The 144,179-nt window shown below is 41.3% G+C and overlaps 3 protein-coding genes across 10 annotated transcripts; 1 reads left to right on the top strand and 2 right to left on the bottom strand.

The window, feature by feature from the left end:
* Positions 1–29,180: 29,180 nt before the first annotated feature.
* Positions 29,181–132,700, bottom strand: LOC124139927 (solute carrier family 22 member 4-like). 8 transcript variants are annotated; one of them, XR_007222964.1, is made up of 14 exons: positions 132,432–132,699; positions 89,138–89,811; positions 72,214–72,324; positions 61,018–61,118; positions 57,933–58,295; positions 57,386–57,614; positions 56,295–56,487; positions 55,580–55,813; positions 48,662–48,796; positions 41,648–41,851; positions 31,703–31,775; positions 31,358–31,378; positions 30,058–30,332; positions 29,181–29,370 (listed from the first exon to the last, which is right to left on the bottom strand). XR_007222964.1 is itself a non-coding variant. In XM_048402670.1 (13 exons), exons 5-13 carry the CDS (start codon positions 58,263–58,265, stop codon positions 30,150–30,152), a joined length of 1,605 nt encoding a protein of 534 aa, XP_048258627.1. In that variant the 5' UTR covers positions 58,266–58,295; positions 61,018–61,118; positions 72,214–72,324; positions 89,138–89,811; positions 132,432–132,700; the 3' UTR covers positions 29,181–30,149. The 8 variants fall into 8 exon arrangements, 1 of the variants encoding a protein (XP_048258627.1); XR_007222966.1 differs by having other exon boundaries at positions 89,138–89,783; XR_006861853.2 differs by lacking the exon at positions 132,432–132,699 and adding an exon at positions 93,795–93,966.
* Positions 35,368–39,612, top strand: LOC125384165. The gene is made up of 2 exons (XM_048402671.1): positions 35,368–35,435; positions 37,261–39,612. Exon 2 carries the CDS (start codon positions 37,311–37,313, stop codon positions 38,331–38,333), a length of 1,023 nt encoding a protein of 340 aa, XP_048258628.1. The 5' UTR covers positions 35,368–35,435; positions 37,261–37,310; the 3' UTR covers positions 38,334–39,612.
* LOC124137275 (sperm surface protein Sp17-like) lies at positions 68,191–69,117 on the bottom strand. The gene has a single exon (XM_046503514.1). The coding sequence runs from the start codon at positions 69,115–69,117 to the stop codon at positions 68,191–68,193; it is 927 nt and encodes a 308-aa protein (XP_046359470.1).
* Positions 132,701–144,179: the final 11,479 nt, after the last annotated feature.

Raw genomic sequence — 144,179 nt, 5'->3', positions numbered from 1 at the left:
GCACAACATCAACAACACATTTTCCAGCAGGACAACGCTCGTCCCCATGCATCTTCCCGAGGCAAGAGAGTTAACTGGATATAAAAGTCCAGTTTCCACCCTTGCCGAACTAGGCTGGTATTATGTAGTTACATTTTGGCTGGACTAACGAGTCTATGCATAGTCCAATCAAAATCGCGCACCAAAATCGAAATCCGCTTCGTAAACTCTCGTACAGTTTTCGGCCGATTGCAGGATTTGCAAAGCATGTGCACCGCCAACTTGTTGTCAGTAGATATTTTCCAAATCTTTTCATGTTTTTAATCATGGTGCTGACGTGATTTGATGCATTTCGCGATTTATCGACCCGTTTTATCACAATATAGATCTCGATTATCGACCAGATCGTCCTGACTGGGCGCCACCATTTTGTGTGAAACAAACGCAAGTGATACGACAGGTGGAATCTGATTGGTCCATAGGAGAGGCTTAGAAGGGACATAATTGGTAATAGCCACTGGTGGCGCTACGATCGAGCCCAGTTATTCCAGCCTTTTAAAGTCAGTTAACGCTCTTGCCTCGGGAAGATGGTCCCCATGTTGCCAGAGCTACCATGGCCTTTCTGCAACAACACAACATCCGTGTTCTACCGTGGCCAGCCCTCAGCCCTGATCTGAACCCCATCGAACAATTGTGGGATGAGGTTCAAAGGCGTCTGCACAATGTGCGCCAAGTCCCTACAACTGCCGATGAACTACGCACAGCTGCCCAGGGCCTTCACAAATTGTCTGATTCACTCAATGTACAGGAGATGTGTGGCAGTGATCAATGCTAATGGTGGTCACACCAGGTATTGACTGACATTTTGGGTGTTGACCCGAAACTGTGTAAGCCCTTAACATTTGAAAAAAAACAATTATGTCATCTGTCTTTTAATCCATTAAACTGTCTTCAGTCAAATTTTTGTCAATCTTGCCCTATTAGTATTTCTTGTCTTTACTGTTGAAAATAAATAACATGTATACTGCATACTCGACTTGTGTTTCTTTTGCGTGTGAGTATACTACCTACATAAAGTACTGTTGTACGTTCAATATATATTTTATATTACCTACTATAATAGGGTAAAAGAAAGTTTTTTTGAGATGAGATTCCTCAAGACAAGTACTAAAATAATTTGTCAACAGAAAAGGAATAATTCATGCTTGTAGTTTATTGAAAATATATTAACATGATAGTGAGTGAGTGAGTTGGGTTTAACGCCGCTTTTAACAGTATTCCAGTTATATCGCGGCGTGTCAGCTTAATGTGGGAGGAAAGCCCGAAGTGATGCAGGTCTCAGACGTTTACCACTTCGGTGAAACCCACGAGCACGGGTATGGTGCTGACAAACCTAGAAACATAATCGGGGCGAACCGGGATTCGAACCCACAATCATAGGTTTCTAGCGTGCCAAAGGGACCCAACTCTGCACAGCGAATCACGGCGCCTTGGACGACTTGGCCACCCGTGCCACTATTAACATGATAAGAATTTATAACTTCTCAAACTCAAAGGATTTGCTTGACGTTTTACAATCACAGAAAAGAACCAGGTTCAGTTCTGTCAAACATTTGATATTTCAATTTGTACACCACTATTACAGGACAAACTTTAGGAAAACTTAATTCTTTTAATTGAGGTTTTGATTAAAAAGGTTTTTTATAAAAAGATAAATAAATAAAAATTAAAAAATACTTGGTTGTGTAAAACAAAGATAACTTTTTCCTTCGAAACATTTAAAAAAATGTTATGGCTAAATGGCTTTGTGTTTTACTTTCGTTCATTATATATACACATTTATCTTCATCATTAAAGTTAAAGGATTACTTTTATATGTTGCATTAAAAAGATTGAAACGCAAATCATCATGAAAACTACATTGCGCTAAAAAATGAAATTAATCTTCAAACATATTAACATGTACATCATTTGGTAAAATACACTATTTAAACGTGAAAGTTGCACAAGAGGCTTGGCATATCTGCCGGTTTCAATATACAAGGGTAAAATACCACTTCTAAATTTGGATTACATGTTTAACATAATGTTCAACAGTTGGGGTTTCTTTATAAGTTCTATATGTGCGAAGCGCATTACCATTTAGTTTACCTGTATCTTTCCATTTCGAAATATGCAAATTTTCACCGTCGCTCTTTATTAAAAATTGTTTGACATGATTACTACATAGTTTCGCTCCCAAGTCATTTACAATTAAAAGTTCACCTTTAAACAGGTTGGTTGGTTTGTTGTTTAACGCCGCACTCAGCAATATTCCAGCTATATGACGGCGGTCTGTAAATAATCGAGTCTGGACCAGGCAATCCAGTGATTTATATCATTTGCATCGATCCACGCAATTGGGATTGATGACATGCATCAACCAAATCAGCGAGCCTGACCACCCGATCCCGTTAGTCGCCTTTTACGACAAGCATAGTCGCCTTCGCTTCGAAGCATATTTTGACAAATTCTCGATTACAAATTTGAAACCTGAACAAAAGAACATTCTGGAATGGCTAATAGATAGTCCAGATTGTATGGATTCAGTCGTTAAACCCGTAACTATCGTTAGGAGTTAAAGTTTTCGAGGTTGCATGATTAGAAATCACATTCTGACTGTTACTTTCATAATCTGGTAAGCGATGCTCTGTTTGGTCGGATGAAAGGTCGTTCTGACGTGACCCCTAATGGGATGTCCTTAGATCTTTGTTCAGCGGTAGCGAGAACTGAGATCTGATTTTAATAAGATTGGTAGAGGAATGCGTGAAGGTGGCATGAATTTAAGACGAAAGAGGTATATGACACGCCCTGTTTTCTGACTGACAACTGAACACCATCCCATATCTCCCCTAATTACAATAACTGGGGCATGCTTACCTACTCCAAGGAACATCCTACAGGCCTTATCCTGCAACATCATATAACATTCCCCCTGCATAAATAAACTCTGTATGCAAAGCAGACACGTCTCTACTTGCTGATTTACATAGTTCCTTAACCGTTGCATGCATATCCATGTGTTCATTAAAACACAGGCCGAAATAACGGTAAAACACTGTTAAAAGCAATCGGGGTATCCCCAGACTGAAAACTATAACAGGATCTTAAAACAGAATTCCTTTTGGTTTTGTCATAATTAACATTGAGACGCCATTTTTTACACCAATTACTTAAAACATTTAACATACTTTGTAGGGATATGTCATCGGGGGCTAAAATGCAATACAATCGGTATAAAACAAATTAGACAACATGGCTTCATCAATAGTTACACCACACTTTTAAATTATTTATCTCAATTACCAAATCGTTGATGTACACTGAAAAAGGTGTTGGTGGCAATTTGCAGCCCTGTCTTAAGCCTGAGGATACGTGAACGAGTCAGTTATACAATCATTTTGTCGGACAGCACAATTCACATTTTGACGTAATACTTGAACAACTTCAAGCATTTTATCACACACTCCAATAGACATGAGTTTAAACCATAGGAAATCTCGATCAACAGTGTCAAAAGCTTTCATAATATCAGCCAAACATACATATGTAGAGAGTCCGGATGCTTTCCTGCTTTTATATAACACTACTCAGTGAATATAGGTGATCAATACAGTTTCTATCTGGCCTGAAGCCGTTCTCCTCTTCGGCGAGAATATCATTTTCTGTCATTTTCTTCCATACCAGTTCCGTGTTCTAATGTTCAAAGTACACGTATATATCTATATGATATCGGGTCAGACGGGTTACTATTGTTCTTCGGTATTGGCTTAATGAGTCAATCACCCTAATCAAAACAGTAACTTAATATTCCATGACGTAACTTTATACAATGACTGTTCTGTAAAACTTCTGCTTGTATACCATCTACACCGGCAGCCTTGCCCTTCTTGGTTCTCAACACAGCCTGTTCCACCTCCCTCAGACTCACTGGTGCGTTCTGCTCGGACACATCAACCTGCACGTGCCCCACTGTACCGTTACGAACACGTCCACACACACACACACACACTGTCAAAATGCTGCTTGTCGAACTTACTCCCGTTTGCTCACGTGTTTGCAACGTTGCAATGACGACACCAGGCTATTTGCCCCGGTTTCTCTTCCTCTCCAGTTTACTGACGTTAACGTCACGTAGCTGCAGCCCGTCACGAATCATGGTAACAACCTTATTCTGTGTGACGTGGGCGTCCTTATAAACGTCAGTATGGAATTTCAAATTCTTAATAACAACATATTTCTGTATCTTATTGTCAGCTGCCTTCACTTTGGTAGCATCTGTATAAGTCTTGTGAAAATCTTGTATTTTCTTTTCAAATGCGACGATCATTTTCATCACGGACATTCCTGATTTCTCGCTTAATTCTGGAATCGATAAGCGTTGCTAGTCTTTCAGTCTAGTTTCCAGATTAACCTCGAATCTTATCATCTTTCATTTTAAAATTTGTTGTTTGTTTCAATCTTTTACATGATTGGTTTGCTCTCTGGCTGCTGATGAGATAATAATAATAATAATAATAATAATAATAATAATAATGAGTCCATTTGTATGGTGCCAAACTCCATACCAGCTCGTGTGCTCACGGCGATCGCATTATTGCCATTGAGCACTCGATTTTCATTCACAGCTCCCTAGGGAGTATACAACCCAAGCCTGTGAGGCGCTAGAAGGTTAACAGCCACACCATCTCATCCTACCGGGTACCCACTCACTGCTGGGTGAACAGAGGCACATTTCGCTTGTCAAAGGCGACACCACATGTGGTACATGTGCTTCAGTGTGGTGCAGGACCGAAGCCCTAGACAAGCTGCTGAACGTGGTCATCCATCTATCTACTCTCCGAGACCAATGTTGCTTAACTACACCTGATTAGTGATCTGTGCGATGTGCACAGGACCACGTGCCGCCACAGATAACAATAGCTTATCTATGAACACACTTATTTCTTCGTCAACACTCTCAACATATCAAAACAAAAATATCTACTAAATATTTTATCTCTGACTAAGTTTGGAGTTCCTTATTCTTGTCCACAATTGGCTTGCTCACTGTCTGCTCAAGGGTTTAAGACAACAATAGCTTGACTATGAACACTACTATTTTATTCATTCTACAAAGATAAAAACTTACGAAAACACACAGAGTTCCCCTTTCATCAGCTGGGAAATATCTAAACAACAACATGCTTCAAAGCAACAACATAAACAGCTCGTTACCGCCAGGCACGCATTGCTTGGTGTAGTCATCTAGGGTTTAGAAGACAAGACAGGGACAGTATACTATTCACAGATGAGTCAAGGTTTCATCTAGACAGCTCTGACGGACGTGCATTGGTCTACACGCCCAGGTCACAGTCGCCCCGCCTGTATCAACACAAATGGTGGTCACAGTCGCCCCGCCTGTATCAACACAAATGGTGGTCACAGTCGCCCCGCCTGTATCAACACAAATGGTGGTTACAGTCGCCCCGCTTGTATCAACACAAATGGTGGTCACAGTCGCCCCGCCTGTATCAACACAAATGGTGTTCAAACTCGCCCCGCTTGTATCAACACAAATGGTGGTCAAACTCGCCCCGCCTGTACCAACACAAATGGTGGTCACACTCGCCCCCGCTTGTATCAACACAAATGGTGGTCAAACTCAAGATTGCCATCGCTAATAAACTTGTTAGACCTCCTCTCTTGTCCAACCAGGTATGCGTTTTGCCAATGAATTTGTTGTGATAAAACATAAACATAAATCAGACGAAAGACCATCACCCAGTGTATTTGCTGCATTCAGTATAGACTGCTGACTTGACAGAGTTTAAGCCGCTTTCAGTCTAATAGTTATATAGCAGTGTATCAGCTTGTATTCAATTACCGAACAATATCAGCAAACGAAATCACGGCGCAGTTATTACAGAATTCGTCTTTTATTTTAAAAACGGCACATCTTGCTATATTTTACGGACGTGTCTATCAATTCCTGATAATTTAGGAAGTGCAGCTTCGGTAGTAGACGGGCAATGCCTGCCAGGAGGTCGCGGTCGTCTCACTGCAGTGCCTTTTACTGCAAGTCACATATCAGCTACTGTTGGAAGCCCTGATCTGATCTCTGGCAGACGTTCGTGTCCCAGTCCACTTTAATATACCTTACATCTCAACAACAGTTGGAGCCCCTTGATCTAATGTTGGCGTGAGTCATTGCACGTGTGTAAATTCGTACTGACAACTCCATTACGTCGATAGCTCGTTCATACCTATGTGTGGCCCAGAGAGGCTTCTCATATTATGACCTACAATTTGCACTCTAATTGATCAAATTAAGGCTAACATGTTATAACATTTTTGTGGTTTCGCTACATCATTTTCATGCCAGCTATATCTGTGAATTTCTCTTGCACTTTGTCCATGAAACGGATATGGGCGTACGTGCACATAAACTAACCAAGAAACGATGCAGGAAACGACTGTCTGTGAATACCAGGTGGGTGAAGTGTGTAAACACAGGCCTGTTTATGTCAATTTGAATGAAACCATGGACATGGACCTAAAATATCTCAAAGGGATATAACTACGGTAGCCTTGTTGTCTCGTGTTGCCATAGATTAAAACAACAGCGAGTATATAGTTACTTCCAGCACATGGCATATTGTTTTTCAACTTCATTTCTCATTCTATTTCAATATTTTTATTTGAGTATTTGTTTGCTTGTTTAATAGTCTGGTTCAACTAGATTAGTGAATATTAAATATAAAGCAGTCCTCCTGATTAACGATCGTTCTGTAAGAAAGTGTTTCATTTTAATGTTTTATTTGGACGAATGAATTGGGCGCAAATGGAAAACTGTCTTTGCAATAAACATCACAGCTTCAACTAATATTAAGATATATTCAGTGAACAGTGGGTGAATGAAGCGTCTGATCATTCATCCAGTGAGTGCCCCAAACCAATCTGATATCTGATGATTATATTTTCGACGATCTTCACGAGATATTCTTTGGTTTATCGAACGAACGTGACTGCAGTTTCAGTATTGATGAATCCTATTCAACAATTTGGTCGTTGTTTTAAGTTTAGTGTTTTATTGCATTTATCAACGTTTTACACAGAAACAGATAACAATGACCTCCGGGTGGTATGAACTAACATCGATATTAGACAACACTAGCGTGGAAACCATTGTATAGACTAACAAAATAGAGCAGGACATGCCGACCAGAACTTGTAGAAGGAATTTTTGTTAGAATCTATTTATGAGCAAAATTTAGTCTTCGTGTAGTATCTTGTTTACTTCATTCTGGAAAGAATACAATGATGGCATAGTTTTGTGAAACTTACTTTTGAAAATCTCTTTTTAACAGTATTATAATAATAATAATGTTGATTGGATCGTTGTTTCTATCTTGATAACCAAGTAATAGGTGTCTCTTTGTAATTTCCAGTTTAATTTTTAATTGATCGTAAATTCATTCTTCAGGTCATTTCCAGATAAAGTTTACCTTGCTGCAATACCAGAACATATGAGTGGTTGTTTCTATGTCTTTGGCGCAGAAACTACAACAACTGCTATCTACATATCCTATTTTGTATAACAAATTATTATTTGGTAAGATATGGTGTAGTATTCTGAATTGGAACCATTGTAAACTTGTATATAGTAAACTAGGAATTACATTGTAGTGTGGCCTATCGTTAGATATGGTATTATTCTGGTATCATTTTGTCGAGTGTTAATATTTGTTGGCAGAACGCAAGTACTAACATTTAATAGTAATATTATGTGTAATAGGGTTTGTGTGAATGGGGATTGGATTGGGTTTGGTAGCTCTGATGTTGTTGGCTTTTAGAAAGAGTTGTTGTTTCGAGTTAGCAATGTATATGAGAAAGTTTTGATACCAAACCTTTCTACAAATACGTTAAACAAAAGGAGTTTCCTTGTCCCGCACCATGACTGTGGAATATATATATATATATATATATATATATATATATATATATATATATATATATATATATATATATTATGAAACAAAAATAATCTAGATATATATCTAGTCTATATACTAGAAGTCCAGCCAGCTCTAGTCAGCTCTATTGCATCAGAGAAATTATGTTTTAATTTTAAAAGAGAGAAGTGAATTATGTAATATAAGATTTCATGGACCATTAGTTAGTTTAGTAATTTCCCTTTATCATTGATTATGTCATTTATCCATCGGACACCATGACCATATCATTCATTATATAAAAGAACACCTTTCTCGCCAATGTATATGCTGTTATTATACAAAATACTTTCGGCAAGTATGTCCATGCCTGTACAATAACTGGAGTCAATTTGAGAATGATGACAGTTGTATTCAAGTATGTTCCTTTGGCCAGTCTGTGGAAGATTCACTTCGGAAAGGGCCCACCATTCAGATTGATGTTTGAAATGTCTCAACATTAATAATGTTTGGGCATGAATTATTTAATTTATTTTTGTCACACTAAAACACACATCGTTTATTCAGATGTTATCTGGCTACTCTTGACCTTATCGGGTTTGAGATAAAACAAAATCGAAAACACATTTTTCTAAAAGTGTTTTATAACAGCTTGTTTTGGGTTAGGAAGAATGCAACATAAATGGTCATTAAGGCTGTACATTGTCTATATTTTTCTTTGTAATTTTCATCAATCATATCGACAAGATTTAAAGTAAAGGTTAGGCCAAAAGCTAAAAAGAACTATGGTCCAAATATAATTTCCATTTTGGACATACTTTCATTCTCGATCCAGTCTGGACCAGACAATCCAGTGATTTATATCATCAGCATCGATCCATTCAATTGAGATCGATAACATGCATCAACCAAGAAAGCGAGCCTGACCACCCGATCCCGTTAGTCGCCTCTTACGACAAGCATAATCTCCATTTACGGCAAGCATGGGTTGCTGAAGACCCTCAGGTACAAGTAGTATCATCGACAACTGTTATAAATATTATAGCCTTTTTATGTTTTTGTTATTTCTTACCACTATTGCTAGCACATAAGATGAATATATAGGGCGACAGGGAATCACCTTGGTGTCACCCTCTTGATAAATCAAACATGGCAGATCCAAAGCCATTCACAAGCATAAAATATTAAATTCAACCACCTACGTTTGGAGTCACCGGAATGAGTAAATGAGGATGTTTTGTCAATTAATGTCCAGTCAACAGTGTCAAACGTATTTTTTAAAATCAATCATTAGTGAAAGACCGGATATTTGATATGTCTCTGTATATCCCATTAAGTCATAACTTACTCCAGTGATTTCGCCGATTTACCTTCGAGTTGAGGTAGTCTAATTGTAGATTAGATACCAGACACTAGAGTCTGAGAGACATAGTGGTTAGTTTGGGGGTTTGACTTAATTGTGTTTGTTCTCAACATTTCATCTTGTTTGCGTTATCGACAGCCACTGTTATATTCACCGATGCGGCGGTTATCGATAGACCGATGCTTTCAATGAAAGATTGTTGTGTAAAAGGCGTGCTAAATTATATGGCATCGAATAGAATTGCATGTAACACATCATATTTGTTTTGAATAGGTTTGACGGTTGTGTCAAATATTACAAATGCAAAATGAAAATACTTCAGCAAGTGTACTGATTACTTTTGGCGCAAGTTTCCAAATTCTGGTACCTTAACATGACCTGCATACGAATGTGAGTGCAGTGACAAGGTATGTCTCCTTGAAAGTAAGCAGCTTCTTTTTAACTCTCTTTTTATATTTCCATTCAAAATTTACAGAATTAAAACTTATTGTTCTGAAAATATGATGGAGGTACAATCTAAAAAATGACCCAGGCTCTTTAATATCACACAGTTTCTGGCTAACCTGTCTAATGACATCCGGTAATATGAAAAACAGATGGTAATTTTGTTCACATGTAATCGTGATTATCGTCTTCAAATATTGATGATATTGGTTTTACATCAGTGTTATTATTATTTTAATAATTTTCCCTCCGAGATTCAGCACTGACAATATTTCTCTTCCGGTAAGAAATGCAAACAATACTGTCACATCAGACGACTGAAAGCACCAACATGTGTGGACATAATTCATCGAATTCATTGATGAAGAAATATGTATATAGATTTGAAGAATATGCATGTGGAAATTAAGAATTCTAAAATAATTTCTGTGTATCATTGTAGTGTACGGAACGGAGATACACCATTTGGACATTCCAAGGTAATTCCCAGACCGTCAGTACAGACACCTTCTGTGTCATTGCAGCCATAAAAGTTCAATTACAGCCATAAAAGTTAAATAATTTTGTTGCAAAACCTAACAGAGTAAGAGAGCACGTCAAACTATGACCCAGACACTGTTTACAATTCCACACGCATCTTCACCTAATTTGGGCACGCGAGCGGTGTCAACTCGTCAGCCACTACTGACAAGCCTAATGCTGCACGACTGACCTTTACTCATGGCGACAGGGCCATCACTAGCAGCCATCACTAGCAAGTTCAATGACACGTCATATAAATAGCGTGTATGATTATCCCCTGCTATAAGAACGCAAAAACTCCCCGACGCACACAAAATAGTCAATCGTCTGTTGACGTCACGTCGGACATGTCGCCATTGGAGGGCCTGGATCTGTTCTTGTCGGTTGGCTTGATGATCCATTACATCCCAGGGGGGTTCTATGGGGGATATGTCTGGGGAACGTGCAGACCCTAGCAACACCTTGACGATGTTGGCTGCAAGGCAGTTCTGTACGATTCGGGCTGTACGGGGTTTGGCGTTGTCATGCTGATAAAGGACATCACATGGCAGCTGTTGTAGGACGATCAGACGAACAATTTCATCCATATAACGCTGAGCTGTCAAATTTCCGCTGACGACCACCAGTGGTGAAATCGTTCCGGAGATACAAAGTACACATGTACCGGTCTTCATTGGGTGTAGCTACCCTTGGTCTGCTTGTTCTTGGCCTGTCTGATATCTGCCCAGTTTGTCTGTAGCGTTACATCAGGTTTGTTACAACAACTCGGGAGCGACCAAACGTTCTAGCAATGTGGGCATGGCTGTTTACCATATCTATCATACCAAGGGCCCGCTCGCGTTGTTCGATCGTCAGTATTGGCAATTTAGTGGGGCATTTTATCAGTGTCAGTGTCTTACATGCCGTCCGTATCATTAATATACGCTAATTGCACGTGAAGTTTCGGCTGCCTAAGCGGCGCGTGTTTTTTTCACTTATTCGCATTTTCTACAAAAAAACGTGTATCACCTTCTGCATAGAGCATTGCTGTGTTTTGGCGATGTGTTTTGCATTGAACGTGTGTTTAATGTTTGCAGTTAAACGATATACTGCCAATACACCAGAGTGAACGTTACCGATAAAGGTAAAGGATGTACATGTACGAGTTAACCGCCCAAAAGTGTTAATTTTAACACTTTACTACTCGCATGCCACATGCACTTCCGTTAAAGATTGGACCTACTGGGTCAGCGCACCTAGCGGTTTAATGAAGGGAAGCTCAATTGAAAAAGATCGCCTACTTGTTTATACATAGCCGCTGTGATTTAGCTGATACTGCACTCACTCGCCGACTCTAGGAAGTGAAGTAACTACTCAACATAGGGCTTTACCGACATATTTTGACATATTGCGAGATGATCGTTTCTCCTTTATACAACTTGTTCACTAGCTATAGCAATCATATCACACCAACAAGACGGATTTCACGGAGATGTGATGATATCGGAATAGTTTATGTTGTGTTATAGTGGTATTGCTATATCCAAGTAAATTGTAGCTCTCAAAACGTTTACGTTCAACTGACTCAGCACCACACTAGCAAGTGAATCAGTTAATATCAGCACCACACTAGCTAGTGAATCAGCTTATATAAGCACCACACTAGCTAGTCAATCAGTTAATATCAGCACCACACTAGCTAATGAATCAGCTTATATCAGCACCACACTAGCTTGTCAATCAGTTAATATCAGCACCACACTAACAAGTGAATAAGCTTGTATCAACATCACTTCAGCTAGTCAATCAGCTCATATAACTGAATCAGCTAACATCAGCATCACGACATGAAGTCAATCAGCTGATATCAGCACCACACGAGCAAGTGAATCAGCTAGCATCAGCATAACGTCATCAATTCAATCAGCTGATATCATCACTGCACTAAAAGTCAATGAGCTACTATCATCACTACGCAATCAAGTGAATCAGCTTATATCATCACCGCACTAGCAAGTCAATCAGCTAATATCATCACTGCACTAAAAGTCAATGAGCTACTATCAGCACCACACTAGCAAGTGAATCAGCTAATATCAGCACCACACTAGCAAGTGAATCAGTTAATATCAGCACCACACTAGCTAGTGAATCAGCTTATATAAGCACCACACTAGCTAGTCAATCAGTTAATATCAGCACCACACTAGCTTGTCAATCAGTTAATATCAGCACCACACTAGCTAGTCAATCAGCTAATATCAGCACAACATTAGCAAGTCAATCAGCTAATATCAGTACCACACTAGCTAGTCAATCAGTTAATATCAGCACCGCACTAAAAGTCAATCAGCTAATATCATCACCACGCCATCAAGTGAATCAGCTAATATCAGCACCACACTAGCAAGTCAATCAGTTAATATCAGCACCACACTAGCTAGTGAATCAGCTTATATAAGCACCACACTAGCTAGTCAATCAGTTAATATCAGCACCACACTAGCTAGTGAATCAGCTAATATCAGCACCACACTAGCTTGTCAATCAGTTAATATCAGCACCACACTAGCTAGTCAATCAGCTAATATCAGCACAACATTAGCAAGTCAATCAGCTAATATCAGTACCACACTAGCTAGTCAATCAGTTAATATCAGCACCGCACTAAAAGTCAATCAGCTAATATCATCACCACGCCATCAAGTGAATCAGCTAATATCAGCACCACACTAGCAAGTCAATCAGTTAATATCAGCACCACACTAGCTAGTGAATCAGCTTATATAAGCACCACACAAGCTAGTGAATCAGTTAATATCAGCACCACACTAGCTAGTGAATCAGCTAATATCAGCACCACACTAGCTTGTCAATCAGTTAATATCAGCACCACACTAGCTAGTCAATCAGCTAATATCAGCACCACATTAGCAAGTCAATCAGCTAATATCAGCACCACACTAGCTAGTCAATCAGCTAACTTCAGTACTACGCCAGAAAGTGAATCAGCTAATGTCAGTACCGCACTAGGAAATCAATCAGTAAGTATCAGAAAAACGCCAGCTAATATCAACACCACACTAACTAGCGAAACAGCTACCTTCAGTACCGCGCCAGCAATATAATCAGGTAACATCAGCCCCACACCAGCAAGTGAATCAGCAAATATCAGCACCACACTAACTTGTGAAGCTTCAGTACCACGCCAGCAAGTGAATCAGCTAATGTCAGTACCACACCAGCAAGAAAATCAGTTGGTATCAGTAAAACTCTCTCTTAAATTCATTGTATAAAATTTTGAGTACATGTATAGCAAACAGAATAAAAACAACACGTAATACTCTTGTACACGAAAACCAAACTGGCTTTATCCCTGGAAGATGCATTAGCGAAAACATACGACTACTACATGATATTTTGTTTGAAACAAAATTACAAAATAAGCCTGGTTTACTATTACTTATAGACTTGTATTATACAAAATGGACTGACAAAAGTTTATGTACAGCGATTGACACCCTAAATGATTTTTTTTAAATGTAAGGATTAAAAATTTATATTGATTAAACAAAAGCAATATGGATAGGGTCAATGACAGGCTGTGATATCAAATTATGTCAGGATCTGAAACTAGACTTGCACAGTGGGGGCTTTGAAATATTGGGAATAAAGCTTCATTCGAACTTACGTAATCTATGGGTAGTCAATACAAAGAAGAGAATTGAAATTATTGATCACATTTTAGTTAATTGGAGGATAAGAAATTTAACATTGATAGGTAAATTTACTGTTGTCAAAACCTTGGCCCTGTCAACCTTAGTACATATATTTTCCTCTCTTCCAAACCCTCCAAGTGGATTTATTGATGAACTAAACAAAATAGTGTACAGATTCATCTGGAACGATAAATGGACAAAATAAAACGAACAACTTAATTAGACAATATGACGAAGTCAGTTCTCAAACAACATCTCCAAAACAAAAACCGTAATAACCCTAGCATCTTTCTACCCAAAAGCATATTCCTACTTGGGGCCAATATTGAAAGCTGTATACACTTAGCTAACCCTTATTGGAGAGATGTTTTGGCTGCCTGTGAAACACTGTATAGAAGACGAAAAACTAACTCCACAAACATTGAAGAAGTACTATCAGAACTTCTTTGGTGTAACTATCAGTTTAAAAACACTAATTTCAGTATAAGAAATTGTTTTTTAAAGAGAATTTACTCTATTAAAGGTCTCTGTAATGAAGATGATATAACGCCCTTTAGTGAACTTAAAAGAAAATACCAAATTAAAGGAACAATTATTGACTATTACAAAGTTCTATTAAACATACCCAAATCCTGGAAAGATACTATTAGAAATAATTACATTATCTTATATAATCAACATTTAAATACAACTTTGATGGACTTACTTGTAGCGCCTGAAGGCTCCAGATATTATATATATAAGACAATGGCTACAGCAAATCTCCCAACAGTCTGTAAAAAATGGGATAACATTCTCGACTTAGATATATCATGGAAGGATGTTTTATGAGATACAGAAAATGTACAAAAGATGTAAAATTACTTGATTTTCAATATAATTTTATTTATCGCATCATCTATACAAAGAAAGAAATGTTTAAAATGAAAATGCTTGATGATGATCTGTGCTCATTTTGTGAAACTGATACTGAATCCTTACTTCATGTATATTGGGATCGTAAGCATGTTAAAGAGTTTTGGGCTAAAGTTGAATGTTTTCTGAATGCTACATGCTCAAAACAAATTATATTTACAAAATGCTCTGTTTTACTTGGGTACAACTCTAACATTCTGTTAAATCACATCATACTGGCAGGCAAGAAATATATACATGTATCAAGTATTAAGGAAAACAAATTGTCACTTGAAAAGTTTCTGAAGACTTTAATTGTTATATTTCGGATAGATAAATTGATTGCACTCAAAAACAATACAATAAGACAGTTTGACAGAAAATGGAAAAATTCGGCAAATGAATTGTCTCTATTGTTTTAACATGAACAGTTTCCACTAATGTGCTGTAAGGATTTAGCTCCACACTTAGTTAATAAACATGGCAAATGTAGCCTGCCCGTTTCACCATTTGTGACCATTGTTGGACGCCTGTAGCCAACTTAAATTAGATGTCTTCTGTATAGGCATGTAACCTGCACCTAATAAGTATACCACATGGCGTGCTACTCAATGTATAACTCTGTGATATCATATGCAGAATTGAATAAAAAATATTTTTAAAAACACACAAAAACTCCAGCTTTTGAATCAGCTGATATCAGTACCTAACTAGCAAGTGAATCAGCTAATATCAGCACCACATTAGCAAGTTAATCAGCTAATATCAGCACCACACGAGCATTGTTATTAGCTAATGTCAGCACCACACTAGTAAATGAATCAGCTAATGTCAGTACCTTACCAGCAAGTAACTCAGGAAGTATCACTACCACTCCAGCTAGTGAATCAATTAATATCAGTGCCACACCAGCAAATCAATCAGCCAATATTAGCACCACGCCAGCTAGTGAATCAGGCTTAACGTAGATCACCTGGTGCTCATAGTCTATGGTTCAAGCGTGTGTAATCAAGTCTCAATGGATATTCGAGTCATTGTTATTCGTCGATATATGCATGTTGCCTCTGGAATATGCATGTCGCACACAAGGTTTATTTTCAGTTCCATCCACTCAAAGTGAAATACGAGACTAGGAGCAGTGATAGGAACATGGATTGCGTGATGATGAAAGGCATGTAGTGTATGTTTTATCACTGATGCAGAGGTGAAACAACAAGGGAAATCAGGCACTCATAAAACATGAATAGGAATCCCCAAATACATCCCCGGGGAAATAACCTGCGAGACAAGAAACAGTGCACACATGCGGCATTGTAAAGGCAGTGCTTGCTGTTGTGTATAGTGGTTGTACACATGCAGCATTGTATAGGCAGTGTTTGCTGTTGTGTATAGTGGTTGTACACATGCAGCATTGTAAAGGCAGTGTTTGCTGTTGTGTATAGTGGTTGTACACATGCAGCATTGTATAGGCAGTGTTTGCTGTTGTGTATAGTGGTTGCACACATGCAGCATTGTATAGGCAGTGTTTGCTGTTGTGTATAGTGGTTGCACACATGCAGCATTGTATAGGCAGTGTTTGCTGTTGTGTATAGTGGTTGTACACATGCAGCATTGTATAGGCAGTGTTTGCTGTTGTGTATAGTGGTTGTACACATGCAGCATTGTATAGGCAGTGTTTGCTGTTGTGTATAGTGGTTGTACACATGCAGCATTGTATAGGCAGTGTTTGCTGTTGTGTATAGTGGTTGTACACATGCGGCATTGTATAGGCAGTGTTTGCTGTTGTGTATAGTGGTTGTACACATGCGGCATTGTATAGGCAGTGTTTGCTGTTGTGTATAGTGGTTGCACACATGCAGCATTGTATAGGCAATGTTTACTGTTGTGTATAGTGGATGTACACATGCGGTATTGTATAGGCAATGAAGTTGTGTACAGTAGGTGTACACATGCAGCAGTGAGTAGGTTATGATGTAATTTGTATAGTTGGTGTATACACATGCAGCATTGTTTAGGTAATGTATAACATGTGTATAGTGGGTGTATGTAACAGTGCATAGGTAATGTTGTAGTTGTGTATAGTAGGTGTACACATATACCATAGTATAGGTAATGTAGTTGTGTATAGTGGATGTATACACATGAAGCAGTGTGTACGTAATGTTGTAGTTGTGTATAGTGGGTGTATATAAATGCAGCAGTGTGTAGTTAATGTTGTAGTTGTGCATAGTGGGTGTATATACATGCAGCAGTGTGTAGTTAATGTTGTAGTTGTGTATAGTGGATTTATACACATGAAGCAGTGTGTACGTAATGTTGTAGTTGTGTATAGTAGGTGTCCACATACAGCATTGTATAGGTAATGTTGTAGTTGTGTATAGTAGGTGTCCACATACAGCATTGTATAGGTAATGTTGTAGTTGTGTATAGTAGGTGTCCACATACAGCATTGTATAGGTAATGTTGTAGTTGTGTATAGTAGGTGTCCACATACAGCATTGTATAGGTAATGTTGTAGTTGTGTATAGTAGGTGTCCACATACAGCATTGTATAGGTAATGTTGTAGTTGTGTATAGTAGGTGTCCACATACAGCATTGTATAGGTAATGTTGTAGTTGTGTATAGTAGGTGTCCACATACAGCATTGTATAGGTAATGTTGTAGTTGTGTATAGTAGGTGTCCCGCACAGCATTGTATAGGTATTGTTGTAGTTGTGCATAGTGGGTGTATACACATGCAGCACTGTGTAGGTAATGTGTTAGATGTGTATGGTGGGTGTATATACATGTAGCAGTGTGTAGGTAATGTGTGAGATGTGTAAAGTGGGTGTATATACATGTAGCAGTGTGTACGTAATGTGTTAGATGTGTATGGTGGGTGTATATACATGTAGCAGTGTGTACGTAATGTGTTAGATGTGTATGGTGGGTGTATACACATGCAGCAGTGTGTACCTAATTTGTGATATGTATATAGTAGGTGTACACATACAGAACTGTATAGGTAATGTTGTAGTTGTGTATAGTTGGTGTATATACATGCAGCAGTGTGTAGTTAATGTTGTAGTTGTGCATAGTGGGTGTATATACATGCAGCACTGTGTAGGTAATGCTCTAATTGTGTAAGGTGGGTGTATATACATGTAGCAGTGTGTAGGTAATGCTGTAGTTGTGCATAGTGGGTGTATATACATGCAGCAGTGTGTAGTTAATGTTGTAGTTGTGCATAGTGGGTGTATATACATGCAGCACTGTGTAGGTAATGCTCTAATTGTGTAAGGTGGGTGTATATACATGCAGCAGTGTGTAGTTAATGTTGTAGTTGTGCATAGTGGGTGTATATACATACAGAACTGTATAGGTAATGCTGTAGTTGTGTAAGGTGGGTGTATATACATGCAGCAGTGTGTAGTTAATGTTGTAGTTGTGCATAGTGGGTGTATATACATACAGAACTGTATAGTTAATGCTGTAGTTGTGTACGGTGGGTGTATATACATGCAGCAGTGTGTAGTTAATGTTGTAGTTGTGCATAGTGGGTGTATATACATGCAGCAGTATATAGTTAATGTTGTAGTTGTGCATAGTGGGTGTATATACATGCAGCAGTGTGTTGGCAATGTTGTAGTTGTGCATAGTGGGTGTATATACATGCAGCAGTGTGTAGTTAATGTTGTAGTTGTGCATAGTGGGTGTATATACATGCAGCAGTATATAGTTAATGTTGTAGTTGTGCATAGTGGGTGTATGTACATGCAGCAGTGTGTAGTTAATGTTGTAGTTGTGCATAGTGGGTGTATATACATGCTGCAGTGTGTAGGCAATGTTGTAGTTGTGCATAGTGGATGTATATACATGCAGCAGTGTGTAGGTAATGTTGTAGTTGTGCATAGTGGGTGAATATACATGCAGCAGTGTGTAGGCAATGTTGTAGTTGTGCATTGTGGGTGTATGTATATACATGCAGCAGTTTGTAGGTAATGTTGTAGTTATGCATGGTGGGTGTATATACATGCAGCAGTATATAGTTAATGTTGTAGTTGTGCATATTGGGTGTATATACATGCAGCAGTGTGTAGGCAATGTTGTAGTTGTGCATAGTGGGTGTATATACATGCAGCAGTTTGTAGGCAATGTTGTAGTTGTGCATAGTGGGTGTATATACATACAGAACTGTATAGTTAATGCTGTAGTTGTGTACGGTGGGTGTATATACATGCAGCAGTGTGTAGTTAATGTTGTAGTTATGCATGGTGGGTGTATATACATGCAGCAGTATATAGTTAATGTTGTAGTTGTGCATAGTGGGTGTATATACATGCAGCAATGTGTAGTAATGTTGTAGTTGTGCATAGTGGGTGTATATACATGCAGCAATGTGTAGTAATGTTTTAGTTGTGCATAGTGGGTGTATATACATGCAGCAGTGTGTAGGTAATGTTGTAGTTGTGCATAGTGGGTGTATATACATGCAGCAGTGTGTAGGCAATGTTGTAGTTGTGCATAGTGGATGTATATACATGCAGCAGTGTGTAGGCAATGTTGTAGTTGTGCATAGTGGATGTATATACATGCAGCAGTGTGTAGGTAATGTTGTAGTTGTGCATAGTGGGTGAATATACATGCAGCAGTGTGTAGGCAATGTGTTAGTTGTGTATAGTGGTTGTAATATACAGCAGTGTGTAGGCAATCTGTTAAGGGTATAGTGGCTGTAATATGCAGCAGTGTGTAGGCAATGTGTTAAGTGTATAGTGGCTGTAATATGCAGCAGTGTGTAGGCAATGTGTTAAGTGTATAGTGGCTGTAATATGCAGCAGTGTGTAGGCAATGTGTTAGTTGTGTATAGTGGTTGTAATATACAGCAGTGTGTAGGCAATGTGTTAAGTGTATAGTGGCTGTAATATGCAGCAGTGTGTAGGCAATGTGTTAGTTGTGTATAGTGGCTGTAATATGCAGCAGTGTGTAGGCAATGTGTTAGTTGTGTATAGTGGTTGTAATATACAGCAGTGTGTAGGCAATGTGTTAAGTGTATAGTGGCTGTAATATGCAGCAGTGTGTAATCAGTGTGTGTCAGTGTATAATACGTATACGCTTGCATCTGGGCCGTTTTTGTTTTTAACGTACATGTACATCGGTGGTTTGGCTCTACAACACAACTTTGTCTCTCCACAAATGAATCCGTCTCATACCGGATAATCTACCTATACACGTAGGTAACGCAACTTAGAGACATTATGAAACCAGTTTTAAGATTCCATTACAGAGCAAGCGGCATGCGTTACGTTCTTGTTTGGGAATTTAAAATGCTTCTACCTGGCATAGTCTAACTGTGTACCAACTTAACTGTGAAGTTACAGCATGACATTGAATGAGGTTACTGTGAATATTAAGGTTTCTAGTGGCTTATATCTATCAAAACTGATCATAAAGGGTAATCTATTTCATTTGTTTTGTTTTATCATGATTTGTGGTTGAATGTTTGACTTTTCTCTTTGGACGTTTTCAATGATCTGACAGGTCCACTGTTACGGTAGGGAACTAATAGGGGTTAGCGTCACGCATTCCTTCCTCAACATCCAACTGGTCCACTGTTACGGTAGGGAACTAGTAGGGCTTAGCGTCACGCATTCCTTCCTCAACATCCAACTGGTCCACTGTTACGGTAGGGAACTAGTAGGGCTTAGCGTCACGCATTCCTTCCTCAACATCCAACTGGTCCACTGTTACGGTAGGGAACTAGTAGGGCTTAGCTTCACGCATTCCTTCCTCAACATCCAACAGGTCCACTGTTACGGTAGGGAACTAGTAGGGCTTAGCGTCACGCATTCCTTCCTCAACATCCAACTGGTCCACTGTTACGGTAGGGAACTAGTAGGGGTTAGCGTCACGCATTCCTTCCTCAACATCCAACTGGTCCACTGTTACGGTAGGGAACTAGCAGGGCTTAGCTTCACGCATACCTCCCTCAACATCCAAGTACTGGACTGGCTGAATGACCTTGTGTTGATTTCGCTGTATATGAATATAACACATACTTTCATTCGTCAGAGGTGTAAACTGTACTGAACCGCAAAAGAACGTCAAAAGTAACATGGCATGAAAAGTTGACATTTAAATAGCTGGGTATTTAACATTACCTTGTCCGGAAAAATGAAATTTGACAAAAATCAAAGAAAAATCAAAGCAGATGACAATAAAACCGATCGCCCAAACGCATCACGGCAATGGCCATGGTAACCGGATGTACGTGAGTCCCATGCAAATTGAAATGCACATGCGTTCCCCCATGTCTTGCCCGATAAATATCCACCCAGATCGGATTAAATTCATTCGTTATTGAATTGCTACCACATGCCAAGATTGACAAGAAATCAGCGTCACCAAGCCTTCGGACGATTGCAAGCTTGACAAACATCCCGGCAAAGCCACCATGGGGACACACCAGCGACACCGTGCGGACACCGTGCGTCGACGATTGACGAGCAGACAGCTTCACTGTCACAGGCCACACCGAGGACCCATTCTGACACCACGTCATCGCCGGGACCGTCTTCAGTGGGCAACACAGCACCAGCATTGGCGCCACCAGCAGTGGAGAAGAGTCCTCTTCTCAGACAAGAGCCGTTACTGTAGCTCAACAGTAGATGGCAGTGAGAGAGTCTGGCGACGCCGTGGGGAACGTTATTCGGATGTTTGTGTTTTAGGAGAGACTCTTGGAGTGGTCCGAGTATCATGGTGTGGGGTGGAATTCCACAGAGGGTCGGCCCTGTGGTCTTCCAGAACATCGGTTTAGAGCGAGGCAATGGTTTCACAGCGGCTCGGTACATTGATCAAGTCTTGAGACCACACGCCATACCTCATTTGGCACGTCGCCGCAACCACGAGTTTCAGCATAATAACGCCCGTGCCCACACTGCGAGAGCAACAAGAGACTTCCTCCAGCAGAATGGCATCAGAACCATGCAGTGGCCTGCCCTCAGTCCCGATTTAAATCCCATTGAGCACATGTGGAGCACATTTCCTCAGAGACTAGTGTTGTGTTTCACTTTAAGAACATTTGACACTTTAATTTCAACCTTGATGATCAGTTTTGCAAAGTTTCATCTTTGTAATATGTCTTAAAGTATGTTTACAGTGTTTGGACAAATAAGGTTTCTCATATATCTATCCATGGTGAAGTTTCTCTTGCGGTCAGTATGTTTGTAGTATAGCACAAGGATATATGTGGTAATATAATGGACCAACGTTTAAAATCAGTAACGAAACGTTTGAAGTTTGACTGTATTTTTCGCTTAATATGATGCTTGCTTGTTACACACACATAATGGTGCCATATATATCACTAACCATATCACTCTTCTACGACATGTGTGTAAGCTGTTGCGTGAGAACAAAGTAAAACAATGCAAAACTCCAAATGATATCATGGATTAGAACTGTGTATTAGGCCTAAACAATCTGATCGTTATTACATGTATGTATCTCACATAACTTCATGTCTTCTCAGCCAGTGTTTGTGCCTGGTCCGTTAAAACTCTACGACTGATTAATCTCTCTCTACGGTGCATTAATGTTAATTATAGCTTCAGAAGTTACTCGTAAAGCAAACATTGCATTTCGGATGCATACAAAATCCCCTTTTTGGGACAGAACAAAATACATAATCCCCTTTTTGGGACAGAACAAAATACATAAAAGTTGATGGATAATAAACCCAATTCTAAACACAGTTTGACCTGTGTCTAATCTCAGTTGAAAGTCGAAAATATCAGTCAAACATGACACAACATATGTTATTCTGTTGTAGTTGTCAGTTACCTTATAGGACAGGTGATGTTAAGCTGTTATAGTTGTCAGTTACCTTGGAGTACAGGTGTCATGTGCACCTCTTATAGCTGTCAGTAACCTTGGAGACAGGTGACGTTCAGCTGTAATAGTTACCTTGGAGGACATGGGATGTTAATATGTTATAGTTGTCCTTTTCCTTGGAGAACAGGGGATGTTAAGCTGTTATAGTTGTCAGTCGCCTTGGAGAACAGATTAAGTTAATAAGTTGAAGTTGTCAGTTACCTTGGAGGACAGGTGTGATGTGCAGCTGTTATAGTTGTCGGTTACCTTGGAGGACAGGTGTGATGTGCAGCTGTTATAGTTGTCGGTTACCTTGGAGGACAGGCAATGTTAAACTGTTATAGATATCAACTGCATTGGAGGACAGGTGTAAAGTGAAGCTTTGGAGGACAAATGACGTTAAGCTGTTATAGCTGTCGGTTACCTTGGAGGACAGATGTGAAGTAAGCTGTTACAGTTGTCAGTTACCTTGGAGGCAACACTACGTTAAGCTGTTATAGCTGTCAGTTACCTAGGAGGACAGGTGTGAAGTAAGCTGTTATAGTTGTCAGTTACCTTGGAGGCCACACGACGTTAAGCTGTTATAGCTGTCAGTTACCTAGGAGGACAGGTGTGAAGTAAGCTGTTATAGTTGTCAGTTACCTTGGAGGCCACACGACGTTAAGCTGTTATAGCTGTCAGTTACCTAGGAGGACAGGTGTGAAGTAAACTGTTACAGTTGTCAGTTACCGTGGAGACAGGTGATGTTAAGCTGTTATAGCTATCATTTGCTTTTGAGGGCAGGTGTAAAGTGAAGATGTTACAGTTGTCAGTTACCGTGGAGACAGGTAATGTTAAGCTGTTATCCAGTTGCCTTGGAGGACAGGTGTGAAGTGAAGCTGTTACAGTTGTGAGCTACCTTGAAGACAAGTGATATAAACCTGATATAGCTGTCAGTTACCTTGGAGACAGGTGATATAAACCTCATATAGTTGTCAGTTACTTTGGAGGACAAATGACGTCAAGCTGTTATAGCTGTCGGTTACCTTGGGGGACAGGTGTGAAGTAAGCTGTTACAGTTGTCAGTTACCTTGGAGGCAACACGACGTTAAGCTGTTATAGCTGTCAGTTACCTAGGAGGACAGGTGTGAAGTAAGCTGTTATAGTTGTCAGTTACCGTGGAGGCCACACGACGTTAAGCTGTTATAGCTGTCAGTTACCTAGGAGGACAGGTGTGAAGTAAGCTGTTATAGTTGTCAGTTACCGTGGAGGCCACACGACGTTAAGCTGTTATAGCTGTCGGTTACCTAGGAGGACAGGTGTGAAGTAAGCTGTTATAGTTGTCAGTTACCGTGGAGGCCACACGACGTTAAGCTGTTATAGCTGTCAGTTACCTAGGAGGACAGGTGTGAAGCAAACTGTTACAGTTGTCAGTTACCTTGGAGACAGGTGATAGTAAGCTGTTATAGTTGTCAGTTGCCTTGGAGGACAGATGACGTTCAGCTGCTATAGTTGTCAGTTACCTTGGAGACAGGTGATATAAACCTGATATAGTTGTAAGTTACCTTGGAGGATAGATGACGTTAAGCTGTAATAGTTGCCAGTAACCTTGGAGGACAGATGACGTTAAAGCCCCACCCTGACTATAAATAGCCCGCAAGGTGGCGGTGTTTCAATTTCGAACAGTGACTGACAATGTAAACAAAACCGAGTGTCGGGAGAAGCTTTTTGAAAACCGTACGCAAAAAAGATCACCATTGTCCGTCAAACTTCATATGAACTTGAATGACAAATCTTGGATACCACAAATGGCTGCATATCTAGATATAAGTCAATATATTTCTGTAGTTTCATCATAATAAATCGAATCGATCGTGTTTGGCGTCTGCATCAATCACAGTGGGCGGAATTTATTTTGGGTTGCGCTATAAATAGCAAAGCACATGGTCAGTTGTACATGTGGCACATTCGATGCATTTGTGTTCATAGTGTAATGTGGTGTCAATATTTGCGGCAGAACAGCAGCAGAACATCAGTTTCGGTTGATGGAACAGTAACGATGTATAAATACGAAATTGACGTCAGTTACATAAGTATTAGCGACAAGATTCTTTCAGTTCAATCCGAAAATTACAGATATTTCTTTAGTTTTGGTCATTTGCATTCAACAGTTACATGTAGATGTATGCCTTAAATTATTACACAGTTTTCATATAGTGTTTACGAAGAGGCCTAATTTGAAGGACCAGAAGTTGCCCCAATATGTCTTAGCTTGACTACAAAATATGAATATGTCACATGTATCAACATAACAATTCACATAAGCAGCTGATAAATAAGTAACGAAATAAACTAGATGTTTGACCTACATTAGGCCTATCTAGATAATATTGTACTTACGATAAACTCCAACATAGATATTCCAAGAAAACCCTATTTTTTTATTTCCTTTTCTTTCACAGAATATTCACACACAAAACTGAGTTTGATCATTAGATCCACACTTGTCCCATGTATTTTAAGTTCGGTGGATTTGAATAAACTTTGCGCGCACTTTTTAAAATACAATCTGGGATCCCTTTCCCGTTTTGTCCACACCAAGTCTTCATCTGCTGCAACGTTGAATATCCGTTTCTTCAAGTCCGAGTATCTAAGATCTCTCCAAACACTTCGTTTATTTAGCTCAGTCCAGAAGTATTGATAGCACTGTTTTCGAATCGACGAATTTCTGCAACATGATGGCCGCACCATTCCCTAACATCGATTGCCTGTGTTGTGTCACGCATGTTTGACAAAAGAAGTTTGGACAGACATATTCGGCTTCATCTGATTCCACAATGAAAAATGTCATAAAAGTCACCAATGTCATAATCGAAATAACCAAAGGCTCCCTGATCATCTCGGACAACTATCCGTCAAATTAAGCGTCACAAGTAAATGGTTTTTTGCTCATATTGCCGACAAGCGAACTTGCGAAGTTCTTGACAGTTGTAAGCAGCAATCAAAATAGTAAAAGAAATCCTCAGTGCAATCAAAAAGGATCACGTAGATGATGTCTTTTAATAATAGTATTCACGAAATATTTCTGAAAATGCAAATTAATTTATTATTTCATCCCAAGGTCGTAACCCTGATCACATTAGTGGGTATTTGGAAGGAATCTTGTGATGACGCCGTGAATGAGGCTGTGTGTATTACATTGTTGAAATCAACTGACCAGTATGATTGTCGAGGCATTGACATTAACAGGTGCTCGTCATATAAGGAGGAAAAATGCATCTGAGAGAAACATTGTTGCTTTGTGCTTCGAGACCAAACATGTGTTCATGCCGAAGTAGTTTACAAGAGAGAATGATCTGTGTAGCCTGCAACCTGGATACGCTTGATGAAAATAATGTTGAAATCCATGTTTACGCACAAGACAGAATTAATGTTAACAAATATTTATCTGAACATTGTTTCGAAGTTTGTGAGGCTGTCCGTGTATTATCTCCATTCCGACATGAAATACTACAACGTTTTCGTGTCTCAATTTATCCTGCCGCTGTGGAAAGTCGTGCACCGATCTCACAAAAGAAATACTACTAGATCTACCATTGCACCGTCATAAAAGAACCAGGTCAACTTGATCTTTCTTCAGTTGTTTATTAGAAATTCGTTTCCGAAGCGAAGCGACTCGATCTAAAACATACATTAATTCATAGACTAGATTCTAGTACCAAGTGTTTATTTTTTTTAAAATTGTCATAAAATAACTTACACAATTGTTGAAAGACAGTTTTTTTTTATAAGTAATATATCTTATTTCGTCCACCCGCTCAAGTTGAGGCTTGAGGGGAGAAACACATACAAAAAATATGGATGGCCTTATGCAAATGACACTTGGCATGCCAATCAACAGGGAATCTGGGTCACTGCATGGGACCCGCCAAGTTTCACAGATCGAGTGTCTTCGGTATGAGGAGCTTTCGGACAAGTGTGACTTTGCCAAAACACAATGCTACTAGGCAATGAAAACATGTGACGGAAACGACAAAAAACTGCTTTCATCACTTCAATAGTTTTGACCATTACCAGGGTTTTTTACACGATCGTTGTCATCCAGATTTCAGATGAAGGCAAGACGAACACAACGGAAAACAAACTGTTGAAATCACCGATTGTCGTATATATTGCGAGAAATGCTGTTCATAAACTGAAGATATACCGTACATCACAGGATTACGATTTGTGCCGTGATAAATATTAGGATGTTTTGTTCAATTGCACTGCTCTTATTCATCACGACAAACGTATTTCGTTCTCGTCCAGAGAATAGCGCAGAACTATACTTTTTGTGTTGGACTGTGTTGGATAAATTAAGCTGCTATATCTGTCAGTTACCTTGGAGGACAGGTGTGATGAGCAGCTGTTACAGTTGTCAGTTACCTTAGAGATTATATAAACCTGATATAGTGGCCAGTTACTTTGTACGACAGATGACGTTAAGCTGTTATAGTTGACGTTGTCAGTTACCATGGAGGATATATCTTTAGTCTCCAGTTACCTTAGATGACAGGTTATGCTATTGGAGTTTGTGAGCGGAGGACATCTGCTGTATACAAATATAACATGCACCATATCATACACCTTTCTAACTAGCAGAAGACACTAAAATCTAGTGACGTGAACATGTGCACAAGAACTGTCAAGCCTGCACATATGTGTTGTCTGTACTCAGTCAGTATTTTGTCTTTTAGTTATTGCTGCAACGACAAAAAAATACGTTGCCAATGCGCCTAAACAAACACAAGTAAGGCCAGTATCTTCTGGAATGATAACATGATAATTGATATATTCCATAAGGACACTCATGACATTTAAATGTACTACAAGAAGAGTCAGGCTGAAGATGAGCAATTGATATAGTCAACACCTTATTAAAACAAACGGTGTAAAACACCGGCGACTTTAACAACGAGACACGTTTACATCATGCGAAGTCGCCGGTGCGACCTTTATATCATAGAAGATCAATTTGTTACACATTGTACAATTACACAAGGGGGAATTCTGTGACGTTAGGAACTTCCATTCTTGCGACGAAGTTTTTTTTCTTTTAAGTATTAATTGCAACAGTTTCCATAAGAACATATTTGAATAAAGTACATAAAGTCTTATCGCAGCATTGCAGAAGACAACTGGTTCTGTTCGTGAATCATATTACTCCGACACATTATTGATTCTGATCAACATAGCATTATGATGCTCAAGTCTTTTTCTATCTGGTAAAAGGTATAACAGATCACTGCTTCGCTTATTGAATAGTGGTAATGCATCCCTGACTGACAGTCCTACACTGTGGGGGAAATCCGTTTATTCATTTAACCTGTACAACATTCATCTTACTGTCAAGTACAATGTAACTACAAACAACAGGACGAATTCCAGCTTTAACCTTACCGCATACTGAAATAGTCCATATGGCATTGTCTAACTAATGTAACCACGCAATAATGCTTACAATATCAGACTATCGTTATATCACTGAATTACATGTTTACCAAATACGACAAAAAACATCTCGAAATGTCGGTGAGCCCTTGAGCCATTTGCTCCTGGCCAAACCAATGCTACTATTCCCTTGTCAATGTCTAGGTATTGAGTATATGTCATGTACATGACGGATCAGCTGATATCCATTAAGGGATGCCCATTACTCGACGTTCCGTTGAATTGTGGTCGTAATTGAATTTCGACATCCTTCACAGAGGGATAAACATTTCAAAGGGTTTTCAGAACCCCCATATTCCATAGAAGCTTCCTTTCAAAGTTATTATGATCAAAAGACAAACAACATTATTTCAGAAATGGATTAGCATAGAAAATGGAATTGATGTTCCCGATTATAACCTATCAATCATGAATGTAACTTCAGCTGAGGGGATAAGTCATGGAATTTGGACAACTCGATGAAATTTCATTGATTAAAGTATTTTTAAGAAAGCTAAAACATCATAGACATAAGGGGTACAGGCGAAATATATCACATACGTATATGGGCCAGGGCATTCCTCTCCGACTGAATGCTAAGTATCACTCGTGCCAGAATCGACAAGATGCACTTTATACTCCAGGTGTGGATGTGTTCTTATAACACGTTTTCCACTTGTAATTCGTAATACTGCTTCGTCTACTGAAACATTTATCAGTGTTAACATGCTTTTAAGGGCGTGTAAGTGTATTTGTATAGTGGATGTCAGTACCTCAGATGATCGCTTCATTATACATCTATGTTACTCGGTGCATGTTGGAAACCAAATTGTGAACGTATAAGAATTGAAGAACGAATGTTACCAAACTACTAAATATGGAAGCTCAAACACCGACAAGACTGTAATTCACGCTTCATATACACATACCTATACCTTGTAATCATATTCAGAACCAATGTCATGAACACATAGACGTATATCCATTATGAAAGGAATCAAGATATGTTTTAGAAAGAAATATAACTGTTTATTCGTCCATAGCAATAGTGTAACCAAATACCCAGTTGGTAGTTTATCTAGTGTTTCCTGACATTGTTGACAGTAATGCCTACATGTGAAGTGTACAACCGTCGTTGTACGGAGCTTAGGTGATAACGTGGCAGCTTGGATCAACTTGGCTTATTCCGCCCCAGACCTGAAGACAAGATAGCGATATCATGTTAACATAAACTGAGATATGCTACTTACGTATTTGTCGGTTAACTGGTATGTCGGTGATGTATATACGTATAGATATGTCTACAGCTGTATTAGAATCGTATTTCTGAAATGTATCGATATCATTTGAAGCTGTTTTACCGTGATGTCCCCCGGGGATGGTAGAATCAGTTCTGGGCATTGGCAGTGGAAGTATTACAGACGGTATTGCCATTAGTCCTGTTTCTTACTTGCCACCCAATTTGTAATACTCAATTGCCAGCCGACTTGTAATAACTTTACTCCCTCTGGTCATCGTACTGGACAAAGCCTACTCTTTTGTGTTCTTTTTCATGCGTACACTAATCGTACCTTTCCACATCTTTACAAACATTACATGATCTATATTTTCTCACATCCCCAATCAGTAGTTTATTTAGTCTTCAAGTTTCATATTCATAACCCTTCAAAAACAGTCGGAACAGCCAAACTATGTGTTGAATACGTACTTATCTGTTCATGTTATCCCTCAAGACTTCATCCAACATCATCGAATACAAGATAGGTTTGTTTTAGTGGTTGTTGTTGACATCAATCTCATCAACAGTTAAGAATACTAATATGCTAATTTCGATGCAATATCATTGAAAGAAATGTTTCATTATCGCCATACTGACACACTCACCGCAATGTAATGTAATCCAACATGACATCAACATTTAAAAATAGTAATCCTTTACTCGTCAGTTTCCCACAAATGTCTCCCATTGCAAATAGCTACAAGTTATCCCACGTATTCACAAGCCTTGTTCCTTCTTGTAATGGAATCTTTCGATGACGACAGGGCAGGATATTTGGAAGTGGACGCCCTAGTGTCTCTGGCAGGAAGAGGGCAGCGAAGCCGACTGTGACCATCATACCGCCATACACCAGGAAAGGCACTGTGTAGTGGTTTTCATCCTAAAGCATAAAGCGTACAAAGAATAATTGAATAATCATGATAATCAGGTCATGAATGACATTTAGAAGTGATACGCATGAGAGAGACAATTTATGGTAGTTAACTTCACAATCTTTATTATGAGGAACACAAAGTTTCGGAGTATAATATGCGTCATGATTCATATGAATTCACCTGACTAAGGAGTAGGCATATACCCCGAAACGTCGTGCTCCTCATCATCATCCACATATTCTCTCAATCGCTCAATCTTGATGTCATTCCTCTTTGACGTGTTTGTCAAATATCAGAAATACTGACAATGCTTGATAAAATGTATGTTTTTGGAGAGCATACTGAGTTTAACGGTACATAATGTATAAGATGTATTTATATAGTCCGCAGAGGCAGATAAGGACCAATAATGTGATAGGCTGCACAGATAAGTCACTCCATACACAAGTACAAGGTGATTGTTTGAACAAGACTATTTGACAGTAAAACTTGTACGAGAGATGCCAGCGTTAAGAAACACTGACACATATATACTACAGTGTATGTGATCAGGAGAACACTGCAAAACTGCGGGTTACTTACTAATCATAAATCCAGTGTTTGATTTAAGCGTGCACAAAGTGCAAATTATCACAGGTGCATAAGAGTAACCTTTGGAGACTACACATATTTCCTACGTTTTCATGAAAATGTATATCGTGTTTTAATGACTACTATGATGGAGATTTCTTCATAGAATACATAGACTAGCATGACATTGTCTGAGTCTACTTTCAATGCTCACAAAAAGGAATTATTACTTTATATCACATGTACAGCTATTATTAGAGAGCTATTCATCTGAACACCGAAACGACAAAGGTCGTGGCAAGCACACTACGCATGTGTAAAGCTATAGCTACATCTAAGACAGAAACAAAAGAGACCTTAATATGGAGGGAAACTCTACTAAACAGTGAGTGCGGTGAGTGTTCACTGTTCACAATGATATATGAACACTGCTGTGGATGGCAACAAAGCTACGGCTTACCTGCACCTCCTGGAAAACCCGCTAATGAAATAAAGACATATTACTTCATCTTCATGACATATTTCGTATTTTCAATTGAGCAGAAAGATGTTTCAGACCCAGGTTAATTTACATGTTCGGTTGCAAAGGGACAACTGTTTTCTAACTCTACATTCACTACAGGGAAGCAATGCAAGTTTGTATGCTACATAGTGTCACTAAAGTCTAATATTCTTTGTTGTTGAAAGAAAAATTGACATTCGGGTCAAAGAATATATTATAAACTATTCTACAACAATGGAAGCCCTTAACAGTGATATCTTTAGATATATGTACGTATTGCTGCTTGAAAGTAAAGAAACTCACCAAAAACTTGAATTGTTTCGACATAATTGCACCGGCCGCTGCAGATAGCAAAGCAGTCGCTGTGCCCATACATCTGTAATGTATATATGGCAACACAATGCATCGATCGTAAATAAAATCATATATAGTGCCTCAAAACATAGCATTCTTTAATCTGTAAACATGACTATACATTCATCTATTTGATATTTATTAGTTTGGGGAGTACAACCTGAGAACATTTTTTTTCGAACCTTGTCGGAAAATTATTGATTTATGAAAACAAACAACAACAAAAATCGACCTTTTTGTGTGAGAAAATACAATTAAATACAGTATGATCCTTTTGTCATAGTATATCATAACAATATGCTGATAATTCCAACCACGAGTAATTCTAAACATGTAAGCATGGAACCAGAAGTTGGTCGACAATAAGAGCGGTTTCACAACCCACCGCAGCATAATGGACAGAGGGGCTGTATTCCATCTACTGGAATTTTAATCAGCGTTAACAGGGCTGTCACCACCAGGTTGATAGTGAAACTATCTGAGGGGTCAAGCGTAAACAAAACGCTTTCAGACCCTTCTTGAAAATCGATTTATATTTTTTTCCAGATTGACATTTGAAAATTGTTCCTTTTCTTATGTTATTACTCTCCATTTCAGAAAAGTGGTATTGATTTCTCCCATGAAAGCCTTACAGGCTCGGAGTTTCATTCTTCTTGGTTTCCACAGCGCAAAAAAAATATTTGGTGTGGCGGGTCCGCTGAAACCAGAGCGTTAATTCATAACTTATTCTAACACATGAACATACCTAGACAAATGTTTGATTACGTTTAGTTGCTTGTCTAATGTAACATGTTTACAAAATGTCAAAAGTATCTAATTTAAATTTAAATATTCCTGTAATATCGTCGTATGAACATAACTCAAGGAATATCACGTATTCCATCTGCTAATGACGGTGGTTTGAATCTGTTTTAAAAAAAGCACGAAACTTGTTCATTGAGAACTGAATAATATCTCTATTCACATTGATACTTCAATCAAAACTATAATCATCTAATGATTTTTACTCTTCAAACGGGGGCGGTCGGGTAGCCCTGTGGTTAAAGCATTCGCTCGTCACGCCGAAGACCCGGGTTCGATTCCCGACATGGGTACAATGTGTGAAGCCCATTTCTGGTGTCCCCAGCCGTGATATTGCCGGAATATTGCTAAAAGCGGCGTACAACCATACTCACTCACCACTCTTCAAACGAAAGGGCGGGGTAATTGGGTTTATAAGTGAGAGTGGAATATGGTACACATGATACATCCACGAGTGGAATACTAGTGTAACACACATGTTATAGCCATGAATGAAATAAAACACACATGGTATATCAATGAGTCGAATATATCAAACATGATATATCAATGAGTGGAATATAGAACAAATGATATCTCCATGAGTGGATTGTAACACATGAAATATCCATCAGTGGAATATAACACACATGATATATCCATAAGTGGAATATATAACCCACATGACATTTCCATGAGTGGACAGTAGCACACATGATAAGTGGAAGGCAACACGCATGAAATATCCACGAGTGGAATATACCAAACGTGACTATAAATCAGTGGAATATAACACAAATATATATCCATGAGTCGCTTGTAACACACATGCTATATCCATAAGTTGAATGTTACACACATGCTATATTCATGAGTGGAATGTCACACACATAAAATGTCCAAGAGTGGAATATAGCGCACATGAAATGTCCATGAGTGGAAAATACTGCACATGAAATATCCATGAGTGGAATATAACACAAATGATATATCCATTAGTGGATTATATAACACACATGAAATGTCTATGAGTGGTATATAACACAAATGATATATCCATGAATGGAATGTAACACACATGAAATGTCCATGAGTGGAATATAACGCACATGAAATATCCATGAGTGGAATATAACACACATGCTATATCCATGAGTGGATTATATAACACACGATATTTACATGAGTGGAATATAACACACATGCTATAACCATGAGTGGAATATAACACACATACAATGTCCATGAGTTGAATATAATGCACATGAAATATCCATGAGTGGAAGTTAACACACATGAAATGTCATTAGTGGATTATATAACACACATGATATTTCCACGAGTGGAATATAACACAAATGAAAATTCCATAAGAGGATAATAATACAGATGTCACAACAATGAATGGAATATAACGCACATGGCACATCCATGGGTTATGACGGACAGGATTTACCCATGAGTGGAATATATCACAGATGCTTTAGACATAAATGTATTACAGAAAACAGGATTAACCCGTGAGTGCAATATAACACACGTGAATAAGAATGAGCGGAATATAACACATATGATATATCAATGAGTAGAACGTAACACACATGATATATCCACGAGTGGAATATAACACACGTGACTATAAATGAGTGGAATATAACACAAATGATACATCCATGAGTGGATTGTAACACGCATACTTTGGTGCTCAACGTATATTGAGTGAGTTTATAATGACAACTTAAAACTGCTATGTCGTTATTTTCTCATATTTTCCAAGTTTAATGTAACATACAATAAATTGTTACGTATTAATTCCATCAGCTTTTGGCATTGGCACGTCATTAATTATATTCTATGGTTTCATTATCAGGTAACATAAGACAACATTAAAAGCCAGAAGACATCTTCTGCAGTTTATTTCCAGATAAGTGTAACACTAACAACCCGGTTATGTATTAATATTATTATAAGAATCTACATTAAACAAACGTCCGTAATACATACATGTCTCATGCGTGATGCTATTTATAATAACAGGATACGGCAATTTCCCAGCATGCCAAGTACGAGCATGCGCAATTACGACTCAGGTCAGCCATCTTGTGCAGGTGTCATAACAATGACAAGCAATTTTTGATTCCGTACGTACGAGCGAATAGTTAAAATCAAGTGTGCCGGTTCTCTCAGGCGTCCAGCAGTATGGCTCCTAAAACTCGCAAGAAGCGAACGTCAAGCAGGATATCCAGGCAGGATATCCAGGCAGGATACCGTGCGCAGTGAAGCAGCAAGTATTGGCGATGTTCCAGACGGTTCGCTTTCAACAAACATGGCCGCGCCCGATGTCGGGGTCCCTCGGCGACGATATAGTACAACGATCCCTCTCAGTGCAGTAGACAGTCGCCCGTATGAGATGTTTCCACGGAATTGGACTACGGGACGTATCTGTGCATACATCGAGGAAATATTGGATATTAAGCCTCCCGGGGGGTTGACACGTGCTCAATACCAAACCTTTTACACAGAAAACCTCCCAGACCGTAACAAAAGGATGGACAGACAAAGGTCAGCATCGTCGGACGGGTCGTCAGCCAGAGCCAGCACAGCGGCAGTTCATGAGGATTCGGTGCCCCCTCATTCGATTGTTAACGAGGCACACACTGACACAACAATCGCCCAGCTTGTGGACACCGTGAACAAGTTACAGCGGACTGTGGCCACGCTGAGCACTCAAATGGATGCCAGGAATCAGCCTGCTACGGTGCCACACACTTCACATTTGCAGACCACTTTTGCTGGACCGGGTCAACCACATGACAATCCGGCCCCGCCAGTGAGCCTCAAGCTCAGCACTTACCAGACGTAGCTCTTGTTTCTCCCTCTCTCCGGAAGAGCATTCAGGAAGGTAAGGATGTGAACCTTGCTTTACTACTCATTCCTGATGAAATAACGTCCAATGCTAGAACCATTCAGGTAGATAATGTGAATATGCAACTCAAAAGTCCTCCTGACTCCAGATTGCAGTTGCCCTTGACATTTGACATGTTCATCACAGCCTTTGGAAAGTATAAAGCCATCATGTGTTTACGCTGGCCACAGAGACGAGCCGAACTTGACGAGTATCAGCGCCTTATAGTTGATATGCACAACCAATATCAGAATCAACTCTTTTATCAATATCACAAACGTTTCTCGGCTAAAGCGGCAGCTTATCTTGAGCAACATAACTGTAAATTACCATGGGGAGAGATTGATGATGCCATCTATAGAGCAGTGTTTACAGGACGCAGAATCACTGCTTGCCAGTTGTGTGATGACATTGGTCATTCGACGCAGTTCTGTTCTATGGTTGATGCCAAGTCCATACATCACCAACCAGGAGAGACTTTTAACCATACTCCCCCAACTTGGGACAGAGAACTCAACACAGAACGCAGAGGCATGGATCGCCGGGGAAGGGAAGTGCTCATACACAAAGGTATCCCATTGTGCAACAACTTTAATGCTGAGAAATGTGTTCACGGGAATTGTAGATTTAGACATTTGTGTTCTCTATGTCGAAAGCCACACCCTGCTTTCGAATGTTGGCATAACACAGGAGAGACTCAATTTCCAGCAGGCAAGTCGACACCTGTCCAGAATTCTTCCTCGGCCAAAAAGCACCGACAGTGACTACAGGCAACCCCATCTCCTGTTGACGTGGATGAACTGTCTCAACGGCTGTCTGATCACCCAGACCGTGCCTTCGTTCAGTCGTTGCTGCATGATTTTAAATTTGGTTTTGACACGGGCATTACATGTCCACCTACTCACACTACTGTCTGCAAGAATCTGTTATCAGCTCGAAACAATCCTGAAGCAGTAGCCACCATTATTCAAGTGGCTATTTTTTGACTGTGGATAAGGATTTAGTACAAGGCATCAGCACCATGAACAAACTAGAATGCCTATTCTCGGAACTGAATATCCCCCTGTCCCCCCATAAAACGGTCGGACCGGTCACATGTTTGGAATATTTGGGGATTATTTTGGACACTGATAGAATGGAAGCGCGTCTACCTACTGAGAAAGTTGCAAGAATCGTATCCATCATGGCAACTATTCAAGGTGCCAAGAAAGTCACAAAGCAGCTACTGCTCAGCATTATTGGCCATCTAAATTTTGCTATGCGGATCATTCCAGCGGGTAGGGCATTCATCAGTTACCTCCTACAACTGGCCCTCTATGTGAAACACCTACGACATCGGGTCACTTTGAACAAACAATGTCGTCTAGATTTTGATATGTGGAGAACATTCTTACGCGATTGGAATTGCCGGTCGTTTTTCTTGGAAGACCTAATCGCAGCCCCCCAATTTGACCTGTACACAGATGCTGCTGCATCAGTTGGTTTTGGAGCTTACTTCCAGGGTAAATGGTTTGCTGCTCCATGGCCGGTTGACTTACTGCAAGCTACCACAGAGGACATGTCCATTGCCTTACTCGAACTTTACCCTATCGTTATGGCGGCTGCAATCTGGGGGAAGCTATGGACTAACAAGAGTATCAGATTTCATTGTGACAATATGGCTACTGTTGACATACTTTGCAAATGTCGTTCTAAATCTCCATTCATCATGTGTCTGATAAGCAAATTCGTATTGACAGCTGCCAAATATAATTTTGTATTCAGTGCCCGACATATACCTGGAAGAGTTAACCATATTGGTGATGCATTATCTCGCTTCCAGATGACCAAGTTCCGTCAACTAGCTCCCACTGCCGAACCTGCACCAGAAACATGTCTACATCTGTGTCAGCTCACCTTACCGCCAGTCCAGACTTAGATGATTTGTGGTCGCAAGCTGTGTCAAAAGCCACGAGGGCGGTATACAGAGCAGGGGTTCAAGCCTTTTTAACCTTCATGGCTATGTGCGGGTTTGTGTGGCAGCCCCGTGTGTTACCTCCATTGTCGGAAGATTCATTGTTATTGTTTGTAGCCCACTGCCATCATCGACTACATTTACGTTATACGACCATCAAGAGTTATCTGTGTGGAGTGAGATTCACTTATCTGAGGCATAATGTGCCGAATCCATGGTGTTCTAGGAATCTGCTACGAGTAGAAACAATCATGAAAGCTATTAAGAAAGAACAAGGTGTTAACCCAAGTGTGCGACTACCAATTACTGTTGACATTTTACAGAAGATTTGGATCACCCTAGAGAAAGGACTATTTTCACCGTTCACAGACTTATTGATTAAGACTGTGTGTTCAGTCGCCTTTTTTGGCTTTCTACGTTGTGGAGAATTTACATGTGACCATTTTGATGCAAAATTTCATTTGTCTCTCAGCTCTGTCGTGTTTAGACCAGATTGTACATCGTTTGATTTGACACTTAAATCGTCTAAGACAGATCCTTTTCGCAGGGGTATAACATTGTCCATCCATGCAGTTCCAACATCTTATTGTCCGGTACGTTGTCTACAGGAATTTATTCATCATAGGAGGGCCATGGGAGCTGCTCAGCATGATCCTTTATTTGTTAATGAGCAGAATATACCCCTTACCAGGTCTTTCTTTATTCAAAAATTAAAACACACATTGTCTAGGACAGGATATGACCAAGAGAAATACAACGGTCACTCATTTCGTACTGGTGCGGCTACCTCAGCTTCCACGGCTAATATTCCAGACCACCTGATCAAGACTCTAGGCCGGTGGTCATCAGACTGTTATGTTCGATATATTGGGGTGCCCAAATCATCCATAGCACAGGCTCAACGTGCGATGGCACAACATAGGGGTAACTGCTTGTCCTAGATGTATATGTAATGCCTTTGGGGATTCTCAGTCAATTCTTTACTTTTTTGGGGGGGTATATTTACCCCTGCAGTCATTAGGATGGGATGCATTGGATGCATGTTGTCAAAACACAGGTCAGGCTTGACCTCCATCATGTCCATGGTATTTAGCATCTAATGCGTTTCTATCTGTAGTGTAGAATGATAGATGTGTTGTTAATTGTCGAAACCTTAGTATTCTTTGTATCACTCTCGACAATTGATCCCAACAGATTGGGCCTGACCGATGCTCAGTCAGGTACACATAAGTCAGGTACATGTAGTCGATTCTCCTGTGTTTATACCCAATGCTTGGGAAGGTTGTCAGTTGTGAAAGGCGAATCGATCCCTAGCTGGGCATGAATGATGCTCAGTCATGTACATGTACCAATAGCTTTCTAGTCACATGTTTACAGTGAGAATACCCTTACGCCAAACTTGTTAGATATGTGTTATATTGAACCTGGTTCAGTCATTAAATCATTGTTGCAACTTTCGTGTTGAATTGTCATTATAAATTGGTGCTCAATGTATATTGAGTGAGTTTATAATGACAACTTAAAACTGCTATGTCGTTATTTTCTCATATTTTCCAAGTTTAATGTAACATACAATAAATTGTTATGTATTAATTCCATCAGCTTTTGGCATTGGCACGTCATTAATTATTTTCTATGGTTTCATTATTAGGTAACATAAGACAACATTAAAAGCCAGGAGACATCTTCTGCAGTTTATTACCAGATAAGTGTAACACTAACCACCCGGTTATGTATTAATATTATTATAAGAATCTACAATAAACAAACGTCCGTAATACATACATGTCTCATGCATGATGCTATTTATAGTAACAGGATACGGATGGGATGCATTGGATGCATGTTGTCAAAACACAGGTCAGGCTTGACCTCCATCATTTCCATGGTATTTAGCATCTAATGCGTTTCTATCTGTAGTGTAGAATGATAGATGTGTAGTTAATTGTCGAAACCTTAGTATTCTATGTATCACTCTCGACAATTGATCCCAACAGCTTGGGCCTGACCGATGCTCAGTCAGGTACACATAAAGTCAGGTACATGTAGTCGATTCTCCTGTGTTTATACCCAATGCTTGGGAAGGTTGTCAGTTGTGAAAGGCGAATCGATCCCTAGCTGGGCATGAATGATGCTCAGTCATGTACATGTACCAATAGCTTTCTAGTCACATGTTTACAGTGAGAATCCCCTTACGCCAAACTTGTTAGATATGTGTTATATTGAACGTGTTTCAGGTATTAAATCATTATTGCAACTTTCGTGTTGAATTGTCATTATAAAATGACCAAAAGTGGAATGAAACACACATGCTATATCCATGAGTGGAATGTAACAATCACGAACTATCCATCAGTGGAATATAACACACATGATATATCCATAAGTGGAATATGGCACACATGATAAGTGAAAGATAACACACATGGAATATCCACGAGTGGAATATACCACACGTGACTATAAATGAGTGGAATATTACACAAATGATTCATCAATGAGTGGAATGTAACACACGTACTTTATCCATAAATGGAATATAACACACATGCTATATCCATTAATGGAATATAGCACACATCAAACATAAATGAGTGGAATATAACACACATGATCTATCCATAAGTGGAATATATAACCCAAATGATATTTCCATGAGTGGACTATAGCACACATGATAAGTGAAAGATAACACACATGATATATCCACGAGTGGAATATACCAAACGTGACTATAAATAAGTGGAATATAAGACACATGATATATCCATGAGTCCATCGTAACACACATGCTATATCCTTGAGTGAAATGTAACACACATGATATAACCATGAGTGGAATGAAACACACATGAAATGTCCATGAGTGGAATATAACACACATGATATTACCATTAGTGGATTATATAACACACATGAAATGTCCATGAGTGGTATAAAACATAAATGAAATATCAATGAATGGAATGTAACACACATGAAATGCCCATGAGTGGTATATAACACACACGAAACTTCTATTAATGGAATGTAACACACATGCTATATCCATGAGTGGAATGTAACACACATGAAATGTCCATGAGTGGAATATAGCGCACATGAAATATCCATGAGTGGACTATAGCACACATGATAAGTGGAAGATAACACACATGATATATCTACGAGTGGAATATACCAAACGTGACTATCAATCAGTGGAGTATAACACAAATGAAATATCCATGAGTCGATTGTAACACAACAGCTATATCCACGAGTGGAATATACCACACGTGACTATAAATGAGTGGAATATAACATAGATGAAACATCCCTCAGTGGAATGCAACACACATACTGTATTAATGAGTGGAAGATAACAGACATGATGTTTCCATAAGTGGAATGTAACACACATGATATATTCATAAGTGGAATATAACACTCATGATATAACCATTAGGGGAAGATATAACACATAATATATCAACTTGTGGAATATACCACACGTGACTATAAATCAGTGGAAAAGAACACAAATGATATATCCATGAGTGAAAGGTAACACACATGATATATCCATAAGTGGAATATATCACCAGTGTATGAAAGGAATGTAACACACATGAAATGTCCATGAATGGAATATAAGACACATGAAATATCAGTGAGTGGTATATAACATACATGATATTTCTATGAGTGGAATATAACACAAATGAAATGTCCATGAGTGGATTATAGCACAAATGATATATCGTTGAGTGGAATGTAAGTCACCTGATATGTCCATGAGTGGAATATAACACACATGCTATATCTATGAGATGAATGTAGTCCACATATAGTCCACGTTATATATCCATGAGACGGATATGGTCCACATAAAATGTTCATGATACCGTTATTGTCTACATGACATCCATGAGACGAATGTAGTCTACATAACATATTCATGATACTATTATAGTCTACACGATACATCCATGAGACGAATATAGTCTACACATTATTCACAAGACTAATATAGCCAGAATTATATATCCAATGATATTATCATTACTGACATGATATACCAATGATATTGTTATAGACGAATATAATCCACATGACATAACCCCGTCATATCAAAGTCGTTTATATTTCTCCAAGTGACATAGTACAGTAGCCCAGTACAATAACCCAAATGATGTATACATGAGACTAACAGGATATATTTGGGTAACATTGTTCACATGATATATTTCAAAGCCACCTATAAGCGTCTTACCGTATAACAGTGGGAAACATCTCTACAGCTGAAATGGCGATGATGGAGAGAGTCGCGGTCACCCCGAGTTTGCCAAATATTGCCAACCCTTTCATCATATTTGGCATGGACTGCAGATTACCAGTCATGTCAAGGACGATGATGGATAGAGACGCGAATCCGGACGCCACAGCATATAAAAACAGACACCAGCGTCGCCCAAGGCTGAAACAGTAGTTAATGATTACTCAAACGCCTGTATTTGAGATATATAATGACAAGAATCCATGTCACACGGCAAAGTATTACTTAACTATTCAAATAGAAAGTTGAAAGCTTCAAGTTGAGGTACATACATGTATAGTAGTCTACTGCGTTATATATGTGTTGACTCTTATCAAAGGTTGACTGACATATTTACTTCCACCCAATAGTTTCCAGTATGAATATACACTCTTCCCAAAAAAAGAAACGCACAGATAGCGTTTCAGTAAATTTATTGTACCTAATAAAGTCGTTATATTTAATTTAATATCATAGATACAAATATGAAATTTTGAAGCTCGATAGTCACGTGTTGTCGTTGTACAAAGGCTATGAAAACTGTTTATTGCCATGTCACATAAGGACACAAGGTAACGCTGAACTCCGCATCTCGTATGACCGCCCCGGGCAGCAATCACGGCTCTGCATCTCCTCGGCACTGACTGGATGAGTGTACGAATTCTGTCCTGCGGAATTCTGCGCCATTCTGCTTGTAACGCGTTGGCCAGTTGTTGGAGTGTCTGAGGCGTGTTTTGACGTTGACGTACACGTGGATCGAATTCATCCCAGAGGTGTTCGATTGGGTTGAGATCTGGAGATCTCAACGGCCAGGGCAAGTCGTTGATGTTGGCATTATGGAGGTAGTCTACCGTGACACGATCTGTGTGCGGTGGAGCGTTGTCCTATTGAAACAGCTTCCTCTGGCGATCGATTATTGGAAGTAGGTGAGGTTGAAGAATTAAATTCATGTAGCGATTTGCTGTCAAATATCCCTGAACCACAACCAGCTCAGATCTCGTGGTGAAGGAGGATATAGCCCCCATACCATCTAACTACCGCTACCGAAATTGTCGAATTCAAGTACACAATTTGGGGCTAAACGCTTATTTCGAAGACGATAAACACGTTGTCTTCTATTTCGCCGATGAAGATGAAATCGTGATTCATGGCTAAACCACACTCGTCTCCAGTTTCTCAAATTCCAAGGCTGTAAGCAATGGTATGGCACCAACGCAAGTGTCGCTGTCAATGAACCTGTTGCAAAACAGGGACGGCAACTGGTCTTCTGGGTCGGATTCCAGCCTCGCGAAGATGGTTCCTGACTGTCTCGTCCGATATCCTCCTCAACCCAGGGATGCGTCCTGCAATCTCTGTCGGTGTGGCATTGCGATGGCGTAGGTGGAACAGTCGAATGTAGCAATCCTGTGCAGGGGTGGTAACTCTTGGTCGGCCGGGTCTCGGACGGTCTGCAGTGGAATTGAACTGTGTGTATCGGTTCCAAATGCGGCAAATGATGCTGTGGTGGACATTGAAGTGGCGTGCAACAAAACATCTGCCATTCCCCTCTTTGGATACGTCCTATGGTGATGTTCCGATCGGCAGCGCTGAGTCTCGGCGTTTACGAACTTGAAAAATGTTGACAATTAATTGACAAATTATTGGCATATGCTTGCCTTTTTATAGCCACTATCACGAGTTACGAATGCCATAACGTGCAAGTGCATTTTGCTTTACTGTTTTCCTCGATGACAGTTTTTAACAAGTATGACAACAATGCCGTTTGAGACATTGCTGTGTTTTGACGCACCGTTTGTCGAAGATCAGGCCACCAACATTTTCAAATAACATATATCCAATTTATATACCGGATTTTTTGTGTAGTTAGGTTCAATGAACTACATACTTCCTGTGCGTGTCTTTTTTTAAGAGTATATATCAGCACTTATACTAATGATAGTGGTCCAATATATACTATATATATATTAATTAAGCACCCCCATAAATCAATATCACACATTTTGAAGTTAAGAAAATGAGTAAGTTGTATGCATATATCATAATATTTTGGCCCTTTGCCTGCACCATACCATTGCCAATATCAATGTCATCGGGCTTGACGTTGCACACACTGAGCGTGAATCACACTCCCCATGACATGTCTAGAAACACATACATTGGTAGTGAACATTGCACGTACACATTGCTCAACACTGGCTGCATGCTCGTTACAAAGCATTATCATGGCACGTCGTAGATTGTCTGAAGCGGGAAGATGGCAAATAATTGGAATGACAAATGCAGGAATGTTTTGTAGGGAAATTGGACGTCGACTTAGACGTCACCATACTGTAATGTCAAGATTAGTGCAGAAATACCGAACAACGCATGAAGTTATAGGCCACGCTCAGGTCGGCCTTGCAGGACATCCGTCTAAACTGGGATATCACATCATGGCGGAGAGTCCATTTTTTATGAAAGTCGGTTTCTGTTAAATATGGAAGACGGACGCACACGTGACTGGAGGCTGACATGGCTGTATACAACATTCTAGAGACCCATCCATTTGGTAAGGGATCGGTAATGGTATGAGGATGTGTTTCATTCAATTGTAAACTTGACTTGATCACTGCAGGGTAATCTGAACGGATCTCGATATCAGCATGACATCTTGGGACGGCAGTTATCCTTCATTTTGACACTCACTAGACTAGACCTCTCTTCTTGGATGACAATGCTAGACCTCACAGATCACTTGCTGTTCTGCAATGCTTGTGTCAGAATGCCATCGAGACATTTCATTGGCCAGAAAGAAGTCCAGATCTTAATCCAATAGAACTTCTGTAGGACATTTTAGGCCGTTACGTTCCTTTGGGAGACCAACCTGTCTAAAGCTTGCGTGAACTTGCTGCTGCTTTACATGCGGAATGGGCTCGGATACCTCAACGTGAGGTGCAAAGTCTGATTCATGGAATGAGGAGGCGTCTGGCAGGCATTCGTTTGTGTGCAGGCTGGTTACACCGGGTATTGACGAGACCTGACATTGATTTAGGAGTCTGTTGACACTATGCGACAATAGGAATTTCAGTATTTACCATAATATCAAAAGAATATGGATGGAGAACTTAGTTTGACTTTGATTCAAGGGAGACATATATGCATGTCATATTTGTAAAATATTACCAGAGTTGCCTCCCTTGTTAAACAAGTTCACAGACGGCAAACATGGCAGAACAGACAGTCCAATATCAACTCTGTACCGTGTTTTGAAAAATATTGATAGTGGAAATGGAATTAAGCACAAAAAGGGAGCAGGTAGAATAAGGAAACTTGACTGTTGGTTACAGGTGACTAAGTTTATTGATGTCTAAAAATAGACTCTGCAGCATTGAAAATATTAGGCATGAAATGATTAATAGAGGAACAGTTCATGTTTCTGAAGAGACAAAAGTCTAACGTAGTAGGAGAAATCACAATGAATTGCATCACCACTTTTCAAACCTGAACAGCAAAAACGTCTTTTGAACTGGAACATGGAAATTTCAATTGGGACAATGTTATGATCTCAGATGAAAGTTCAGTGTGGCTATATCCAAAGTGCATACAAAATGTTTTTTACCAGCGTTCAAAGAACAGTCCTAACTTACATGTGTTAGGTGAGGTGTCTGTGTTGGGTGCCACACAATTATGTGTATTTGAACATTATGAACATTTGATGGTAACATGACTACTGCAGTTTACACTGATATTCTATAGGGATATGTCCTTCCAACAGCACAGGCACTCCAAACGCTCCACCACAGCGATACAACTCTCAACTCACACACTCAGACATTGTGATATAACTCCCAACTCACACACTCATACACTGTGATATAACTCCCTACTCACACACTCACACTCTGTGATATAACTCTCAACTCACACACTCACACACTGTGATGTAACTCCCTACTCACACACTCACACTCTGTGATATAACTCCCAACTCACACACTGCGATATAACTTCAAACTCACCCACTGGCACTCTGATGTAACTCCCAACTCACACACTCACATACTGTGATATAACTCCCAACTCACACACTCATACACTGTGATATAACTCCCAACTCACACACTCATACACTGTGATATAACTCCCAACTCACACACTCACACTCTGTGATATAACTCCCAACTCACACACTCACACACTGTGATATAACTCCCAACTAACACACTGTGATATAACTTCCAACTCACCCACTAGCACTCTGATGTAACTCCCAACTCACACACTCACATACTGTGATATAACACCCAACTCACACACTCACACACTATGATATAACTCCCAACTCACACATTTGACTCACACACTGTGATATAACTCCCAGCTCACACACTAACACTCTGATGTAACTCCCAACTCACACACTCATACTCTGTGATATAACTCCCAACTCACACACTGACACTCTGCGATATAACTTCCAACTCACCGACTAACACTCTGATGTAACTCCCAGCTCACACACTCACACACTGTGACATAACTCCCAACCCACAAACTCATACAATGTGATGTAACTCCCTACTCACACACTCACACACTGTGATATAACTCCCAACTCACACACTGACACTCTGCGATATAACTTCCAACTCACCCAATAACACTCTTATGTAACTCCCAACTCACACACTCACATACTGTGATATAACTCCCAACTCACACACTCACACACTGTGATATAACTCCAAACTCACACACTGCGATATAACTTCCAACTCACCCACTAACACTCTGATGTAACTCCCAACTCACACACTCACATACTGTGATATAACCCCCAACTCACACACTCACACACTGTGATATAACTCCCAACTCACCCACTAACACTCTGATGTAACTCCCAACTCACACACTCACATACTGTGATATAACTCCCAACTCACACACTCACACACTGCGATATAACTTCCAACTCACCCACTGACACCCTGCGATATAACTTCCAACTCACCCACTAACACTCTGATGTAACTCCCAAATCAGACACTCACACACTATGATATAACTCCCAACTCACACACTGACACTCTGCGATATAACTTCCAACTCACCCACTAACACTCTGATGTAACTCCCAACTCACACACTCACATACTGTGATATAACTCCCAACCCACACACTCACACACTGCGATGTGACTCCCAACTCACACACTCATACACTGTCATATAACTCCCAAGTCACACACTCACACACTGTGATATAACGTCCAACACATCCAGTCACATACTGTGATATAACTCCAAACTCACACACTCACACACTGTGATATAACTCCCAACTCATACACTGACACACTGCGATATAACTTCCAACTCACCCACTATCACTCTGATGTAACTCCCAACTCACACACTGTCATATAACTCCCAACTCACACACTGACACACTGCGATATAACTTCGAACTCACCCACTAACACTCTGATGTAACTCCCAACTCACACACTCACACACTGTGATATAACTTCCAACCCACCCACTCAGCTGACACATTGGAATATAACTTCTATCCTTATCACTAACCAGCTCACACACTGGGATATAACTCCCAACCCGCCCGCTCACACACTGTGATATAACTCTCAACTCACACACACTCACACGCTGTGATATAACTCCCACCTCACCCACCCCGCAGTCACTCTGGGATATAACTTCCAATTCAATCACTCAGCAGCTGACCGTTGTGAACTCTCGACACCCAACTTACACACACTCACATACTGATATAACTCCCAACTCACACACTCATACACTGTGATATAACTCCCAACTCACACAATCACACTCTGTGATATAACTCCCAACTCACACACTCACACACTGTGATGTAACTCCCAACTCACACACTCACACACTGTCATATAACTCCCAACTCACACACTGCGATATAACTTCCAACTCACCCACTAACACTCTGATGTAACTCCCAACTCACACACTCACACACTGTGATTGTAACTCCCAACTCACACACTGCGATATAACTTCCAACTCACCCACTCACATACTGTGATGTCACTCCCAAATCACACACTCACACACTATGATGTAACTCCCAACTCACACACTGACACTCTGCGATATAACTTCCAACTCACACACTAACACTCTGATGTAACTCCCAACTCACACACTGTGATAAAACTCCCAACCCACACACTCACACACTGCGATATAAATCCCAACTCACACACTCACACACTGTGATATAACTCCCAACTCATACACTGACACACTGCGATATAACTTCCAACTCACCCACTATCACTCTGATGTAACTCCCAACTCACACACTGTCATATAACTCCCAACTCACACACTCACACACTGCGATATAACTTCCAATTCACCCAATAACACTCTGATGTAACTCCCAACTCACACACGCCGCAGTCACTCTGGGTTATAACTTCCAATTCAATCACTCAGCAGCTGACCGTTGTGAACTCTCGACACCCAACTTACAAGACAATATGAACATGGTTTTTTTCAAACGTACATTTTTTGGATACACTCGCAACCTTGACCGTCTACACAAGATACCTGGACACATACTTAAAATAGAATGGCTAAAAAATACGTATAGGTACTTAGAAGCTGATACATGAAGGAAGGTTGATAGCCTGAGTAAACGGGACGGTCAATCATTTCTGACTGCTCGTATCTCTGAACACATAAATATCTCTTGAGCATCTAGTGTGATGTCAGTGTATGTAACAAGAGGCAAATGTAGGAACGTACATGTACTTCTCTGTAAAACACCCAAACTGAAATACGTATTGAAAGAGAGTCAGCTTCTATTCTTTCTATTCTTAGGAAGTTTGATCTACAACATAATTGTTCAGCAAAGCGACTTCAAGACCACTTGTTCACATCCTTCATCACTGGATAATTCTAAAATTCTAAGTGTTGAAATGGCCTTACCATTTATTTACAACGACTGCCGACCAGGTAAGCGGAAGGTCGACGATGTATGGAAGGAATCTATCTACATATGCGTTCTCAGTTATTCTCCGTGTTTTCTCAGCAAGGCAAAAATATACAGTCGAAGCGACCAAGCTGAAACAAACAAAAGCAAATATGCCAGCAAGTGATATATTCATAGGAGATACGTGTATTGATGATCGCAGGCTTTTATGGGTGATACACTGTGGCAACTCCTTTCGGATGGTTTTCTTTAATGAAACAGCAAGCAAGAAAATGAGGTTTCTGAAAGATATGTATGGAATTTATTTCTGATGGCAGCTATTAGATTTCTTGCATATTCTTATGATCAGTATTATTGCTTTCATCATCGTGTTAATTCGACTGTGGTATTGCTGGGACTTTGGATAAATGGGGAGACACTATGGTGAAGGAGCAATCACAGAAAGTACATCTTGCACATACTGTAGTGCCATGGCGTACTGGTGTCAGAAGAACAGGCAATGTCGTTTTCACATTGACGTGATAGTTTCACAGCACACATGTAACATTTACTTCTTACAAGTACTTGCAGAGTTCAACAACTTGACGCACATGTAGAGTTACACAGCTTCATGTACATGTAGAATGATACAGCTTCATGTGCATGTGGAGTTATATAGCTTGATGCGCATGTACGTGTACAGTTACACAGCTTGATGTGCATGTGGAGTTATATAGCTTGATGCGCATGTAGAGTTACCCAGCTTGATGTACATGTAGAATGATACAGCTTCATGTGCATGTGGAGTTATATAACTTGATGCGCATGTACATGTAGAGTTACACAGCTTGATGTGCATGTGGAGTTATATAGCTTGATGCGCATGTACATGTAGAGTTACACAGCTTGATGTGAATGTAGAGTTACACTGTTTGATTTACATGTAGAGTTACACTGTTTGATTTACATGTAGACTTACACAGCTTGATGTACATGTAGAGTTACACTGTTTGATTTACATGTAGAGTTACACAGCTCGCGTAGAGTTACACTGTTTGATGTGCATGTAGAGTTACACTTCTTGATGTGCATGTAGAGTTACACTGCTTGATGTGCATGTAGAGTTACACAGCTTGATGTACATGTAGAGTTACATTGCTTGATGTACATGTAGAGTTACACTGTTTCATATACATGTAGAGTTACACAGCTTGATGTGCATGTAGAGTTACACAGCTTGATGTGCATGTAGAGTTACACAGCTTGATGTGCATGTAGAGTTACACAGCTTGATGTACATGTCGATTTACCAAGCTTGATGAACATGTAGAGTTACACTGCTTGATGTGCATGTAGAGTTACACAGCTTGATGTACATGTAGAGTTACACAGCTTGATGTGCATGTAGAGTTACACTGTTTGATGTGCATGTAGAGTTTCACTGTTTGATGTACATGTAGAGTTACACTGCTTGATGTACATGTAGAGTTACACAGCTTGATGTACATGTAGAGTTACACTGTTTGATGTGCATGTAGAGTTACACTGTTTTATGTGCATGTAGAGTTTCACTGTTTGATGTACATGTAGAGTTACACTGCTTGATGTACATGTAGAGTTACACTGCTTGATGTACATGTAGAGTTACACTGTTTGATGTGCATGTAGAGTTACACTGTTTGATGTGCATGTAGAGTTACACTTCTTGATGTGCATGTAGAGTTACACTGCTTGATGTGCATGTAGAGTTACACAGCTTGATGTACATGTAGAGTTACACTGTTTGATGTGCACGTAGAGTTACACTTCTTGATGTGCATGTAGAGTTACATTGCTTGATGTACATGTAGAGTTACACTGTTTCATATACATGTAGAGTTACACAGCTTGATGTACATATAGAGTTACACAGCTTGATGTGCATGTAGAGTTACACAGCTTGATGTGCATGTAGAGTTACACAGCTTGATGTACATGTAGAGTTACACTGCTTGATGTGCATGTAGAGTTACACAGCTTGATGTACATGTAGAGTTACACTGTTTGATGTGCATGTAGAGTTACACTGCTTGATGTGCATGTAGAGTTACACAGCTTGATGTACATGTAGAGTTACACAGCTTGATGTGCATGTAGAGTTACACAGCTTGATGTGCATGTAGAGTTACACAGCTTGATGTGCATGTAGAGTTACACAGCTTGATGTACATGTAGAGTTACACAGCTTGATGTACATGTAGATTTATCAAGCTTGATGTACATGTAGAGTTACACAGCTTGATGTGCATCTAGAGTTACACACCTTGATTTCCATTTAGAGTTACACTGTTTGATGTGCATGTAGAGTTACACTGCTTGATGTGCATGTAGAGTTACACAGCTTGATGTACATGTAGAGTTACACTGTTTGATGTGCATGTAGAGTTACACTGTTTGATGTGCATGTAGAGTTTCACTGTTTCATATACATGTAGAGTTACACAGCTTGATGTACATGTAGAGTTACACTGCTTGATGTGCATGTAGAGTTACACTGTTTGATGTGCATGTAGAGTTACACTTCTTGATGTGCATGTAGAGTTACACTGCTTGATGTGCATGTAGAGTTACACAGCTTGATGTACATGTAGAGTTACATTGCTTGATGTACATGTAGAGTTACACTGTTTCATATACATGTAGAGTTACACAGCTTGATGTACATGTAGAGTTACACAGCTTGATGTGCATGTAGAGTTACACAGCTTGATGTGCACGTAGAGTTACACAGCTTGATGTGCATGTAGATTTATCAAGCTTGATGTACATGTAGAGTTACACTGTTTGATGTGCATGTAGAGTTACACTGCTTGATGTGCATGTAGAGTTACACAGCTTGATGTACATGTAGAGTTACACAGCTTGATGTGCATGTAGAGTTACACAGCTTGATGTGCATGTAGCGTTACACAGCTTGATGTGCATGTAGAGTTACACAGCTTGATGTGCATGTAGAGTTACACACCTTGATGTACATGTAGATTTATCAAGCTTGATGTACATGTAGAGTTACACTGCTTGATGTGCATGTAGAGTTACACAGCTTGATGTACATGTAGAGTTACACTGTTTGATGTACATGTAGAGTTACACTGCTTGATGTGCATGTAGAGTTTCACTGTTTGATGTGCACGTAGAGTTACACTGCTTGATGTGCATGTAGAGTTACACTGTGTGATGTACATGTAGAGTTACACTGCTTGATGTACATGTAGAGTTACACAGCTTGATGTACATGTAGAGTTACACTGCTTGATGTACATGTAGAGTTACACTGTTTGATGTACATGTAGAGTTACACTGCTTGATGTACATGTAGAGTTAAACAGGTTGATGTACATGTAGAGTTACACTGTTTGATGTACATGTAGAGTTACACTGTTTGATGTGCATGTAGGGTTACACTGTTTGATGTGCATGTAGAGTTTCACTGTTTGATGTACATGTAGAGTTACACTGCTTGATGTGCATGTAGAGTTACACAGCTTGATGTGCATGTAGAGTTACACAGCTTGATGTACATGTAGATTTATCAAGCTTGATGTACATGTAGAGTTACACTGCTTGATGTGCATGTAGAGTTACACAGCTTGATGTACATGTAGAGTTACACTGTTTGATGTACATGTAGAGTTACACTGCTTGATGTGCATGTAGAGTTTCACTGTTTGATGTGCACGTAGAGTTACACTGCTTGATGTGCATGTAGAGTTACACTGTGTGATGTACATGTAGAGTTACACTGCTTGATGTACATGTAGAGTTACACAGCTTGATGTACATGTAGAGTTACACTGCTTGATGTACATGTAGAGTTACACTGTTTGATGTACATGTAGAGTTACACTGCTTGATGTACATGTAGAGTTAAACAGGTTGATGTACATGTAGAGTTACACTGTTTGATGTACATGTAGAGTTACACTGTTTGATGTGCATGTAGGGTTACACTGTTTGATGTGCATGTAGAGTTTCACTGTTTGATGTACATGTAGAGTTACACTGCTTGATGTGCATGTAGAGTTACACAGCTTGATGTGCATGTAGAGTTACACAGCTTGATGTACATGTAGATTTATCAAGCTTGATGTACATGTAGAGTTACTCTGCTTGATGTGCATGTAGAGTTACACAGCTTGATGTACATGTAGAGTTACACTGTTTGATGTACATGTAGAGTTACACTGCTTGATGTACATGTAGAGTTACACTTCTTGATGTGCATGTAGAGTTACACTGTTTGATGTGCATGTAGAGTTACACAGCTTGATGTACATGTAGAGTTACATTGCTTCATGTACATGTAGAGTTACACTGTTTGATGTGCATGTAGAGTTACACAGCTTGATGTACATGTAGAGTTACACAGCTTGATGTGCATGTAGAGTTACACAGCTTGATGTGCATGTAGAGTTACACAGCTTGATGTACATGTAGATTTATCAAGCTTGATGTACATGTAGAGTTACACTGTTTTATGTGCATGTAGAGTTTCACTGTTTGATGTACATGTCGATTTACCAAGCTTGATGAACATGTAGAGTTACACTGTGTGATGTACATGTAGAGTTACACTGTTTTATGTGCATGTAGAGTTTCACTGTTTGATGTTCATGTAGACTTACACTGCTTGATGTACATGTAGAGTTACATAGCTTGATGTACATGTAGAGTTACACTGTTTGATGTGCATGTAGAGTTACACTGTTTGATGTGCATGTAGAGTTACACTTCTTGATGTGCATGTAGAGTTACACTGTTTGATGTGCATGTAGAGTTACACAGCTTGATGTACATGTAGAGTTACATTGCTTCATGTACATGTAGAGTTACACTGTTTGATGTGCATGTAGAGTTACACAGCTTGATGTACATGTAGAGTTACACAGCTTGATGTGCACGTAGAGTTACACAGCTTGATGTACATGTAGATTTATCAAGCTTGATGTACATGTAGAGTTACTCTGCTTGATGTGCATGTAGAGTTACACTGCTTGATGTACATGTAGAGTTACACTGTTTGATGTACATGTAGAGTTACACAGCTTGATGTACATGTAGAGTTACACTGTTTGATGTGCATGTAGAGTTACACTGTTTTATGTGCATGTAAAGTTTCACTGTTTGATGTACATGTAGAGTTACACTGCTTGATGTGCATGTAGAGTTACACAGCTTGGTGTGCATGTAGAGTTACACAGCTTGATGTGCATGTAGAGTTACACAGCTTGATGTACATGTAGATTTATCAAGCTTGATGTACATGTAGAGTTACACTGCTTGATGCGCATGTAGAGTTACACAGCTTGATGTACATGTAGAGTTACACTGTTTGATGTGCATGTAGAGTTTCACTGTTTGATGTGCACGTAGAGTTACATTGCTTGATGTACATGTAGAGTTACACAGCTTGATGTACATGTAGAGTTACACTGTTTGATGTGCATGTAGAGTTTCACTGTTTGATGTGCATGTAGAGTTTCACTGTTTGATGTGCATGTAGAGTTACATTGCTTGATGTGCATGTAGAGTTACACTTCTTGATGTGCATGTAGAGTTACACTGTTTGATGTGCATGTAGAGTTACACAGCTTGATGTACATGTAGAGTTACATTGCTTGATGTACATGTAGAGTTACACAGCTTGATGTACATGTAGAGTTACACTGTTTGATGTACATGTAGAGTTACACTGCTTGATGTGCATGTAGAGTTACACTGTTTGATGTACATGTAGAGCTACACTGCTTGATGTGCATGTAGAGTTACACTGCTTGATGTACATGTGGAGTTATACACCTTGATGTGCATGTAGAGTTATCAAGTGTTTGATGTGCATGCAGAGTTTTACAGCTTGATGTACATGTAGAGTTATATAGCTTGATGTAAATGTAGAGTTATACAGCTTGATGTACATGTAGAGTTACACTGTTTGATGTGCATGTAGAGTTTCACTGTTTGATGTGCATGTAGAGTTTCACTGTTTGATGTGCATGTAGAGTTACATTGCTTGATGTGCATGTAGACTTACACAGCTTGATGTACATGTAGTGTTACACTGTTTGATTTAAATGTAGAGTTTTACAGCTTGATGTACATGTAGAGTTACACTGTTTGATGTGCATGTATAGTTATCAAGCTTGATGTACATGTACATGTAGTGTTAGACAGCTTAATGTACACGTGGAGGTATAGAGATTGTTCTACATGTACATGTAGAGTTAATAAGCTTATATATTCAGAGTCTTAGATTTTGAAACGATTACCGAATACGTTTGAACAGACATGCATGCAGAATATACTCCTTTCCTCTCATTTCTTTATAATACTAAGTACCGATATTTTCAAATAAACCTGCATTCGTGATTATTTCGTTATTTAAAATGAAAACAGTTCCGTGATTGCCAGCCTGTGTCTCAATGGATATCGTTAAAGTGAAAATGCGTCCCAACTGTAATTAGCTTGCCTTACTGTCACCTATGTCTATCGGTATTGTATCAGCTGCAGAGCGTTATGCTACGTTCAGTTCATTAGGTTTATAGGTTAAATCACACTAATTGTATTCCTTGGTTTCACAGCACCCGGTATTTGCTCGTGGTGTTTTACAACAAGGTAGACGTCTACGATCCGTGACCTGGATCAGCTTTCCTCCCACATGTAAACACTCATCTCCCTGTGTGACATCTTACAGTCATATTTCCGGCACAGATGCCCAAGGGCTAACGGTCATATTACATTATATATTTTAAGCATTGTCTTTGTAAATTTGATCTACTTTTTCTTCACGTTGTAGGTATTATCCCGTTTCAAATAAAACCCGACTTTCGTCTCCTTTTAACATTTAATACAGTGACACAAGGATTTCCAGTGAGAATGTCGTCGACACCTGTACTTACCATACGTACACTAAGGCTATAGTCCACTTGATACGATCGACGGAATGACACAAGTCTAAGTATGTGTATTTCTTGTGATGCATGTGCCCGACAACAGAAGCCCTTGCTTTGTCCAGAAGTGACGTCACTCCCGGCACCGCGTGCTCATTACAAGATATCATTTCCCTAATTCCCGATTCTGATGATTTGAAGCGTTGTTGGCATAGCAACCATCTAGCACTTTCTGGCACAAGGCTGTAAAAATAAAGTTCATCTTCGAAAGAAAGCACTTTTGATGTTAATGATAAAGGTTAAGGCAAAGAGAAAGGAATGTAATAGAGATTATATCCTTGTCCATGTGTTTTGCTGCATTTATCGTGAAAACTGGTTAACTGGTTTGGGACTTCGTTTCATGGATGTCATCATTAACTGAAATGCAACACAAATTAATTAAAGCTACAATACCTTTGAGTATCCATCTGAAGAGATATTTTATATGTCTCTGCTTGAATCACATTAAGTAAGTACACCAGCGAATATATTTTGAACACATATGAAGTCAAACATATATACTCGACCTGTTAACCATGGTATCAGCAGGTGGCTGTATTAGGAGCTATCTACCATAAGTCAACCATAACAAACCCTGTACGTGTAATTTGCGAGATATACATTAGATGAAGTTACAGAGAGATGTGATGAAGGACAGACAGGGTTACACAGACACGTCACTCACTAATATGTTCCTATAAATGGGGTTCCGATGGCGCCAGATAGAAATGCTAGATACCGCCAGTTCTCCGTAATGAGCGTCTCTAGGGAGAGAAAGACCACACCCATTGTCCACATCCCTGAACAGATACACACGTCCCGCCAGTCCTGCCCAATACACTCCATCGGCATCACCACGCTCACTACGAGGAATGCTCCTGGGGACAATGGAAGCGGATGTTATACATCAACATACTGCATGTGTCCACAGCCATTTGTTTGTAAAGTTTCATTGTTGGATGCACGATATCGTTGCATGTCATTCCCTGGTTCTGTATTTCCGGTATTCGTTAAATCCCGCTGTGATTGTGTATCCTTAATCTATCGACCCTTTTCAAATACATCCATTTACTATTTTCCTGCTAACCACGTGCGTTTGAAGACGAATAGAACAGTATTGACGATTATGATCAAATGACTAAGTGCTCTTTCTGTGTTCGACTTTGGATTTTCAGAGACCAACACTTACAACACGTACAAGGCACCTACAGTACCGTCCATCCACACATACCGTCTTTCTAGGAGTGTGTGAGTGAGTATGGTTTTACGCCGAGTTTAGAATTATTACAGCAATATCACAGCGGCAGACACCAGAAATCGGCTTCACACATCGTACCCATGTCGGGAATCGAACCCGGGTCTTCGGCGTGACGAGAGAACGCTTTAACCACCAGGCTATCCGACCGCCCCAAATGACAGTTTGACTAGGTGAGTAATACATATACTAGAAGAGCTGAGATAACCATACAACAAAAAACAATATTCTCAAGGTAGTTGGTACCAAGAATACATTTGAGTTCACAGGCAGATGTAGTCAACGGTGTCCAACTACAACAAATAGCGATTGTTAGATCATGTAAAATGTAAAACAACTGAAAATTGAGCAAACGCCATTAAAACTTGAAATACGGCAAACAGAACCGAAGGAATTATGTGATGTTACCGATATTAAGTTACTTTAGATTGATTAATTTGTTTTAAATCCTAATGCTGAATAATGTAAAGTAAGTTAACATATAAGTAGAAATTCCACAACGTATACATGTAGGCGCTTACCTGCTGCCAGGCCCACAATGATACGGAAGACAACGAAGACCGGCCAGGAGACAGCTACTCCCGTCAGAATATGGAAGACGAGCATCAATATAAAGCACACGAACATAGGTTTTCTCCGGCCGTACACATCGCCAAAGAACGCTCCAATCAGAGATCCTAGGATTACACCCGATACTTGGCCGAATACGGTGTACTCAGACAAGGTCAAGCCGTCCAGGGGACGCAACCACTGTGGGGGGAAATAATCAACTCTATATATTTTCACTGAGGTTAAGTTGAATTACCCTACATGCCAAAACATTAGTTCGTTTACAAATGAGATTTTAGACGATTATTTAATAAACCAGAATGAAGGGAATTTATGTAACCGAACGCACCCACATGACATTACGTATCGATTTAACAACTGGTTATGCTAGCAGATACAGATTGATAAGGACATTTGGAATGGAAACAGTGCACCAAACATAGTTTAGGTACCATACATTGCTCGTCATTCGGATGAGCTTACAATGTAAAGTCCCCCTCAAGATGGGTCCTCCATTACCTTTGGCACATGAAGGGTCAGGATGAATATAAAGCTGCCGGTATCCGTGGAGGAACATGCCTTGCTTGTGTGAGCAATGTTTGTGGATGCCACAGAAACTGTTTGATTGAAGGATGTAAATGTCTCATTGAGCGGCTCCGCCCCATTAGTACTGGCCACTGTACACGGGTCATCGGTGGAGGGTTCCGGGGTGGCCACACACGTGTACACAAGAACGGAGATTGTTATTGCTTGTAGGAAACTTGTGGCGATGAAGGTACGTTTCTGGAAGAAGCCAAACTGATCGCTCTGACTAATGATGACTTCGAGGGCCTGAGCACTCCCATCCTCCATACTGGGCTGGTGCAGGTGTCACCGTGGTAACTGCCGGAGAAAGAGGGGAAGATCTATACTTGTTATATTTCAAACCTGTCGCAGCAGGGGTTCAGTTGATCCGCAGATCAATTGGTCAAGATCGATTACACACTGAGTGCAGAACAGCAGGTCAACTACAGATCATATGGCATGTATTTCTGAATTGGCCAGTCAACCACCGTGTGCTGATTTAGTGCTGATATTATAGCAGTTACATTGTTTACTCATGCCTGCCTGTTTTATATCCTGTCACAGGAACAGATATCTAATAACTGCTTGGCTGGCGTGCTGTTTTCAATCATAATAGGAGCTTACGTATATTATTATATAAAGCGATACAGTGACTCATTCCTATGACACGAATATATATAGGCCACGTGCATAATGGCAACTTAATCTTCAACAACCATTTGTTATACAACGTGAACAAATTGCAAGAGTGTATTAACACGTTTGCCATTAATGTTCGACTAGCTTCCAATGAATGCCGTATATATGACATCTCCGTATGCCGAATATTGTTAGGATAACTTCAAACGCGTACTGCATATTGTTAGCCTGTCTTCATAGTTGCTAATCCAAAATATTATGTGCACTATTCACCCTTATAAATTAGATTCATGGCGTATGTGAGGACATAGGGTAAAGATGAACGGTCGACAGCCGTGTCAGATGCAATACACGGCAATATGACTTGGCTGAAGTACAGTCTCTGTCAAGGTCGCTGGCAGCAGATTAACCATGACAAAATTCAGATGGGTAATTGGCCATTTATTACTGACGTCCGCATGTCGATTGCGGAAGTAATAACGAATAAAATTAAGATCTGTTGGGACGTGTAATTGAAAGCCTAGTGGCTCCTCAAGCTACTTCAGATTGTATCCCTTGTTGACAGGAGATTTACCTCCATAGATCCACAGTCGCCATAATGCAGGGTCTTGCACCACACGGGTTTGATTAAAATGTATTGTGATAGTTATGCGATATATTTACAAGTGAAAGCGTTCCATATCAACTGGTTCACATCATCCAGTCATTAAGCTCTGGATGCGCTGCTGCAGGTCGCATGCATGCTGAATTAACCCACTCGGGAGTGATGCAATCTTCAGGAAATCTTAACCACATGTAAGAGACAGCTACTTCAATCTGAAACAGGGACTATAACTGTTGTTTTGTGTTTGTTTAACGCCGCGTTCAACAATAAATATTTGTAAAAAATCGAGTCTCGACCAGACAGTCCAGTGATTGACATCATGAGCATCGATATACGCAATTGGGATACGATGACATGCATCAACCAAGTCAGTGAGCCTGACCACCCGATCCCGTTAGTCGCCTTTTACGCCTGTTGCTGCAGACCTATTCTCTACCCGAGGGACTGCTACACGTGCTGGTGCTCGAATTAAACCTGGCTCGACGCTGAAAAAAGGCCATGTCTCAATATGAGATATTGTATCTGTATTATTGGGGTAATGATTATTTGCTGCAATCATATAAATCATAAAATTTGAGATCTCGGACAAAGCGGGATTTTAACGACTTGAATCAAGTTTGCTATTACTGTCATTTTAGATTCATAAATCTACTCGCTTGTCCATATTCTATGATATATTTACGTAATTTAAAGAAAAAGTCTATAATAATTAATACCAGATATTGGTGTTTAACATCGCGTTCAAGATTATTGCACTTGCATATAGCGACTTGTGGCTGCTTGTACTAGTCCGGACTAATGCCGATTTTATAGTGCTAGCCCACTGAGATATCATGGCGCAGTTAATTTAACATGAATACTACACTCCGAGCGCCAGGCAGGATAACAACAAGCACCATCTTTTAGCGTTTTTTGGTATGACGTTCTACCACTAGACCACGGAGGCGGTCACCAGATACTGTCAATGAATTCTGCCTAAACCTCAATCACATTCTAAGAGAATGTATACTTCCGTTGACCATACCCCGCGTACCGCAAATCTGTCTGATCAAGTGAAACCATTGGCCATTATTAAATTGCATTTCTGACTTCAGCGTTATGTTAATCAGGAGCGGTGTTATCAACAGCTGCTGATCTGTAAAGCCGCTATTTAGGCGGGTTTTGTGGCCCCATAGTTATATTAATGCAGTGCTCCCTCGAGCATAAACAGAGCAATGGCAGTATCATGATAGCGTGTCCTCCCGAACCAGCTGGAGCTGCAGATAGCGAGGTCTGTTTACAATCACTACCTGGCCAGTTTACCTATGTACACACTCATCTATCTTGAAGCTAAAGTTTACTGAAAACAAAATCTCAAATACAACAAATGCGAATCCGTATAGAGATAATATCGACTCCAAAGTAAAACTGACTTTTCGTAAACCTTTCGCTGTGCACGTACACCATGTTGATGAATGAGGATTTTCTTTCTGACATACAGCTATCTTATCGTATAGATACTTCTTAAGCGAAGCCTTTCGGTTTACATAAAAGGAGAATGTTATGAATAAATAGCTCGACTGTCTGCTGTCCTCGGACTGCGGGTATTAACAAAGAACACCTGCTCATGATTGAAATAATTGAGTTAAGTGCATGCACCCTTTTACTGAATTCATACATTGATATATACTTTGGTCTAGATACGTTCATGAATTCGAACAAAACGTTTTAAAATTTCCTGTCGTTCAAACAGAACATCACATTAGATGAGCGTGATCCGGGATATTCGAAACTCTTTTTTGTTGATTAAATGCATACCTTTTCAGAGACTCGTCTGTCAGTCATCACTCATTATCGTTCGCCATCTTATCGGTGATTCTGTGGGAATCCACTTTGCTTCCTATCTTTGTTCTGGTGAACTGAAAGAAAGACAGTATTATCTCTTTCGAGGAGGAAGTAGCTGGAATATCAGATAATTATGTTCATGATGTCTTTGAACTCGCAGGTGCAACCGCACAACACAAATGCGAAATGAACATGAACTACATCAGCGTTATATCACGCAGGGACGAAGTTATCTTTTACGTGACGTCGCTGTGTAAATAACAATTTGAAAACTTACACGCTGTTTCCCAATACAAACGCTGATGAATTTACTTGTAGATCTTGATATTTGTTTGAAATTCCTAAGTTGTGAGACTTTTTGTATACACCTGTATAATGCAGTTTCTCTGACACCTATTTGCAAATTTAACTATTTTCACAATTCTTCTGCTTTTGCAGACATCCCTAAAAATATCGGTCCATTCGTTTTAACGTGTATAAGATAAGGAAAAGAATGTCCACAAATTGTTTGTTTGGACATTTCGATATCTCAAATGCATTTATTTATTCAATAAACAAATATTTATTCCCCAGAGAGAATGATAACTGGCATGCATACGGATCCACTGCATTACGTGAATTCGCTAGGCGGGGCCAGGATCCAAACACCAACAACGTTCTAAAACTCAAATTGGATACCGTGTTGTCATCAATCATAACCAGAATGAAAGGAATAACTCCAACAGCCAGCCATGCAGCCATGGTGTCAACTTGCTCTGATGCTTTGTTTTCTGCCACCGTTGAGAAGTTGGCAGCGAAGTTCAAAGGCGAACTGCCACCACGAAGGAAAGGGTTGATAAAATACATATGGATGATCAACGACACGTCACATAGCCAATACAATAGGCATTTCTCATGAGAGAGTTGAGAACCGTCTGAGTAATGAAATAGGCATGACACATGTTTCAGCACGCTGGATTCCATGGCTTCTGACCCCTGATCAGAAGCATCATCTCTCGTGAGAATTAACGTCGTTTTGAACCTTATCCAGTTGATTTTGTTGAGCGATTTGTAACCATGGATGAGTCTTGGATTTACCATTATCAACATTTCCTACGAAGAAGGGGGCAACCTCTAATCCATCAGTTGGTAGGGTGATGGCTTGGGTTTTCTGGGATTCCAAAGGGATTCTACAGGTGGACTACCTCGCTGAGGCGGCTGCGTGGCAATATGAAGGTTAAAAGTCGTGTAAAACTCACTAAAGGTGTACTGTTCCACTAGGAAAATATATGAGTGCAAAAATACGTTGCCGTCGTTGTAGTAATGCACGAGTGTCGATTTGAACTCCTCCGTATTCACCAAATTTGGCACGGTCAGATTTCCACGTCTTCCCAAACTTGAAAATAGAACTAACTGTCTGGCAAGCATACGCAAAAGACGATGACGTCATTTCTGCTGTGGGGGACTTTAACACCACCAGGAGAAAGCCTTCTACACTAGTGTGCAATACAGCATTGTTGGTAGACGTGTGTGGATCTCGGGCGAGATTATGTTATGATGGTAAATAACTAGCAACCAGCTCTATTAACGCAATCCATCACAGTTGGACTCCAAATTGGTCAACCCAAGCTTGTCGTATCCTAATTGCGAAGATCGATGCTCATGGTGTCTATCACCATGAGTGCGATTTTAAACAACAACAAAAACAAAGCTGCTTTTCAACCAACGCTCGTACCTACAGCCCTTTCTGCTTAATAACAGTACACAGTTCAATTATATTCACCTTTATATAAAGCAGCACTAGTAGAAGAATGTTCACTAACATTCCCTGCTATAATTGCTACCGTGCGAGATTGGTGGGGACACGGGTAGCCCAGTCGTAATAGGCGCCGCAATTCGGTGTACATAGATGCGTCCCTTGGGCACGCCAAAAATCTATGATCTTGGGTTCGAATCCCAGTTCGCCACGATTATGTTTCCAGGTCTGTCAGCACCCTACACAACACCAGTTCCAGTACGTTTCACTAAAATGGTAAACGTCTAAGACCTGTACCACTTCGGCACATGAAGCTGTGATTTAACTGGAATATTGCCCAAACTCACTCACTCTATTTTTTTTGCTTTAATGCAGTGTTTATATTCAGATTGGGCCGTCAGCAACGTGATGGACGCCATTATGTTGCCATGATGCAAACTGGTAGAACACAAAATGTTAGATGTAAAGAAATCGAGCCCAAACGGCCAATCAAATAGCCGTGCCATGCCACCGGAGTTACTGACCAGACGATTAGAAATCTCCTGCATGCTGAAAAACATGTGTTGAACCACTGTCAACAAATCGACACATTCTAGCCAGGCGTTACTGGTGTCCCGAGGGTAGAAACTGGACAAATCGTCGATGGGATCGTGTATTTTTTCGGATAAGTCCAGATTTACCCTGGACTATCTGGGTAGGGGTGGACGTCCCTTGATGCGTCTTTACGAACGTCATGTGAACGCCAACGTAAGCCAAAACGACACATTTGTGGACCGGTCTGTAATACTATGGGGTAGGATCACTATGACTGCCAGAACGCCACTGTATTTTGTCCATGGAAGGGTCACAAGACAGCACTTCCGAGACAGCATATGGTCCCCAGAAGTTCTGCTGTTTGCGGGCCATGGTGGTGCATATTTTGTCTCTCAAGGACCGTTCCCATCCTGCTTGTATTGTAACTGACTCCCTCTGGCAGCTTATCGGTATATCTATATCTATATATATATATCAAGAGTAATGGACAAGCGTTCCTTAAAATGTCATTGGACGATTGATTCGGACACCGTATAAACGGGGGCTTGACCCAATGTAGGGACATGACCCATTCTTGATCAAGTCATCTGAAACGTTCATATTTTGACCTCACGCGCATGTTGTCTTACTTGGTTGTCTGTACCCATACATTATACCGCCAACATGTTCTGTTGATTGTCATGTTACATCTTATCCTTCCGTTTATTATCCGCGAATTACCACACGATACCTCTGTTATCTGTGATATTCTGCTATTTTCGGATCGGGGGGTCAGGCTATCCCAATTGCGTAGATCAATGCTCATGATCACTGGAATGTCTTGTCCAGATTCGAATAATACAGACCGCCGTCATATAGGTGATATATTGCTGAGTGCGGCATTAAAAAATAAACAAACAAAACAATGCGATTGTAGAGCTTATGTAATGTAAGCCATGCACTCTGCTAATGTAAGTTTATGTTAGAGTATGGGAGTTACGACAGTTCCAGTGTAAGTGAGCTCCGACATGTATTTTGTGATTGAGCAGTTTTTTAGCATAACCAGGTCAACGGCCTGGCGTCACTGTCTAAAATAGGGTTCCAGCCAGTTGTCTGTGAATATCAATTTTACGGGTATTTGACCACTAGAAATAAGACATTACCCAGTCAGATATGCCGCGATCAAGTATACTTCTCCGCTTGTTAGGAGATATTTGTTGCAACTTAATGATAAACAATAACATTGACAGAAATACAACACTGTGAGTATATATCGTTGAAGATGTAAGCGTCATAACATGGCTTCAACATGTGTCTATCTCTCTCTTTGGTGCACAGGAACTTGTCTGAAAAGTTTGATAAACAGTAGTCATGCGCTGGAACCTGTCATAAATTGGCTGTGGTTTCACCTGTTAAATCTGTGTAAACATGTAGGCCAATAAACGAAATTGAAGGCACTTTGCAAATGACACAAAACGCCCAATATACTCGCTTGAAAACAAGTACGGTGTTTGCTAAATGAATTCCAGGCACTCTATCGCACTTCTTTTTTTAAACTACAATTTCAATTAATTATCATTTGAGCTTTTTCGCGGAGGTGTTTAAGCTAGAGAAACAATTACATAGTGCAATTATATGAAGGCGAACCATTACTAAATACATTAACTATTTTATGGGATGCAGAATCCTAAAACTGGGAATATCTGCGCGCGATAGTGTACTTGTTAACTTTAATACTGGCTTTATTTCTTCCCCGTCATCACAGCCTTGTTATTCACAGGGTCACAAGGGATGCTTGCCTGCCAACCACACATCATGAAATTACGCTAATCTAAAACGAAATTGATTTTAACATGAAGCTCATCAATACGCCCTGTTGCCTGCCCCAGCAGCCCGGTCCAATACTGCATCATTGCCATGGAGGCTGCATTAGATATGCCTATACAGTCCTCAGTCCTCTACGTAGATCTTTTTTCTATAAGTTACTCTTATTTAAAGCTTAAAATTTCGAAGATTGACAGGTGATGAGAACGTCAAAAGCGGACTTATTGTGACCACTGATTGGCGTGTTTTGGGCATATCTGCTGGCATGGCTTGTTATTGACAAATTATCAAAGCGTTTGATTAATTAGCTACCCATTTCGCCAGACTGTAATGGTAACTGCGATGACACCGCTGTGGCTACAACATGGGTCGTGTGAGAGACAAACGAACACACATCTAATGACCCGTTGCTGTACACACAGATGCCCCTCAAAATGGTTTGAGCTACATCAACGTGGATCCACCAATTCAATATGGCGATAGACTGATAACTCAGGTGCTTATGACTGAATAAATATCTTGTCTTAACTGATTTTGTTCGGCTAAGTTTTAATAGAAAAAATGTCATTATTGCATGAATTTCTCTATCGGGAAAATGAAACGTAATGATATTTTAGAAACTGCATGTGCACTCACTGTGGTAGTGCATTTACACTTGCCATATATAAAGTATCATGCAGTATCGATATTCGATGTGTAAATGTGTTGTAAGGTTCAGGTCAGATTGATGAAAGTAACAAAGATGTGTTGCTGTGTTGGGAAGTTCAGGTCAGATTGATGAAACAAAGATGTGTTGCTGTGTTGTGAAGTTGAGGTCAGATTGATGAAACAAAGATGCGTTGCTGTGTTGTGAAGTTCAGGTCACATTCATAAAACAAAGATGTGTTGCTGTGTTGTGAAGTTCAGGTCAGATTGATGAAACAAAGATGCGTTGCTGTGTTGTGAAGTTCAGGTCAGATTGATGAAACAAAGATGTGTTGCTGTGTTGTGAAGTTCAGGTCACATTCATGAAACAAAGATGCGTTGCTGTGTTGTGAAGTTCAGGTCAGATTGATGAAACAAAGATGTGTTGCTGTGTTGTGAAGTTCAGGTCACATTCATAAAACAAAGATGTGTTGCTGTGTTGTGAAGTTCAGGTCAGATTGATGAAACAAAGATGTGTTGCTGTGTTGTGAAGTTCAGGTCAGATTGGTGAAACAAAGATGTGTTGCTGCGTTGGGAAGTTCAGGTCAGATTGATGAAACAAAGATGCGTTGCTGTGTTGTGAAGTTCAGGTCACATTCATGAAACAAAGATGCGTTGCTGTGTTGTGAAGTTCAGGTCACATTCATGAAACAAAGATGTGTTGCTGTGTTGTGAAGTTCAGGTCACATTCATGAAACAAAGATGCGTTGCTGTGTTGTAAAGTTCAGGTCACATTCATGAAACAAAGATGTGTTGCTGTGTTGTGAAGTTCAGGTCACATTCATGAAACAAAGATGTGTTGCTGTGTTGTGAAGTTCAGGTCACATTCATGAAACAAAGATGTGTTGCTGTGTTGTGAAGTTCAGGTCACATTCATGAAACAAAGATGTGTTGCTGTGTTGTGAAGTTCAGGTCACATTCATGAAACAATATGTATGAAATCAGTTCTACTTTTTATCTGTTAACTACGTGAAGATACATGTGTATGTACATTCTGTGGAGCGACCTATGCATATCAACCACCAATACACCATCCTGATAACAGTGTTTATATCCTTCATCCTCATATCTCACTGGCTCTGTTTGCAATGTCTTTCGATCTCCAGGAGCGTTAACCATCTGTAACAGCCAATGATCAGTGAAATGTCTGCTCAGGGTGTTTATTGCAAACGCAAACATTAGCAAAGCATTGATATTGACAGTTCTACATGTTCCTGTCTTAAGGTATTCACAAATAGAGCAATAAAGTCGAATGTGTAATTATCTTCTTGGAATACCACTGAAGTTGCTTGCGAAAAAAGCTAGTATTTCTTTAAAGCTTTCAAACCTTTCAAAGCTTTCAAACAGTTTTATGGTAGACATTTCCAAATTTGACGCAAAAAATAATGTACGACGCAATCCCCTGTTTGACTTGTACGATATGTTTTCAGGTGAACAATTAACTTTCCTTTGGATGTGTTTGTGACACCTTTTGGCGAACACCTAGTATCAAAAATTAGTTGATAGTGAAACACAAAGACATGCTCATGATATAGTGGGAAATGACTGTTTTAGCAGAGATTTCTAATGAACATGAAAAGTGTTTTGTCGCTTTTATTTAACAAGATGATAGCCCGTGTCGCGCTGGAAGATACCTATAACACAGTCACATGCATTACTGAATACAAGGGGAAACTAAACCCATGTCGGCAATAGATTTATTATATGCATGTACATGTACAATAAGTACAGTTACATAAAACATGTTGGTGTGTTAGCGTTCTGCTACATTCAGGAACTTCATTGTGGTATAACTGTATCTAAGTCTTACATATCAAAATTTTAGCTGTTTTACAGCATCCGCACTCATTGGTGTCATCAGACGAGTAGAAGCATTTAGATACTGCTCTTAAGCTTGCAACATTCTACATACATGTTTACGATGGCCGTCTGATTCAAATTAGAAATAGTGTAATGGACTAATGTAGGCTCTTTTTCATTAGACAAAAATTGCGATGGAAAAAAGATAAACAAGTTACATTTACACCTTGCAGTTTCCCTGGCATGTTTCAAACAATCAAACTTGAGTTCAAGCAATACACAGATGACGTGTCACTATTGAACCTTGTGTTCGACATATCGCATACTCACTGACACATATTTTTCCATGACAATGATATTATAACCCTGCCTCATCAGGTCAGTACGGAAATACGTCCTATTCCAGACATTCTACGCGTATATCATCACGATCCACTTCACATCCTTCCCAGGTATATCAGCCCAGCAGTCCTTTGTTAGGTTGAATGTTTCTTTTTTAAAGTTCCTCAGCACCAACAGAACAATATAACCTTGTTGCCATGGTTACCCCTGCTTGTTCCACTTGAAACTCGTTCTGTCCTTGATGTACATTAATTAGCGGCGCTTTGCTCTACATTATCATCACCTTGAACTTGTCCTGACTCGTTCTTGTTTTGCTCTACCTTTACCTTGTTTTCATCTTGATCTAGTTCGCGTGATTTCCTTTGACTTGCACGTGGATCTGTACTAGCAGCCTTTCTGACCTGATAACCTTTGAAGCCAGCCTGGATCTTAATAGCGGCCTTCTCAACATCCGGGTTTTTCAAGTCAATATCTACGTCGCTTTGGCCTTCCTGGTCATTTTCACTATTTTGATTTTGCTCTAATGTTCCTTCAATTTGTTCTTGTTTCAGTTCATGAGGCACCTCCTGGCTTGACTGTTTAATAGCATCCTTTCTGACCTTAAAACCTTTGAAGCCAGCTTGTATCTTAATGGCGGCCTTTTCCACATCCGGGTCGTTCAGGTCGATGTCTACCTCGTCGATACCCCCATTGGCCTGTTGATTGAGTGAAGCCTCTGTATCTTTGGAAAACATTGTTTTTTCCAACTTGTCTTGCTGTTCCTCGGTTGGGTTCATGTCTCTTATTCTCTGTCTGTCTATATACCCGCGTATCCCAGCTTGAATCGCCACAGCTGCCTCTTCTTCACGTATATCTTGTACTTTCTCCGCAGCGGCATGTTGACGGTAGTTGGTCTGGATAGTCAGGGCAGCAGTTTGATGCTGAGGATTACAGACATCAGTTGTCGGTTCCTTAAACGAAGTATTATTGTAGAAGACGTCTTCCATATTAGCCCCATGTTCAGCGGGGTCGCGTTCGCCGGAGTCTCGAGCTCGCAACACATTTTCAAAATATTGTTGTCCAAATGCATACACATTCTTAGGCTGTGATCGCAATACCTCTCGTGCGAAACCCTCCAATATATTTGGGAAGCCTTTAGGCGCCCTCAGTCTTGTATCAGATAAAGGAACGGTCATTTTGATGATTCGTCCGGTCTTCTCTTGTGTTGTCGTAGGTCTTGCTTACTATGACCGAATGAAGACAAATCAAAGCTATTGCCTTGTATGTTTGACACAAACTACCTTAGAAACCGATTGCGCAACAACACGGTCTATAATAGTCCCAATTAGCACACTGGAGAATGGCCACCTCGAGATTATGAGAAATAAGCCGTTTAGCCAGTTAATCCCTAGAATCCACCACAGCTGCTCTCTCGGCAACCACACAGAAAACATGGAGCCGAATACCCTGCCAGCGGCTATTATACATTTTCTTTACAATTTAATCCTCTCTAATTTGCAGAACAAAATAAATGATTGCGGTGGTCGTGTAACAAAAGCAGATGTTTAGTTGCCAGGTTGTTATTAAACACCGCAACTCACTCCGATCCCAAAGTGTCACTGATATCAGACAAAAGCTAGTGATGTAAATGTTTTCTATTGCCTTCGTCCTTCCGTTTCCTGATTATGTTTCCAGGTTTGTCAGCACCATACCCGTGCCCGTAGATTTCACCGAAGTGGTAAACGTCTGAGACCTGCATCACTTCGGGCTTTCCTCCCACATTAAGCTGACACGCCGTGCTATAACTGGAGTACTGTTATAAGCGGCGTTAAACCCAACTTACTCACTCACTCCTTCCATCTCACAGCATTATTCCCCGCAGGTTTTCATTACACGGCCAACATTACGTAGAGGGGAATGTCCGAGTAACTCTCCATTCCTTAAAAATAATGGAGCAGAGGCCCCGCAGGGGCCGAGGCACATTATTTTTAAGGAATTGAGAGTTACGAGGATATTCCCCTACTTAAAACTCATCCCTACTTTTACACTTTGACAAAATATTCTGCAGTTGAAAATATTTGAAAAATTCAAATGCTGCTTCAAGATAATGTACAGTTGACAAGCAACTCTCCATTCCTGAAAAATAATGGAGCGTTCAAACAATAGAATGACGTCAAAGATGTGTTTTAATTCCTGATGTTGTTGCTATCCGAAGAGAGATATCACCGACTATGAAAGATCACCTGACCTGACGATGTATTCCTGACCATTACATCGTCGACAAGACTTGTGAGGGCATACAGGTGACAGATTAAATCAATTACTGATCAATCCGAGGCCACGGTCTCCTCTCGCAGGTGTGTACCAAGGAGCACGTGTTCCTCCCCAGCTGGCATGTATAGTTTAATATATGTGTGCCGCGCATGCATGTCCAGTATGGATCATCTATTTGTAGCTACATGTGCAGGTTTGTATGTCCCGTACATCTACGTGTTTCTCTAGGTACGTGTCTCGTACATCTACGTGTAGCTATATCGTCTGTATGTCATTCATCTACGTGTAGTTACAAGTCTGTATGTGGTAATCTACGTGTAACTACACGTCTGTATGAAGTGCATCTTCGTGTAACGCCACGACACCACATCAATACTGTTTAAGGCGACGTTCAGAGCCATCTCATCAATTCATTAAAAAGGTCGATGCTGCCTGATAACCATACTTGCTCGTCATATGTGTAAAATAACAAGTGACTGAATAGAAAGGACGTAGAACTTGTGGCTGCTAAACGAGGTTCATTCATTTCGGTCATATGCATCGCGCCCAATTTGCGATGCTGAAATGCATTGAATTATCTGCCGTGCCCATACTTCGTGTATGCCACGGTAGGGGACAAGTATGAGCGTCGTGTGTGCTCACATACGATAAAGCGGCAAATGTAATCCTATTAGCTCATTGTAAGTAATTGTTGACCATTAAATGGTAATTAAAGATCGGATTAGCATTCTAGACTCCCAACACATTTCAACTAAAATTGATCACACCTCACTCAGCTTTTTGATTTATACAGTGAACTCTAACAGCTGAATAATCAGCACATTACAGCCATACCGGCACATAATAATTTTGATGAACTGCAAGACATTTCTATTGACAAAAGCCGACATAGTCATAAATATTGAAAGGTACTTACAATGTGTGCGTATACTATCCTGACACCAGGGTTTGTGTAATGATATCTACTTGACCGGACCGATGATGTGAAATGCCTCCCAAAGCTAATGATCAATGTTTAGCTCGAGAGTTATCCCGTGTAATCTTTGTTAAGCCACTGCCTGCTTCCTCTCCACGATTTATGATTTATTGACTTCACTTGAGAAGAGTACAAACATATAGAAGAAGGTTGTTCCATCTCATTTGTGTTTAAAATTGATTGATGTCGATTTCATGTCCAATTCATTACCCTGGGGGTAAACTACTCCCCGGATAAGTTTGAGAAGCCGTTTTGTTAATTCCTTCTAACGAGACACATATAAGAGACAAGTGTAGTTACTTTGCTCAATAACCTTAACGCGTAAACAATAATTTAATCAGCTTAGATAGCAACTGTACAGACATGGATGTAATATATAATTGGTGTTTCCATGCAAGGAGGTAGCTGAAGTAATAAATAATTAAACAAGCGTGTATATAAATTGCTTTACTTATCGAGCCCGGACTGTCGAGTGTTTTTGTGAAATCTGGTGTTCTAGTTGACATGCAAATCAATACTTACAGTCATATTGCATAACTATGTATGTTACTTCAGACTCCATTATGATCCATGTTAGGATGCCGATAACGCATGCATTAAACGCTGACTTGCCATCATTGTATGCATTGACGTACGTTGCCACAATAAACCACCTGGGTAAATTCATGTACTCAACGGACCCTTTGTGTGTGATGGGCGCCTTTAATTATTTGATCAATATGGGAATTTTACAAAAACCCTTAATTATGTCATTTATGGTGAAATGAAAAGGATATTACATATTCATAAAGAGGTATTGTAATGGTGTTGTCGTGGACGTTGTAGTAAAGAGTGTACAGGCCAGGTACTTCTGTAACAACAGGTAATCTGTCTTCTGACCGATCCATATTGACCTTGTCATGTAGGGGATACGTCACACAGTGACGAGTTTTCCAAATCAACAGAAACACTTTCTGGTATGAATGTACTCTTCAATAGGTGATGTCATATTAACTACCCGTGGGGCGTCAACGTTCTTTGTGTCTTGTCAATGATACCTTACCTTTCTTGCTTCTTATAACAGTATCCCAGAAAACAACACGGAACCATATCTGCTACAACGGTGCTTGTAATGTCGCACTGGCATACCCTTCTTCATTCACTGACTCCATAGCTGCAACAAACCAGTTAGACGCAATGCAAGGTGAATCGAACAGATGACATAAAACTAGGACATGTCCAGAGTAGTTGTGTGAATGGAATTGGAGTGTATGCGTGACATGTCTGTGACATAAGCATGAATAACTAATTGACTCCAGATACGTATGGCAATGCATTAGAATGCATTCTATCAGAGCTAATGTCCTCGTGAATTCGAGCACCTGTCAATTCACACATAATTGAAACAAGAGTTATAAATACCGATCCATCAATGCCGACGACTATTTTTGTATATTGCAACAGTGGGTGAATGTCAGCTGCTGGCACGCCGTGCAGGAGACTGGTAACCTACTAACAGTTCAATTACTGTCTACATATCACTGTTGTGTATTCCAACAACGAATGTGTCAGTAGCAGGTTGTCGCACAGACATGTAAACATCAACATGCGCATAACAAAAGTATAAAAAGAGTCACTGTGTCATTCGAGTTTACGACACTTTTACGAAATGTTCCTTGCTGTTGTAGTTTTAAACATCAACATTTCTAAACATAAGTTTAGGTCTTTGAAAGGCATTTAGAAGTGATACACATGAGGAAGAGAATATATGGATGTCTTGTTTACTATGAGGAACAAAACGTTTCGGAGTATATGCTTACTCCTTCATCTGGTGAATGAATGCCATGAAGCAAAGAGCCTTGAAATAAGTTTAATCATGAATATTGTAGGGGTATTTTTATGAAATGGTGTGTTTAGTCTTCACTACCGAAAATTACTCGTGATCCCCAACATGATTTATTAAGTATAGTTTATATGTAACTACATATAGATACATGGGCGTGTAGGTCGTACACAGGTCGTGTAGGGGCGGCAGGACCTGACATGATGTCTAGTAACACATGCTACCTTATTTCAGGAAGCAATATCTTTTCTTGGTGTGAATAGTATACTGAACCGCAAAAGAAACCACTGCATGCTGTTGGTAACCTAGTATCATTGCTGTAATCTGTTGGTGGTTCTCATTGGCAACCATTCGTGCAGCCTGGGCAGCGTGCAGTCGTCATAAAGCCTGGTTTCTCTGATTCTTCATAAGTCTTGGCATGGCACTAGTAACGATACAAGAATGTTAAATCCACGTATTAGGGCGCCGTTTATTAGAAAAAGAACAAGGAAACGCAATTAAATTTTGATTTTCGTGGAAAGCATTCGGGACATTGTACCATGGTCGTTTGTTAAGCTGCCTTTGGCTAACCCATTATACCTCTCTTTGTGTCACGCTGTGGCCGTTTACATTAAATGTGGATATAGACAAATCCAAAAACGAGATACCTCCAAAAAATGCATTGATATTTCAAAGAGAAACTCTTATGAAGTGTTTTCATGAAGTGACGTTTCTTTAGCGGTTCAGTTTATATTAACCTTCAGATAAGAATGCATTATTTAGTAGTCGATGACACTGTTTTGTATTAGGGGTATTGAAGTTGGGTGTCTACCATGATATTCCCACCCATTGTACTTTCTATATAGACTAACATTTAGTCTCTGAAATCTTATATTACACAATAGCCTTCTTGACTCTAAAAATATATAATAATTCCCATTGCTGATTGTGGAATAGAACTAGCTTTAGCTGGCTACACTTGCTTTTGTATGCGTTTCTAGATTATTATTTTTTCATAAAATAAATATATTCATCGGTCATGGTGCAGGATTACTCTGTATGGCATGTGTGGTTCTGCTTTGTTAGGACCAATACCAACGTCATACACTGGATATTCCAACAAACAGAACATCCACTTATCACGGCGTTCTCGTGCGAAGCGTTAACATCACTAGCTGTTTTCTACCAGTTGTTCCCTGATTCAAATGTTTCCTGACGTGGCTTATAATAGAAGACCACCTGCGCGCGTGTCTGTATATGTATGTTCACCCTTACATCCCAAGACAGTGGACGTTAGTTTCTTATCCTGAAAGGCATTACAAAGCTAAACAAACCTTCAACTATATGCCGGTTTTCCAATTAAACTCAATTACTGTGTCTGTCAAAACAAATTCCGGTTTGCAATGAAACACGTTCCTCCTTACACATTGGAACTGACAGTTATATACGTAGCTTGAAATTTCTACCAGCTTTCTACCCCAGAAGGAGCCCGTTTCTAATGCACAAATACCACTGTCTAGCTAATATATAATTTCTTATCACGTTCTTTCTTTATCCAAGCTTCATATTATATTTAGCAATGAAATCAACTGGATCTATTTGTATTTTGTATATTGCCGGCGGCCTTGCCACTCTGATTCAGGTTGTGGACTTAAAGTTCAAATATATTTATATAGTATATTTATAGATCTTTGAGATTTTTGCAATGTATGTGGAGTTTGAATCTTTACAGAATCGTAGGAACTGATTAGACAGACAATTGTATGTTAATACATCAACGTTTATATCATTCCACACAAGGGTATCTGTTTCGTATGAATATATTTAGGTGAGGAGGCCTGGGGGATATAAACAGTGTTCTTTGATGATGAATTCAAGGGACCGATGCCGAAGGCGTGTGGAAGCAATTTAAGGCATCGGTGCATCGTTCCCATTGAGTTAGTGGCAGTGGAATTGAACATGACAGGTGCATGTCAAACTCATAAACACCATTTCAGACATCACAGGAAGACGGGGACAAACTAGTATGTGATAACATAAGAAACACGTGTTTCATGTTACCGTCTTGAGGTAAACAAATAAATGCGAATATATTTGTGATCATGAGAAAATAATCGACTGAGCGATGCATGCATGTAACGTTTGCTTACAATAATCAAGGCATCTCCAAGGTGCAAATCATGGAAATACTGAATGTATACGAACAGGGAGGGTTCAGAAAACTTTTACACTTTTATTATCCATAATGTTAAAGGGGATTATGCTATACCGTCTGAAGCGCATTTTGAATCTAGGTGTAGACGCCCAAGAGTGATCTGCATTGTGTGAAACTGTGATACAATATGTAATTAGGGGGTAACCAGTAACTGCTAGATAAGTGGTTGAAGTGTACTTGAAATGCCAATTAGCTAACATTTAACAGTACCAACACTTAATTATTGTGGCACTGAACTTATATATATTGGTTTTACTTATAAAGTGTCCCTGAAATCCTGAAAATTTGGAAAATAGGTTGTCACATCGCATTAAACAGCATCTGTGCCACATCGTATGGCGCAGCAGTTCAGTCCAGCGTCCACTGGTACATCACATGATGCAGCATGAGTGGCAGTTGTCACATCACATGATACAGAATAAGCGCCAGTTGCCACATCACATTACGTAACATAAGTGCCAGTTGTCACATCACATGACGCAGCATAAGTGTCAGTTGTCACATCGCATGACGCAGCATAAGTGCCAGTTGTCACATCACATGACGCAGCATAAGTGCCAGTTGTCATATCACATGACGCAGCATAAGTGCCAGTTGTCACATCACATGACGCAGCATAAGTGTCAGTTGTCACATCACATGACGCAGCATAAATGTCAGTTGTCACATCACATGACGCAGCATAAGTGGCAGTTGTCCATACATGATGTGGCTTAAGGGCAAGGTGTCACATCACATGACGCAGCAGTAGTGTCACGTCACATAACGTAGCTGCAGATCTAGATGTAGTAAAGGTGATTGTCACATAAAGTTAAAACACCAATTTTGTGATAAGTATTGTTTAGGATAAGGATATTAGGTAAACGGTGATTATACCAACACCTCAAGCACTACATGTACCACTGTAGTTGTTTCAGATGTAGCTGTTAAAAACATCAATTTCTGCCAAAACGTCATGCACATTTTACATGTGTCAAAGCAACTTGTTCCTGTACCGTTACATGTGTCAAAGCAACTTGTTCCTGTACCGACGTGAGCGTACACCATCAGGTCATGCCCACCCAACGCGAAGACGCAGTCATCAATCTCTGCTTCAGACTCAGTGATCTGCGTACAAAGTATGAGCACAGCCCTCTGTGTGACACTTTGATGAAACACCACGTTGTCTAAGAAAAGCCTACTTCGAACAGGCGAATGTTAAGTTCAACATTTCGAGGAAACATGACACCATTCATCATCGTTCTTCTCTTCTTGAGAGGCAGTATAAACCTGGGAGGGTCCGCTACTTTCTGCTTACAGTGGCATCCGAGATGAGGACCCTGAATCAACAGGCGTTACACATCAGATGCTATACTTGAGCACATCGGGGGTAAAGCTCATTACTATCGAGCGGAGAACCACATGTCACGCGCTCTAATGACCTCAGCACTCCACACCGTTACCTAAAAAAAAGGCCCATCAAAGCATGCATCAGAAGATGTCTGTTAGGGCTCACAAACACCGTGTTTCGATTACAGGTAGATTAATTAACCTGTCAACCGTACATAATTCTGTTGTTATGTTGATTATGACCTAAAACCAAAGGTGACTCAGGCTTACCGGTTCCCTAAACGTACAAGGCACCTACAGTACCGTCAATCCACACATACCCTCTTCCTAGGAGTGAGTGAGTGAGTATGGTTTTACGCCGCATTTAGCAATATTCCAGCAATATCACGGCGGGGGACACCAGTAATGGGCTTCACACATCGTACCCATGTCGGGAATCGAACCCGGGTCTTCGGCGTGACGAGCGAACGCTTTAACCACTAGGCTACCCGACCGCCCCGTCTTTCGAGGGGCTACAGTGAGGAGGTAGATAGCTGGGGTTACATCATCGTACTGGAACAGTACCGTCCATCCATACCGTGTCTCTAGGAGCTACAATGAGGAGGTAAATAGCTGGGGTTTCGCATCTACTCTGTTGCAGCTCCACAAACCAGAGTCGTATCTTTCCATTAATAAATGTTACAGTAAAACAAGCACAAGCCCCACGCATGTTTGCCAGTCCTCCACAGAAATGACGTCATCATCGTTTGCATAATGCTTGTCAGGTGTATTTTCTAGTTTTGGAAGCAGCGGAAATGTGATGGTGCCAAATCCAGTGAATACTCGATGAGTTCAAAGCCACAGTCATGCATGTCGACAACAGATTTGTGAACAGGTGCGTTGTCCTGGTAGAACGACACAACTTTAGTGATTTTTACACGTCATTTAACCTTCATATTTACACGCAGAACAAAATACTTTGCCTAAACAGATTAGCATATTAATATATTGGCCACCAATCATCTGACCCCTGGGTAGGACGTCCACCTGTGGGGTTTCTTTGGAATCCAAGAAAATCGAAGCCTTCACCTTACCAGTTGAAGGAACAGACTTTTGCCTTCTTCGGAAGAAGAGGCGACGTTGGATGATTCCACTGCTTGAATTGGGGAACCCAGGACGTTCAATACAATCAGCTGGCCCCGCTTCAAAACGACGTACATTCTCAAGAGTAAGAATGTTCTCATCTCTCTCACGAGAAATGCCTACTGTATTGACTATGTGACGTCTTGTGAGTTGTCGATCACCCATAATCATATCATTTATTTTATCAATATTGTCCGAATTGGTGGCAGTTGAAGGCTTTCCTGATGTTCGACCATCTTCAAGGCTCTCTCACTAAAGCTGTAACACCTAGTCACTTTGATTCCTGTAGACATTGCTCACTGGTTATGCATTTGGTTCAAAAGCATTGTACTTAATACATGCACAGTGTTAATGGTGTAATATACAGCTTTCGAAGTAAGGCTCCGAACGTTTACTTGAGTGATGTTTTATGTGTCTCAACCAACTTCGTGAGCATAACGTAGAAAGTATATTAAAATCTCAGCTCCCAGAAAAGAACATTGATGGATGCTAACAATATCAGTTATCGCCATTCTGACTAGGGTGTGTGCACAAGCATACGTGTGAGCGAGGCATGTATAAGCACAATCATATGATGGTGTCGCGCTGAGATAAATATGCTGGCTAGGGATGCATGTCAATAGGTGATGGCTTTATATAATTGACGCATATCTCACTGCACTTTTGTAGTTCAGTGGGCGTCGCTGAATACACAATAAACGCAGATGGAAATCGATCATAAAAAATAACACATTTTGTATAGTTTACTAGAGGGGTTTCTTTACACCTCCCCATCCTCTCCATAATACTGAAATATAGGTGGATAAACATAAGAACTCTCATGTAGAAACGGGGTAACATACTTTATCGCTTGATGTGAAGGAGAGGTAAAGGAAAGCATCAGCTTTAACACGGAACCTTTTAGCTGCATCCAAATGGAGCACCTGGTATCGATTGCTCTGGAGATACTATCCCTATGTCAGAGTTCATTTATAATTTCATAGTTCATCTAAGATTTGTCATACAAATGCAAGACACAAACGTGATCCGCCCGAAGCAGTAGACTACTGTCCTAGAGTACACGCCCTCACAACGGTCAGGCAGTCCATTTGGGTCAACGAGTGACCATTTGCCCTCACAACTGGATGCTTAACCTATAATGCCTGATCCAAGTCCAAGGGGGAACCCCTCTTCAATACTGGTTACACGTTCAGGTCACATTTACTCCCACACAGTCCAAGCTATAAACGTTTATTACAAATCAACGTGGACTTAGCATTTTATGAATGGCAGAGACATGTCAGTATTCAACATTGGAGTAGTAGATACAGGCGTGACTATAACTTGGTTGTCTATTCGGTATCAATGATTTCTCATTTCTACCATGACATGATATGGTTTAACGCCTGGGTGGGGCATTCATGTTAAACGGATGCATGGTATCTCAGTCAGTGGGCTAGCACTATAAAATCGGCATTAGTCTGAACTAGTACAATCACATCCACACCCACCCACCCGCCCACCCATCAACACAGCCCCCCCCCCCCCCCCCCCCCCCCCCCCCCTCACACACATACACAAACTACACACAAAGATCAAAGAAGCGAGGTATAAAACATTCAGGCCTAAGATCACTTGTCTCTAGTCAGCTTCATCATCAGATTCTATTGATAATCCTCTTTCATGGTTTTGGGTGCAGTAACTAGCTACACAGAGTATGTGCTAAATGTCAGCTGTATAGCCAGTGAAGTACATAATGTCTCCCTAACACCAGCATTATAGATGCGGTGGGAGAGAATACTCGCCCAGCGATTCAGATTGCCCAAATAACGACGCGGCGTGCACATAGCTACAGGAGGGAAAATGCTATTAACCTTTCATTGATAGAAGTTCATTATCGTTAGGAAAATTATATTACTCGTAGGTTTTACAGTTATTCTCCAATAATCTTATCGTTGTTTTTATATGGAATATGGCGTAGCATTTCATTTAAAGCAGAAGACTTTGTCACGAGTAGAACAAGTGTAAGTTGAAGCCCCCAGCGTCCGGTGCAACTTATATGCTGGTATTGGAGTTCCAGAACTGTTTTTTCTATCTAACTCCTTCTATATTTGCATAGTTATATAGTATCGATTTGCTCCTATTACGCCCAGCTAGCCCGGCCTTTTTGTCTAAATTAAGCATTTACTTTCAGCAACATAATCTCTCAACCGTCCGTGTAACAGTCCCAGAATTACAAGGAAGGGGCACTACGTACCTCCATAGACGGACTACAATAACAAAACGTTTTTATCTACAATATCGTGAACGAGGGAGATCGGTTCAGTGGGTACGCCCGGCAACAGAGGAACAACAAGCCAACTCCTCTATCAACATAGACAGTTTACTGCCTCACAACCGAAAGGGCAAGTTCGTATTTTGTTTTCGACTTTATACAAAATATTATGGCGTTGAATATTAAGCGCTATCAGCTCTAATTACTCTAAGCTTGGCTAAAGTGGTGACCTCTCAGCAGACAGTTGTCGAATATGTGCATTTTCATGCTCCATAATCTTCCAATTATGTAAGAACATACGTGAGTGTGTTTTTCGCACACAAGCTTATATGCCTGCATGCAATTTTATTCGGATTAAATACCCGGTACAAGGGGGCGTTTGTTTACAACATTGAATTTGTTCAACGTAAACTTGGAAACATTGCAATGTATCTACCGATGTATCTCGTGTGATGGTGGCTCGTTATATATTGTCAGTATCACGGTACTCTGAATGTGTGGAGCTCACACCAATTTATGAACAAAATGCAAATCTTTACTTCAAAACTTGCAGCGTGTCTCAAAGACACTAGTGATGCCATGATCTAATTCTACTAATAAGGCCCCCGCAGCATGTCTCAAAGACACTGGTGATGCCATGATCTGCTTCTACTCCCAAGGCCCCTACAGCATGACTCAAAGACACTGTTGATGCCATGATCTGCTTCTACTGACAAGACGACAGCAGCATGTCTCAAAAATCCTGTTCTTGCCATGATCTGCTTCTACTCCCAAGACCCCCGCAGCATGTCTCAGACACTGGTGATGCCATGATCTGCTTCTACTAATAAGGACCCCGCAGCATGTCTCAGACACTGGTGATGCCATGATCTGCTTCCACTCCTAAGGCCCCCGCAGCATGTCTCAGACACTGGTGATGCCATGATCTGCTTCTACTGACAAGACGTCCGCAGCATGTCTAAAAAAAACACTGGTGATGCCATGATCTGTTTCGACTTCTAAGGCCCCCGCAGCATGTCTCAGACACTGGTGATGCCATGATCTGCTTCTATTGACAAGACGTCCGCAGCATGTCTCAAAAATCCTTTTTTTGCCATGATCTGCTTCTACTCCCAAGACGCCCGCTACATGTCTCAAAGACACTTGTGATGCCATGATCTGCTTCTACTAACAAGACCCCCGCAGCATGTCTCAAAGACACTGGTGATGCCATGATCTGCTTCTACTGACAAGACGTCCGCAGCATGTCTCAGACACTGGTGATGCCATGATCTGCTTCTACTCCCAAGACGCCCGCTACATGTCTCAAAGACACTGGTGATGCCATGATCTGCTTCTACTGACAAGACGTCCGCAGCATGTCTCAAAAAACACTGGTGATGCCATGATCTGCTTCTACTCCTAAGACGCCCGCAGCATATCTCAGACACTGGTGATGCCATGATCTGCTTTTACTCCTAAGACGCCCGCAGCATGTCTCAAAGTCACTGGTGATGCCATGATCTGCTTCTACTCCCAAGACGCCCGCAGCATGTCTCAGACACTGGTGATGCCATGATCTGCTTCTACTCCCAAGACGCCCGCAGTATGTCTGAAAGACACTGGTGATGCCATGATCTGCTTCTTTTCTCAAGACGCCCGCAGCATGTCTCAAATACACTGGTGATGCCATGATCTGCTTCTACTCCTAAGACGCCCGCTACATGTCTGAAAGACACTGGTGATGCCATGATCTGCTTCTACTGACAAGACGTCCGCAGTATGTCTCAAAGACACTGGTGATGCCGTGATCTGCTTCTACTCCCAAGACGCCCGCAGCATGTCTCAAAGTCACTGGTGATGCCATGATCTGCTTCTACTCCCAAGACGCCCGCAGCATGTCTCAAAGACACTGGTGATGCAATGATCTGCTTTTACTCCCAAGACGCCCGCAGTATGTCTCAAAGTCACTGGTGATGCCATGATCTGCTTCTACTCCTAAGACGCCCGCAGTATGTCTCAAAGACACTGGTGATGCCATGATCTGCTTCTACTCCCAAGACGCCCGCAGCATGTCTCAAAGACACTGGTGATGCCATGATCTGCTTTTACTCCCAAGACGCCCGCAGTATGTCTCAAAGTCACTGGTGATGCTATGATCTGCTTCTACTCCTTAGACGCCCGCAGTATGTCTCAAAGACACTGGTGATGCCATGATCTGCTTCTACTCCCAAGACGCCCGCAGCATGTCTCAAAGACACTGGTGATGCCATGATCTGCTTCTACTCCCAAGACGCCCGCAGTATGTCTCAAAGTCACTGGTGATGCCATGATCTGCTTCTACTCCTAAGACGCCCGCAGTATGTCTCAAAGACACCGGTGATGCCATGATCTGCTTCTACTCCCAAGACGCCCGCAGCATGTCTCAAAGACACTGGTGATGCCATGATCTGCTTCTACTGACAAGACGTCCGCAGCAAGTCTCAAAAAACACTGGTGATGCCATGATCTGCTTCTACTCCCAAGACGCCCGCAGCATGTCTCAGACACTGGTGATGCTATGATCTGCTTCTACTCCCAAGACGCCCGCAGCATGTCTCAAAGTCACTGGTGATGCCATGATCTGCTTCTACTCCCAAGACGCCCGCAGCATGTCTCAAAGACACTGGTGATGCCATGATCTGCTTTTACTCCCAAGACGCCCGCAGTATGTCTCAAAGTCACTGGTGATGCCATGATCTGCTTCTACTCCTAAGACGCCCGCAGTATGTCTCAAAGACACTGGTGATGCCATGATCTGCTTCTACTCCCAAGACGCCCGCAGCATGTCTCAAAGACACTGGTGATGCCATGATCTGCTTTTACTCCCAAGACGCCCGCAGTATGTCTCAAAGTCACTGGTGATGCCATGATCTGCTTCTACTCCTTAGACGCCCGCAGTATGTCTCAAAGACACTGGTGATGCCATGATCTGCTTCTACTCCCAAGACGCCCGCAGCATGTCTCAAAGACACTGGTGATGCCATGATCTGCTTCTACTCCCAAGACGCCCGCAGTATGTCTCAAAGTCACTGGTGATGCCATGATCTGCTTCTACTCCCAAGACGCCCGCAGTATGTCTCAAAGACACCGGTGATGCCATGATCTGCTTCTACTCCCAAGACGCCCGCAGCATGTCTCAAAGACACTGGTGATGCCATGATCTGCTTCTACTGACAAGACGTCCGCAGCAAGTCTCAAAAAACACTGGTGATGCCATGATCTGCTTCTACTCCTAAGACGCCCGCAGCATGTCTCAGACACTGGTGATGCTATGATCTGCTTCTACTCCCAAGACGCCCGCAGCATGTCTCAAAGTCACTGGTGATGCCATGATCTGCTTCTACTCCCAAGACGCCCGCAGCATGTCTCAGACACTGGTGATGCCATGATCTGCTTCTACTCCCAAGACGCCCGCAGTATGTCTGAAAGACACTGGTGATGCCATGATCTGCTTCTACTCCCAAGACGCCCGCAGCATGTCTCAAAGACACTGGTGATGCCATGATCTGCTTCTACTCCCAAGACGCCCGCAGCATGTCTCAGACACTGGTGATGCTATGATCTGCTTCTACTCCCAAGACGCCCGCAGCATGTCTCAAAGTCACTGGTGATGCTATGATCTGCTTCTACTCCTAAGACGCCCGCAGCATGTCTCAGACACTGGTGATGCCATGATCTGCTTCTACTCCCAAGACGCCCGCAGTATGTCTCAAAGTCACTGGTGATGCCATGATCTGCTTCTACTCCCAAGACGCCCGCAGCATGTCTCAAAGACACTGGTGATGCCATGATCTGCTTCTACTCCCAAGACGCCCGCAGCATGTCTCAAAGACACTGGTGATGCCATGATCTGCTTCTACTGACAAGACGCCCGCAGTATGTCTCAAAGTCACTGGTGATGCCATGATCTGCTTCTACTCCCAAGACGCCCGCAGCATGTCTCAAAGACACTGGTGATGCCATGATCTGCTTCTACTGACAAGACCCCCGCAGCATGTCTCAAAGACACTGGTGATGCCATGATCTGCTTCTACTCCCAAGACGCCCGCAGTATGTCTCAAAGACACTGGTGATGCCATGATCTGCTGCTACTCACAAGACGGAACACCGGCTCGAATGTTTTTGTCACTATATGTGAGACAATTACACGCAAATCTTTCGTCAAGGTCTACAGAGACACGAAATTTCACGTTACAACAGTCTTGATTGAGACAAATTCAGATCAGTGTCATCTGGGATTCAACTGAACTGTTTTTTTGTCAGTGTTCTGATCGACACGGGATCTCTTCTGCATTCAGAATTGCCATACCAATAAAACTGCCAGTCAAACCGACTATGTTCATTGCACCAATTCAAGCTGGTGTATGTTACTGTTCCACTTACCATTCGTACCTGCGTCTCGGAGGACGTAAAATGCCCTTCGTACAAGTGGATTTATGCGCTGAAACCTAATTATACCATGCCAAGTAGTCATTGACTTCAGACTTGTTAGGGTTAAGTAGGTTTGAATTATTCTTCTCTGGTGTAGCTGAATGCATCACTAAGCAACATTCTTTCGCAAACTGCAACATCCAAATCGACTCGACTCGTGTAATGCGATGCTCGGAAATGTCGTTTATCGTAAATATATATATAACGTCCTGTCGCCATATTATGCGTAACTGCGTTTTACCGATATTCGTCGTCATGGTCATTTCCTTGTGTATTTGTGAGAAATCGACTAGGACAGGTCACGTTTTGAACATGGGGAAAAATTGGCTTGGGGTGTGAAAATGACATATTGTAACTGATTTGGCGTTGAAATGTCATAATAGTTCATAATTTGAACAAGAAGAATAGCATTTGAGGAAAAGAGAAACAAGATCATCATGTAGAATGGCCACAAACAATATAGCAACGTATTGCATTGGGTATGTCCACAATCTCCATAACAATATATGGCAGTGGGTATGTCCACAATCACCATAACAATATATGGCATTGGGTATGTCCACAATCACTATAACAATATATGGCATTGGGTATGGCCACAATCACTATAACAATATATGGCATTGGGTATGTCCACAATCTCCATAACAATATATGGCAGTGGGCATGTCCACAACCACCATTACAATATATGGTAGTGGGTATGGCCACAATCACTATAACAATATATGGCATTGGGTATGGCCACAATCTCCATAACAATAAAATGCAGTGGGCATGTCCACAATCACCATTACAATATATGGCAGTGGGTATGTCCACAATCACCATAACAATATATGGCAGTGGGCATGTCCACAACCACCATAACACTATATGGCAGTGGGTATAGCCACAATCAACATAACAATATATGGCAGTGGGTATGTCCACAATCACCATAACAATATATGGCATTGGGCATGTCCACAATCTCCATAACAATATATGGCAGTGGGTATGGCCACAATCACTATAACAATATATGGGATTGGGTATGTCCACAATCACCATAACAATATATGGCATTAAGTATGGCCACAATCACTATAACAATATATGGCATTGGGTATGTCCACAATCGCAACAACAATATAGGGCATTGAGTATGGCCACAATATATGGCTGCGCGTTCGGTTCCAAATTCAATTCAGCGCGGGTAACCTGGCTCTACATTGAAAACACAGTACGTTTATTTCCTAAATCCATCCTGGTTGTATTTTACTTGTACGTTATTGCAATAGCCTGTTATTATCGGTAACAACAGGGCTGGCATTCAGCAACTGTTTGTAGTTCATAATCAACCTTCTCTGTTGAATACCATTTATCAACTGTAAATTGAGATAAATTTTGATCGGCAATGGCTCGCTTCCGCTATATTACTGTTAGATACAATAACACTCTCGGGATCCAGAGGTTTTGTAAGATCAGTAACGTGGGCTTTGTGAAGGACGAATATTATTTCCTGCTAATTTGTAACGCATATTGTAACCTTCGACAACAGTATACACGAGAAAAAGCTTCATGTCCATCCAACATCATCTAAGTTTAATATTCTAATGTCAAACCGAGACAAATCGTTAATTAAAAATACAGCCATGGTTGTGCATCACACAATGAATCGCCATGGGATTTGTACCTTAGGCCGTACCAACTAAATAAAGAATAGGTTTTATTGATATCGACAATGGTATTATTAACTCATCACAGTGGATGTTGTATCCCTGTGCTGACATTGCAAGATGGAAGCTCGCGCTACCGACACCGGCTGCCCACGGTTCAACGTCGAAGCATGTGCTGACTATGTCTGAAAACGGATTCATTATGCAGCCTATACTAAGTCGTCCAAACATGTTGGCTAATCGTCAGTGTACACTGGCTACTGCATACAGTAAACATTGTTTCACGAATTATTGTGAAAGTTATGCAAAACTATACTATCCCCAGATACCATTATGAAGATGAAACAACATACTAACCGCAATCTTAATTAACAATCGCAGCTTGATACCTTTTGAACATTAACACGTCCTTTTTAAGCCTAAATCATAGCCCAACAAATGCGTTTTACATATAAGACTACTACACGGATAATGGACGCGCGTTGGAATGAACCACGACAGCAGGATTTCACGATGATCGATATCAGTCATGCCATCAAAGGAGATCAGTAAAACACAAAAACCTGCTGCATGTAGCTGTCGAGTATTGCAATCAATGTAGCAGATAGCAGCATAATGAGAGTATATGCAGGGTTGGAATGGATCATTTCTAGGAGTGACAAATGCCTCTTCATACACCCTGGAATTATCCTACTGCTTAGTCCAGTAATCTGTCATTGAAGCTGATAATCTGTTAGTCACACTGGTGTATTAATTGTCTCTCCCCTGGTCTACGTTAGTATCAGATATTGCAGTTACAACTGATGAGCATGTAGATGCGCTGAATATGTTCTCTCTGTGTGGTGATACGAGACTATCGTCACTGTGATAACAAGTGTACACCTACTGGAGGCACTAGAGCCGGACGGACACGCCTTCTTCCATACGTTTAGATGGAGACATAGAAGGACTGGTGCAGCAGTTGCCAGTATTGTTCAGGAGGCATTAACAAAATGTTGGTTATTAAAATCAGCTACGCGTAGTTTGATTGTCAAGGTTGTCGAGCAACATGTAATAACTGCAACGCCATCAACAGCAGCAATGAAGTCTGAAACTACCACTACGTCTGACAACTGTTGCTGCAGCCTTATCTATTAAAAAACGTTATTTAGATATTTTGCTCGACGATAAACACCTAACGATGTACTTTACCTTTAACTTGCCAATATTTTTATCTTTAACCTTCCGTCATTACAAATACATTTAGATAATACAGCTACCTTCTGCTACATGCTGTAGTGTATACCATGATGGGATAGCCACCAACTATCAGAGGTTCCACATCAACTCATTGCCATGCACAAAGCGACTATCCTAAGAGACCCAGACCCAGACCCAGACCAAAGTGTATGTAGCCGATAATTTCTTGCCCAGAAGACAGCATACAGACGGTAGAAAGCTGTCAATAGAATTACCTAGCTGATTGTCTTGTGGAGAAGTGGAGAGTTTGCAGACTGCTGTCAGGGCCAATATCCCCTCAAGTCAGCTCTCAATGTTGCCACTGCACGAGAAGACTACATAACAGGGGCTGCTGTCCGGGTCAATATCTGCCCGAGTCACCCCTCAATTGGGAGACTACATAACAGGGACTGCTGTCCGGGTCAATATCTGCCCGAGTCGCCCCTCAATGAGGAGACAATATAACAGGAACTGCTGTCCGGGTCAATATCTGCCCGAGTCAGCTCTCAATGAGGAGACTACATAACAGGGACTGCTGTCCGGGTCAATATCTGCCCGAGTCAGCCCTAAAGGTTGCCACTGCACGAGGAGACTACATAACAAGGACTGCTGTCCGGGTCAATATCTGCCCGAGTCAGCCCTAAAGGTTGCCACTGCACGAGGAGACTACATAACAAGGACTGCTGTCCGGGTCAATATCTGCCCGAGTCAGCCCTAAAGGTTGCCACTGCACGAGGAGACTACATAACAAGGACTGCTGTCCGGGTCAATATCTGCCCGAGTCAGCCCTAAAGGTTGCCACTGCACGAGGAGACTACATAACAAGGACTGCTCTCTTGGTCAATATCTGCCCGAGTCAGCCCTAAAGGTTGCCACTGCACGAGGAGACTACATAACAAGGACTGCTGTCCGGGTCAATATCTGCCCGAGTCAGCCCTAAAGGTTGCCACTGCACGAGGAGACTACATAACAAGGACTGCTGTCCGGGTCAATATCTGCCCGAGTCACCCCTCAAGGTTTGCCACTGCACGGGGAGACTACATAACAAGGACTGCTGCCCGGGTCAATATCTGCCCGAGTCACCCCTCAATGAGGAGACTACATAACAAGGACTGCTGTCCGGGTCAATATCTGCCCGAGTCACTCCTCAAGGTTGCCACTGCACGGGGAGACTACATAACAAGGACTGCTGCCCGGGTCAATATCTGCCCGAGTCACCCCTCAATGAGGAGACTACATAACAGGGACTGTTGTCCAGGTCAATAGTGTGCCACTCGCAGACATGACATATTATATTGCCGTTTTTAGTTTTGATTAAACCCTGGGGAAGTTTTACTTATGCCAAAACCATCAATGAAGGAGTGTCCTATTGCAATTGAGTCCACAAATATATCCTGCACTATCATGGTATATGTAAAACGAGAGACAGTGACCCGTAAAAATCCAACCCTACTGTTTTATCTGAAGACTATATGAGCAATCACCAGAGACAGTAACCCGAAAATCTAACCCTGATATTTTACCTGAAGGTTATGTGAAAGCAAAAGCATAGCACATGTTATTCTTAATACCTTATCAATATACTCATGCTTATAATATCCTGGTAGCAATAGCAATGTAAATCACTGTAGAAGTGCAGTATATCCATTAGTATATACCAGCTACCTTAGAATTCCGATATCGACGTGTGTCATAGTGACATTATAAACAACACAATATTACATTTCCTGGTGTGATACGACATCAAAATGTATGGACACGTGTAAGATATCCATCCACGGCTTACTGTTGTGCCACGTGATTCGAATTGCCCACATAGTTCAATATATGGAATGCTCACGGAAGAAGGAAATGAAGTATAGAATATGATCAGTGATTATGTGTTAGTAATTAATGGTTATTTAAAGGACTCACCAAGCAATGATGCAGTAGGAGGGATGTATCAATCAGATGGAAATATCCTTTGGGCTGCCCAGAACCTATCAGAAATATAATCTGATACAGGACATATAACAAAATGTCCAATTCTGCTGGTTTCAATCACACACTATATTGAGAGTCACTGACATTAGAATCCAGCCATTCACAATATCGCCTCACTCTCGGATCTGCGTTGGTTGCTGACTTGAATTCCGTTCGAGATAACTAGACTTTATTGGAGGAATCGGGAACTCCCATGAGACAGTGGAACAGGAACCCAGCATTAGACACTTGTGTCTTCTCGGGAAGGTCAAAACGTCCAAACTACTGAATATATCCAGACTTAAACGTCTGAGGGAATCCAAATTGAATTTAAATCGTAATTTTGGAACAATTGATTTTTCTCTTTCTTCTCCTATTCTTTATAGCTGGGCCCGTCATGATCAATTTCCACCAAGCATTTTCGAAATATTCCTTGCAGGAAGGACTTCAATAGTTGTAGAGAAAGTTCCACAAGTTGAATGTCAACACGAACTAATGAATGGAGGGGCTCTTGCTAGAAAGGTAAACACCACAGCTGATAGCAGTGCCTTCTCCTGCCTCAGGGCCCGCCAATGGGTGCTCTCTTCACAATGGGCATCTGTAATTACATGAGGTTGGTGATGCTTCTGCAAGTAAAATGAAAAGTTAGAGCTAGGCAAATGAATATACTTCGAACATAACTCTTTATATTTTGTCAGTAAAGTGATTTTAAGGGCCATGTTTACCACCATTAACATTCCAAATAGGCGAACCCATGTTATTCAGTAGATTTGTGGATCTATTGTAATACATTGGTTTGAACGAGTGTTATGACAAGTCAACTACCAACTGGTCCCAAAACCGGACGCTGTACATGTTCATGGATAGATCTGATACATCCAATCAGTTACCGCCATTAAAACCAAGCTGGCAGCGTCATCAACTGGGAATCTCGGCTCGGGTTCAAGCGGACGCAACTTCATCAGCCTGCTTCCATTGAAACAACACATAAAAGTAGCTATGACCCACGGCGGCATTTTGAACTTCCTACCTGTGTGCTGTAATGTTCACTGTCGGCATGGTGAGTCATAGCATAGTAGTGGGTTCTATACCATGCCAACGCTCAACGCCCAAGTTGTCCATGTGTATGTTGTTAATCTTATGGAAAGCAACGCCCACACGTTACTCGCCTGTGACCGTACGTACATTCATGGCACGTTATCCAAAGTGAATATCAAGAAATACTTCCTTCTCAACTAAATCCATTATTGTATATTGGAAATGTTCAGTTTGTGTGTATTGAGCCTGTAGACAAGCTTCACTAGTACATGCTAGGTCTCGTGCACCGTGCTGCATTCAAGGGTGAGGAAGGTTTCACTTCGTGACACTGTCAGTTGATGGAATAAATGAACACTTTTAGTGTTGTAACCTAGTGGATGGAATCACAATCTTGTCTAAATTTCATAAATTATATAATAATAATATGTGTCACGTATGAAGGTGTGTATCCGTTATGAACGTGTGTGTAAGGAATGAAGGTGTGTGTCATGTATATGTCGGGTATATAGAGAATATAGAGTTTTTTACGAAACGAGTGGAATTTCTACAGTATATCTTAAAGAGCAAAAGCGAGGACAGATACCATAGCAAGTTATAGCATTGTATCTAACGAGAAATGAGTTTGGTATTTTGTTTATTTCCCACGTCAAATATGTATTTAAGTGTAAATACATAACAACTTTCGTTCCATAACAGACCAAACTGGAACCGGTTGCATAATTGGTTGCGCATGAAGATTGACATATACCCAAACATGGACATTGTTGACATTTCCCGGAGTGCTCGCCAAAGACGTTTATGATAAATGTACGACCCAATGCTGAAGACGTGAAAATCAACAAACTCAAGTCTGCTTGCATGCCAGTGACAGCTACGAACGAAGGGCAAGGTCACCATCGGAATAAGAAAAGACAACTGTGATCTACTCACAGCGTTTTACGCTAGAGATCAATAGGTAATGATATTGTTCACATCTGGGATGCTTTGGGCGAACTTCCACGGAGTTTTCGAATGATTTGTATCGGAACTGTTCACCTTAAGTGAATCTGGTCGGGCAGTCGTATATGTTCATTCATGAACAACGAAACAATTTCAATGTCACAAAATGTCACAACATATGCTTCTAAGGGAAATCTGATGGCACAACCGGAGCATTCAACGTATGTTTAGATATAGATCCAGATAGTTTAAACTGACTTCATTTCACCAAGCTTAACCGTTTTCGTTAAATCAAACTGAAAGTCGCGAAAGTGGTCGGGTGCGTCATGTTCATAGGGACGCGGCCTCGATCTATCGGAAGTCGTACATTGCAAAATTAATAGATATGGCTGGATTATATCGCTATAATGCTCTTTGCATAACCAATATGGAATACAAAGCGGGATTTGATGCGTGTGACTATCTTGTGTGGTTTAATAACGTGTTTGTAAATGTTTTTCTTTCATGAGATTCCGTCAGTTCTGCCTTGTAGTTACAAAAGTGAATTACGTCTAGCGATTTTTTTTATGAATGAAAAAAAGTAGTTCCGGTGTGACAGAGGTCACAGTTATCAAATCAAAACGAAAAAATAAGGTCAACCATGTACGACTCACGTGTGACGTACGGATTTAGCATCTCACTACCTGTATCTTCGCCACGCTGGTAATAGAAAAATGTAAATGAAGGTGAGTGCCAGTTATGTGTTTCGGATATGAATGTGTGTCGGGTATGAAGATGTGTGTCGGGTATGATCAAGATGTGTGACAGTGATTTGTCTTGGATATGAAGATGTGTGACGGTGATGTGTGTAGGGTATGAAGATGTGTGACGGTGATGAGTGTTGCATATGAAGATGTGTTGGATTTGAAGGTGTGTGTTGTGATGTGTGGATTATGAACTTACAGAGATTGCTTGGGCCACCTCCTCAAAAGAACAGTCGCTTCTTCGTAATAAATGCTCGTATTGAACAAATTTGAGATAGGGTGAGATAGCACACCAAACGGCCGCCCCACACCAATGTGAGGTGCTGACAGCTCTCCCCCACGAACAACTGTTCGGTAGTGTGAGGCTTAAAGTCTACACCTGTCACTGGTCTGCCCCACTCAGGGACAAACTCGTGAACCTTATCATCTATGGAAGCTATGTCTGATGCCCTCATGTGCATGAAGTTCTCATGTTCTAACAAGTATTCGGTTCATTGATCATATCGTGGTAAAGAGTATACAGTTCCATTTTGTATACAAATTGTGGATAGCAGAGAGTTATCTGCTTCTGATGTTATTTGTTCGTTTGTATGTGGCCCCCTTACAAAATTAGATATTTTAATTCTGAATGCTTTTCGGTTTTAAATCTACTACTGGTTGTAGGTCGGAATGAATCATAGTCCGGAAATAGTCCATGCTGTTCGTTTATAATGCGTGTATGCCCTATGGCGATGGCATTAATGAATCGATAGTTGAGTTTACTATCGAGGCCGATGAGGCACACATGATCTGCAGCTCAATCGAAACACGACTGATTTAATAATCCAAGGATTCATACTTGATTTCATCGACCATAAAATAAAGAACCCATAGTTTATGATAAGGCGATACCATATAAACCATTAAATGTAGGTTACACAACACTGGGACGCTGTATAATCTCAGAAGTGACTCGATAGTGTAGCTCCAGACTCTGTACGTACCAGCTTCAATATGTCATTGGACAGTCACTGATGAAAGAAGGTAGTAAAGTATTTTGTGCGAAGGTGCCTGTCTTCAAAAAACACGTTATGTTCAATATTTTGTCCAATACAAACAAATAATTGTTATGTGAATTTCTTTGAAACACCAGCTGTGAAATATATATGGCATTAGTAATACTGACCCTCTAAGCTGACGCGTGTTTTATATCATACTTCTCCGTGCTATACATCTGACATGCAAGTGCCCAATCGACAAAATATCACCTGCTGTGTCTAATATTAAGGAAAATAGAATGATGAATATATGAATTTCAATATTGGATTTGCACACTTTTATATTTTAATTACTGTGTTTAGGATATGTTCATATCAGGTAATACATTTGACTATATGTACTACTCACATATTTACATTATGAAATGTGTAGAAGAACTAAATACTGTATCATTTATATTGTTATATCATACTGCATTTAGTTATATTCGCCTTCTATATTCCGCTAGGCTGTATACTACAATGTATGTGTTTCTTTATATCGCTCTATGGATGAGTTGTACAATGGACATGTGATTTCAATGGACAGTATGTACTGAAATTATTTATTCACTGTTGACGTATTCTTTGTTCGGCCTTTAATGCCACATCGCTGTAACTATGCCGTATATTAAAGATCTATATGTACATTCAGCACGTTCACTGCTGACAATAACATAAAACACATATATATATAAAACACATATATAATGCTTAATATTATTTCCTGAAGCAATGATCATAGTGTTAGTATTCTCTTCAAATGGAACGTATATTATTGAATAAGTGAAAATTTAACAGTCGATGTGCACTATTGCAATATAATAGAACTAATCACTAATGTGTTTTAGACAGCCAATATAACAGACTCACACACGTATGTTGTCCCCTGCCACCACCCAAAGAGTATTGGACCTCAAATGCGTGCTTCTCTCCTCCAGTCCCCGGATCTCCTCGTCCAGGACACTTCCCTCTCATGCCCTGCTGTAATTACTCGGGTCGGCTTCCTAAGCATGTGAAAAACTCACCAATTGGGGGAGGATAGGAACGCTAAATGCGAGTAGGGATGGGGAATGAGAGAACGCTGTATGTACAATCAATTGTACCCCCCTCATCCAAGCGAGCTGACAAACCAAACCATTGATTCCGTGCGGCGGAGATGTGTTGTTCGACGCCAATAGCTTAAAAGGGTCTTTTCTCGCTAGATGTGTCGTAAATCGGATGCGGCTCACTCCCTGGGTGTATTGACGCTCCAGAATTAACGCTTCTCCTGTGATGTACATAGGCTTTCCGTTTAATTGGCTGTATGGATTAACTGAAATGGTTATGTTTTCAGACGATTTGTCATTCAGCTTCACTTAGTGATGGTGTGGTATTGGCCAGAAATGAAAAAAAGGATGTTCATGAGAGAGTTGAATGTCCGATTATATAATCGATGAACCAAATTGGGATTGCATGAGTAAAGATATATTTTCAAGAACATACGTCATCAGAAAATGCATTCTCTACTTGTGCATATCTTGTTCTAACCTTTAACAACTTACAGTACTTCTGACAACTGAGGTTTCCAAATACGAGCCATGTCACGGAACAAAGCCTGGAAGTAACAACTACATACATCTCCACATATAGACAGGTTATTCAACAGCTTACCTAAAGACACCACTGCCTAGAGGCACTAATGCTACAACAACAGCACTGGCAACTTTGAGGGTAGCGTACAGGAAACCATATAAAACATGATTGGGTGACCGGGGAGCTGGCTCGATGGTCCAACTCATGTCAGAGTTATACACAGGGAATTATCACTGAGTGAGTGAGTGAGTGAGTTGGGTTTAACGCCGCTTTAAGCAGTATTCCAGTAAAACCGCGACGTGTCAGCTTATTGTTGGAGGAAAGCACGCAGTGATGCAGGTCTGAGACGTTTAACACTTCGGTGAAACCCACGACCACGGGTATGGTGCAGACAAACCTAGAAACATAATCGGGTCGCCGAGGTTCGAACCCACAATCATAGGTTTCTGGCGTGCCCAAGGGACGAAACTTTGCACAGCGAATTGCGGCGCCTTAGACCCCCGGGAATTATCATTGAGCTGCCTCAATTACCCAACTCATGTCAGAGCTACACACACGGAGCTTCAGTAAGCAGGCGTGATGTAAGGGTTACACGCATGGAGCTTCAGTGAGCACGTTTGATGTCAGAGTTACACACATATAACTTCAGTGAGCAGGCTTGATGTCTGGGCTACACGCTTTCAGATTCAGTGAGCAGGCTTGATGTCTGGGTTACACGCATACAGATTCAGTGAGCAGGCTTGGTGTCTGGGTTACACACATATAGCTTCAGTGAGCAAGCTTGATGTCTGGGTTACACGCATATAGCTTCAGTGAGCAGGCTTGATGTCAAGGTTAGACGCATAAAGTTTAAGTTAGCAGGATTGATGCCAGGGTTACACGCTGAGAACTTCAGTGAGCAGGCTTGATGTCAGGGCAACACGCATATAGCTTCAGTTAGCAGGATTGATGTCAGGGTTACACACTGAGAACTTCAGTGAGCAGGCTTCATTTCAGGGTTATAATTGCACACTCAGAACTTCAGTGAGCATACTTGGTGTCAACGTTACACATTCAGAACTTCAGTAAGCAGGCTGGATGTCAGGGTTACATACGCAGAACTTCAGTCAGCAGGCTGGATGTCAGGGTTACATACGCAGAGCTTCAGTCATCAGGCTTAATGTCAGGTTTACACACAGAACTAGAGTAAGCAGGCTTGATGTCAGAGATACATACATAGAGCTTCAGTCATCAGGATTGCTGGATGTCAGGGTTACATACGCAGAACTTCAGTCAGCAGGCTGGATGTCAGGGATACACACATAGAGCTTCAGTCATCAGGCTTGATGTCAGGTTTACACACAGAACTACAGTAAGCAGGCTGGATGTCAGGGTTACATACGCAGAACTTCAGTAAGCAGGCTGGATGTCAGTGTTACATACGCAGAACTTCAGTAAGCAGGCTGGATGTCAAGGTTACACACATGGAGCTTCAGTAAGCAGGCTTGATGTCAGGGTTACATAAACATAACTTCAATGAGCAGGATTGATGTCAGTGTTACATAAACAGAACTTCAGTCAGCAGGCTTGATGTCAGAGTTACACACACAGAACTTCATTGAGCATACTTGATGTCAGGGATACACACATAGAGCTTCAGTCATCAGGCTTGATGTCAGGTTTACACACAGAACTACAGTAAGCAGGCTTGATGTCAGGGATACATACATAGAGCTTCAGTCATCAGGCTTGATGTCAGGTTTACACACAGAACTACATTAAGCAGGCTTGATGTCACGGATACATACATAGAGCTTCAGTCATCAGGCTTGATGTCAGGTTTACACGCATAGAACTTCAGTTAGCAGGCTTGATGACAGAGTTACACACAGAGAGCTTCAGTGAGCAGGCTTGATGTCAGAGTTACACACACAGAACTTCAGTCAGCAGGCTTGATGTCAGGGTTACACACATAGAGCTTCAGTCATCAGGCTTGATGTCAGGTTTACACACACAGAACTTCAGTTAGCAGGCTTGATGACAGAGTTACACACATAGAGCTTCAGTGAGCAGGCTTGATGTCAGAGATACATACATAGAGCTTCAGTCGTCAGGCTGGATGACAGAGTTACACACATTGAGCTTCAGTGACCAGGCTTGATGTCAGGGATACATACATAGAGCTTCAGTCGTCAGGCTTGATGACAGAGTTACACACATAGAGCTTCAGTGAGCAGGCTGGATATCAGTGTTACATAAACAGAACTTCAGTCAACAGGCTTGATATCAGAGTTACACACACAGAACTTCAGTCAGCAGGCTTGATGTCATGGATACACACATAGAGCTTCAGTCATCAGGCTTGATGTCAGGTTTACACACAGAACTAGAGTTAGCAGGCTTGATGTCAGGGATACATACATAGAGCTTCAGTCATCAGGCTTGATATCAGGTTTACACACAGAACTACGGTAAGCAGGCTTGATGTCAGGGATACATACATATAGCTTCAGTCATCAGGCTTGATGTCAGGTTTACACACACAGAACTTCAGTTAGCAGGCTTGATGACAGAGTTACACACATACAGCTTCAGTGAGCAGGCTTGATGTCAGAGTTACACACACAGAGCTTCAGTCAGCAGGCTTGATGTCAGGGATACACACATAGAGCTTCAGTCATTAGGCTTGATGTCAGGTTTACACACACAGAACTTAGTAGCAGGATTCATGACAGAGTTACACACACAGAGCTTCAGTGAGCAGGCTTGATGTCAGGGATACATATATAGAGCTTCAGTCGTCAGGCTGGATGACAGAGTTACACACATAGAGCTTCAGTGAGCAGGCTTGATGTCAGGGATACATACATAGAACTTCAGTCATCAGGCTTGATGTCAGGTTTACACACAGAACTACAGTCAACAGGATTGATTTCAGGGTTATAATTACACACTCAGAACTTCAGTGAGCATCCTTCGTGTCAAAGTTACACATTCAGAACTTCAGTAAGCAGGCTGGATGTCAGGGTTACATACGCAGAACTTCAGTAAGCAGGCTGGATGTCAGGGTTACATAAACAGAACTTCAGTAAGCAGGCCGGATGTCAGGGTTACACAGATGGAGCTTCAGTAAGCAGGCTTGATGTCAGGGTTACATAAACAGAACTTCAATGAGCAGGATTGAAGTCAGTGTTACATAAACAGAACTTCAGTCAGCAGGCTTGATGTCAGAGTTACACACACAGAACTTCAGTCAGCAGGCTTGATGTCAGGGATACACACATAGAGCTTCAGTCATCAGGCTTGATGTCTGGTTTACACACAGAACTACATTAAGCAGGCTTGATGTCAGGGATACATACATAGAGCTTCAGTCATCAGGATTGATGTCAGGTTTACACGCATAGAACTTCAGTTAGCAGGCTTGATGACAGAGTTACACACATAGAGCTTCAGTAAGCAGGCTTGATGTCAGAGTTACACACATAGAGCTTCAGTGAGCATGCTTCATATCATGGTTACATACGCAGAACTTCAGTCAGCAGGCTTGATGTCAGAGTTACACACACAGAACTTCAGTCAGCAGGCTTGATGTCAGGGATACACACATAGAGCTTTAGTCATCAGGCTTGATGTCAGAATTACACACAGAACTACAGTAAGCAGGCTTGATGTCAGGGATACATACATAGAGCTTCAGTCGTCAGGCTGGATGACAGAGTTCCACACAAAGAGCTTCAGTGAGCAGGCTGGATGTCAGAGTTACACACACAGAACTTCAGTCAGCAGGCTTGATGTCAGAGTTACACACACAGAACTTCACTCATCAGGCTGGATGTCAGAGTTACACACACAGAACTTCAGTCAGCAGGCTTGATGTCAGGGATACACACATAGAGCTTCAGTCGTTAGGCTTCTTGTCAGGGTTACACACAGAACTACATTAAGCAGGATTGATGTCAGGGATACATACAAAGAGCTTCAGCCGTCAGGCTGGATGACAGAGTTACACACATAGAGCTTCAGTGAGCAGGCTGGATGTCAGAGTTACACACACAGAACTTCAGTCGGAAGGCTTGATGTCAGGGATACACACATAGATCTTCACTCATCAGGCTTGATGTCAGGTTTACACACAGAACTACATTAAGCAGGCTTGATGTCACGGATACATACATAGAGCTTCAGTCGTCAGGCTTGATGTCAGGGTTACACACAGAACTACATTAAGCAGGATTGATGTCAGGGATACATACATAGAGCTTCAGCCGTCAGGCTGGATGACAGAGTTACACACATAGAGCTTCAGTGAGCAGGCTGGATGTCAGAGTTACACACACAGAACTTCAGTCAGCAGGCTTCATGTCAGAGTTACACACACAGAACTACAGTCAGCAGGCTTGATGACAGAGTTACACACATAGAGCTTCAGTGAGCAGGCTTGATGTCAGGGATACATACATAGAGTTTCAGTCGTCAGGCTGGATGACAGAGTTACACACATAGAGCTTCAGTCAGGCTTGATGTCAGGGATACATACATAGAGCTTCAGTCGTCAGGCTTGATGACAGAGTTACACACATAGAGCTTCAGTGAGCAGGCTTGATGTCAGGGTTACATACGCAGAACTTCAGTCATCAGGCTTGATGTCAGAGTTACACACACAGAACTTCAGTCAGCATGCTTGATGTCAGGGATACACACATAGAGCTTTAGTCATCAGGCTCGATGTCAGAGTTACACACAGAACTACAGTAAGCAGGCTTGATGTCAGGGATACATACATAGAGCTTCAGTCGTCAGGCTGGATGACAGAGTTCCACACATAGAGCTTCAGTGAGCAGGCTGGATGTCAGAGTTACACACACAGAACTTCAGTCAGCAGGCTTGATGTCAGGGATACACACATAGAGCTTCAGTCGTCAGGCTTGATGTCAGGGATACACACAGAACTACATTAAGCAGGATTGATGTCAGGGATACATACATAGAGCTTCAGCCGTCAGGCTGGATGACAGAGTTACACACATAGAGCTTCAGTGAGCAGGCTGGATGTCAGAGTTACACACACAGAACTTCAGTCAGAAGGCTTGATGTCAGGGATACACACATAGAGCTTCACTCATCAGGCTTGATGTCAGGTTTACACACAGAACTACATTAAGCAGGCTTGATGTCAGGGATACATACATAGAGCTTCAGTCAGCAGGCTTGATGTCAGGGATACACGCATAGAGCTTCAGTCATCAGGCATGATGTCAGGTTTACACACACAGAACTTAGTAGCAGGCTTGATGACAGAATTACACACATAGAGCTTCAGTGAGCAGGCTTGATGTCAGGGATACATATATAGAGCTTCAGTCGTCAGGCTGGATGACAGAGTTACACACATAGAGCTTCAGTTAGCAGGCTTGATGTCAGGGTTACATAAACAGAACTTCAATGAGCAGGATTGATATCAGTGTTACATAAACAGAACTTCAGTCAGCAGGCTTGATGTCAGAGTTACACACACAGAACTTTAGTCAGCAGGCTTGATGTCAGGTTTACACACAAATACAGTAAGCACGCTTGATGTCAGGGATACATATATAGAGCTTCAGTCATCAGGCTTGATGTCAGGTTTACACACACAGAACTTCAGTTAGCAGGCTTGATGACAGAGTTACACACAAAGAGCTTCAGTGAGCAGGCTTGATGTCAGAGTTACACACAAAGAACATCAGTAAGCAGGCTTGATGTCAGGGTTACATAAACAGAACTTCAATGAGCAGGATTGATGTCAGTGTTACATAAACAGAACTTCAGTCAGCAGGCTTGATGTCAGAGTTACACACACAGAACTACAGTCAGCAGGCTTCATGTCAGAGATACACACATAGAGCTTCAGTCATCAGGCTTGATGTCAGGTTTACACACAGAAATACAGTAAGCAGGCTTGATGTCAGGGATACATACATAGAGCTTCAGTCGTCAGGCTTGATGACAGAGTTACACACATAGAGCTTCAGTGGCAGGCTTGATGTCAGGGATACACACATAGAGCTTCAGTCATCAGGCTTGATGTCAGGTTTACAAACAGAACTACAGTAAGTAGGCTTGATGTCAGGGTTAAATACATACAGCTTCAGTCATCAGGCTTGATGTCAGGTTTACACACACAGAACTTCAGTCAGCAGGCTTGATGTCAGGGATACATACATAGAGCTTCAGATGACAGAGTTACACACATAGAGCTTCAGTGAGCAGGCTTGATGTCAGAGTTACACACACAGAACTTCAGTCAGCAGGCTTGATGTCAGGGATACACACATAGAGCTTCAGTCATCAGGCTGGATCTCAGGTTTACACACAGAACTACAGTGAGCAGACTTGATGTCAGGGATACATACATAGAGCTTCAGTCATTAGGCTTGATCTCAGAGTTACACACATAGAACTTCAGTTAGCAGGCTTCATGATAGAGCTTCAGTCAGCAGGTTTGATATCAGAGATACATACATAGAGCTTCAGTCGTCAGGCTTGATGACAGAGTTACACACATAGAGCTTCAGTGAACAGGCTGGATGTCAGGGATACATACACAGAGCTTCAGTCGTCAGGCTTGATGACAGAGTTACACACACAGAACTTCAGTGAGCAGGCTTGATCTCAGAGTTACACACACACAACTTCAGTCAGCAGCCTTGATTTCAGGGTTACATAAACAGAGCTTCAGTGAGCAGGCTTGATGTCAGGGATACACACATAGAGCTTCAGTCATCAGGCTTGATGTCAGGTTTACACACAGAACTACAGTAAGCAGGCTTGATGTCAGGGATACATACATAGAGCTTCAGTCATCAGGCTTGATGTCAGGTTTACACACAGAACTACGGTAAGCAGCCTTGATGTCAGGGATACATACATAGAGCTTCAGTCATCAGGCTTGATGTCAGGTTTACACACACAGAACTTCAGTTAGCAGGCTTGATGACAGAGTTACACACATAGAGCTTCAGTGAGCAGGCTTGATGTCAGAGTAACACTTACAGAACTTCAGTCAGCAGGCTTGATGTCAGGGATACACGCATAGAGCTTCAGTCATCAGGCTTGATGTCGGCTTTACACACACAGAACTTAGTAGCAGGCTTGATGACAGAGTTACACACATAGAGCTTCAGTTAGCAGGCTTGATGTCAGAGTTACACACACAGAACTTCAGTCAGCAGGCTTGATGTCAGGGATACACACATAGAGCTTCAGTCATCAGGCTTGATGTCAGGGATACATACATAGAGCTTCAGTCGTCAGGCTGGATGACAGAGTTACACACATAGAGCTTTACTGAGCAGGTTTGATGTCACAGATACATACATAGAGCTTCAGTCGTCAGGCTTGATGACAGAGTTACACACATAGAGCTTCAGTCATCAGGCTGGATGTCAGGGTTACATACGCAGAACTTCAGTAAGCAGGCTGGATGTCAGGGTTACACACATAGAGCTTCAGTTAGCAGGCTTGATGTCAGGGTTACATAAACAGAACTTCAATGAGGAGGATTGATCTCAGTTTTACATAAACAGAACTTCAGTCAGCAGGCTTCATGTCAGAGTTACACACACAGAACTACAGTCAGCAGGCTTGATGACAGAGTTACACACATAGAGCTTCAGTTAGCAGGCTTCATGATAGAGCTTCAGGCAGCAGGTTTGATATATGAGATACATACATAGAGCTTCAGTCGTCAGGCTTGATGACAGAGTTACACACATAGAGCTTCAGTGAACAGGCTGGATGTCAGGGATACATACATAGAGCTTCAGTCGTCAGGCTTGATGACAGAGTTACACACACAGAACTTCAGTGAGCAGGCTTGATGTCAGAGTTACACACACACAACTTCAGTCAGCAGCCTTGATTTCAGGGTTACATAAACAGAGCTTCAGTGAGCAGGCTTGATGTCAGGGATACACACATAGAGCTTCAGTCATCAGGCTTGATGTCAGGTTTACACACAGAACTACAGTAAGCAGACTTGATGTCAGGGATACATACATAGAGCTTCAGTCATCAGGCTTGATGTCAGGTTTACACACAGAACTACGGTAAGCAGCCTTGATGTCAGGGATACATACATAGAGCTTCAGTCATCAGGCTTGATGTCAGGTTTACACACACAGAACTTCAGTTAGCAGGCTTGATGACAGAGTTACACACATAGAGCTTCAGTGAGCAGGCTTGATGTCAGAGTAACACTTACAGAACTTCAGTCAGCAGGCTTGATGTCAGGGATACACACATAGAGCTTCAGTCATGAGGCTTGATGTCGGCTTTACACACACAGAACTTAGTAGCAGGCTTGATGACAGAGTTACACACATAGAGCTTCAGTGAGCAGGCTTGATGTCAGAGTTACACACACAGAACTTCAGTAAGCAGGCTTGATGTCAGGGATACACACATAGAGCTTCAGTCATCAGGCTTGATGTCAGGGATACATACATAGAGCTTCAGTCGTCAGGCTGGATGACAGAGTTACACACATAGAGCTTTACTGAGCAGGTTTGATGTCACAGATACATACATAGAGCTTCAGTCGTCAGGCTTGATGACAGAGTTACACACATAGAGCTTCAGTCATCAGGCTGGATGTCAGGGTTACATACGCAGAACTTCAGTAAGCAGGCTGGATGTCAGGGTTACACACATAGAGCTTCAGTAAGCAGGCTTGATGTCAGGGTTACATAAACAGAACTTCAATGAGGAGGATTGATCTCAGTTTTACATAAACAGAACTTCAGTCAGCAGGCTTCATGTCAGAGTTACACACACAGAACTACAGTCAGCAGGCTTGATGACAGAGTTACACACATAGAGCTTCAGTGAGCAGGCTTGATGTCAGGGATACATACATAGAGCTTCAGTCGTCAGGCTGGATGACAGAGTTACACACATAGAGCTTCAGTGACCAGGCTTGATGTCAGGGATACATACATAGAGCTTCAGTCGTCAGACTGGATGACAGAGTTACACACATAGAGCTTCAGTGAGCAGGCTGGATGTCAGAGTTACACACACAGAACTTCAGTGAGCAGGCTTGATGTCAGGGATACACACATAGACCTTCAGTCATCAGGCTTGATGTCAGGTTTACACACAGAACTACATTAAGCAGGCTTGATGTCAGGGATACATACATAGAGTTTCAGTCATCAGGCTTGATGTCAGGTTTACACACAGAACTACGGTAAGCAGGCTTGATGTCAGGGATACATACATAGAGCTTCAGTCTTCAGGCTTGATGTCAGGTTTACACACACAGAACTTCAGTTAGCAGGCTTGATGACAGAGTTACAAACATAGAGCTTCAGTGAGCAGGCTGGATGTCAGAGTTACACACACAGAACTTCAGTCAGCAGGCTTGACGTCAGGGATACACACATAGAGCTTCAGTCATCAGGCATGATGTCAGGTTTACACACACAGAACTTCAGTTAGCAGGCTTGATGACAGAGTTACACACATAGAGCTTCAGTCGTCAGGCTTGATGTCAGAGATACATACATAGAGCTTCAGTCGTCAGGCTGGATGACAGAGTTAAACACATAGAGCTTCAGGGAGCAGTGTTGATGTCAGGGATACATACATAGAGCTTCAGTCTTCAGGCTTGATGAAAGAGTTACACACATAGAGCTTCAGTAAGTAGGTTGGATGTCAGGGTTACATACGCAGAACTTCAGTCAGCAGGCTGGATGTCAGGGTTACATAAACAGAACTTCAATGAGCAGGACTGATGTCAGTGTTACATAAACAGAACTTCAGTCAGCAGGCTTGATGACAGAGTTACACACATAGAGCTTCAGTGAGCAGGCTTGATGTCAGGTTTACACACAGAAATTCAGTAAGCAGGTTTGATGTCAGGGATACATACATTGAGCTTCAGTCAGCAGGCTTAATGTCAGGTTTACACACACAGAACTTCAGTCATCAGGCTTGATGACAGAGTTACACACATAGAGCTTCAGTGAGCAGGCTTGATGTCAGAGTTACACACATAGAGCTTCAGTGAGCAGGCTTGATGTCAGGGATACATACATAGAGCTTCAGTCGTCAGGCTTGATGACAGAGTTACACACATAGAGCTTCAGTGAGCAGGCTTGATGTCAGGGTTACATAAACAGAACTTCAATGAGCAGGATTGATGTCAGTGTTACATAAACAGAACTTCAGTCAGCAGGCTTGATGTCAGAGTTACACACACAGAACTTCAGTCAGCAGGCTCACTGTCAGGGATACACACATAGAGCTTCAGTCATCAGGCTTGATGTCAGGTTTACACACAGAAATACAGTAAGCAGGCTTGATGTCAGGGATACATACATAGAGCTTCAGTCATCAGGCTTGATGTCAGGTTTACACACACAGAACTTCAGTGAGCAGGCTTCATGACAGAGTTACACACATAGAGCTTCAGTGAGCAGGCTTGATGTCAGAGTTACACACACAGAACTACAGTCAGCAGGCTTGATGACAGAGTTACACACATAGAGCTTCAGTGAGCAGGCTTGATGTCAGAGTTACACACATAGAGCTTCAGTGAGCAGGCTTGATGTCAGGGATACATACATAGAGCTTCAGTCATCAGGATTGATGTCAGGTTTACACGCTCAGAACTTCAGTTAGCAGGCTTGATGACAGCGTTACACACATAGAGCTTCAGTCAGCAGGCTTGATGTCAGGGATACATACATAGAGCTTCAGTCGTAAGGCTTGATGACAGAGTTACACACACAGAACTTCAGTCAGCAGGCTTGATGTCAGGGATACACACATAGAGCTTCAGTCATCAGGCTTGGTGTCAGGTTTACACACAGAACTACAGTAAGCAGGCTTGATGTCAGGGATGCATACATAGAGCTTCAGTCATCAGGCTTGGTGTCAGGTTTACACACACAGAACTTCAGTTAGCAGGCTTGATGACAGAGTTACACACATAGAGCTTCAGTGAGCAGGCTTGATGTCAGAGTTACACACACAGCAGTTCAGTCAGCAGGCTTGATGGCAGCGATACACACAAAGAGCTTCAGTCATCAGGCTTGATGTCAGGTTTACACACACAGAACTTCAGTTAGCAGGCTTGATGACAGAGTTACACACATAGCGCTTCAGTGAGCAGGCTTGATGTCAGGGATACATACATAGAGCTTCAGTCGTGAGGCTTGATGACAGCGTTACACACACAGAACTTCAGTTAGCAGGCTTGATGACAGAGTTACATACATAGAGCTTCAGTGAACAGGCTTGATGTCGGAGTTACACACACAGAACTTCAGTGAGCAGGCTTGATGTCAGGTTTACACACAGAACTACAGTAATCAGGCTTGATCTCAGGGATAGATACATAGAGCTTCAGTCGTCAGGCTTGATGACAGAGTTACACACACAGAACTTCAGTCAGCAGGCTTGATGTCAGGGATACACACATAGAGCTTCAGTGAGCAGGCTTGATGTCAGGGATACATACATAGAGCTTCAGTCGTCAGGCTTGATGTCAGGTTTACACACACAGAACTTCAGTCAGCAGGCTTGATGTCAGGGATACACACATAGAGCTTCAGTGAGCAGGCTTGATGTCAGGGATACATACATAGAGCTTCAGTCGTCAGGCTTGATGTCAGGTTTACACACACAGAACTTCAGTTAGCAGGCTTGATGACAGAGTTACACACATAGAGTTTCAGTGGGCAGGCTTGATGTCAGAGTTACACACACAGAACTTCAGTCAGCAGGCTTGATGTCAGGTTTACACACAGAACTACAGTAATCAGGCTTGATGTCAGGGATACATACATAGAGCTTCAGTCATCAGGCTTGATGTCAGGTTAACACACACAGAACTTCAGTTAGCAGGCTTGATGACAGAGTTTAACACATAGAGCTTCAGTGAGCAGGCTTGATGTCAGGGATACATACATAGAGCTTCAGTCGTAAGGCTTGATGACAGAGTTACACACATTGAGCTTCAGTGAGCAGGCTTGATGTCAGGGATACATACATAGAGCTTCATTCATCAGGCTTGATGTCAGGGTTACACGCTCAGAACTTCAATGGGCAGGCTTGATGTCAGGGATACACACATAGAGCTTCAGTCATGAGGCTTGATGTCAGGGTGACACATGAAGAACTTTATGTAAGCTGACTTGATGGTCGTATGCGTTTGCCAGAGTTACAAATAAAACGTTGAGTACAAAATGGCCAGTTGAAGTCCACGACTAGATCAAATATGAATCAGAGTATATAATTTATGTAACAATATTCATTTTTTCTAAGTAGGCACTATTTCTTTTCTGTGGGATTTAGCTGTTTCGCATACGCGCTAATGTGTTTCTAGACTCTCATACTCTCATACTCTCATACTCTCATACTCTCATACTCTCATACTCTCATCTCATACTTCTATTTCAACCAGGGCCATCAGTAGCCATCTACAGACACCACGTCTGAGCACGCAACATACTACTTAAACACTGCATAATACATTTCTTTCAAGAACAATTTCATTACCCTAGATACTGCTGGGGTCATGACAAGAGTTCTACTCACTTATGTCATCACTAATCACACCTGCAAGTCCAGACAGACGCCACCCACGCAACACGGTGTCTTGGTTCTTTGCGACTGCGTCAAAGGCCGACACGAGCCAGTGCGCATGCATTGTTTTAGTGGAAGTACACTACTCAGCGCTAATAAGCAGTTCTATTTGGTGTTTGATTGGATTAATGTAAGGTTGGATTAAGGTGAGGATTTTCCGGTAAACCTGACAGAGGACATTTTCTTTAGATAACATATCCACTGATGCTTGAGAGGAGGGGGTGTCGCATTCATATTTAGTCGCATTTTTGGCAAGTGGCCAGCTGTCGCATTCTTTTGGAGACGCATTAATTTCGCGATTTACAGTATCTGTACCTACTTAACAACGCACACTAGTTCTCCGGCGAAGATAACACCAAAGCAAATCATGTATGCCTTTCATTATGATTTGTTTTTGTTGTCATATTTTTTATTAGAACATTCATATTCTGTTTCAAACACTCACTTCTTAATCAATGCAACTATTTTATTTACTTGAATGATGTGTAAAAACTATTCAATTTTTAGTGGATGAGCAAAATGTCGCCACGAAAATGATAACAACCTGTCCGTGAAACAATAAACAAGTGTTTAAATTACGTGAGTGTAAGTACTCACATGTTGTGCCAAGTGACCTGCTGAAAATGAAGAATGCTTCCACACGCTTATTATAATGATCGCACTGACTGACGACAGGCTACTGCAATATAGTCCTGTTCTTGTATATGGCGTCCAACTGATCTGAGACGATACAGGTACGGGGAATTTGAGTAGCCTTGTACCCACAAAGGCCTCTACATCCATCCATCCACCTTCTGAATCTTCTAGCGTGATAAGAGAAGCGTACACCCTCAAACACTAGGAGAGTTGGACTTACGCCGCATAACAAACCAAAGATACAGGAATGCTGCACGTGCACGTTGCGAGTTACGTTTTACTGTGTCTAATTTGAAAATTGTTTTCTACTTGCAAGACGAAATGATGGAAGTAATATAACGGAACGCTGACTAAACAGGCTATAACGCAATTAGCCGCTACTTGTTGAAATGGTGAAAGATTCTATTCCCACTTCGATCACGTCTTTCATGAACCTTCTCCCCCATATAGTGATTAAACGTTAAAAGAACGTACCCAATTAGTTACTTGTTCGTCTGACATTTTGTGCCTAAAGCGTGGATGTAGAGAATGTATTTAGTCTAAAATATCTATCTACCGTGTACATTTGTAAGTACCAAACCTCATGACATTTCACAGTGTAACGCCTAATCAGAGATACATGGCTGCTCCATGGTTGGCTCACGAACGTATCAATTAGCTCCCATTGTCATTTGAGAGACTACTAAACTCTAATGTCACAGTACATTCAGTCGTATTTAGAGAGCATATGGTTTCCCGACCAAATCCAAGACTGCAAATTCACCAGCATTTCCGTGTATGTCTTAAACACATTGGAATGTCGACTGCAAATTTGTGCGTGCTAAGATTTATTAAGAGTGTATATTCCTTTGTAGGTGTTTACCTAATGCCCCACACACGTCGCGGGACGGGGGAATGCCGAGAAGCGCCTAATGTGCTGTCAGCATCCAATTGCTATATTATACAAAAACATAAGTTCATCTTCATGAGTCAGCACCCTTGAGCGTTTTCATAAACGTGTGCTGTTTTATGTAGTATTGGGAAATCAGGACAACTATCAAAGCCATACCTAAAAGGGCTCACGATGCTATTTTCGCACATGTATATATGTGACATACGTGCACTGATTCCAGTATGCCCAGTATAGCAAGTATACCCTACTTTGATTACACTATATCTCGGTAGTTGTATGTTATATAGATTGTGTGTATAAAAAGTATTCACCTCTATGAAATGAATAATAGAACCTTCGACTTCGCTGCTGATACCCGCTTACAAAACGTGCTGATTTCCACTGACTTAAACGGGATTGTAGCAACGTGTATATTATGTTCTCCTCGCGGTATTCACAAATCAAACGAATGCAAAGTAAATCTTCTCATTATATGACCATGGGTATAGCACATAACATATTACTCTCGCTAACAGTACCCAGGTTCTATATGCGGAGCTGCCAACAGCAAACTTTACATTACGGGAATTTCCTTTAAGATGAATTGTTTAGCTACCGTCAATACAACGTTCCGACAGAGAAATATTACTGGTCGTCCTTTTCGAAGCTCCTGACAGCGAACCCTGACATATGAATCTCTTCTTAATTGTGCAAATTGGTTCAGGAAATTCAAACCATGTGCTCACTGCTGAGCGGTAATAAAAAAGCAATTATCCTCACTGCCGGTAATCACTGCCACTTTGCAGTACATATTTTATTGATAGTAAGAGATGATAATGATAAGGATATGATGATAATCATAGGGGTTACATTGCATTGATGCAGTACGGATTACGGAATGATCCCTGAACGAGCTACTCTGATTCTCTCTGACTTTGCAAGGTAGAACATGAGGTTGTTCATCGAAGGATTGTTGCTTCTTGTATTATTCCTTCTTTCTACTCACCCTTCCCATCCAGATTATTGAGCCATCAAATCTTCCATCGAGGAGATTCATATGAGCCATTTCTATCACATGCTCCCGTCTGTTCGAGGAATATCGCACCCGAACATCGTGTGGACCAAATTTCTAACAATCCTTGGCCAAAATAACGCAACAACACACAATACATGATTTGGCTCGCATAGTGCCGAAGACGGTATAAAACCCGATTCATTCACTCTTTTTCAAGAGATAGTCTCGACCGGTGTTGTAGTGACACATGGTATCAAATCTTCCACGGAGTCTCCACACACAGTAAAGTTAGATTGCATGTGTTTCTACAAGGGTCCATCTCGGTTTAATTCATCGATTTTAGACCTTCATGTCGTTCATATGGACACGAGTCGAAGTAACAAGCCTTCAACGCTGATGAATTGGCAGGATACTGTTTACCGAGACCGACTCGCCCTTCTCCCTACACTTTCAGATGCTCGGCCAGTCGGGAAGACAAATTGCTCACCGCAACCATCGCTGCTCACGCTGGTTCATTAGCAACGGGCTATCCTTCCTCAAAACTCCTGGCGTAAAGTGGAGACGCTTTAGTGGCTTCGCCAGTGGAAGTGTAATGCTCCTTCCAGGTCAAAAACCATCAAGGAGTTGGTCCACAGGTGTTTATCTACAATCTGGTGTTAAAATTAGGAAGAACAACCGTCTATTATTTCCTGGAGATCTGGTATCTCAATATCACGAAGACAGCCTTAGTCAGGGTTGTAATTGAGTTTAGATGTACCATTGGTATTCTGTCATAATTATGAATTCAGTTAATTATACTACTGACACGTTTCATCGGTCAACGTCACAAAAGCATTGTAAAATGAAAACATATAGTATTACCAATATAGCGGTAAGACATTTATGTCTGACTGACTGACGGTCAGGATGTTTATGTTGATACAGCACAATTTGGAAGTCTAAGTAGGAAACAAACACTGATAATATTGCTTATTCAAGGAATTTCCGGTCGCAATTTCACATGTGCATATTTGTTTATAAAAATAAACTATCCAAGTAAACATGGACACATGAACCTCTCACATCCTGCATGTTTACTTGCCGACATCTGTTTACTCGCCGAAGTCGCGTAGTTGCGTGGGGATTAATTCTAATTGAACAAGGCAGCACGAGAACACGCGATATTACAACATGAGGTTGAAAGGACCTGTCTCTACGTGCAAAAACACTTGTAAAGAGAAAGTGATATGTTTTCTTCTGCCATGTCCTGCTATTTGAGAGCACTGATCCCATCCACCGTCATCACGAAACAAGATCAATGGTCGGGAAACAGATTGACATTCAGGTCGAAGACACATCCTTCCCTGATCAGCAGATATTTCCAGACACGATAATGTTCCTCTAGCCAAGGGACAACTTCGTAGAAGTAACATACTTGCTGCATTTGTGATGTATCCAAGTTCTAAACCAAATATACATGTTATGTCAATCCCATTCCGTAAGGTATTCAGAAGAAATAGAGACTGGCTCTAGCGGACAAATGTTAACAAATATAATTGCAAGGTTTGCAACCACGGGAAGTGTTTTGTGTGTTAATTTGTTAATACCTTAAACTCAACTGGGGATAGATATATATTGCAACTCTAAATATACTCTTTACAAACAATATCAGAGCATCGAACTACTGACACCCCTGCCTATATCATCATCTACCAGTGCATCATACTGCACAACGATCAATCAAGCGACCAATCAAGAATACCTGTCTACCCAAGAAGAAAATGTAAAATATACAAATGAAAGCACTCAGTTAGAATAAACACACGGAAGACGGTGGAGAATTTAAGTGGTTGTTTTTTCTCCATTCTCAATGCCTTACAATTGCCCAACCCTCATAAACCTGAATAGGAGGATGAGTCAATCTGAACAGGTTGTGATTTAGAGTTTGCTGTGTCCACGGTTCCAACCGTGAATATAACCACAGAATTCCTTTCCTCAAATTAGATAAAACGTGAGTGAAAGGGTATATATTTCAAGGTAATCACGAAAATGTAATAATGCGTAATTACATTTCGGAAATGTTACAGTCTTAATACTATAGCTATAGAACCCTGGCTTGCAATTTACAAAGGCTACGTCGGTCCACGTAATCTAAAAAGTCAGTGGAAGGTGGCGCGGTGGAAGACCTGTGGACAGCAGACAGTAGACGGTCCGCAATATCGGTGATAGGCAGATACCAAAATCTTTCACCGAATGCTAAGTTCGGACGTTGTTGTCAGTGACCCGATGGGTTGTCGGCAGTGGTTTCTTTGTCTTGTGGCGTAGTTGAAACTTTCCCTTGTTGACCTGACCTCATGTGCGTCTAAATGTCATTTATGATGAGGAGCAGCACTATCAGAAGCAGTTTCACTCGAAGATGATATGGCTCGAAAATAAGTGTTGTGAGGATCTAGCAGTGTTTTGTACTTTCCTTCGAATATACTTGTATCGAACGTGTTGTTTGTGAAAACATCGTCATACTCTACATTTCTGCGTCGTATTTCACGTCACAGCTAAAGTATATTAGGTTTGGTTCATGGTTTGTTAATGCATATATAGCCAAGACATCAATCATTGAATAAAGGTGGGTAACGCCTGATACAGAAATATCTTCACATTGATTTGTAAGTAGTCTCTAACATCTCAAATGTGCGAAAGAATTTGTTTTAAAACAAACCCCCCTGAACACCCTCCAAAGTTCGTCTGGGGTCGTTTCTTATCCCAGTGCATATAGACTGCAGGATTTTGTTCTATTTCAAATCTTAATATGCTCAGAATCGTTGAAATCCTGCACACGTGCGTTACCGATACCAACTCAAGGTCAAGTTGTATTGCATAACATTTTGTGTGTATTTATTACGATGATGTACGGACAAATGGGTGGAGATTTACAGACACGCTACTTGTTTGGGCGGTCACAAAGGACACACACCAACCATGTGTCAGATCTCTAGTGACTATGTGATAGTGCTCGATTCAGTTTCAAACCGATCTCCCCCTTACATTACATGGATATATTTTGATATATCTACCTATTGATAAAGAATAGACTTCAGATGAATTTTATCAACAACGATGTGTCAGTGATATTCATATAAATAACTATGGTAGAGCCTTACTTGAATTGTGTAAGTTAGTTGGGGTTCACGTCGTTAATGGAAGGACAAACTCAGATAGTCAAGGTAATCTTACTTTCATTTCTCACACGGGAAGCAGTACTGTATATTATTTTATTTGTTTCATTTGAGTTTATTTGAAACTATTACATATGTGTCAGTGGTTGAACGCACCGACTCAGATCTTACACCTTGTTCTTTTCAACAAACTAATAATGTCATCACTGCATCTGCCTCATTAACCCCTGTACCAAAATATAGACTTGAGCAAGTTGTTTCCAACCACCTCCATCTCGGTAATACGTTAGAAGTAGAGAAATGTTGATGAGTTTGCAGTCATTTTTAAGGATAACCTTAACACAGGTTATTAAGCTCACTGACATTGTGATATGTGGTGCTAAAAGTGCTGAGACTGTTTGTTCTTGGTCAAGTAAACGCCGTCTATCTCAAGGAGTCTGGTTTGACAGCGAGTGTCAGAATATGAAATCTAGAAATTATTTATGTCTCAACAACTTCAGAAATCATGTGATAAGTGCAAAATCAGAACTTAAAAAGATTTGTGAACGTAGGAAAAAACTGTATATCATGAAATTGAGTGGAGAGATTTAAAACTTTTTGGAAAATACTTTAGAAGTCGTTACGTAAAAAAATCTCCAGACAGTTCTATAACTTCTTATGTATCGCTTTTCTATTTTCAGAGTTTATTGAATTTATTGTATACCTAGAGGTCGTTTTTATTGCGCCTTTGTGGATAGCTTTTGATTAATTTGATAGGAAAAAACTGCTGTACCTATTGATCACTAAAGGATGTCGTGGAAAACCGTCAATAATTCTTAACATATGTATTCCTCAGTCAAAGCATGTTTTAATAACTGACTCGGGTATAACCCCATGTTTTACAACTTCCAGTGGTGTTCGTCAAGGTTGCATCTTGAGCCCAGTCTTATTCATATTATTTTATAAACGAACTTGTTTCTGAAATTTACAAAGAATGGTGTGTTTGTCACCCAAGACGTTATAGACATTATAGCTATTGCTGTTCGCGGATCATGTTGCTCTGGTGTCCTACTATGTGGTAGGCTTGCAGAAACAGCTTAATATATTGCAGTCCTTTCGTATTAAGTAGGGTTTAGAAGTAAACCTTAAGAAAACCAATGTTATTGTTTTTTAGAAATGTAGGAATTGATTCGAAGCATGAAAATTGGATATATACTGAACCGCAAAAGAAACATCACCCCAAGTAACATTGCATGAAAGCTGTCATTTAAATATATGGGTAATTTTTGTCAAAGTTTCTAAAAATTAACATTACCTTGTCCGGAAAAATGAAATTTGATGATAAAAAAACAAAGCAGATGACAATGAAACCGATCGCCCAAATGCATCACGGCAACGGCCATGGTAACCCGATGAACGTGAGTTCCGTGCAAATTGAAATGCACATGCGTTCCCCCATTTCTTGCCCTATAAAAATCCGCCCAGATCGGAAAACATTCATTCGTTATTAAATTGCTACCACATGCCAAGATTGACAAGAAATCAGCGACACCGAGCCCTTGGACGATTGCAAGCTGGACAAACCGCCCAGCAAGTAGCCTATGCATTTCAAGTCTACGTAAGGACCATATACAGGTTCCAGCAACAGTACCAGACCACCAACACTACAGATGTCTGACGACGTAGTGAAAGAACAAGGGTCACCACCCGACGGCAGGATCGTCAGGTTGTGCGACAGCATCTTCAAGATCGCTTTGTTACTGCTGCGGAAACTGCTCGACATACCATGGGGATATACCAGCGACACATTAGTGCGGACACCGTGCGTCGACGATTGACGAGCAGACACCTCCACTGTCACAGGCCACACCGAGGACTCATTCTGACACCACGTCATTGCCGGGACTGTCTTCAGTGGACAACACAGCACCAGCATTGGCGCCACCAGCAGTGGAGAAGAGTCCGAAGAGACCGAAGAGTCCTCTTCTCAGACGACGAGAGCCGTTACTGTATCTCAACAGTAGATGGCAGAGAGAGAGAGAGAGTCATGCGACGCCATTGGGAACGTTATACGGATGCTTGTGTTGTTGAGAGAGACTCGTGGGGTGGTCCGAGCATCATGGTGTGGGGTGGAATTGGTCTTGTACAGAGGGTCGGCCCTGGGGTCTTCCAGAACATCGGTTCTGGTAGTGGCAATGGTGTCACAGCAGCTCGGTACATTGATCAAGTCTTGAGACCACACGCCATACCTCATTTGGCACGTCGCCGCAACCACGAGTTGCAGCATGATAACGCCCGTGCCCACACTGCGAGAGCAACAAGAGACTTCCTCCAGCAAAATGGCATCAGAGCCATGCAGTGGCCTGCCATCAGTCCCGATTTAAATCCCATTTAGCACCTATGGGACGAGATTCAAAGAAGGCGAAATGACGTTCGACCAAGGCCGACAACTGCAGTTGAACTGCGTCAGGCGTAGGCTTGAGTGCCATTGGCCTTCATCAACCGCCTCATCCATTCCATGTATCGACGCTGCTCAGCAGTCATTAATGTACATGGCGGACACACGAGATACTGACTTGTGATGCCATTTTCTCAGAGACTAGTGTTGTGTTTCACTTTAAGAACATTTGACACTTTAATTTCAACCTTGATGATCAGTTTTGCCAAGTTTCATCTTTTTAATATGTCTCAAAGTATGTTTACAGTGTTTGGACAAATAAGGTTTCTCATATATCTATCCATGGTTCAGTATATGTTGAAAAACATTTAACAATTACTAGTTATTATAAGTATTTATGACTATTAGTATCCTCAAGACTAAATTGGTCCAATGCTTGTAGGACCTTAGCGCTTCAGGCATCTAAGGCAATGTTTCCTGTTTATTATTTATTCAAGGAAAACAAATATTTCTCATTTTCCACCGCAAATTTGATATTTGATGGTAAAAATCTATTTGTTATACGGCTCGGAAATATGGGGCATTAGATATTTTGAATCCATTGAAAAAGTTCAAACTTTGTATTTTAAGCAATTTTTATGCATTGGTAAATATGCTTCAAATAAGGCATTACTTGGTGAAACTGGTCGCTGTTGTACATATGTTCATAGCCATGTGGGGGTCGTCGGGTAGCCTAGTGGTTAAAGCGTTAGCTCGTCACGCCGAAGACCCGGGTTCGATTTCCGACATGGGTACAATGTGTGATCCCATTTCTGGAGTCCCCCGCCATGATATTGATGGAATATTGCTAAAAGCGGCGTAAAACCAAACTCACTCACTCCTTTGAATTTATCTCACAAGACTCCGGTAATGAAAATGTATTTTAAATTGAAAGGAAAAAATGATGAACTATAGTCCCTTAGTTTTGTCTTCCTGAACAGACATATAAGACACACAGTACACTTGACATGTGGAAGTCTCCGTCTCATTACTACCAGGGGATTCAAGGCATCTTGTAGCTCTCGAATTATTCCCATGTCACAATAACACCACCTACCTCAATCATATTATACGGCTTCCCCATGTTGTAACTGTTAGCGGCGTTAACATCTCCCTTTAGAGCTGTTCACAGTGGAACCTCCATGCCCGGAAACGATAAACAACATGTTCCACATAATCTAACTCTATGAGAGTTCTGTAAATGAATTACAGCGAACACCATGTCGGGAACATCCATAACTGAGTCCTGTTTGGAGATGGTTCCATGGTTGGAGATACTTCACAGTGCTGATACGACACGGCGTGTTTGTTGCCTACGCTTTTGAAATGATGTTGCTAGTGTCGGTGTGCTCTCTTCTGGTTCACTGACCAAGAAGGAACGTTAATTGTTGTTACATTGTCAGTTTTCGCGTCGACAGCATGTGTCTTATTGAAGATCGATGTTCCTCAAATGAGATCCATGCGAGGACAGCCCAGACAGTCCGGCATAGTGTAAAATATGGAATGAAGTTTGGATTGGAATACTGAAATGGGATATGGAATGAAAAAAAAATGGAATATACTCATCTCGTACTGAAAACAAAACCTGTTGTACAGATATGCATTGATACAGTAACCTAAATTGAATAAACATTATGTGAGCAGCTCCCGCCATTGCAGTCTCCCACCTCCTCCTCCTCCCCCTTCTACCTCTTCCTCAAACTTCTACCCCATCTTCTACCTTCACGTACCCCCTTCTCCACCCCTCTACCTCCTCCTCCACCTTCTACCTCTTCCTCCACCGGGGACAGGAGTGGCTCAGTCGTCTAAGGCGCCGCGTTTAGCTGTGCAGAGTTGCCCCGATTATGTTTCTAGGTTTGTCAGCACCATACCCTTGCTCGTGGGTTTCACCGAAGTGGTAAACGTCTGAGACCTGCATCACTTCGGGCTTTCCTCCCACATTAAGCTGACACGCCGCGATATAACTGGAATGCTCCACCGTCTGCCTCTTCTCCCACCGCTCCCTCCTCCACCTTCTACCTCCTCCTCCACCTCCTCCTCCTCCACCTTCTACCTCCTCCTCCTCCTCCACCTTCTACCTCCTCCATCTTTTACCTCCTCCTTCACCTTCTATCTCCTCCATCTTCTACCTCCTCCACCTTCTATCTCCTCCTCATCCACCTCCTCATCTTCCACCTTCTACCTCCACCTTCTAGCTTCTCTACCTCCTACCTCCTCCATCTTCTACCTCCTCCTCCACCTTCACCTTCCTCTTCTCCCACGGCCAGTTCTCCACCTTCTACCCCCTCCTCCACCTTATAGCTCCTCCACCGTCTACCTCCTCCACCTTCTACCTCCCCCATCTTCTACCTCCTCCTCCACCTTCTACCTCCTCCTCCACCTTCTACCTCCTCCTCCTCCTACACCTTCTACCTCCTCCACCTTCTACCTCTTCTCCCACCGCCCCTCCTATACATTCTAACTCTTCTCCCACCTGCTTCCTCTTCTCCCACCTGCTTCCTCTTCTCCCACCTTCTACCTCTTCTCCCACCTTCTTCTTCCCTCTTCCCCCTGTACTAATACTACCAGCTGTAATGACATTCATCTGCTGACAGTACATTTATTCCTAGTCCACTCGGTAACACCATATCTTGCTTCTCCCATCTATCTGTAAATATCTAGTGAGCATTGTAAGTGTCGTATCATTCACCTGACGAAAGGGCAAGAAGCAGTCTTGAATCCTTGTGTATAAAGAATACGGAAGTTAAAGTCCATATTTATTGTGTCTTATTATGTGCTCTTATCGCTGTAGATACATTCCGTAACATCCTTTCCATGTGTGCAATGAAGTAACGCAGACAGATATCATTTTGAACACAGGGATAACAAATCAGAAACTGGTGAACTGTCAAAGTCAGAATGTGGGGAAGTGTGCGAAGTGTCAGCGGACAGGGAGCTTATAGTTAACAGATAATATGGTTGATTGTGTAGGTTAGGGTCACGCATGAGAGCCTTACGTTAAATGTCAATTGACTGATAGACAGTTTAATGTTTGAAGTGTTGAAAGGAAGAAATATATAAGTACATTATGTCTCGTAGACATCTACTGGCTGTGTCTCCACTTGAAGTAGTCTCTTTAGACAGATGGTTTGTATCTCTACTTGAGGTCTCCTCTTTAGACAGATGGGTTGAATTTCTACTTGAGGTCTCCTCTTTAGACAGATGGATTGTATCTCTACTTGTGGTCTCCTCTTTAGACAAATGGGTTGTATCACCTGTATAGCTACAACAGTAATCCCACTTGGATGTGTGACCGTATCACCTGTATAGCTACAACAGTAATCCCACTGGGATGTGTTACCGTATCACCTGTATAGCTGCAACAGTATCACCGCTTCCATGTGTGACCGTATTTTGCTATGTCGAGAGTTACAGAGTAATCTGGTCGAGACAAAAAGTAAAAATAAAAGTTCTCAGAAATCCTTGAAGCATTTAAACAACTCGATGGTTGCGAGTAACGTTGTTCCTACTCAGCGATGTAATTGAAAACAGAGAGAGGTTAAGCAAAGTTAATTCAATGTTATCCTGCGCCTTGATAAAGATTGGACAAGTGAGGGGTAACCCGCCTATAAGCACAATATTGGAACGTTGCAATACTCGTTTGCAACAACAAAAAATGTACCGGCGAAATTTGACCTGAGATTAAGTGCTATCACAGAAGGGTACTAGCATAGACACAATCGACACACGCGACAAACCCTTTAGTCTTCAGTTTGGAAACACAAACATAGATCATCAAGATTGATATCAACTGTTGATGTTTTAAGACTGGTATTCGTTAAATACAGGGAAGTAAGCACTATCATTATACCAACTGAAATGTGCGATCGCGATGAAACACCGACTCCATGCTAAACATACGAGTGACACTATCTTTACTCTCAAGAGGTGGTCTGCTCACAGATGTAACAGTGATCTCGACTTTGAGAGGCGTTCCTGTGGTGTCTGGGGTTTCAATAGTAGATTCTACGTTACATGAGTTAGGACGTAATCGTGTCTTCTCCTGTCTCAAACTGGACGTTTGAAAGTGTTAGTTTGAAAGTGTATCGTCATTATTAGGGATTATACAGTGTTTGTAAAAATTACCAGAAAATGGATAAGTTATTACAATGGTTAAAGAGATAATTAAGTGAGACACACTTACCCAGGCTAATCAGAAACCACGCTTGAAAAACCGAACCCAAACAGCCTGTCAAACGCTGTTCACTTGCTCCATGCCATCGGAGTTGAATTTACTGACTCGACAATTAGAAATCGTGTGCATGCTCGGTGATTTCGTGTTGTACCAGTGTTAACAAATGGACACATTCTAGCCAGACGCTAATGGTGTTTAGAGCTTAGAAACTGGAGGAATCGCCGAAGGTCTCGTGTAATGTTTTCATATTGTTTCTGGATACGCGTGGACGTGTATGGAGGCGTCCTGACGAACGTCATGCGAACGTCAACCTAAGCCAATTTGTCTGATTTGGGGATGGGTCTGTAATGATACGGGTCGGGATCACTATGACGGCCAGAACGCCACTGCATATTGTCCATTGAAGGGTCACTGGACAGTACTTCCGAGACATGATACAGGCGCCAATAGTTGTTCCATTCGCTGATCACATTGGTCCTCATTTTGTCTTTCAAAATGATAAGGCTCATGTCAAACGTACACGTCACGTAACTGCATGGCTACCTCCAGCAACAAACTATCACCAGAATGTAATTGCCTTGGGTCCCGACCTTTCGCTCACAGAGAACGTCTGCAGAATTCTAGAATGTTATTTTAGCAAATCTGTTGATACGAGGTATTCATTTTCGATCATTATAACTTTAAACATATAACATGTTCATTGCTAATGTTCTATCATGAAGTATACACTTTTACAGGTAGATACCAACATGTGCACTGGCATTCAGATAAAAACCGTCCAGAATCCTTCATCCGTACGTGTGTGTCTATCAACTGGAGTGTTGCATCAAGCATACCTGACACAATCAGAATACAATCACCTTATCCACCACAAGACAATGTTTCGTGTTTGCCTTGGTACCTTGGTGTCGTGTATATCATTGATTCTTTACCCTGGAGGCGGGAGAATTATTGGTTACTGGAACAAGATGCACCCAAACAACTGTCTTTTCTCATTGTCTGCAAGATGCATGCTATCATTGACTTCGTGGTGAACTTTCAACAATGAAAGACATTTCGGAAAGAAGCATTTTTCTTAGCGTTCATTGTGGTGTTTTAAAGGCTCAGTTTGTTTCTGGTGGCCAACAATAACGCTAGCTATATATATTCGTAGAGTCTGGCTAGTTGAGCCTCTGTATTTACATCGGGTCCAGGCGACATACTGCAGTATAAATGCCACCCTTTCTGCATGTGACATGCACATGTACATTGTCCTCTTGATTGCAACTGTTACAATAACACACCTTGCCTGTATTTTGTAATTACACTGTAAGTTGTGCTAGACAGAAATATAGAAACACCCCCCTTCACGAGAATGCTAGTTACGTCGCTACACAACAGTGATAGCAGGAAGACATGTACTGGTGTCATGGCAAACAACTCATTGAAATGAATTCAAACATAAGAAAATGCCAGCAGTTTGAGTTTTCGCGAAAAAGCACATTGCAGCCTGGTCAGTAGAACCTGTCTGAGACGAAAGTTACCCGAGACTTGTAATTGCTGTTAAATCATATGACACGTAAATGCAAAGCTTTGACTGGCGTTTATCTAGCTCATGGATAATGTTGTATACATGTGCTTGTCTGAATGATAGGCCATAATTATAGAAGCCTAATATAATTTTGTGCAACTAACGTTAACAGCAAATACTAGAAACGCTGAGTTGAGAAAGTGTTCAACAATCACTGAATGTTGATATGTTATTTACTGCAAGAGGCAGATGGATGTCACGCAATCATTCACGATAAGGCTTGGTAAATAAAACATGCAGTAAGAAGCACTGGCCGAGCTCCACGAATACATTACTTAGTAATGTCCATGGAGATCTTTAGTTACAGCCGGCCTGGATATCGCACGAGGAGAAAGGCCGGTAATGTCCTCGCTGATTCATATGAGGCATTGTAGATTAATGTGCTTAATAATTCAGTTAGGAATCAACAGTGGCTAAACTGGCTTGTTTACATACATCTGTCCACGGTGTTGCGGATGTAGACTATCAATACAACCCCCTACCCCGAAACAAAACATTGCATATGAACAAGGACCGGCACCGCCAGTCACGTGTAATGGCTCTGCAAATCAAAATGTACATTATGCCACCATTATCAGTTTTTGTGTCGTAAAATAGAAATCAAGCCAACTGTGATAAATGGCCTAGTTTGCCAGACGTGCATAGGATATCGATAAAGCAAGAACTTGATCGTTTTAAAGTTATAATGTGCATCATTTAAGAACGTGATGTATTACGTGAATTGACTGGTCCCGCGGTCAATAAACGTTCTTTCCCGGTGAACTGTCTAACGGTCGTAGACTTTGAATATCTCTCCGGGGACACCCCGAGGAGCACATATCTGTTTTGCATATACCAGTGTATGCCATGAAGTTTACTTGACGTGCCTTCCTGTGCTGCCTCGTCATGATGACACACACAAGCGCTCGTGTCGATTTCGTGTTGTCAATAACAGCTGAAGACAAGTGTTTATGACTCAGTTTCGCACACTACTTGGCACAACCATGTTCTAAATCCTGCAAGTGTATGTCATTAACTTTACACATGGTTGTTGGAGTCAGTTACTGTATACACATGCTTAACCACACACAAAAAGGGTTAATTGAGTCTATTTATACACATTTTCAACAGCAAAAACTTTGAATAATAAGTTGCTGCCCGCAGGGAACCAGTTCGGCAGAAACTCAAAAGTACTCCTCATATTATATTTCGTACTCTTAGGAAAATAGGTTTCCCAGTGTTGACGATGAGTTCATCAAGATTCGCTTCTGTGTTTGAAGAAAATGGATGTTCTTGCTTTAAAAAAGGGCCGGAAACATGGAGTTGGCTGCCATCCACTAGGCTGATGTTGACAGCTATATTGTGTATACATGTACCTCCTTGTGCCATGTGGCGTCATGGGCGTCAGCAGCACTACACCACCCGTCAGCAGCACTACACGGAGCGCCAGCAGCAGCACTACATAGCGCGTCAGCAGCATAAGATGGGACGTCAGCAGCACTACATGGGGCGTCAGCAGCACTACATGGGGCGTCAGCAGCATAAGATGGGACGTCAGCAGCATAAGATGGGACGTCAGCAGCACTACATGGGGCGTCAGTAGGACTACACAGCCCGTCATCCATTTTGTTAAATAAAACTATTCTCTATGCGAATAGATATTGCACTCATTCGATATCCAGTTCTGTCGTCTCTCTAAGACAATAATGTTGATGTTTTTCCTCTACTACTTTGCCAAAATGTATGTCCATGATACATTACTAAAGTTTATTTGCAGGATGAACAACATGAATGATCTTATAATTTTTCATGTTAGAATGCACATGAACTATCCATTACAGAGGCACATTCTCTTAAAAGATATATCAAAGGAAGCAATTCCTCCAAATTTTGAAAAACTTCATTTGGGTGATGAGAAATTGTCATATGGTACCAGTATTAAATAATTCTTTTCAAAAGTACATTATAGCAACCAAACGGATCCTTCAATGATGTATTATACTTTATACACGTTTGAACTCGGACATTTTTATGTTCTGTTAGCCATTTTCCACAGATAATGCATTTATAAGTTTTATAAGATCGTCATGCCCTTATGGTAAATTCACTGCTATAAATGCCAATTGTTAAATATAAGTTCAATGTTACAATGTACATATTTGAAAATAAGATCACTACGCATCTCCATAATTACATGATCTGATATTCCGCATCACCATGATCACATGGTCTGATATACATCATCACCCAATCTGCCAACAGAGGGCGCTGGCAAAAGCGGGCTTGACGGAAATAGCCGAACGTGAGATTAATCATCCCCATGATCACATGATCTGATATATCCCATCCCCGTAATAGCCAATCACGCTCCTCCGTCAAGTAGCTGGTAGTAGATATCGCGCAGGGGGAAGGAGTCAAGTTGCCACACAATAGTTAACCGGTGGATCATTACAGGTGTTACTGCATGTTCATCTCACTAAATACTGACTTCTCTACACTTACTTGTACGTGATTATCGGAGCAATCAATTGCATCTTCCAGCTTGACTACATAATAAAACCTGTGTTGTGGAGTATACAACGTCATCCTCAGCAATTTCAACATACCTGCCCCTCTTTAGGACTCATATGTGTGAGTATGTACACATACCTTTGGGGAGTTACAGTATTGATAAACTTTCTGTTTTGTGTTAATAAGAGATTGATATGATTTGAGTTTTGATTTTCATAAATTGATAGAATTTTTTTGGCCATTCTTTTTGTATTAATGCATTCGAATAGCGGACCCTCTTTCAGAAATAGAGTTAATTTGGCGCTCCCTATTGTATCTCTTGTCTTTAGGAGATCTACTACAGATAGCGGATCTCGCTGTAATTCTTGTTTTAACTAAGCCCGATCTGGGACATGGTCTTGACATTCCAGTACCAACCATGTGAGCAATGGATTCTTTCTCTCTCTCTCTCTCTCTCTCTCTCTCTCTCTCTCTCTCTCTCTCTCTCTCTCTCTCTCTCTCTCTCTCTCTCCAACTAACACCCTTGTCAGCAAAATGCATCGACGATCGACTGATCGCTGTTTATGGTAAGACCTCTCCAACGTCTGCAACCAAGCGATGGGTAAAGGAAGTTTAACGTGGTTGCGAGAGTCTAGAAGATGACCCCCATCCTGGACGTCCCACCACTAGCACTGCCCATGGGACGGGTAACTCGAGTACTCGGCCACAGGACTACCCGGATCCGTTGTTAGTCACGTGATATATTGTTTCATGACAAAGATTCTTCATGACTATGAACACGTTCCTTCTGACTTATGTATGTTTGAACAAAGCTGGAACTTCAGTCAACTTCAGTGTACGCATGACTACGTCGTTGTATACGTGTCTCTAAATACATTTTGCCAAGGCTACTGTCAAACTAATCCAAATTGGACATTTTGTACCCATCTCTTGACACCAACAGCGGGTACCCAGGTAGGGTCGGGTAACAGGGGTGTGGGTACCTCGCAAGTAAATTTGGACTCGCCCCAGCCCCCACATGGTGCACTTTCTAGTGATGGAGCATATTGATTACCTGCCACACGGAACAGCAATGAACATTATGGTAAAATATTGCGGAATGTGCGCCAGTCTACTAAGAAGAAGCGCCGTGGCAAATCCAACCTGGAGTTTTCTACATCATGATTAGGACAATATGTGCACCAGTTCACGCCAGCCACGTTACAATGGCTGCCGTCAACAAATGCGGATTCGAAGTATTGCCTCATCCGCCCTATACACTGGACCTGGCATCAATTGACTATCTTCTATTTTGAAAATTGAAAAAGCACTTCTGTGACCAAAGAATTATGATAACGAACTTACTGCGGCTCTGGGGGGTTGCTTACGGGACCAAGATATGACAATCTACAGACGGGGCATAAATGACTGGCAGACCATATGGAAGTACATAAAACTGCAAAGGGACTTTGTTGAAATATAATTCCATCAACTCAATCTATGTTAGGCACACAAAAAAGATATTAGCTCTGCACAGAGTATCTCCAACCAATACAGTACCCAATACCCGCACCATGCGTAGCATATCGGTAGTACAATATGACGTTTGATGGGACATTTAGTAACCAAACCCTTCACACAGACGAAACGTTTATTTCAGTTCTCTGACTACAAAACACGTCTTCATTACAATCTAAACAACTACATACAACGTTGTAGCTTAAACAACATTTCATCCCAAAGAACGGAAGTACGCAAGTGTTTTAATTGAACACATACCTTATCATGCATTGAATCAACAGCATATTGATCCAATTCCAGTGAGTGAGATCACACGAAAGTCTCGTGCATATTAGATAAGGAAAATAGGTTTCAGGCAACACACAAGTAAAGACAAGCTAAACACCAAATGGTAGGGGGGTATCTGCAGTGAAATCATTTACTTGATATTTAGTAATAACCGGATTTACATAGAAAACCGTTTTTCCTTTAGCCTTAATACACTTATTCTACATTATAAAACCTTGAATGTCCTTGGGTTGACCTATGACGATAACCCCGCGTGCTGATGGTGACGTTCCCGTCCTCTCTCAGCCGTGGATATTCACGTGTCAGACTACGCGAGGAGGGAGTTCAGTTGTAGGTGGTGAGGTCAATATAGTCGACTTTCATATACAAAGTTTTATACTTTATATTTATGAAATGATGTTATACTATATGTCAGGAGTTAATCTCTCATCAAAGGACATAAGCTGTGGAGGGAAATGTAAGTAACTTGAGACACACAAGGTTTGAGACTTTCCTCAAAAGCTATAGTAAAAGAAAGCATGTCAACGTCTGTATGCAACAACAAAGTAGCAAATCCGGATTCTGAATATAATTTTATTTCGTCAGTTATAGCGTTGAATTCACGTAATCCCCTTCTGCATATGTAATGCACAGGCAACTCCCAACGAACTCCACAAAGATGGAGGATGTGTTATCAGTGAGTGTGCTTGCATGCTCTGCGACACAAGAACAGTTATACTGTCTGACTATACTCAGTCGTGTCTTCATTGCTGTTAGATATGGTCAAGGATTACGTTCATAAGTTATGTTTCAAACGTGTGGATCTTCCGCAAAAAACTTCAATGTAAGGTCCATTATGTCAAATGAACCTTGTCTGCATCAGCAGAACTCATCAGGAACTAATGCTCTCCGCGGTGTCGCCGTAATCCCTGAGCTTCACGAGTCGGGGAGTTTCAGCACACCGCGCAATCAAGCCTTTTCATCATGTAGCTGACTTACCATCCCTTTCATCATAGCCTCAAAGTCCGGCTGACCTGATGACGGGGGGGGGGGGGGGGGGGGGGGTGTGTTGGCGTCACTTAAAGGTGACATAAATAAGCTTAATTACGTCAAAACAAATTCCGTGACTATCCGAGCCTGACTAACCGTAAACTATAGTGGTAAAAAGAAGGTGCTCACAACACTTATAGCGGATCTCGCTGTAATTCTTGTTTTAACTAAGCCCGATCTGGGACATGGTCTTGACATTCCAGTACCAACCATGTGAGCAATGGATTCTTTCTCTCTCTCTCTCTCTCTCTCTCTCTCTCTCTCTCTCTCTCTCTCTCTCTCTCTCTCTCTCTCTCTCTCTCCAACTAACACCCTTGTCAGCAAAATGCATCGACGATCGACTGATCGCTGTTTATGGTAAGACCTCTCCAACGTCTGCAACCAAGCGATGGGTAACCCCGCGTGCTGATGGTGACGTTCCCGTCCTCTCTCAGCCGTGGATATTCACGTGTCAGACTACGCGAGGAGGGAGTTCAGTTGTAGGTGGTGAGGTCAATATAGTCGACTTTCATATACAAAGTTTTATACTTTATATTTATGAAATGATGTTATACTATATGTCAGGAGTTAATCTCTCATCAAAGGACATAAGCTGTGGAGGGAAATGTAAGTAACTTGAGACACACAAGGTTTGAGACTTTCCTCAAAAGCTATAGTAAAAGAAAGCATGTCAACGTCTGTATGCAACAACAAAGTAGCAAATCCGGATTCTGAATATAATTTTATTTCGTCAGTTATAGCGTTGAATTCACGTAATCCCCTTCTGCATATGTAATGCACAGGCAACTCCCAACGAACTCCACAAAGATGGAGGATGTGTTATCAGTGAGTGTGCTTGCATGCTCTGCGACACAAGAACAGTTATACTGTCTGACTATACTCAGTCGTGTCTTCATTGCTGTTAGATATGGTCAAGGATTACGTTCATAAGTTATGTTTCAAACGTGTGGATCTTCCGCAAAAAACTTCAATGTAAGGTCCATTATGTCAAATGAACCTTGTCTGCATCAGCAGAACTCATCAGGAACTAATGCTCTCCGCGGTGTCGCCGTAATCCCTGAGCTTCACGAGTCGGGGAGTTTCAGCACACCGCGCAATCAAGCCTTTTCATCATGTAGCTGACTTACCATCCCTTTCATCATAGCCTCAAAGTCCGGCTGACCTGATGACGGGGGGGGGGGGGGGGGGGGGGGGGGGGGGTGTTGGCGTCACTTAAAGGTGACATAAATAAGCTTAATTACGTCAAAACAAATTCCGTGACTATCCGAGCCTGACTAACCGTAAACTATAGTGGTAAAAAGAAGGTGCTCACAACACTTATATACATTATAAATCAGCTGACATAACTTGTCTGGGTCAAGAAACTGACTGACTCACAACCTCACAGCCCTGGTCGAAGGCGTAACATGGCCTGTAGTATTCGTTAGACGGCTCTAAGGACATGCATGTGGTACTTGGGACGTTATCTCCCCAGAAATAGCAACATGATTGTCAGTGGGATAGTTTGCGTCACGCTCGTGAACGGAATAGGGACACTACCAAGGACAGGTTTCACAACGCCTTTAGAAGGAGTCAGAAGGAGGGGTTCTATGTCCCATCAGCAGGAGGGTTGCACTATGTCCCATCAGTAGGAGGGGTTCTATGACCCATCATTAGAAGGGGTTCTATGTCCCATCAGCAGAAGGGGTTCTATGCCCCATCAGTAGAAGGGGTTCCATGTCCCATCAGGAGGAGGGATTCCATGTCCCATCAGTAGAAGGTTTTCTATGTCCCATCAGTAGAAGTTGTTCTATGTCCCATCAGTAGGAGGGGTTCCATGTCCCATCAGTTGGAGGGTGGCACTATGTCCCATCAGTAGGAGGGGTTCTATTTCCCATAAGTAGGAGGGGTTCCATGTCCCATCAGTAGAAGGTGTTGTATGCCCCATCAGTAGAAGGGGTTCTATGTCCCATCAGTAGGAGGGGTTCTATTTCCCATCAGAAGAAGTTGTTCTATGTCCCATCAGTAGAAGGGGTTCTTTGTCCCATCAGTAGGAGGGGTTCTTTGTCCCATCAGTAGAAGGGGTTCTTTGTCCCATCAGTAGGCGGGTAGCACTATCTCCCATCAGTAGGAGGGGTTCTATGTCCCATCAGTAGGAGGGGCTCCATGTCCCATCAGTAGGAGGGGTTCTATGTCCCATTAGTAGGCGGGTAGCACTATGTCCCATCAGTAGAAGGGGTTCTTTGTCCCATCAGTAGAAGGGGTTCTATGTCCCATTAGTAGAAGTTGTTCTATGTCCCATCAGTAGAAGGGGTTCTATGTCCCATCAGTAGAAGGGGTTCTATGTCCCATCAGTAGGAGGGGTTCCATGTCCTATCAGTAGAAGGTGTTCTATGTCCCATCAGTAGAAGGTGTTCTATGTCCCATCAGTAGGAGGGGTTCTATACCCCATCAGTAGGAGGTGTTCTATGGCCCATGATTAGAAGGTGTCCTATGTCCCATCAGTAGGAGGGTGGCACTATGTCCCATCAGTAGGAGGGGTTCTTTGTCCCATCAGTAGGAGGGGTTCTATGACCCATCATTAGAAGGGGTTCTATGTCCCATCAGCAGAAGGGGTTCTATGCCCCATCAGTAGAAGGGGTTCCATGTCCCATCAGGAGGAGGGATTCCATGTCCCATCAGTAGAAGGTTTTCTATGTCCCATCAGTAGAAGTTGTTCTATGTCCCATCAGTAGGAGGGGTTCCATGTCCCATCAGTTGGAGGGTGGCACTATGTCCCATCAGTAGGAGGGGTTCTATTTCCCATAAGTAGGAGGGGTTCCATGTCCCATCAGTAGAAGGTGTTGTATGCCCCATCAGTAGAAGGGGTTCTATGTCCCATCAGTAGGAGGGGTTCTATTTCCCATCAGAAGAAGTTGTTCTATGTCCCATCAGTAGAAGGGGTTCTTTGTCCCATCAGTAGGAGGGGTTCTTTGTCCCATCAGTAGAAGGGGTTCTATGTCCCATCAGTAGAAGTTGTTCTATGTCCCATCAGTAGAAGGGGTTCTATGTCCCATCAGTAGAAGGGGTTCTATGTCCCATCAGTAGGAGGGGTTCCATGTCCTATCAGTAGAAGGTGTTCTATGTCCCATCAGTAGAAGGTGTTCTATGTCCCATCAGTAGGAGGGGTTCTATACCCCATCAGTAGGAGGTGTTCTATGGCCCATGATTAGAAGGTGTCCTATGTCCCATCAGTAGGAGGGTGGCACTATGTCCCATCAGTAGGAGGGGTTCTTTGTCCCATCAGTAGGAGGGGTTCTATGTCCCATCAGTAGGAGGGTGGCACTATGTCCCATCAGTAGGAGGGGTTCCATGTCCCATGAGTAGGAGGGGTTCCATGTCCCATCAGTAGGAGGGATTCCATGTCCCATCAGTAGGAGGGATTCCATGTCCCATCAGTAGAAGGTTTTCTATGTCCCATCAGTAGAAGTTGTTCTATGTCCCATCAGTAGGAGGGGTTCCATGTCCCATCAGTAGGAGGGTGGCACTATGTCCCATCAGTAGGAGGGGTTCTATGTCCCATCAGTAGGAGGGTGGCACTATGTCCCATCAGTGGGAGGGGTTCCATGTCCCATCAGTAGGAGGGGTTCTATGTCCCATCAGTAGAAGTTGTTCTATGTCCCATCAGTAGGAGGGGTTCTATGTCCCATCAGTAGGAGGGGTTCTATGACCCATCATTAGAAGGTGTCCTATGTCCCATATCAGTAGGAGGGTGGCACTATGTCCGATCAGTAGGAGGGGTTCTATGTCCCATTGACTAATTGTCGGAATGTTTCATCGGTTGCAGGGACCTGCAAGAAATCACTTTCTTTGCCAATGAATACTAATCACAATCGTCCTACCTGTAACTTGAGGCGATGCTTCTTTACAGCAACGGCTTATATCGATTAGATAGAACTGACACATGTACCAGTAGTTCTACTAGGACACGGTCAAATCAAATTGAATTATGAGATTTCTTGACGTAGAAATATATGAGAAAAAATATTGATGAAATTATTTCCTGATTAAGGAAGCTCTTGAACCATATGATGAGGCAGATGAATGAGGCTGTGTCTTCTATCAGCGGTTGATCAGCGGTGGCAAAAAACCTTCTTTGATCTTTCATTTTCAGCACGGTACATTTTGGATTAATGCTAAATACATTTTGTGCAAGGATAAGTTAACAATAACTATAACTATCCTGCAGTGTAGTTGTCTTGTGTTGTGGCTATACAGCCACAGCTATACAGGCCATATGTAAGCCCACATACTGGACATCAACATGGAGGAGACAACATACTATCATCGACAACACACTGGATCATGAACATGGTGAATGAATGAACGGGAATGTGAACATATATTCAGGGAGGTGTAGGCAACACTACGTGGTGCAGTATCTGAGCCGAGCTACATGACGTCATGGAGGACACTATACAGCGTACAGTATCTAAACATAGGTGCATGGCTGTATCGAGGACAATGAAGTCTACAGTATCTAAACATGTAGACTGTAGGTGCATGGCTGTACAGAGGACAATGCCGTATACAGTATCTAAACATAGGTACATGGGTGTATAGAGGACACAACATTGTACATTATCTAAACATAGGTACATTGGTGTATAGAGGACACTACATTGTACAGTATCTAAACATAGGTACATGGGTGAATAGAGGTCACTACATTGTATAGTATCTAAACATAGGTACATGGGTGTATAGAGGACACTACATTTTACAGTATCTAAACTAAGGTACATGGGTGTATAGAGGACACTACATTGTACAGTATCTAAACATAGGTACATGGGTGTATAGAGGACACTACATTGTACAGTATCTAAACATAGGTACATGGGTGTATAGAGGACACTACAGTCTACAGTATCTAAACATAGGTACATGGGTGTATAGAGGACACTACATTGTACAGTATCTAAACATAGGTACATGGGTGTATAGAGGACACTACAGTCTACAGTATATAAACATAGGTACATGGGTGTATAGAGGACACTACAGTCTACAGTATCTAAACATGTAGACTGTATGTGCATGGCTGTACAGAGGATAATGTCGTATACAGTATATAAACATAGGTACATGGGTGTACAGAGGACACTACATTGTACAGTATCTAAACATAGGTACATGGGTGTATAGAGGACACTACAATGTACAGTGTCTAAACATAGGTACATGGGTGTATAGAGGACACTACAATGTACAGTATCTAAACATAGGTACATGGGTGTATAGAGGACACTACATTGTACAGTATCTAAACATAGGTACATGGGTGTATAGAGGACACTACATTGTACAGTATCTAAACATAGTTACATGGGTGTATAGAGGACACTACATTGTACAGTATCTTAACATAGGTACATGGGTGTATAGAGGACACTACATTGTACAGTATCTAAACATAGGTACATGGGTGTATAGAGGACACTACATTGTACAGTATCTAAACATAGGTACATGGGTGTATAGAGGACACTACATTGTACAGTATCTAAACATAGGTGCATGGGTGTATAGAGGACACTACATTGTACAGTATCAAAACATAGGTACATGGGTGTATAGAGGACACTACATTGTACAGTATCTAAACATCTGTGTGTGTGTGTGTGTGTGTGTATATATATATATATATATATATATATATATATATATATATATGGCGGTATAGAGAATGATGCAATACATGCGTCAGTAAAGAACACATAATACCGATTACTGCGGAGTGGGTGGGTGTTTTTAATTTGTGCGTGTAAACCTTGACCGCCATTTATTACACTTCTCCACATTCCACCACCTCCATGCCTGTGTGGATAGCCTAGAAGCGAGCTTGTAACATATCTGGAAGTATCAACCGGGGTATGACTACAGACAGATGCCTCTAATATTGGAAACGTTTTGGAAGACTTTTAAGTCCCCCTCAGAATAAGCTCCGTTTTATGTCACAGCTATTACTCTAATACTCTAATAACAAATCCTACCATCGAGGTATACATTGTATATCTATTTATAGTCTAAATATCATGTATGCAACTTCTGTACCTTCCTAATAAAACAGACATGGCTACAGTCACCGTAGCATTGGTAGCATATGAAATAGTGTATGCATGTTCATTCGCATAAACAATAAGTGAAACATCGCTTACCTTTACGATTTGTCCTGATCCAAAAATTAACGGCCAATTATGTCGGAACGTAAGGATAAAAGTTGGCGGTAACACGATTATCGTGCCTCGTGGTATTCCAAACGCCAGCAGCTTGGAAAACGTTGAGAGCGGAGTATGGTATCACACATCGATTGACTACATAGAACACAGTGAGAGCTAGTAGCTAACAACTCTCACTGGAAGTCCTGCTACAGCTACAAGAAGCATTCTGAGAGGAACTCACTGCGCATGTCTCCTGCTCACAGTCTGTGTTGGAAAAGCAGAACCTAACATATCACTAGAATCTACTTCATGTCTGTACGCTGTGTGATTGTAACACGTGTGTTGTTAGGGAGAATGCTGCACACTCACTGTGGTGTTATTGAAGGTTATTGAGACTTGATTTCATACTTTCATATATAAAGAACAATTGATACGTTGTTAATGCCACTTGATTTCATACTTTAATATTATAATAATAATCGATACTTTATGAATGAGACTTGATTTCGTACTTTAATATTTCATACTTTCATTCACTCGATGAATGGGCAAGAAGCAGCTCTGAAACGCCGTGACTAAAGAATACAAGAAGTTGTCATCAATAGAAAGTGCCATGTATTCATTCATTTATTCTTACAAATGACGAAAAACTGATACTTTATCAAAGATACTTGAAGAAGAGGAAAAACTTCAGAGACTCCGTCAAACAATTTTGAGGATTGTGCACAGTTTATCATTCTTGAGGGCAATTGTATCATGTATATAGTATTAATTGTTATCATATTAAAGTATGAACTAATAAAATGTGAAAAGGTTTACTTTTTTGTGTTTCCTTTTGATGGGGGCGGGTGGACGGGGGAGAATGACCTAAGGGGGTTTGACCTAGGGCTAGATGATCTAAGGGGGAATAGAATAGGCAGGGGATATAGGCCGGGAGGAAAGTTGGCCGGGGAAGGGGGAGGGGTTGAAATAGGCCTGATACCCCGCTTACCACAGAAACTTCTCTTACGAATTGTGTACATTTTCGTGGAGAACTTCAACGACTAGTTTTCTTCATCTCAACAGTATAAATTGCAATGCACGCCAATTTATCACAAACAGGTAGAAGCCAGGGTTTAGTGCTAATGTGCCGTTATTCTACATCTCCTCTCTGTGTAGGAGACAATGTTTGATTACGTGTCTGTTTCGTTCTGGTGATTTATTAACATTTCCTGCGAGAACGGATAATTCGAACAGTATTATCTATTTCCGGCACGTTTGTCATTAATCGTGTATTTCGCTTTTTATTGGGATTACTGTATTGTGACAGTCACGACCAATTTATCTGGAAGGATATAAGCGTGGTTCTCGACACACACACATACAGACAGATAGTCAGGCAGACACAGACAAAGACAAACAGACATGTTTATTCAGCACTACTCCCACCATACAAACAAAGCACAGGTGTGTAAGGGTCAAGAAGATATTTACTAATATATTTAGTTATGATATTTGTATATATAACGCAGATAAGCGACACGTGAAATTCATTTTCCAAATGATAAAGATTTTTCGGATGACAATATGCACAAAATCTATGTCTGCGCAAATTTGCCCATTTCAACAGCAATGTTTGCAATCACACGAGAATATCACAACATAAATATATTTCTACAGTTAGCATTTTCTTTATGCTTATATGCTTAATGAACATATGGATGATTACTACTTGAAACTGTCACTTAGTCATTGCTTGAATAGAAATAGAAAATGATTTACATTGGCAATATCTTGGCTCAGCCAAACATGACAGATACCATCAGTAAATATCTAAAACTGGTAGCCCAAGTTGTGCGTCCAACATCCTTAAGTCATTTCAGTATTAGATAACACTGGTGTGGAATTCTGTTTAGGGGAAGTGTATAACACGACACCAGTGATTAATTATACGTATCAAATAAACACATTATACAGGGGACATGCCATACACAGGGGACATGCCATACACAGGGGACATGTCATACACAGGGGACATGTTATACACAGGGGACATGCCATACACAGGGGAAATGCCATACACAGGGGACATGTCATACACAGGGGACATGCCATACACAGGGGACATGCCATACACAGGGGACATGCCATACACAGGGGACATGCCATACACAGGGGACATGTCATACACAGGGGACATGCCATACACAGGGGAAATGCCATACACAGGGGACATGCCATACACAGGGGACATGCCATACACAGGGGACATGCCATACACAGGGGACATGCCATACACAGGGGACATGCCATACACAGGGGACATGTCATATACAGGGGACATGCCATACACAGGCCAGACAATTTAAAGTTGTCGTGTTCACTTTGACATGATATTTACAAAACTAAAGCTTACAAAGGGAAGAGAACTAAAAGAATAGGTTAAAATTATCAATGAATCAAACATCACAACAACTGATGTTACCAAGTTTTCTTCGATAACCACTTCTAAGTTTAGTTGCCTTGTTAGTTGGTAATGTTTGAGCTGGTGATTGCTCATCGTAAGGTTTGGTGTGAGAACATGCCCTAAATACTATCACCTGTAACATGACGATTTTGACAGGAATACCATTATTATACATTTTCTCGTCCTGATCGTTTTCTTAATGTGAGTGAGTGAGTTGGGTTTAACGCCGCTTTGAACATTATTCCAATTATATCACGGCGTGTCCGCTTAATGTGGGAGGAAAGCCCGAAGTAATGCAGGTCTCAGACGTTTACCACTTCGGTGAAACCAACGAGCACGGGTATGGTGCTGACAAACCTAGAAACATAATCGGGGCAAGTGAATAAAACAGATTTTAAGTAATATTGGATCGTCAGGTCTTAACAAGCTCTTTTAAAATAACAATCATTATTACGAATCACGTGGTATGCAGGCATCCGACATGGGTACAATATGTGACGCCCATTTCTGATGTTCCCCGCCGTGAAATTGTTGGAATATTGCTAAGTGTGGATCACGTGGTATACAGACACCTATTGTTGTGTTGTCAGTGTGGATCACGTAGTATACCTACACCCACTGTTGTTTTTATTGTGGATCACGTGGTATACATACACCCACTGTTGTTTATTGTGGATCACGTGGTATAGATACACCTACTGTTGTTTTTATTGTGGATCACGTGGTATACATACACCCACTGTTGTTTTTATTGTGGATCACGTTGAAAACAGACACCTGCTGTTGTTTTTTATTGTGGATCACGTGGTATTCAGACATCTGCTAGTGTGGATCATGTTGTACACAAATACCTCTGCTGAACAAAATACATCAGTATATGTTTGTTTGTTTGTTGTTTAACGCAACACTCAGCAATATTCCCGCTGTATGGCGGAAGTCTGTAAATATGCGAGTCTGGTCAAGAGATTACAGTGACTGACAGTATGAGCATCGATCTACGCAATTTGGATACGATGACATGCATCAACCAAATCAGGGAGTCTGTATGACCAAGTGATCCTCTGACGACCAGCATGGGTTCGTGAAGACGAATTCTCACCCGGTATGCATCTGTGTGAAGTGCGTACTATTGCATGAAGGAAACACAGATTTTTTAACGATATCTGGTTAATACATTCCATGGTGAGTTAGATGGAAGATGAAATGGATACATACAGATAAAGGATTCGTGTTAAGTAACATTTTCGAGTGAACACCATTCAATTTGTATTCGAAAACACCATCCCTAGCTCCCCGAAGGGAATGTCACAAATATGTTCACCTCCCGGCGGTGTCAGTTGTTGAATATGTACTACAGGTGTTAGAGAAGATGTAGTAATTCCAATTACTGTCCTATACGTTACTATTACTGTTATGTACATATGACGCAGACGTACAGCTGAATAAGGGATGATTTATCTGACCGTCAAATTCCATTTGTTTACCTGTTCATCATCAAATAAGTGATGATCTTTCATAAATGTTCTCAAACGAGGATATGTCCAGGAAAAGGACAGTGCGTCAGATAATACGGGTGCACCTACTTCCGCTCTGACCTCTTCTGGCTGCTTGCCCTGTGTTGCGACAGTACGTCTTCAGAAAGTGTCCCAGGTTTCCCCTATACAAGGTGGACGGCTAATTCTGTGAATTAGGTGGGCTTTGCACTAGTGTTTCAAACCCATTGTATATTATGAAAGTGTCACCTGTCTGTTTACTCAGATCCAGAGCAGTCTCGTGAATCTAGTGCTTAAGTACACTCACCCTTGTTGTCATGCCTAAGGCACAGTGAAAGCGTGGAAACATCGTCATCGCCGTACGTTCATCTCGGGAAGGAAAGTAAACATATTTTGTATCTTGTAACTGGAGTTGATGCCAGGGCAGAGGGTGACCTTAACGTAATGTACATTATAAACCTCCAGCTGCGTAATGATATTAGCTGTCACACTTTTCCTTGACTCTTCAAATATTAATCAGAAACTCCTGGAAAAGAAGCTTTTTCAGTTACATATTAATATGGATTCGTTGTGCTATAGTAGCTCCTGCAGTCTATCAACGATCCGTTAGTGAAGCTCCAGTATCAAGTGCTTCAACGTCTTTCAACAAAATATAACTCTACGTATTCATTGATTAGAAGTAACTCGGGCGAATCTGACATTATCATCACACTCAAGAGGAATAAGTCCAAAGCAAGAAAGAAAAATAGAACGAAATTGTCTGTTCTGATACTCTCAAATTGATCGCAAGGTGCTCCTCTTGGAGATTTATGGATATTCCCTGAAAAATCCATATTACAATAATGTTCACTTTCATACTTGAAACATGCAATATTCTCAACACTAATGTTCTGTTATCCTCTCTTTATATATATATATATATATATATATATATATATATATATATATATATATATATATATATACACATCATACCCGCCACTCAGGTTCTGTCATACCCGTCACTCAGGTTCCCTCCATAATGTTCTATCATATCCGCCACTCAGGTTTTCTCATACAAGTCAGTCAGGTTCTATCATACCCGTCAGTCAGGTTCTATCATACCCGTCACTCAGGTTCTATCATACCCGTCACTCAGGTTCTATCATACCCGTCACTCAGGTTCTATCATACCCGTCACTCAGGTTCTATCATATCCGCCATGCAGGTTCTATCATACCCGTCACTCGGGTTATTTCATACCCGTCACTTAGGTTCTATTATATCCGCCACGCAGGTTCTATCACACTCGTCACTCAGGTTCTATCATACCCGTCACTCAGGTTCTATCATACCCGTCACTCAGGTTCTATCATACCCGTCACTCAGGTTCTATCATACCCGTCACTCAGGTTCTATCATACCCGTCACTCAGGTTCTATCATACCCGTCACTCAGGTTCTATCATACCCGTCACTCAGGTTCTATCACACTCGTCAATAAGGTTATATCGCATCCGCCCCTCAGGTTCTATCACACTCGTCACTCAGGTTCTATCATACCCGTCACTCAGGTTCTATCATACCCGTAACTCAGGTTCTATCATACCCGTCACTCAGGTTCTATTATACTCACCTCTGAGGTTCCTTCACAACTGCAACTCTAGGTTCTGGAGAGGGAAACCTGCCAGTTCACGTCAAACGTGAAACAGGATGTTGCATTTTTCGAAGATCTCTAACACAAGAAAGCCGTAACAAATAAAGGTGACAAAATGAGTCCATAAGTGCCTAATTGGCACTGGAGCCACGAGAGGGTTTCAATAGGTTTTGAGCCCAGCATACATAGCATTGAAATATTGCCGTGAGCTTTAACTATTTTTCAACATCAGTTACCTTGCAGTTCAATACACACACATCTCTTCTCTCTGTCAGTTATCCCTGTCTTGCTGGGTCAAATGTTGGTCTGTCAACCATCCACTCAACAGCAGCAACCAATCCTTGTTTTCATCCCTGACCACGGAAGTGTAGTTTAAAAATTTGAAAACAGGTGGTGGTCACATGGGGCCAGATCTGGTACATGAGGTGGCTTGGGTAGAAGCTTGTTTCCACATCTCTGCTCAGCAGCCGCTGCAACATGACTGGTTGGAACTGAAGCTTTGTTCTAATGGAGGACATCAAAATGCCGAATCTTGCCGTGACTCTTTGACTAACTAGTGCATTTCCAATTAGTTGGCATAATATTCACCATTCATTGTTCCTCGTGCACGTGGTAAAAGTCAGCCTAATCTAATCATTTTCTGTGTTGCGATTATAAGTGGTTATCAATTGACAAGTTGTGAGCAGTGTAGCCTTCAGTGTATCTGATAGCATTCTTGGAATCCATCTGCCACAAACCTTTGACATATAGGTGTTCTTGAGGGAATGTTGTCGGTTGACCTATACGAGACTCTTTTGGTCCCCACTCTCTCGTGGAGTGTAGTGCGCTTACTGCCCAATGTTGTACAAGGTTGTGGACAACATATTTGGTTTTCCTGTGTGGTGCTGGTGATTGGTCCAAACTACCTCCCATGCTCCCCCAGGTCTAATAATGGCGTCAGGAGAATGCAACTATTCGTCAATATGTTTTTGTGACTGACCCTCTAGAGCAAAACATTTGATGACAGCACTAAGCTCAGTTTTATCAATTTCAAGGCTAATTAATGGGTATCAATATGTCACTGTACTGAAGTACGCCCAATTGTGATAAACCACTCAACAAACACAGCTAAAATATGTCACAATTAAGCATAACAACAGCAGAGATATCAGGCTCAAGACTTTCTGATTTTTATAGCTGATATACGCTAATTATGTAAAGAGCCTCACGATGCCTGACATAAACCACATTTAATCATGAACACACATTGTCTGATATCTTAGAGGACCAGTGGAAATAACTAACATCGATCGGTTGGCTTGTGAACCTGCCATATTTCTTACATTAAAACCTGGTTCATCATATATAACACATACCAAAGATATGGTAGATGCTTGAAAAACAAAATCCTTTCACGTGTTTTTGTAAGTCTGCACGATAAGATGTGAGGGAAAGCTTTATGGGGTCTCTTGGTTCAAGACTGAAATTCACTGACAATATAAAACCTCAAACATGTATGACCGTTTATGTCAGGCCACATTTCCTCATGGGAGATTACACCTCACAGTACTGACCTACAGGAGTGGCCTTATTGATGTAAATGGAAATCTGGCATGTTGTAGCCATGCAACCCCTGATACGACTGTTCAGCGCTCTCTACGTCCGCTGAGTTTGCGTAACTCCAGTTGGAGTCGCCAAAGCATGCAGGCGTCATTGTCGTCAAGTGATCGTCTGTGTCGGCTCATCTTTACATAGGTCTTACGTTTGGGGCGAGCTTTAACGGCGGTAGTAGGCTCATAATGAGCTTGACTTTAAACTTGACTTTGGGGATATCAGCGAAGGAAAATCACAGCTGCCAATCTCTGTGACTCCATACGACGCCGACTCAATACATGTACCTAATCCAATGCTAACCACCCACACAAAATATGGACTAAACCACCTGGTTTGTTACTTTGGGTTCAAACGCTCTTGTGTTTTGTTTCGATACAATTTATCTTTTAATATCACCTCCAGCAAAAATAACAAAAGTTGTCGGACAACTACCTTATTTTTTATCTTGTGAATGGGTGTATTTCAGACTATGACACAACATGGCAGGAGGTCAAGGACTGTATACATATGGCCAAAGAATGTATATATAGAGAGCAGTCATATCATTCCAGACTCACAATGCAGGAATATCCAACTCAGATACCATGCCGCAGTTTAACATGAATATCCCACTCAGACACAGCATACTGACCATTCCTTGTTTTAACCTCTTAATTCCGAGCGCCAGGCAGGGTAACAAGAAATACCATCTCCTAACGTCTTTTGGTATGACGCGACCGGGCATCGAACCCCGGACCTTGCGCTCTCCGGACGGACGCTCTACCACTAGACCACGGCGGCGGTCAGCTAACGGTTTTCAGGCAGCTATGTCTGCGCGTTTCAACTCCTCGGATCAATGGCAGTTACGTTCCGTCATTTGAGCCATCTGCCCTCTGCCCATCGTTTATAGATGTTGTAATTGCTTTGTACCAGACATATAACCCGTTTGAGTGACATAGGTCTCCCACTGCCCCAACTCTCCGTCCCCTTGAGGTCGGGCTTCGGTTAGTACCCACATACTTAACAAACACAGATCGATCTTCTTGCTTTTGCTACTCAGTCCAGCTTAACTGATCAGTGTTAGGAACCTTTAACACAGTGTCCCGACATGAACCAGACGTTAAGAACTTCCTGATGCCTTTATGTACATCACACATTGGAATGTGACGATACAACTGACATCTTCTTTCTTGAAGTTCGGTAGACAAATTAATTGTTAGTCCTATTCAGATATTTGATCAGGTGCCACTGTCTTCAGGAGTGCAGGAATCATGGTCATGGAAGCATGATCTAATATTACTCAAGCTTACTCATGCCATCACACCCATTTACTTGTCGGTATTATCCTTATCCATCCTATTGTTTCAATATCAATTACATACTTTTTCATGACATATAAAGGATCATGTAATCAGTCTTGAATACCAAGTTAAGTCACGTGTACTACTGTTAGACCGGGTAATGTATATGTATACTTAGAGTTGTATATGTCCTTGGTTTGGATTTCAGGTTAGAATTGTCCTCAGTAAACAATTGATCGGATGGTCCTCGTACTCTGCAGGTCTGGAACGTTACTGATATAACATTTCGCACTGGTTTGTCTGGTCCAAACTCGAATATGACTCCTTCATCGGCAATAGAGCAAAGTGGATAAGCCGCAAGTCATGTCGTAGAAGGGGTCGATTGTACATTGGTTAGCTCGGCCCAACAATGAACCTGTGAAGTGTTTAACGTCTCGTGATTGAACTGAACCAAATTTATATAAAAATGTATGTCCAAATTATTGCTGATTTTGGATAATGATCACACATTGTATGGTTAAGAAAATGTTACCATAAGATAAACTGCCCTTATATTTGGCGTTTAAGTTTACTTTAAACGTATGTCGTCTCTTAACGTGATGGTGCTACATGGGGTAGAACAAACTTCTTCTTCTTAAGTAGCGCGTTTTTTGTTTCTTTATATAAAACAATATTCAAACAATCAATTCTCTTAAGTGACAAGTATATCTTGTGAAACAACATTCCTACTTAGCTACCACGCCGTGCTGTAACTGAACTAGGCGCCTCGCTGCCAGGTAAGTGCTTCAGTCTGATCTAATTATCTTGCAGCACTGGCCGCTCAACACCTGAGCTGTCCGGGGTACGGTCTTCAGAAGGAGTGCCAGTGCACGACCTCAAATAGTTATCTGCGTGCCATTCTGCTCAACCTCAGACCCATTCACGTCCAGTTTCTCCCATGTGGAACGAAGCAGTTCAGTAACATGCTGGTTTCGTAAATACAATCTCCTTCAAACGTCATCCGCCACTCATGGTATATCTGGTGGTGTACAGGCACACAGTTAGCATTATGTTACATATCGCACGATCGCTTTACAATCACAATCTGACATCGCACTATCGCTTTATTGCATGGCAATATCACAATCTGACATCGCACTATCGCTTTCTTGCAGGGTAATATCACAATCTGACATCGCACTATCGCTTTCTTGCATGGCAATATCACAATCTGACATCGCACTATCGCTTTATTGAATGGTAATATCACAATCTGACATCGCACTATCGCTTTATTGCATGGTAATATCACAATCTGATATCGCACTTTCGCTTTATTGCATGGTAATATCACAATCTGACATCGCACTCTCGCCTTTTTCGCATGACACTATCACAATCTCGCTCTACACTATTGCTTTTTCGCATGGCACTATCATACTCTCACATCGCATTATCGCTTTACCGCATGGCAATATCAGTATATCGAATCGTACTATAGCTATGTTGCATCGTACTGACTGCTTCTGACTAGCCTCTGTCCGCCTCATCTCACATCTTCAAGCAAAGACTTCAGGGAATCAAGTATATTGTATATTTAGCATCAGTTGAAGTGGACCGTTGCCAAACTTGTGTACGCCTGTAGAAACCAGGTGGCATGGATCCGCCCCACCCAATCACAATCTGCTGTGTGTGCAACATAAATAGACACTAACAGCTCATGAATTAAGAAATTGAGCTAAAAGAGTAAAAAAGGAATTGAGCTTTCATTAAGTAACAGCATCTTTGATGTGCAACAAATCAATACAAATAACAAAAGAATAGAGATAGTCCGAGTGAAAATGTAGTGAAATGACTCAATCCTTTTGTGGTTGCGATCCGATCATGCATAACATTCGGTGATAGTTTGTGAACACTATAATACCTAACGTGAACATTTTCCGCATACATCGTTTGATGATGTGGCTTTAACGTCAACGTGACTTTACCGTCAACACATCACCTATTCTATATACCATTCAAGTACAGGGGTGCGCGTGTGGATATAATCGTAGATAATTGAAGGTGTGTTATAAAGTCTTCAGAAGCCTACCTCGAGGTACTGGAGAATGTTACCAGTGACAGAAAGAAAGGTTTCCACAGACAACAATTGCTTCCATTTCTAACCAGCCAGCCCCTAAAAGTAGAGATACCATGCTCATATACGTATTGGCTGACGACAGTAGACCAGTAAACTGTCTGGTGCTATCAGTCTGGTATCGAGTAGCTTATTAACAGCCTGCTGTGCTGACCACGCATATAAAGAATCTATGTGGTCGCGATCTTGTTTCAAGGTTCAAAATAGATGTATACTCGTAACGATCGGTAAATGTAAGTGATATGTGTACTTTGCAATTCAAAAATATCAGTTCAAATCTTTGAAAAACTTGGAATTGACATCAAATTTAGGATAAATAATGTGACCTTTGTGGAAATGAGATATGGTCATTATTACCCCACTGGGGTCATTAGTAGAGGCGAGTGTGCAGTTTTGCGGCGAGGTGGCATCATCACAGATTGAAACGGACACAAACGCTATCGCTGCCCACACTGGTGGTGACACAGCCCTAATTCTGTGAGGATCAATGCGTGGTGACCCTCGTTGTGCTTACATCACAGCCACCAGCCTTGTGAAAATGTTTTCATCGATGAGGTTTCAGATGACAGCCGAAGATGTAGATACATTGACAGTAGCGATGATTGTAGATATTGGTGTAACCTATGATGGTAGACCCTGTTGTAGTCTATGATGGTAGACCCCGTTGTAGTCTATGATGGTAGACACTATTGTAGTCTATGATGGTAGACCCTGTTGTAGTCTATGATGGTAGACCCTGTTGTAGTCTATGATGGTAGACCCCGTTGTAGTCTATGATGGTAGACCCTGTTGTAGTCTATGATGGTAGACCCCGTTGTAGTCTATGATGGTAGACCCTGTTGTAGTCTATGATGGTAGACCCCGTTGTAGTCTATGATGGTAGACACTATTGTAGTCTATGATGGTAGACCCTGTTGTAGTCTATGATGGTTGACACCGTTGTAGTCTATGATGGTAGACCCTGTTGTAGTCTATGATGGTAGACCCCGTAGAGTCTATGATGGTAGACCCTGTTGTAGTCTATGATGGTAGACCCTGTTGTAGTCTATGATGGTAGACCCCGTTGTAGTCTATGATGGTAGACACTATTGTAGTCTATGATGGTAGACCCTGTTGTAGTCTATGATGGTAGACCCTGTTGTAGTCTATGATGGTAGACCCCGTTGTAGTCTATGATGGTAG

The sequence above is a fragment of the Haliotis rufescens genome, unplaced genomic scaffold (genome assembly GCF_023055435.1).
Source record: "Haliotis rufescens isolate VD_foot unplaced genomic scaffold, xgHalRufe1.0.p SCAF_28, whole genome shotgun sequence".
Lineage (NCBI taxonomy): Eukaryota > Metazoa > Mollusca > Gastropoda > Lepetellida > Haliotidae > Haliotis > Haliotis rufescens.
The sequence above is the reverse complement of the archived record's forward strand: the minus strand, read 5'-3'. Positions and strand labels throughout refer to the sequence as shown.

What these genes read in the sequence shown, in the direction of transcription:
- LOC125384165 (XM_048402671.1), top strand. Translation starts at nt 37,311, where the DNA reads ATGTCTACATCTGTGTCAGCTCACCTTACCGCCAGTCCAGACTTAGAT.
- LOC124139927 (XM_048402670.1), bottom strand. Translation starts at nt 58,265, where the DNA reads ATGGAGGATGGGAGTGCTCAGGCCCTCGAAGTCATCATTAGTCAGAGC. An exon ending in TGACCCTTCATGTGCCAAAG is followed by an intron (nt 57,615 to 57,932) that starts GTAATGGAGGAC and finishes TTCCCCCCACAG; the next exon opens with TGGTTGCGTCCCCTGGACGG. An exon ending in ATGTTTCCCACTGTTATACG is followed by an intron (nt 31,776 to 41,647) that starts GTAAGACGCTTA and finishes TATACATTACAG; the next exon opens with ATGTATGGGCACAGCGACTG.
- LOC124137275 (XM_046503514.1), bottom strand. Translation starts at nt 69,117, where the DNA reads ATGACCGTTCCTTTATCTGATACAAGACTGAGGGCGCCTAAAGGCTTC.